Source organism: Dryobates pubescens, chromosome 2 (assembly GCF_014839835.1).
Source record: "Dryobates pubescens isolate bDryPub1 chromosome 2, bDryPub1.pri, whole genome shotgun sequence".
NCBI lineage: Eukaryota > Metazoa > Chordata > Aves > Piciformes > Picidae > Dryobates > Dryobates pubescens.
In genome coordinates this window covers 56,357,985-56,500,543 of record NC_071613.1, presented here as the reverse complement: position 1 = coordinate 56,500,543, position 142,559 = coordinate 56,357,985, and the positions used below count along the sequence as shown (strand labels likewise).

Sequence of the window (142,559 nt, the reverse complement as noted above, 5' to 3'; positions counted from 1 at the left end):
GAAGTTCCTGAAGGTTCCTGCTGCAGGGAGTTGCACCCAAGTTGATGCCATGGTTCACTCAAAGCCTTAACTGGCAATGTGCTCTTGTGGCCAAGAAGGCTAATGGAAGCCTGGGGTGGGTGAGAAGGGCTGTGGTTGAGTAGGTCAAGAGAGGTTCTCCTGTCCTTCTGCTCTGCCCTGCTGAGGCTGCATCTGCAATATTGTGTCCAGTTCTGGGCCTCTCACTTCAAGAAGGACCTCAGGGAATGGCTTCAGAGAGTCTAGCACAGAGCTGCTGCAGGCAGTGGAACATCTCCCTGTGAGCACAGGAGCTTGGAGCAGAGGAGCCTGAGGGCTGCCCTCATTGCTGGGGATCAAGATGTGCAGGGCTGGAGCCAGGCTCTGCTCAGGGCTGTCCAAGGACAGCACAAGGGGCACTGGGGGCAAGCTGGAGCAGAGGAGGTGCCACAGGAACAGAATGAAACCTTTTTCTCTGTGAGGGTGGCAGAGCCCTGGAGCAGGCTACCCAGAGAGGCTGTGGAGTCTCCTGCTCTGGAGCCTTTCCAACCCCACCTGGATGTGTTCCTGTGTGCCCTGCCCTGGGAGACCCTGCTCTGGCAGGGGGTTTGGACTGGATGATCTCTGGAGGTCCCTTCCAACCCCTGACACTCTGTGATTCTGAATTGAAATGTTGAGGCTCTTCTCTTTAGGGAGAACAAGAAGTGAAGAGGAAGAGTGGGCTGATTTTGTTTCAGATACCACCCATTTCCCTCTTCTCTCTAGATCCCAGCTCACTGCAGTAGTGATGACTCTATGTATTTATGTTCAGCATGGGCACTAACTTACCTGTTTTCATAAGTAAAATGGGGTTTTGTTGCTGTTTTCGTTACCCACCAATATTTCACCAGCACATGGCCCCAGCCTTTCTGAAGCAGTTGTCAGTGTGGTATCTAAGCAAGTATATGGATTCTAGCAGACAAGGAGAACTGCCTTGAAGGCAGCCAGCCCTCTGCCTTTTAATTACAGGCAGCAGACATTATTTGTGATGTTTGGGGTTAATTGTGTTTTTAATCTTCAGCTGCTGCATTTGGTTGTGATTTGTGTTTTTCTTTGGTCTGGAAACAAAACCACATAGAGGCCTTTCCTTATGACTTGCAGCTTAAGGAAGGTCTGGCAGGAAAGGACTTGGAGGTGCTGGTTGACAGCAGTTGAACATAAATTAAGAGTGTGCTCAGGTGGCCAAGGCCACCAGCATCCTGGCCTGGATCAGGAATAGTCTGGACAGCAGGAGTAGGGCAGAGATCATCCCCCTGCACTGGATACTGGTGAGGCTGCACCTTGAGGGGCAATGAATAGAAACTCCTGCACAGGAGGTTCCAGCTCAACATGAGGAGGAACTTCTTCACTGTGAGGGTCACAGAGCCCTGGAGCAGGCTGCCCAGAGAGGTTGTGGAGTCTCCTTCTCTGGAGCCTTTCCAGAGCCATCTGGATGTGTTCCTGTGTGACCTGTGCTGGATTCTCTGGTCCTGCTCTGGCAGGGGGGGTTGAACTTGATGACCTCCAGAGGTTCCTTCCAACCCCTAACACCCTGTGAATACTGAGTTCAGTTTTGGGCCCCTCACTCTAAGAAGGACATTGGGAAGTTAGAGTGTGCCCAAACAAGGTCAACAAAGCTGGTGAAGGGTCTGGTGAGGAATGGCTAAGGGAAGTGGAGTAGTTTAGTCTGGAGAAGAGGAAGATGAGAGGGGAGACCTTGTTGCTCTCTATAGCTCCCTGAAAGGAGGTTGCAGCGAGGTGTGGGTCAGGCTCTTCTCCCTAGTCTCAGGTGATAGAATGAGAGGAAATGGCCTGAAATTGTGCCAGGGGAGGGTTAGGTTGGAGGTAAGGAAAAATTTCTTTGCTGCAAGAGTGGTGAGGGATTGGCACAGGCTGCCCAGGGAGGTGGTGGAGTCCCCATCCTTGGAGGCCTTCATGAAACGTCTGGCCATGGCACCTGGGGACATGGTTTAGTGGCCATGGTGGTGTTAGGTTGATGTTTGGACTGGATGACCTTAAAGGTCTTTTCCAACTTAAGAGATTCCATGGCTGTGTTATTTCCATATTTCCTCTTTCAGTAAGAATGTTTCAGCTCTTTCTTTTGAGAAGACTGTAGTTAAAAATTGCAGTGCTCAAGGGCTCCCAATGCAAGATGTCCCAAGTGCCACAGACCTGGCATACAAGATGACAGCAGCTGTCTTTAGCTCTCCATGGAGATAAGACTAAGATAACATGAAGTAATTCTGCTTTTCCATCAGAGATGAAAAATGTGATTCAACAGTACATGAGTGTGAGCACTCCAGGGGTGATTCTGTTCACTGGCACGTCTTGAGAAGGCTGAGAGGGGATCTGATCAATGTCTGTCAATAGCTGAGGGGTGGGGGTCAGGGTGAAGGTGCCAGGCTCTGTTTGGTGGTGCCCAGGGACAGCACAAGGAACAACAGGGACAAGCTGGAGCCCAGGAGGTTGCACCTGAGCATGAGGAGACACTTGTGCATGGTGAGGGTGGCAGAGGCCTGGAGCAGGCTGCCCAGAGAGGTTGTGGAGTCTCCTGCTCTGGAGCCTTTCCAGCCCCCCCTGGATGTGTTCCTGTGTGCCCTGCCCTGGGTGGTGCTGCTGTGGCAGGGGGGTTGGACTGGATGATCTCTGGAGGTCCTTTCCAACCCCTGACATCCTGAGGCTCTGTGACCTAGAGGGTGATCAAATGTGTTGGAACTGACAATTGTCTCGTTCAATACTCATCAATCTTAACATTCAGTGAACTCCAGTCTGACTTATGGTTGTGAGCAGAGCTGCTTTTGTGGAGACACCCTGAGTTCAGTGTGCTGCTGGAGCACTCATGTAAGTGATATTTGCAGTGATCCTTGCAGTGATCACTTAGTAGTCAGTGTTGGAAAAACAATGAAGTTTCTCTTTTGATCAGGGATTGGTGTTGTGCTGAGGATTTGTGTTTCCATGTTAAATGCAAAGTGTTTGCTTTTGACTGACAAGCAACATAATTTCTCTCTCTCTCTTTTAATATATTTTATTTCAGTTTCATGTTAAATTCTTTGTAGATGAAATAAGTTCCAAGTCAAAGTGAGGGGGGGGGGGAATCAGCAACCAGAAAGAAAAATAAGAAGCAGAAGCTGAAGTGAATATTCAGCTGGAGCCCATCAAACAGTATTACTGCTGGATTGCAAGATATATTGATAATGTTATTCCAATGTATTCCACTTTTATTCATATTTCAGCACTGCACTCAATTTGCTGCCTACAGAATGTGATATTTCTTCTGTGGATCCCTGGTGGGGTCCTGTGTGCTTTGCCTGCCACGTTCTGGAGGAGTGTGGTTGGCAGTAGTAGCGCTCTGAAGGTGCAACCTGCTCTCCCGGTCCCTTCCCCTGGCACACAGGACCTGCCATATGGCTGTGTGTCCAGATGATCACTGTGCTGCTCTTGGGCACGGCCAGGATTTCAGTGTCTCCAGTACAAAGAGCTCTCCCAAGTCTCGTTCAGTCCAGGAAGGCAGGAAGACGAAGTGGCCAGCAGCTCTTGCAGCAAGACTCCCACTTTTCCTCTCCGTTGCACACATTTATGGTAAGCTCTGGATCATGCCTGCTTGTGGAGCTGGTGCTGTGTCCTGAATGCTTCTCCAGGATGCTCCCAGGCACAGCATTAATTAGGTTAAGTGTAGCTATAGCTGCAGCTACCTCTGCTTACATATAGATTAGTGGAAACGTTTCTAGATTCCCATGCCCCAGTTGTGTCCTGCAAATGACAGGACAAGGCTTAAACAAATGCTCAGCAGCTTTCCTCCCCCTGTCCTAGTTTCCATGAAGTGAAACTTGCACACACAGTTTGGAAAGGAGTGAGAGAGTATCCCATTCTGCAGTTTAAATGATGAGATCCTTGGGAATGTCAGGGCACTGTGGCACTGTAGCTTGGTACTGGCATTTCCTCAGGTCTGGGTTCCCATAAGGCTATCTTGAACCTCTCTGTGCTTTATGCAGCCCAGAAGGCAAATAGTGTCCAGGGCTGTAGGCATCAGGGCAAGAGAGGGGATTCTGCCCCTTGACTTTGCTCTGCTGAGACCTCACCTCCAATCCTGCCTCCAGTTCTGGTGTCCCTAGCAGGAGAAGGACACAGAGCTGCTGGAGAGAGTCCAGAGGAGGCCACAAAGATGATCCAAGGGCTGGAGCAGCTCTGCTGTGAGCACAGGCTGAGGGAGCTGGGGGTGTGCAGCCTGGAGAAGACTCCAGGGGGACCTCAGAGCTGCCTGCCAGGACCTGAAGGGATCCTGCAGGAAGGCTGCAGAGGGACTTTTGCTGAGGGTGTCTAGAGACAGGCCAAGGGGGAATGGTTTGAAGCTGAGGCAGAGCAGGGTTAGAGTGGAGCTGTTCCTCAGCAGGAGGGTGCTGAGACTCTGGCACAGGCTGCCCAGGGAGGCTGTGGCTGCCTCCTGCCTGGGGGTGCTGCAGGCTAGGCTGGATGAGGCCTTGAGCAGCTGAGTGTAGTTGAGAGGTGTCCCTGGACATTGTGGAGAGGTTGGAGGAGATGAGCTCTAAGGTCCCTCCCAACCTTCCTTGTGGTTTGAAGGGGTGACATCTGCAGGGAACAGCCCCCAAAAGCAGCATGGTAGAATACATAGAATACATAGAATACATAGAATAAACCAGGTTGGAAGAGACCTTCAAGATCATCGCGTCCAACCCATCACCAATCCAACACCGCCCAAGCAACTAACCCACAGCACCAAGCACCCTGTCAAGACTTCTCCTAAAAACCTCCAGTGATGGCGACTCCACCACCTCCCCAGGCAGCCCATTCCAATGTGCAATCACTCTTTCTGTATAGAACTTTTTTCTAACATCCAGCCTGAACCTCCCCTGGCGCAGCCTGAGACTGTGTCCTCTTGTTCTGGTACTGCTTGCCTGGGAGAAGAGACCAACATCTGTCTGTCTACAACCTCCCTTCAGGTAGTTGTAGAGAGTAATAAGGTCACCCCTGAGTCTCCTCTTCTCCAGGCTAAGCAACCCCAGCTCCCTCAGCCTCTCCTCGTAGGGCTTATGTTCCAAACCCCTCACCAACTTTGTTGCTCTTCTCTGGACTCGTTCCAGCAAGTCAACCTCCTTCCTAAACTGAGGGGCCCAGAACTGGACACAGGACTCAAGGTGCAGCCTAACCAGTGCAGTGTACAGGGGCAGAATGACCTCCCTGCTCCTGCTGGCCACACTGTTCCTGATGCAGGCCAGGATGCCATTGGCCCTCTTAGCTGCCTGGGCACACTGCAGGCTCATGTTCAGTCTACCGTCGACCAGCACCCCCAGGTCCCTCTCAGCCTGACTGCTCTCCAGCCACTCTGACCCCAGCCTGTAGCTCTGCATGGGGTTGCTGTGGCCGATGTGCAGAACCCGGCACTTGGATGTGTTCAATCTCATGCCGTTGGACTCTGCCCATCTGCCCAGCCTGTCGAGGTCCCTCTGCAGAGCCTCTCTACCCTCCAGCAGATCAACTCCTGCGCCCAGCTTGGTGTCGTCAGCAAATTTACTGATGATGGACTCGATGCCCTCGTCCAGATCATCAATACATAGAATACATAGAATACATAGAATACATAGAATAAACCAGGTTGGAAGAGACCTTCAAGATCATCGCGTCCAACCCATCACCAATCCAACACCGCCCAAGCAACTAACCCACAGCACCAAGCACCCTGTCAAGTCTTCTCCTAAAAACCTCCAGTGATGGCGACTCCACCACCTCCCCAGGCAGCCCATTCCAATGTGCAATGTGCAATAAAGATGTTAAAGAGCATGGGGCCCAGCACTGATCCCTGGGGCACACCACTGGTGACTGGCTGCCAGCTGGATGTGGCACCATTCACTACCACTCTCTGGGCTCGGCCCTCCAGCCAGTTCCTAACCCATCTCAGTGTGCTCCCATCCAAGCCATGGGCTGACAGCTTGGCCAGGAGTTTGCTATGGGGAACGGTGTCAAAGGCCTTGCTGAGGTCCAGGTAGACTACATCCACAGGCCTCCCCACATCCACCAGGCGGGTCACCTGATCATAGAAGGAGATCAGGTTGGTCAGGCAGGACCTGCCCTTCCTAAACCCATGCTGGCTGGGCCTGATCCCTTGGCCATCCTCTAAGTGTTGTGTGATTGCACTCAGGATGACCTGCTCCATAATCTTTCCTGGTACTGAGGTCAGGCTGACAGGCCTGTAATTCCCTGGCTCATCCAACCGGCCCTTCTTGTGGATGGGTACCACGTTGGCCAGCTTCCAGTCAGCTGGGATCTCTCCAGTGAGCCAGGACTGATGAAAAATAATGGAGAGTGGTTTGGCCAGCTCATCTGCCAGCTCTCTCAGCACTCTAGGATGGATCCCATCTGGTCCCATGGACTTGTGGGGGTCCAAGCTGCTGAGGAGAGCTCCTATCACTTGCTCATGGAACAAAGGGAAACCATGCAGCTCCCTGGCTCCCTCTGCCAGTTCTGCAGGCCAGCTGTCTGGTAGACGTTCTTTCCAGGTAGTAAAAACTGAGGTAAAGAAGGTGTTAAGTACCTCTGCCTTTTCCTCATCCTGTGTTACAACATTTCCTTCCATGTCAACCAAGGCTACAACCCAGGTGTGATCCAAACCAGAACTTTTCACTACACTGCCTTGTCAGCGTGCAGCACAACCTGAAGCCTGGCCCTTATCTTCTCAGCTGTATCTGGCCAGTTGCTGTTACCTTCTGAGGAGTGAAGGGTGCAGTGCCAGCCCTGAACCCAGCAAATGAGCTGCTGCCCCACTAGGCAGTGTTCTTCACAAGAGTCTCAGCCATAATGAGGCAGAAGCAGCTTTCCAACATCCACAGAGTGCAGGAGGGCTTAGGAGGAGTACAGGCAGGAGCACTGCAAGGAGCTTTCCAACACCTTCTCTGCGTATTTGCTCTCAGGTCTAAATCTTGCTGGGGGATCTGTGCCCGGTGGTGCAATTAGCTGAAGCCTGCAGCAGTAGCCACTTAAGCTACAAGGGTTCAGGAGGGCTGAATATTTCTCAGCTTCCTCAATCCATTATTCTTTCTTGCAAATGTGCAGAAATGGGATTACAGGGAGGCTTTGGGGGAGTTGCTTGAGCTGTAATTCCTGAAGAGTTTTTAGAGCTGCTAATCTCACAGCTCCCCTCCGGAGGCTGATGACTCTTAAATCTATCTCACAGATTTAAATACCTCACCCTTAAAATCCAGGGCTGGGGTTAGAAATGCCACTTACCCTTTCCATGCTCCCTCTCTGCTCTCTGAGCAGGATGATAAAATTACCAGGAGAGGCAGATAAAGCTGAGCAGAAGGGTTACAAGGAAGGAGAGAAGCATTTTCCCTTGCTCAGCCTGCACTCTAACAGGTATTTACAGTCTCTGGCTCGTGGTGCTTGTACTCAGCTGTGTCAATCTGCTTCTATCCACAGGCTGACTGCAGCTAGGAGCAAGATAATTTATCTTTCTTGCTCTTACCCTTGTCTGTGTCCCCACACATTAAGGATGTTTCTCAGGCAGCACAAATGTGTGAAATCTCTTGATTGCCTTTGCCCCTTGTGGAAAAGGCATTGTGTGCTCTGTCCTTGACCAGCTATTGTTATGCCTTTGGAGCTGGCTGATGAATTCTCAGAGCACAAGCACAAATTCTGAGGGGGTGGAAAAAAAAAAGGTAAAAAAATAATAGATATATATATCTGAGTGCCCTGTGATGGAAGGGCACAGCTCCTGGTGACACTGCCTGCCAGAGAGCTGCCCAGCTCTCTGCCTGCTGGATTTTCATATTCATGGGCTGCCTTCTAGGCAGCTCGGCTCAGGTGCCTGTGGACTCTGTGCTTCTCTCCTCTCTCTTTGCAGGTCAGAGCGTTTGGGTGGGGAAGGAAGCTGCTGTGTGGGAAGGAAGCTGCTGTGTGGGTAGGAAGAAGATGCTGTCTGCTGCTGCCCTTCATAAAGGTCACTGCTCCCAAAAGGATCAGCAGCATCACTGGCACCATTACCCTTGCAGAAGGTATTCCCAATTCTCCAAACCATAATGGCTCACAGTAATTTCCTCCTTGTCAGCTGCAAGGATAAAAATCTGTGGGGTTTTTGGTGTTTCTTTTGTTTAGGTTGGTTGGTTGTTTTTCTATGTGCTGAATTTCTAGCAGCATTTTTCACAATAGCTAAATATTTCTTAGGGAGGGACTGAGCCCAAGTGGAAGCTCAGGGGAGGGAGGGGGATGGAGACACAAATTCCTTTCAGGTGGTCACGTTCCTTGTTGTCTGTTTAATTCCCAATACAAATGGAGGCTTCCACAGATATTTATCAGGCTAAAAAGAGGTTATGGTGCTGGTAAACTGCTCACAAAGCAAAATCTTGCAGGTTGCAATTTTATATTCAGCATCTCTCAAGTGATAAAATAGAATAATTTCAGTTTTAAACTACAGTACCAGCAACAACACAGTATCTGAGGTTGGAAGGCATCTCAGAGCTCATCTCCTCCAACCTCCCCACCACGCCCAGAGACAACTCTCAACTACATTCAGCTGCTCAAAGCCACATCCAGCCTGGCCTGCAACACCCCCAGGCAGGAGGCATCCACAGCCTCCCTGGGCAGCCTGGGCCAGAGTCTCAGCACCCTCCTGCTGAACAACTTCTTCCTCAGCTCCACTCTAACCCTGCTCTGCCTCAGCTTCAAACCATTCCCCCTTGGCCTGTCTCTAGACACCCTCAGCAAAAGTCCCTCTGCAGCCTTCCTGCAGGATCCCTTCAGGTCCTGGCAGGCAGCTTTGAGGTCCCCCTGGAGCCTTCTCCTCTCCAGGCTGCACAGCCCCAGCTCCCTCAGCCTGTGCTCACAGCAGAGCTGCTCCAGCCCTTGGATCATCTTTGTGGCCTGCTCTGGACTCTCTCCAGCAGCTCTGTGTCCTTCTCTTGCTGGGGACACCAGAGCTGGTCACAGCATTCAAGGTGGGGTCTTACAAAAGTATTTATAGAGGAATAAGCTATAAAGCAAACCATGCTCAGAAGTCACCTGTGGGAGCCCACTGCATCATTCTGGCCTTGCCTCAGAATATTGAGCTGTAAGCTTACCGGGCTAGTTTACCCAATGCAGACTCCTCTTCCTCTGGTCCCTATTTATAACCAGGAGAATTAGTGGGGAAAAAAGTCAGGTTTCTGATTCATAAAAAAACCCCAACCCAAACAAAGCACACCACAAACCAAGGCACTGAAATTGAGCTCCAATCTGTGATTATTTTAGCGCTTAAAAGCAGCTATTTAAACCCAAATGGTTCAAGCACAGCCAAAGATGAGCGACAGAGAGTCTTGGGTTTTTTTCCTCCATCAATGTCAGTGGAACAATGTCACTTTCTATCAGGGGAACATCTGCCTATCAGTGATTACAGCTTCAAAATAGGAGGCTTGGCTAAATTAATCATTTTGATTTGGGGGGGAATGTCTGGGAGGTATCACACAGCACAGACATTAGTGTGTGTTATGTCTCTGAAATCCTCACTTAGCTCTTCTTCAAATGTGTGGGGAAGAGCACTGTAGTGCTAACACTGTCTGCAGGAGAGCTGTCAGCTAGGTATGCTTTAAAACTATAATCAGCAGAGGCCTGCAAAGCAGTGCTGGAGAAATGTTGGGGAAGAGCAAAGAAATACCTTTAGAGATTGACAGATTTTACAGGAAAATTGGGTTCTGAGGCTGCATCGTTTCCCCTCCTCTTTCAGGTGTTCAGTGTCTTCATTCATGACCTGGATAGGAGGGACTGAGTGGACCCTCAGCAAGTTTGCTGATGATATGAAGCTGGGGGGAGGTGACTGACACCCTTTCAGGCTGTGCTGCCATTCAGTGTGACCTGGACAGGTTGGAGAGCTGGGTGAAGGGGAACCTCGTGAAGGTCAGCAAGGACAAGTGCAGAGTCCTGTATCTGGGGAGGAGCACCACCAGGCACCAGTACAGACCGAGGGTGGTCCTGCTGGAAAGCAGCTGCATGGAGAAAGCCCTTGGAGTGCTGGTGGGCAGCAAGTTCTGCATGGGACAGCAAAGTGCCCTGGTGGCCAAGAGAGCCAAGGGGATCCTGGGGTGCAGCAAGAAAAGTGTGGCCAGCAGGGCTGGGGAGGTTCTCCTGCCCCTCTGCTCTGCCCTGCTCAGACCACAGCTGGTGTGCTCTGTCCAGTTCTGGGCTCCCCAGGTCAAGAGAGACAGAGACCTGCTGGAGAGAGTCCAAGGGAGAGCCAGGAGGATGGTTGAGGGACTTGAACATCTGCTGTGAAGAGAGACTGAGAGCCCTGGGGCTGTTTAGTCTGGAGAAGGCTGAGAGGGGATCTGATCAATGTCTATCAATACCTGAGGGGTGGGTGTCAGGATGAAGGTGCCAGGCTCTTTTCAGTGGTGCCCACTGATAGGACAAGGAACATCAGGTACAAGGTATAGCACAGGAGGTTTCACCTCAACACAAGGAGTCACTTCTGTATGGTGAGGGTGGCAGAGCCCTGAAGCAGGCTGCTCAGTGAGGTTGTGGAGCCTCCTCTCTGAAGACTTCCCAAACCCTGGCTGGATGCTTTCTTGTCTGACCTGCCCTAGGCAATGGGGTTGGAATTGATGGCCTCTGGATGTCCCTTCCAACCCCTAACATTCTGTGATTCTGTGAATGATAATAATTTCTTCACTTAGCACAGAGTCTTGCAAGTTCTCTGCAACCCTTTAAAGCTTTGCAAGATGATTTTTCTTTTTCTGGCATAGGAGCTTCTTCTCTAGGCAGGATTTGAGGACAGTTGCTGGCAATGTGTGTTGCATGCATTCCCAGCAAAGCATTTCTGCAAATGGACAACCATAATCCAAATTAAAGATGAAAACAGGGCATAATTAATACCAAAGCAGGAGGCAACAGGAATATTTGAAGTGCCAATTTTAGTTAAGTAGGGAGATAATCAAATAGATGGTAGATGAAGCCAAAGGGAAAATAAAACCTAGGGTAAGAAGATGCTGCTGTGCAATTAGCAGGGTAGCAAAGAGGTGGCTGATAGAGGGGACAGGATCAAGAATAAGCAGTCAGAGAATTGCCTTGATTGGAAAAGACCTTCAGGGTCATTGGGTCCAAAAGAGTCAGAGTTCAAGTCAGCTCTGGGACTCTGTGTTTATAGAACCATAGAATTGTCAGGGCTGGAAGGGACCTCAAGGCTCAGCCAGTTCCAGCCCCACTGCCATGGCCAGGGACACCTCACACTACAGCAGGTTGCTCACAGCCACATCCAGCCTGGCCTTAAAACCCTCCAGGGATGAGGCTTCCACCACCTCCCTGGGCAACCTGTTAGGGGAATCAAGGCTCACAACATGAAGGAAGGCTGTGAACAAAATGTGCAGCCATCAGATTGCTTGTTTGCCTATAAATCAATGAGCAGCTGGGGTAAGCTCTGTGTTAGCTGTGACACATCCCTGTACTCCTTCATTACAGCTAGATGGATAATTACTGCCTGGAGATACCATCCAGCCTTTCTCACTGGAGGCTGCTCACATGCAATAAGGTGCTCTCAAGGCAGCCATTGGCTGGGTTTGAGTACAGCTGGAAAGTCATCTTCTCCATCTATCTGCCACCAGATGCCCGAGGTGGCTGCTCCATCAACTGCTTTAATCAGATCACCAGGTGAATTCTCTCATTTCCCTATGGGAGACTGTGTCTAACCTCTGGCACCCCTCATTTATTGGTCTGGAATGTGTCAAAACCCTTTCACAAGCAGGAACATGCAGGAATGGTTTTCTTGTTCCTTCTGTGGGAGTGAAGTGACTTAAAGATATTGAATCTAAACCCAAACTTTTTGCAAGTGTCTGTGCTGTCTACATTCTTATGGAAGTGGGAGATGGCAAAGGGAAGGTCTTGGCAGCCCCACAGAATTATACCTGATGAAACATCTCTGCCTTCCAACAGCTGAAGGGATCCTGCAGGAAGGCTGCAGAGGGACTCTTCATGAGGGTGTCTGGAGACAGGCCAAGGGGGGATGGTTGGAAGCTGAAGCAGAGCAGGGTTAGAGTGCAGCTGAGGAAGAAGTTGTTCAGCAGGAGGGTGTTGAGACTCTGGCACAGGCTGCCCAGGGAGGCTGTGGCTGCCTCCTGCCTGGGGGTGTTGCAGACCAGGCTGGATGAGGCCTTGAGCAGCTGAGTGTAGTTGAGAGGTGTCCCTGGGCATGGTGGGGAGGTTGGAGCAGATGAGCTCTGAGCTCCCTTCCAACCTGAGCCATTCTCTGATCCCAGTACTTCATTTTGCCCCAGAGCAAACCCAGGGGAAGCCATTGCTTGTTTAGGAAGCAGTACCACAAGGGCATGAACTGGAGATTTCCACCCAAACTTCTCATTACTTTGAGAAAACTTTGCTCATGCTAGAAATAGTTGAGCCTCAGTGTGTTGGGCTTTTTTCTGTTTTGTTTTGTTTGGGGTTTTTGTTTGCTTGTTTGGTGGTTGTTGTTTTGGTTTTGAATTGTAACCCAATGTGTGGAGTTTTTCTTCCCTGAGAGTTGTGCTGCTCCTTCATCAGCTTATCTAGTGTCTGCCCAAAGTCTGTGTTGGCTTCAGATGTATGTGCAGCTCCTATTGAATTCAGTGGCACTTTCTTAACCAGAAGGATTCAATTACCTGCTGTTAATGGGCCATCCATTTTGAGAACACCTATTGCTTTCTCTGAGCAGTCTCTTAACTCATCCTAGTACTGATGAGGCTCCCCTGGGAAAGGTATCTGCTGAGCATGCTGTCCAGACGTGGCTTACCAGTGCAGTCCCTTCTTCATCTGATCTTCTCTAATTCATATAGTAAGATTCTTATCTTTCCTACAGTGATTCATCTTCCATGATTCATATACCATGAACCCATGTACCATGAAAGTGGTGAGACACTGGAGTGGGTTGCCAAGAGAAATTGTGGATGCCTCACCCCTGGAGGTATTTTAGACCCGGCTGGATGAAGCTTTGAGCAACCTGGTCTAGTAGAAGGTGTCCCTGTCCATGGGAGAGGGTTGGAACTAGATGGTCTTTAAGGTCCCTTCCAACTTAAGCCATTCTGTGACACCACCATGGTGCTGTCTACACACAAATCTTGGAAATCTATGCAAAGAAAAAGAATAATACCTTGAAAGATTTCTTACCTAAAATACTGCCAAAATTTGAAGCAATATCTGCAGGAGAAGCCAAGAAGGCTGTGATGAATTCCTGCTTGTAACTAAAAGGTGACAAACTGAGTCAGTGCTGCTAGAATAGAATCCTAGAATGGCTCAGGTTGGAAGGGACCTCAGAGCTCATCTCCTCCAACCTCCCCACCATGCCCAGGGACACCTCTCAACTACACTCATCTGCTCAGGGCCTCATCCAGCCTGGCCTGCAGCACCCCCAGGCAGGAGGCAGCCACAGCCTCCCTGGGCAGCCTGGGCCAGAGTCTCAGCACCCTCCTGCTGAACAACTTCTTCCTCAGCTCCACTCTAACCCTGCTCTGCCTCAGCTGGAACTGGAGTTCAAGGGAGTGTTGCAATAAGGGCAGGTGCCTGAAGCACAGGTAAAGAAAACCTGTGAAGTTCCAGACACCTCTAGCACAAGCCCTGTGAAGAGAGGCTGAGGGAGCTGGGGTTGTTTAGCCTGGAGAAGAGGAAGCTCAAGGGAGACCTTATGGCTGTCTACAACTACCTGAAGGGAGGTCATAGCCAGGTGGGGGTTGGTCTCTTCTCCCAGACAACCAGCACCAGAACAAGAAGACACAGTCTCAAGCTGTGCCAGTCTCAAGTTTAAGCATGAGGTGAGGAGAAAGTTCTTCACAGAGAGAGTACTTGGTGAGAGTCACCATCACTGGAGGTGTTCAAGAGGGGATTGGATGTGACCCTTGAAGCCATGGTTTAGTTAGTCATGAGGTGTTGGGTGACAGGTTGGACTTGATGATCCCTGAGGTCTTTTCCAACCTCATTGATTCTTTGGTTCTCTTGACACCACCAACCAAGCTGTGGGGGTTTCCCCATGTCTTGTCTTAGCAGCAGCCCCTCCATGTAGGCACCCAACAGCTGCGTCCTCCTGCCGGGGGTACAAAGTCGGTGTCTGTTGTGTTTTCAGACACCACTGAGTGTTCCCAAACGCTGGCTGACTCCCTGCTGGCAGCAGCTTAGCACGGACAGCACATCCCTGTCCTCCTCCAGCCAGGCTGCAGAGGGGTGCAGCCTTTCAGGTGCTCACCTTGACGGATCTGGGTTAGCAGACTGCCTGACAGCCCAGCTGCCTGCCGGCCCTCCGCGCCTGTTCGGACGCAGACAGCATATTTGAGGAGGGGCTGAGGGAAGAACAAGAGCAGCTAATTTGCCCTGCTGCAGGAGCTGTGGCTTGCTGAAATCCTGCCAGCCCAGCCCAGCCCTGCCAGGCTTTCTGCCCAGCCTTGCCGCTGCCTGACGGCCTCGCCCTCCCCATCCGCCGCGGGGGGTGCGGAGGCAGGAGCTGGCCCTTTGTCTCTGCTTGCGCGTTCCATGCTCTTGCTAATTACTCCGGAGAACAGCTGAGTTTCGCTTTGCAGACCGCGTTATGCAGGGGGTTGGCTTTGTCTTTGCTGCTGGCAAACGCGGCGAGTTGCTTCCTTTGGCTCAGGTGTCTGCGCTAGCTGCTCTGACTGATCAGCTCCGGGCCTCCCCTGTGCTACGGCAAGCAAAGGCTATTGTCTCTGGCCAGAGGGGACAACTCTGGCATTGGGATGCTTTGATTAATAGAAATTTCCAGGATTCACACGGAACCTTTCCCCAGTTATTAAAAATGGAGGGTAAAAGCCCTCCCTAGCCCCCCCTTCCCCCGATGCACACAGTGCTTCCAGGCAGAGTCTGCCCAGGTACAGGGCAGCTTCTGCTGGTGCAATGGTTGTTCATTTTGCAGGTACCAAGCAGCCTCAGGTCACATCACTCCTGTGTGCCACACAGAGCTCTCCTCTCCAGCATGTGCAGCTTCAAATGCACACACTCAGGCTGCTCTGGCAGCTCTGTGACAGGTCAGGCAGTGGAAGCAGGATGTTCTTCATGCCTCAAACATGATCCAAGGGCTGGAGCAGCTCTGCTGTGAGCACAGGCTGAGGGAGCTGGGGGTGTGCAGCCTGGAGAAGAAAAGACTCCAGGGGGACCTCAGAGCAGCCTGCCAGGACCTGAAGGGATCCTTCAGGAGGAGGGTTTTTCATAAGGGTGTCCAGCAATAATAGGCCAAGGGGGAATGGTTTGAAGCTGAGGCAGAGCAGGGTTAGAGTGGAGCTGAGGAAGAAGTTGTTCAGCAGGAGGGTGCTGAGACTCTGGCACAGGCTGCCCAGGGAGGCTGTGGCTGCCTCCTGCCTGGGGGTGTTGCAGGCCAGGCTGGATGAGGCCTTAAGCAGCTGAGTGTAGTTGAGAGGAGTCCCTGGGCATGGTGGGGAGGTTGGAGCAGATGAGCTCTGAGGTCCCTTCCAATCTAAGCAATTCTTTGAAGAAGTGGATTTTTCAGTCTGGAGAAGGCATAAAGGAGACTTTACTCCTGTGCACCAGCAGATAAAATGTGGCTATCGAGAGGATGGAGACTCCTTTTATACAAGGAAAAGACAAGGGGTGATGGGGACAAGTTGCTGCTGGACTCCATTGGACTCCAGAAGAAAGTGTTTCCCATTGAGAGCAGTCAGACACTGGAATGATGTCCCAAGGGAAGCAGTGGATTCCCCTACACTGGACAACTTTAAGACTCAGCTTGACAGAGCGCTGGGCCAGCTCATTTCAACTACAAGATCACCTACAAAGGTTGGACCAGATGATCCTTGGGGTCCCTCCCAACCTTTCTAGGTAATGCTACAGTTTAAATGAGCTGCCCCAGCCCTCTGCCAGGCTGAGTGCCAGAGCTGTCCAGGGCAGGGGAGTCCACTGCTTCCCTTGGGAAATCAATCCAGTGTCCAACTGCTCTCATGGGGAAACATTTTCTGCTGGCATTCTCTGCTCCTGTGACTCTTCACCATCCCCTTTGAGCATTACACACTGTCATGCTCTCTGAGCAGTGAGAAATGTTAATGAAATCTAATTTTGGCCCTGCACAACGTTTTCCTAGTCAGATTAAGCAGGGGGGTGAAGTTCTCCTCCTATGGCAGTGCTGGGATGGTCCCAAGGCATTATGTTTGCAGAAGAATAAGTTCATCAGTGCATTGTGGCGCTGCCCAGACAGGAATAAGCTCTTCCAGAACACCTCCGTGGCAGCTCCTGTTTGTTTGCACTTTCTCCACAGCTGTTTTATGTTCCTTTAAGAAGGTATGACTGAGCCAGGTGAAATCTGCTGGCTTGTGTCTGCAGGGATAGGGACTGGGGGCTCAGCATGGCAAAACCCACTGGGAAGAGCTAGGAAGCCCTGGGGGTAAGGTGTGGGCTAAAGACATGCAGATTAAGGATTGATGTAGATGTAGCTTTAGTTCATGGAAATAGTGCACAGTCTTTCCACCCCCCCACCCCCCTCTCTAATTGCTGCAATATATGGAACTAAGTAAGTCTACTTTGTTATTGTAGCATGAAGTATCCTTCACATTAATCACTGTGGCCCTGTGGCCCACTGAAGTCCCTGTGCTAATTTGAATTAATCACTCTGTTCTGGGCAGGTAGCTCATGGGGTAGGCTTTTGTTACTCCTATAATTTGTTTGGGTTGATTGGTTGGATGTTTGGTTTGCTTTTTGTGGGTCGTCTTTACTTACTGAGTTTTGCTTCAAATGTGTGGGGGATGCCAAAGAGGAGCTGAGGGCAAAGAGGCAGCCAGAGAGCATGCACAGGTTAGGTTCTCTGCTAGAAATTGCCAAACAATGTTGAAGATGCACCATGGCTGCAGCAGCCCCAGAATGGCTCAGGTTGGAAAGGAGCTCAGAGCTCATCTGCTCCAACCTCCCCACCATGCCCAGGGACACCTCTCAGCTACACTCAGCTGCTCAAGGCCTCATCCAGCCTGGTCTGCAACACCCCCAGGCAGGAGGCAGCCACAGCCTCCCTGGGCAGCCTGTGCCAGAGTCTCAGCACCCTCCTGCTGAACAACTTCTTCCTCAGCTCCACTCTAATCCTGCTCTTCAAACCATTCCCCCTTGGCCTGTCTCAGACACCCTCAGGAAAAGTCTCTCTGCAGCCTTCCTGCAGGATCCCTTCAGGTCCTGGCAGGCAGCTCTGAGGTCCCCCTGGAGCCTTGTCCTCTCCAGGCTGCACAGCCCCAGCTCCCTCAGCCTGTGCTCACAGCAGAGCTGCTCCAGCCCATCATGCAGTGCATCCTCATGGAAGTGAGGTGGTGCACAGGTGTTTGGGCTCAAAGAAGGGGATGAATGTCTCTCTCTAATTTCAGTGAGATGCTTGCTCTCCAGAGCAGTTGAAGGAGGAGGAGTGGGAATGGGCTGAAGTAGGGAAGTTATTTATATTGTTGACAGTGCTGATCTGAAGTAGCTCACTGGGTGAGGCAAAAGGGCTGAGCTCACAGGTGTTGACTGGGGAGAAAGAATGATGGCACAAACTGCTCACTGGTGGCTGAAATTAGGTCTAGGAAGGTCTGTTTCCTTTAAAGACCTTTGCTGAGCTCATCTTTGTTTTGTAGCAGCAAAATGCTGACCTAAGGCTTCACCTCAGCATGAAGCAGTGAGTTGCTCTCCTCTCCTGAAAATGGGTTCCTGGCTGTGTTAGTAAGGAAGGTCTGGTGGCTAGAGATCCCAGGTGGGCAGGTGTAGGTGGGAGACAAGAGGGTACCCAGCATTGCTTACTGATGAGTGCAAGGTAGAAGAGCCTGGTGGAGAGCTCCAACCCAGCTCTGCAAATAGCTGCTGTAGAACATCTGTTCATAGAATCATAGATTTGTTAGGGTTGGAAGGGACCTCAAGGCTCAGCCAGTTCCAAGCCCCTGCCATGGGCAGGGACACCTCACACTACAGCAGGTTGCTCACAGCCACATCCAGCCTGGCTGCAAACACCTCCAGGGATGATGCTGCCACCACCTCCCTGGGCAACCTGTGCCAGTCTCTCACCACCCTCATGGGGAAGAATTCTTCCTAACATCCAATCTGAATCTACCCATTTCTAGTTTTGTTCCATCCCCCCAGTCATATCCCTCCCTCACACCCTGAAAAGTCCCTCCCCAGCTTTCCTGTAGCCCCCTTCAGGTACTGAAAGGCCACAATTAGGTCTCCTCATTCATGCAATAATTAGTAGGAGTTTTTTCCAATCTAAGAATTTGATGGCATCCATTCTCCTTCAGAGAGCTCTCGAGTGAATCCACATGGAAATACAGAAGGGCTCTGTCTGAAAGGCAAAACACTCTTTTCCCAGGCAGCTTTCCCCAGGAGGAGCAGGAGGGCAGACAGATGACATTTACCCAGAGCACTGGTGAGCAGCTCCCAAGCCCTGGTGGCAGTGGCCATCATGTTGTGCACCCTGACTCCCCATTCAGCCTTCAGTGGGCTAGAAAGCTAACAGCCTCCTACAGCCTTATTACCAACCACTCGCCTGGAGATGAATCATAGAAGGGTCCAGGCTGGAAGGGACTTCCAAAGCTCATCCAGCTCGACCTCCCTACAGCCAGCAGGGACATCTCCAACCAGAGCAGGTTGCCCAGGGCCTCACTGAGCTTCACCTTGCTTATCTCCAGGGAAGGAGCCTCAATCACCTCCTTTTGGTCAACCTGTTCCAGTGTTCCACCACCTGCTCCAGAAAGCCTTCACAGAACCATGTGAGCTGTTGACCTTGTCAAGAGCAAATTATAACCATCTGCCACCTCTCCTTTCCTACCCCTTTATTCTGCTCACTTGCAGCAAACCTTGTGAGGTGTTTGCAGACCATGGTAGCTGCCAACCTGCATCAAGGCTCAGGGCACTGCACTGAGGACAGCATTTGGAGAGGAGGAATGGGGAGGAGCAGCTGGGAAAGGGGGAGGGGGGCCCCATATCTGTGAGGGACCAGGGCAACAGCATGGCAGCTAAGGGTATTCCAGGGGTATCGCTAACAGCCTGGGAAAGGAGGAGGTCAGATGTGATGTGTCTGGGAGTGGGTGTCCACAGTGGTATTTTTGCATGACATTTAGATGTGGTGAATCACACAGCTAGTGACTGTGGAGGATATTCCTGCTTGGTGTGGGCTTGGAAGGGCCATGCTTCTGAAAGGTCTGATAGGATCAGATTCTTAGATTGGAATAACTCCCACTAAATTATTGCATGGGAGGAAGCAGTCTGTCAGGGAAGCAGCCAGCCAAGGAATTCTCATACATTTGCTCTCCTCTCTTCACAGAAGTAGGACTTAACTGGCACTGAAGTCACTTTCCATGTGCATCCTGAAGTATAATGTCAGTTGCAGAAATCATGGCTGAGTAAAGCTGGCTTTGAGGCTTTGACACTCAACTTGCCAAGTTCATCACCATCCCCACACTGCACTGTATGCAAAACCAGCCTGAGGGCCCCTGGTGAGCTGGATGTAAGCTGTGTGTCATAGAATGGCTTGGCCTGGAAGATACCTCAGAGATCATCTCCTCCAACCTCCCCACCACAGGCAGGGACTTGGCTCATCCAGCCTGGTCTTGAACACCCCAATGAGGAAGATACTTCTATACCTGGAATCATAGGACCATGGAATGGTTTGTGTTGAAAGGGACCTTTAAAGGTCATGCAATCCAGTCCCCTGTAGACAGCAGGGACATCTTCAACTAGAGCAAGTTGCTCAGAACCTCAGAAAAACCTCACCTGGAATGGTTCCAGGGATGGGGTAACCTCTCTGGGCAACCTAGGAGAGTGTTTCATCACCCCCAGGGTTAAAAATCCCTTCCTCCTATCGAGTCTAAATCTCCTCCTTTTAGTTTAAAAGCATTATGTGTATGTTCAGACCCTTTTATACCTGTCTGTTCCATGTGTCCTGCTCAGAAAGCTCTAGGAATTAGGCAAACCACTTTTGAGAGGCTTTCAAGCCACAAACTCTGTGTTTTCCACTATCATCTTCTTTAAAAGTTTCATTAAATAGGGCAGTGCACTGAAAGCCTTTCTTGTGCTGACATTTCTGAGGAATTCAGATTGAGCTTGAGTTTACTGGACTGAACTGATTTGCATTTCAAAGGCCCAGAAAGTGAGCTGCAGAGCCAGAGAGTTCCTGAGGTTGGGACTAAAACACAGTGAAAAAGAAACGCCAACCTCTGGCGCTTGTCAGCTGCAGTGCTGACTCATCAGTGATGTCACCCTTTGTAACCTGCCTCGCTGGCTAATTAAGGATCTCTGAAATGAAACTGAGTGCAAAATGGGGAAGAGCAAGGAGAATTTGGCTGACAGGAGATTAACAAAGAACAGAGTGGGATCCAAAGGGAACATTATCCTCGGTGCCTCCCTGACATGCCCGGCTGCGGATCAGAGAGCAGCAGGAGCGCACCTGCTTCTTGGGCCCGTTTGTGAGTGCTGGGTTTACAGCAAACTGCCAGGTCTGCTCTCCCTGTCAGGAGCTGACTGGATGCTTTTTTGGTCTCAAGTGAAGATGACATGGAGCTAATACTCTGCTAACCCATATCCTGCCTTGGAGCCAGCGATAAGCTGCCAAGGCTTGATGAAGGACTGCAAAAAAAAAGAGCCCTGCTTAAGCTGATGTTCCACCAGCAGCCAGGGCAAATGAGGGCAGATGCCCAGAGAACAGAAAGGCTCATTTGTTTACTTGCTTTTATTTTTCTCATTTTCAAAACTGAACACAACCTGACACAGAGCATGGGACCCTTTACCCCAAAATCACAGAACTGTCAGGGTTGGAAGGGACCTCAAGGATCAGCCAGTTCCAGCCCCCCTGCCATGGGCAGGTGTAATGGGTTGGGGCAGGTCCCCTCCCCACCACAGGCAGAAATAACGACTCAGGCAACCGGATTGCAAAAGTGATGAAAGTTTAAATAGAAAGCGGTGAATGTTACATAAAACCCAAAGCACAGTGACAAAGAAAGATCCCATCCCCACCTGAGGGTGCATGCAAAACCCCCAGGGCTCCTTCTTCCCCCTCCCTCTGCTGGGCTAGTCTCAGCTGGCCAGGCCTGAGACTGCCCATCCCCCTGTGGCCTTGGGCCTAATCAGGCCCATGGCCAGGAGATCTCTCCCCCAGTTACCAAGTCTCGGAGAGGGAAGCAAAGAGGAAGTGCCAGACTCCGCACTGGATCTTATAGTGGTGCAAAGAATTATGGTAGGAAATACACAATTTCCTGTGTCCATCCCTCTGGGCTGGACTTCTGGACACAGGAAGTGAATGCACCAGGGGGGCACCCAACTCAAACCACAACATGCCACCCCTGTATTTCATACCATAATCCTTGCACCCAAACACATCATCAGATCAGAAAACTTCTGATGACATGTCCGGCAGAGTCCATATCTTCATCTGGGCGTCCACTCAAACAGTCTCTCATTCAGGCTCAAGCATCAGTCCATTCCAGTTGTTCTTCCTCATGTGATGGAACCTCCCAGCGACGCAGTCCTTCTCCTGCAGTGTGAATTCCTTGTGGACTCCTTGGGACATCCTGGTCACCTGGAAATACCTCACAACTTCTCAGCCAAGCCTTTACTCTCCTATTCAGCGGCAAATTCTCCACCCCTGGGGCAGGCCAGTCGGAACAATCCGGCTCCACGACTGCCTTTTTCAATCCATCCAGGGTGCCGCAGCCAACCGCTTTCACGCGGACCAAAGCTACACGGATGCATGTCAGAGGCACTCCGCACCCCCCGGCTGGGTGCTCGCGTACCGAGGCAGGACAGCATCCGGCTGCACAACCTCCACCCCCGGCAGAGGGAGGAGCTGCGCCACAGCCCACTGAAGAAGCAGGGAGGTGGAGCCAGGTGCTCGGCGCCATTTTCGGAACACGTCCGAAAACACCAGGGAAAGATTTACAGCTGCCGCCGCCGCCTGAACGCAGCCCGGCTCGGGCGGTGCCGCCGCCGCCGCTTGAACGCGGCCCGGCCCGGCCCCCGCCGTCTCTGTCGCCGCGATGCAGAGTCCGAGTCACCTCCAGCAGTCGCTTGCCCGCTCGCCGCGGGTGTCCGCTCCCGCAGCGGCCGCGGGCCGACCACGCTCTGCTTGCCGCTGCCCCTCCTCCGCTCCCTGCCGCTCCGCAGAGAACGAGGAGAAGGCAGGTCTCGCCTTCTTAGGCTACTCGAGCATTCTTAAGCTACCCTGGGCAGAAAGTCACAGAAAGAACCACCCCTCGCTGTTCCCAAACAACAGGAGGGACTTCCATGCCATCAGCTACGCACCAGCTATCCTTCTGCAGCCCACAGGAGTTCACACAGTCGCCCCGGTAACACAAAACCTGAGCCCCAACTTTCCAAACCCAAACCGACGCCCAGAACTAAATTTAAACTCTCCATCTTTTGCAATCCGAGCTGCAGTTGGCCCCACGTTGGGCGCCAAAAATGTAATGGGTTGGGGCAGGTCCCCTCCCCACCACAGGCAGAAATAACGACTCAGGCAACCGGATTGCAAAAGTGATGAAAGTTTAAATAGAAAGCGGTGAATGTTACATAAAACCCAAAGCACAGTGACAAAGAAAGATCCCATCCCCACCTGAGGGTGCATGCAAAACCCCCAGGGCTCCTTCTTCCCCCTCCCTCTGCTGGGCTAGTCTCAGCTGGCCAGGCCTGAGACTGCCCATCCCCCTGTGGCCTTGGGCCTAATCAGGCCCATGGCCAGGAGATCTCTCCCCCAGTTACCAAGTCTCGGAGAGGGAAGCAAAGAGGAAGTGCCAGACTCCGCACTGGATCTTATAGTGGTGCAAAGAATTATGGTAGGAAATACACAATTTCCTGTGTCCATCCCTCTGGGCTGGACTTCTGGACACAGGAAGTGAATGCACCAGGGGGGCACCCAACTCAAACCACAACAGCAGGGACACCTCACACTACAGCAGGTTGCTCACAGCCACATCCAGCCTGGCTTTCAGAACCTCCAGGGATGAGGCTTCCACCACCTCATGCTCAGTGTTACTTTTTCAACTGAAAATAGATTTGTAGTTTAAAGATCAAAGTACTCCAAGACATGAATCCAAAGTGACTCTTCTGAAAAAAAAAAAAAAAGAGTTTTTCCTTTTAAATTTCCTATTGGAGAACAATTAAAAAGATTTTAATATTCCAATGAGCTGTGAAGACAAACTCAGCACTTTATTTTTCACATCTGACTTTTCCAGAGTCATCAATCATATTCTATGTCTCTTTTCTCCCTCCCCTCTCCCTGTCTATTTGGCATCTGCTAAGGACCGTGCAGGCTCAGCACTGTGCAGCAAGGCAACTGGGCACCCACTGAGAGATTGCAAGGCAAGAGACAGGCACAAAGCTGCTGGGGGACCCTTTGATTAAAGAATGAGATTGGAACCAAGGCTCCAATTTTAAAGGAGTTTGTTGAGTTCACTAGCACAGGAAGTTTTGCTAAACACCTGTGTTTAGGTTTCATAGAATCATCACAGAATGGCTCAGGTTGGAAGGGAGCTCAGAGCTCATCTGCTCCAACCTCCCCACCATGCCCAGGGACACCTCTCAACTACACTCAGCTGCTCAAGGCCTCATCCAGCCTGGCCTGCAACATCCCCAGGCAGGAGGCAGCCACAGCCTCCCTGGGCAGCCTGTGCCAGTGTTCTACCACCCTCATGGTGCAGAACTTGGTCCTTAATCTGATTTTATGGAGCAACTTTTATTTGCTTGTCTAACTTCTGGAATAGTTAAGAAAACCTTTTTCAAGTACAAATGTATTATTCATATCAAAGGGGGGGGGGAAGCCCTCACTATTATGTTGACATAGGAAAGATGAGCATTATGAGGAAAGCATTCATGAATTTGCCCAATGGCCCTGGTGCTCTGGCTTTTGGATTAGGTTGTTCTCATGGTGGGATTAAGAGACAGGCACTGAAATAAAGAGCAGGAGCATCTGATTAATATTAACAGCACTCGGACAGCTCCAGCTATAAGCAAGCCTCACCCTGCTTGCTTCACCTACACCAAAGCCCTGCAAGCCAGGTGTGCTTCTGCCACACAGGATGTCAAGGTTTGTGCAGCATCAGCTGCCAGTGAAGGCTGCATGAAGTACCTTAACAAACGAAGCCTTACCAGGAGCTCCTGCAGGGCTGTGTGGAGGGTGGCTGGAATGTTTTATTTATGTGTCTCAATCATTAACCATGGCATTTGTTTGTTTATTTTTCAGAAAGGCTAAATAAAAACGTTGAGAACAGCAACATGGTTGGTTTGGGAGGGGGGCTTCTGCTTTCTGCCAAGAGCTCTCACCTTGGTCTCCTTTTTTCCCATCAATTTATCTTTCATCATTTATTTGAGGTAAGTATTTTTTTTGGGGGTGGTGGTGGTGGTGGTGGTAATCAATTAATTCCTCCCATCAGCATAATTCTTTCTGCATGGGATGAGTGTCTCCTCTCTTTTGTGCAGTGCATTAGGAATTCAGCATACATTTATCCATGTGATGGTTTTCTGAGGGAAAGGCCCAAACCAACAACCCAAAAGCTAGAATTTTGTTTCTCTTTTTAAAGAAGCAAAGAGCTGAACTCCTTTGCTGGAGTTGTCTGAAATGACCCCCAGTGCCACTGAGAACCTGGCTTTGATCTTTTGAGACTTGTAGAGTGAAGTCTGCAGCTCCCTGAAAGGAGGTTGTAGCCTGGTGGGGCTCAGTCTCTACTCCCTAGTAGCAAGTGAGAGAATGAGAGGAAATGTCCTCAGGTTCCATCAGGGCAGAGTTTAGGTTGGGTATTGGAAGAAACTTCTTCACTGAAAGGATTCTCAAGCAGGGTGCCCAGGGAGATGGTTGTATGGCCATCCTGGAGGCGTTTAACAGACACAGAGATGTGCTGCTGAGGGCTGTGGTTTAGCACCAGATTTGGCAGGGTCAGAGAACTGTTGGACTCGGTGACCTTAAAGGACCTTTCCAGTCAAAAGTCAAAACGATTCTAGGACTCTGAAGTCCTGGCTTGGCTGAGGGAGTTGTGCCATGCAGTTCGATGCTTCTCTTCAGACACCCATGCAAAGTGGTGCTGAGGTGTACTAAGAACAATTCTGCTGGGAGTGTTCTTAGGGAGTGGAAGGAGTGCAGAGATGAAGGTAAAAACTCTTTGCCCTTTGGGGTTGCTGAACTGCTCCATCTCCACCCGCAGAACATCCGAGAAGGGCTGACACGATGCAAAGCAGTGATCTCCCTGCAAGAGGTCCCACCCTTGAACCTTTGCTTTGTGCTTTCAGTGCCTCCCTCCAGCTCGGGGCAATGCACAGGCAGGGTAGCTGGCACATCTACCCTGAGCCTCTCCATGCTCCTTATGCCTCTGTTGTATCCCTGGAGCAGCAGCCGCCGTGCCTGCGCGCAGAGCTGGGCAAGGTTGCACCCACGCTTGAAATTCATAACAGAGCTTGTTCTGTGCTGACCTCCCCGTGCAGACAAGCCCTTTATGAGATCATCTGCAGTTGTGATGATAATGGTGGCTTTATCCTCTTCTATTAGGCCTTGGGGTGCAGGAGCTGTTGTAAATCCTCTTGCACTTTCTGCACGCTCTTTCTCTCTCTCCCTCTCCTAATTCAACACTTCCTATCCCCTAGACCAAAAATGTTGATGTAAATAAGGTTTCTGTTTTCATTTTTCAAAGTTATAGCTCTGCACAGGATGAGACACACACAAATAATCCACACACCACCTTCTTTTGAGAGTGTTTTTTGTTTCAGGGAAGGGGTGGGGCGCGCTTCCCTTAAGAAAGGTCAAATGCTCCCCTCTCACATTTGATTCATTTAATAGCAGGATGCTCTTTCTGGCCATCTGCTTATTGTTGAATTAATTGTCAATTAATTGTCTCTTAATTGAAGCATTTGTTGCTAATTTTCAAAGATTAGCAGGGTATTAAACAAGAGAGGTCAACCCAATTTAGGGGAATGGTTTAAATTTTGCGTGGAGAAGCTGGGAATTGCAGCTTTCATTAACCATCACTCTGCTGTAATTTGTGTCATTAAAAGTGGCAATTTCAGCCAATTACTGCAGCTGTTTGGAGTTTGCTTGCTTGAATGATTCCTGATTTCAGGCCTCAAGAACAGCTGAACTGCTGCTGCACCCTAGCTAAGTGGCTTTTAAACTAAGCCAGACTTGTAAAGTGAGAAGTTGGTGGTGGTGGAAGCCAGGCTCAAGTTGGGGCTCTGCCTGAAGTCTGCTGAAATGGTCTCATATGCTTAAGGGTGACCTGTGGGGACCAGCACAAAGACTAATAGGGTGTAATTACCCTGGGCAGATCATGAAGAGCCTTTAAACACACAGGAACCAAGTTCTGAAGTCTGTGTGGGACCATCAGATCTGAGCTCCAGCACTGCACCAGCCACTGGCTTCACTGTCAGCTATTCAGGTGAGGAGCACTGAAAGTTGGGTTTGACTGATGGCTGTTGTCCAGAAAGTACAAATTAAGCCTATGGCAGCCCAGGATTGCTGATGGTCATCAGCTTAATGTTTTGCTTCTCTTTCACATTCCATTAAGTAATTTAAATGTTCAGATTGAGTAAGGCCTTGGTCTCTTAATGCATCTGCTTTATTAAATGGAAATATTAGTTTTGGGAGATATGTTTTTAAAGCAAATGCTGTGTTTTAGCCCTCAGGAAGTTACATACTAAGGTAAAAAACTGATAACTCATGGCTTAGTTTACTTCAGGCTGTAACTTCATTCCCCAGGGAGTCAGCAGGTTCTGGGGAGAAGCTTTAAGGTGTGGGAGTCAACCTTTTCTGTCTCTTTGTACCAAGCAGTGTTAGATAGATGTCAGTAAGTTCAGAGCTGGGAAAGCAGCCTTTGTTCCCACTAATCTGATGTTTATTTAATGGGCCACTACCTGTAATTTTGGGATGCAGACAGGAAAGGACCTGGTTTTCCCAGCCTAGACATTAGCAGTTGTGTGTGTGAATTGATCCCAGCACTCCTCTGACCACATCATATCCACTGTCTGATCACAGAGAAAAGATCTCACAGAGGCCAAGCTAACAACGTTTAGGAGATCAGAACTATCAGTGTCTGAGTAGATTATCCTGATTGCTCGTGGAGTGCAGCATGCTCTGTCTTATTTGACAGAGGAGAAATGAAATCTGATTTTGGTGTTTGCAGGCACTCAGTCTCTAGGAGGGTGGATGTATATTCAGCTGTCACTTTGTGGGGAAACTATGGACTCTACCCTTACCCAGCCCAGGCAGACTGATTTGTCTCTTCTCAGACACATAAAATGTGATGTGCAGAGCAGCCCCAAGGCAAGCCAGGCTATATCAGATAAGCTGTGGTTAGCAGACTTGACAAACAGATAAATGAGACATCAAGAAATGTGCAATGTACTCTGATAAAGCTTTTGGGAGCATCTTGCAGAAAGCTGCTCCAGAAGGAAGGTTGCAAAGGTTTTCCACTTCCCAGCTTAGGGTGGGAAGTGGGAAATGGTTGTGAAGAGCTGTGCAGCAGAGGCTGCTGAGGTCAAGCTGTAGTTGGTGTTTCCCTTGTACTTGCCCTCTGGGTCATGATTTCCATGTAGCTCCACCTGTGACCTGAAGGAATTTGAGCTGCTGGTTGCAGGCTGGGGGTGTTGAGGGTTCTGGTTCCTCTCCCATTTCTTTACAGCAGGGGCCAAAGTTTGACTTTGGAGGAGCTGAGTGAGTCATGGTCACAATGGTCACTGTCTTCATACACTGGAATGATCTAACTCTAGAGTGATAGATGGGCAAAGAGGAACTGTCCTTTAGATCCACCTCAGGTGGGTTTTCTGGTGGAGTGGAACAGCAAAACCAGAAATGGGGAGATTGAGATTGGATGTTAGGAAGAAGTTCTTCCCCATGAGGGTGGTGAGAGACTGGCACAGGTTGCCCAGGGAGGTGGAGGAAGCCTCATCCCTGGAGGTTTTGGCTGGATGTGGCTGTGAGCAACCTGCTGTATTGTGAGGTATCCCTGGCCATGGCAGGGGGGTTGGAACTGGCTGAGCCTTGAGGTCCCTTCCCACCCTGACAATTCTGTGATTCTCTGTGGAATTGTTTTCCTTGCAGAACCTTCTGAATTTCTATTTTAACCTCAAAAGAGAAAGATGCAGAGAATTGGAACCTAGGGTGAGCTTTTTGCTTTGTGTGCTGATGTTTAATGAGGAATTAAATTAATGAAGAATTAAAGAGGGGTTGGACAAGGTGACCTTTGGAGGTCCCTTCAACCCAAACTATTCAGTGATGCCCTTCAACCCTGTGGCCTGTTGTCTCATGGCTCTTCTCTGAGCCCTGCTGATTCATAGGGCAGCCTGCAAAGGGCAGCTCTGAGACAACAACAAAGGGTCAGGTATTTGAAGCTGCTCAAAGTGGGGAATTTTAACTTGAACCCTGAAGAAATGGATGCAAAAGAATGGTAGGATGGGGATACATTATCTCTCTCCCTGAATCTGCCTCTCTTGTGAGTGCTAAGAGTGGGGTGTTCAGGGGACAGTAGGATGCCAGTGAGTACTGGGTCTGAATTAGGGTTTGAATGGGCTCACCACTCCTACTCACCCTATGTAACACAGGGTACACCTCAGGAGAGAACAAAGGGATCACACATCTCATCAAAGCCCAGATTCCAGCCCTGTTCTATAAGTATGGTGAGACTCTGGAACAGGCTGCCTCCTGCCTGGGGGTGTTGAAGGCCAGGCTGGATGAGGCTTTGAGCAGCTGAGTGTAGTTGAGAGGTGTCCCTGCCCATGATGGGGAAGTTGGAACAGATGATCTCTCAGGTCCCTTCCAGCCTCAGCCATTCCATGATTCTATGAAACCAGGAACAAAGATAAATCAGCTCTTTACTTGCATTTAGCTTAAACCACAGAATCCAACAAATCTTTCCTGACTGAACCTGTACTTAACAGCTGGGAACTTGTTCTCACTGGGTCATGCCTGCTGGCTTCAAAATGATTTATTTTTGACTTCCATAAGCATGAGTGGAAAATATGGGCTGATTGCTCTTACTGAGTGCTGCTGTAGAGGGGCATTACAGCACAGCATAGGAAATTTAGTAGTTCTACATCAAGGTCTTTCCTCCCCAAAAAGTCATCATTTTGTTCATGATACTGACACAAAATCAGGCTGAGGGAGCTGGGGTTGTGGAGCCTGGAGAAGAAAAGGCTCCAGGGAGACCTCAGAGCTGCCTGCCAGGACCTGAAGGGATCCTGCAGGAAGGCTGCAGAGGGACTTTTGCTGAGGGTGTCTAGAGACAGGCCAAGGGGGAATGGTTTGAAGCTGGGGGAGAGTAGGGTTAGAGTAGAGCTGAGGAAGAAATTCTTCAGCAGGAGGGTGCTGGGACTCTGGCACAGGCTGCCCAGGGAGGCTGTGGCTGCCTCCTGCCTGGGGGAGATGGTCAGGTTGGATGAGAGCTTCTTCCTTGGATCCAGTCTAAACCTCCTCTCCCTTGGCTTCAAACCATTCCCCCTTGTCCTGTCTCTGGACACCCTTATGAAAAGTCCTTCTGCAGCCTTCCTGTAGCATCCCTTCAGCTGTTGGAAGGCTCTACACTGGACTCTCTCCAGTAGTTCCTTCTCCTTCTTGAACTGGGGCTGCTCATAATGCACCTTTACAAATATACCACATGGGCAGGGGGGAAAAATCCACTGCATGTAAAATCTGAATCTCTGCTTTGGGCCCCTGCAGTGAGGTGTATGTCATGTCAGCAGAGGTTTAGATCTTAGTACAGAAAAGTGGAAGATTTACAACCTAGCAGCTTTAGTTAACAAATTTTAAAGGAGGCACAATAAAACATTTGCAAATATTTAAGGACAAATGAAAGATGTTTTCACTGCAGCAGCTGAAGAGGTACTTGCTCTGAGGCTGCCTGGCAGCTGGTACTATTGTTTCCTCTTCGGTTGGTGTTAAGCCCAGTGAGTTCCCTTGTGGCAGGAGGATGGAGGGCAGGGAAACATGGCTAAGGGGCTCCATCCAGCAATCTGTGCCACCCCTTGTCCAGCTGTCTGACACTTTTGGAGTCCTTTCTGCCTGTTTGGAGTGATTAAACCCAGAGCCAGTCAGCCTGCACTTATTTCACACACGCAGAGTGAGGCGAAGGACAGAAAACAACCCAGGGAACAGCAGAGGATTTGCATGCAGAAGTAACATTAAATACTTTGGACATTTTAACCTTCATCCTACAAGTTTAGCAGGTCAGCACAGTTCTGCTGAGGTTCCCCCACTGCATTGCCCCTGCAAGTGTAGGAAGCTGAGGAGTTTGCTGTGAGTACGACCAAGCCTGAGAGCCCAATGACTCTATTGCCTCAAAACAGTCTGGCATCCTTGGTCTGAATAGACAGGGTGATGGCTTTGATAGGCCTCAATAGCTCTGGAGGAGAGCTTTAATCTCTTCCAAAGGAATCTTTGAGTCTTTGCAGGGCCTCCCCTACTGCCCAGGGCTGTCTGGGACACCGGGTGGTGACACCAAGTGAATCCCAGCAGTGAGTTGCAGCCATCGGTTATCCTCTGCATCATGGCTTTGCATTTCCCTCTGCCTCCTGTCTACCTCTGATGAAACCTCTTGGAGTCTGGACCTGCCCAGGGCGTTTCTTTTCCTTTTTCTCTCTCTGTGTCAAGAAGGACATCATTGTTGGCTATCCTTATTGGATATAGCTGCCATGTACTATCAAATAGCTTCTCTAGGCTTCTTTAAGGGTCATTGTGCCTCAGAGCCTTCTCCTCCCAAAGCCTTTGGTACTTTAGCTTGGTGTCTTTGGGCTGGAGGGCATCCTCCAGGTGAACCTTGGTGAATGGAACACTAATATAGCAGGGCTGATCTGGTCCTGCAATTTTGTAAAGAACTGTACTGGTTAAAAGCAAAAGTGGCTATGCATAAGCAGTGATACAAATAGTGAGGGGGCTCACCAGTTAGTAAGGAAAGCATATGGTTACTGTGAGCTTTCATTTCATCATCAGCTGAAGACTTCACTCCTACCCTTTGGATCTGGTCTGCTGTGTCCTGGCAATGCCAGAATAGCTTCTTCTGAAAAAGAAAAACCATCCCAGAATGCATCCCAGTCACATCTGTTTCCTATGACCCTTGGATAACAGAAGGAGCTGTGTGGAACACCTCTGCTGCACAACTGTTGCTGTTCTTCCTATTTGGGCATCAGGAAGAAGCTCTTTACTGTGAGGGTGGCGGAACACCAAATCAACTTGCCAGGGTTGCCGAGGGGCTCCAGCCCTGGAGATATTCAAGATCAGGCTTGATGGGGCTCTGAGCAACCTGATCTAGTTGGGGATGCCCTTGCTTGCAGCAGAGGGGTTGGACTAGATGACCTTTAAAGGTTCCTTCCAACCCTGTGCATTCTATGATTCCTGCAGGGTACATTGTTGTCTTCTATAGTCAATCAGAAAAATGGAGTGAGCCCACAGAAAGGGAGCAAGTCTGGTGAGGAGTGGCCAGAGGACATGGGATGGTTTAGTCTGGAGAAAGGAGGCTGAGGGGTGACCTTGCTTTCTACAGCTCCCTGAATGGAGGTTGGAGCCAGGTAGGAGTTGGTCTCCAAAGGAACAAGAAATAGAACAAGGGGAAATGGCCTCAAATTGCACCAGGGGAGGGTTTGACTGGGTATTAGAAGAAACTCCTTGGCTGAAAAATAGGCTTCCCAGGGAGGTGGTTGAATCCCCATCCTTGGAGGTGTTCTAAAGATACAGAGATGTGGTGTGTGGCACATGGCTTAGCATGGCACTTGGTCAAGCCAGGCAATGGTTGGGCTTAATGCTCTTAAGGGCCTTCTCCAGGCAAAACAACTCTGTAATAGATTTTGTGTTTTACAATGAAGACACTCAGCATGTCCATGATACCTCTGTAAGGCACTGGGACAAGCTGCTTGCTGTTTCAGGGGAGGGTGGCCAAGCACTTGGATTCTTTACTGCTGCTGTAAAACTTATCTAAATGAAAGGTATTACATGGTGAAGCTACAGAAAAGCTTTGCTCATTAAAATGCTGCTGGAAAAGGTTCTGGTTTGTAACTCTTGGTGAGGGGGTTCTTATTTTATTTTTTCCTGAAGGTACAGCATAAACCTGGGGGATTTATACTGGCACCCAGCTACCCTTGCACATTTATTGCTTAATTGGAGATAATTGGCCTGGCCATAGCAGCACAGACCTTGCCATTCCAAGGTCACGACATAGAAAGGTTAAGTATCACTTCCAGTAAAATCTTCTCAGGGAATGTAAAGGTTGCAATGCAAAGTTTGGTCAGAGATCATTTTCCTGCTGACTGCAAGGTTTCTGTGTTTTAAATTTAAGGCTAAACCAGCATTTGAGTTTATTTATAACATGTGTGCCCGCCCCAAAAATGACTATTAAAGCACTTAATGTTGCTTTAATAACTGCATACAGTTGGGGCTCCTGTTTCCCCTCTAAATGGCTACTGAATGGCTAAAGCTTTTCCAATATAGCACAGTTACTGTGAAATAGAATAGGCAGCCAAAGCAGCTTGGCCAGCAGATCCAGAGGGCTGATTCTGCCAGCTTGCCCTGAGACCTCACCTGGAGTGCTGCATCCAGCTCTGGAGCCCTCAGTATAGGAAGAACATGGATCTGATGGAGAGGATCCAGAGGAAGGGGATGAATATGATCAGAGGCCTGGAGTAGCTCTGGTGTGGGGACAGGCTGGGGGAGCTGGAGAAGAAAAGGCTCCAGAGAGACAGTGTGTTGTTGGCTCTCAGTCCTTGATGACTGATTTAGGTGTTCGAAAAGGGATTGGACCTGGCACTTGGTGCCATGGTTTAGTAGTCATGAGGTGTTGGGTGACAGGTTGGACTTCATGATCTCTGAGGACTTTTCCAGCCTTATTGAGTCCATGATTCCATGAGCTTGTGTGGCACTGAAGTCTTTGAGCTGTACAGATATTTCTTTGTTTTCTTTTCATAGAGAGAAACTTCTAGGGGAGAGAGGGCACTGCAGTGAAATCCCTCAGATTAGTGCCAAGAGGACACACAAGAGATTTTGGTGGTGGTGTTTCCAGCCCTTCTGCACTGCAGGATCTGTAGGAAAAGCCTGCAGTGATGCTGAGAGCTTAGTGGGGATGGGTGACCCTCACCTGGTGGATACTCCATATTGGCACAGCCCTGAGAGGCTTGCAAATAGAAATATTGCAGTTGGGATGCAGAGCAAAATTAGATATTGACTAATGGCAGTTTGTGATAGCCTGCAGTGAGCTGCTCTTCCAATCAGTTCCTGAAGATAATAGCAACTATGGTGTTGTGAAGCTGTGATACCTCCCTGCCTTCTAGAGGTGGATTCATCCCCTTGACACTGCTCTCCTGAAGACCTCCCCTCCAATCCTGCCTCCAGTTCTGGTGTCCCCAGCAGGAGGAGGACACAGAATGAGTCCAGAGGAGGCCACAAAGATGCTCCAAGGGCTGGAGCAGCTCTGCTGTGAGCACAGGCTGAGGGAGCTGGGGCTGTGCAGCCTGGAGACGAGAAGGCTCCAGGGGGACTTCAGAGCTGCCTGCCAGGGGACACAGTCTCAAGCTGTGCCAGGGGAGGTTTAGACTCGAGGTGAGGAGAAAGTTCTTCACTGAGCGAGTCATTCGCCATTGGGATGTGCTGCCCTGGGAGGTGGTGGAGTCACCGTCCCTGGAGGTGTTCAAGGGGAGATTGGACGTGGCACTTGGTGCCATGGTCTAGTTGTGAGGTCTGTTGGGACAGGTTGGACTTGATGATCCTTGGGGTCTCTTCCAACCTTGGTTATACTGTGAGACTGAAGGGATCCTGCAGGAAGGCTGCAGAGGGACTTTTGCTGAGGGTGTCTAGAGACAGGCCAAGGGGGAATGGTTTGAAGCTGAGGCAGAGCAGGGTTAGAGTGGAGCTGAGGAAGAAGTTGTTCAGCAGGAGGGTGCTGAGACTCTGGCACAGGCTGCCCAGGGAGGCTGTGGCTGCCTCCTGCCTGGGGGTGTTGCAGGCCAGGCTGGATGAGGCCTTGAGCAGCTGAGTGTAGTTGAGAGGAGTCCCTGGGCATGGAGGGGAGGTTGGAGCAGATGAGCTCTGAGCTCCCTTCCAGCCTGAGCCATTCTGTGCTTTTCAGTAATAAAGTCACTTGGAGTGCAGGGGAATATCTGGGGCTATCTGGGGGCTAAGCCTGGCACACTGCAGGCCTAGCTCATCATGTATGCAACCAATTTCCAAGCAGCTGAACTGGGATTTATTTTTTGTAATGGGAAATGCATTGAGAAGTGCTCCAGGCAGGTATTTTATTTTCAAAGGAGGGTTAATATGTTCAACAGTCTGGGGCAATTTAAAATGCTGGCCAGAGCTCCAGCACCTTTATTCATGCAATCATTATCTTTCTTTTTTCTTTCCTTTGGCAAAAGCTAATAGTGGTCAGGAGGAGATATTTGGATCCTTTTATAGCAGGCTCTGTACTTCCATAATGAAAAGATGAACCCTGCTGCAAAAAAGTTTATCTCCAACTTAGTTTTGCAACTGGCTGTGAAGTCATGGCCTCATTTTTTCCCCCCAACATTCTATGAGAGAAGGATGGTGGAGAGCCCACAGAGAGATAAACCTGGTGGAAACATGTCCTTGCATGAGACCTTGGTTCTAAATTGTTGGGAAAGTTTTGCTCCAAGGTCAAGTGAAACTTGCTTTCTGCCAGAAATGTGCAGCCTGTGCTTCCATGGCAGGTAGCACACTGTCTCTCTAAACCTCTGCCTGATAGCAACTTCCTCAGCTTATGCAGGAGAAAAGTCATCATCACAGAGTCACAGAATGTTAGAGATCATCCAGTCCAACCCCCTTGCCAGAGCAGGGTCACCCAGGGTAGTCCACACAGGAATGCATCCAGGTGGGTTTGGAAAGTCTCCAAAGGAGTCTCCACAACCTCTCTGGGCAGCCTGCTCCAGGGCTCAGCCACGCTCACTGTAAAGAAGTTTCTCCTCATGTTGAGCTGAAGTCTTCTATGCTCAAGTTTGTATCCATTGCTCCTTGGCTTATTACTGTGCAACACCATGAAGAGCTTGGCCCCCTCCACTTGACCCCCACCCCTCAGATACTGATAGGCATTGATCAGATCCCCTCTCAGCCTTCTCCTCTCCAGACTAAACAGCCCCAGGGCTCTCAGTCTCTCTTCACAGGGGAGATGCCCAAGTCCCCTAATCATCCTCATGGCTCTCCCTTGGACTCTCTCCAGCAGGTCTCTGTCTCTCTTGAACTGGACACAGCACACCAGGTGTGGTCTCAGCAGGGCAGAGCAGAGGGGCAGGAGAACCTCCCCACCCTGCTGGCCACACTTTTCTTGCTGCACCCCAGGATCCCCTTGGCTCTCTTGGCCACCAGGGCACATTGCTATCCCAGGCAGAACTTTCTGCCCACCAGCACTCCAAGGTCTTTCTCCATGCAGCTGCTCTCCAGCAGGGCAGCCTCTGGCCTGTCCTGGTGCCTGCTGTTATTCCTCCTGAGATGCAAGACCCTGCACTTGTCCTTATTGATCTTCCTGAGGGGTGCCTGCAGCCAGCTCTCATCCTGTCCAGGTGTTGTTGGATGGCAGCAGAGCCTGAGGGATGTGAGCCAAACCCCCACCTTGCTATCATCAGTGACGTTTATAGAATACCCTCTCAGGGCAGAAGCTGGAGGGGCAGTGAAGGGGCTTTGTGGATTCTCGTGTTTGTGCCAAGACCCTCCCAACCCCTGTTCTCCTCTTGTGGCAAGAGGCTCTCACTGCATGGTGAGCAGTGTCTTCATCACAGCTAGGCTGGGTGGAAAGGTGGTGAGACATTCATCCCTGCTGACTGTGCTGATTCCTTGAGTTCCCTTGTGGAGAGAAATGCAATCCCTGCTAATTCAGTGCCTATCCACCTGCAGTGTGAGGAGGCACGAGGACCCTGGCTGGTGTTGCTGTCAGGGTTGGATTTGATGATCTTCAGAGGTCCCTTCCAACCACTACATTGAGTCATTCTGTTTGGGGACAGAGGCTGGCCTCAGAAGCCCAAATGTCTGCAAATTTGTTGTGTCTTTGACACACTCTTGGCCCTGAAAGCTTCATGCATGATAAACCAGGATTAGCAGGTCATCCACAAGCTCCCTAGGTCTCGTTCCAGCAAAGCCAGGATTAGGAGGTCATCCAGAAGCTCCCTAGGTCTAGTTCCAGCAAAGCCAGGATTAGGAGGTCATCCAGAAGCTCCCTAGGTCTAGTTCCAGCAAAGCCAGGATTAGGAGGTCATCCAGAAGCTCCCTAGGTCTAGTTCCAGCCAAGCAGCTGTGCAGTTGACTCTAAGCTGTGTATATTTGTGGTGGCTTTAGTGAATCAACCTGCCTGCTGAAGTGTTCTGCTGAACCAGAACAACAACTGCTCCACCAGCAGAGCAGGGAAGGGTTGCTGCTGGGCTCTAGCAGGTGTTTCATTTTAGGGTGTGAATTGTCTTAACTCGCACTTCCATGGAGTCGAGGCAGGGCTGCTCGCTTCCTTTCAGCACTGAGAAGGGAAAGCCGAGGCTGGTGCACAAGTGCCAGCCCTCTCCTGGCTCCCTCCCTCCCACAGTCCTGTGGTGCAGAGAATAATGGCAATGATTAAAAAGGCTGAGCCCTCCCCCTGTGGAGCAGCACAGGCACAGTTATGCTTTGCTCTCAATTGTTCCTTGTGATAATTTTATTTAATAGATTGCATTGTTATAAAGGATTCTGCTCACTGAAGGGGGGTGGAATCTGCATTTCCATACAGCTACCATTGACTTGGTGTGAATCAGAATGAGCTAGAAGGGGGGAGAGGGGGAAGTCTTTGTTATTTAATAAACAACAATAACTAGATAACCCTAAGTAGTAAATAGAAGTAGCCTGATTTAGAACAGCCCCAAACTTCAGCTTTTGATTGTTGTCTTCCCCAAGAATGTTTGAAAACCTATTTTCTCTTTTCTCTTAATTTTTTTTGGCATCATAAAACTAATTTCCTCCCTTTTTAACAACTCTTCACAGAAGTTCCCACTGCTATAAACTTTAGTTTTATTGCAGTGATTTAATGTAAAATATTTCCAGCCTTCTCTGGGAATCAATAAGCAATTTTCATGCCAATGGATGGCAGAATTGGTGCAGTTGTTATTGGTAATTTACAGGTAAATTGTGAGCTAGCTTCAAATGGGGGACAAGGAATTTTTCTAATGTTCCCCCCCCTGCTGATCTAATAACAACTGGAAAGAATAGAATAGAATTAACCAGGCTGGAAGAGACCTTTGAGGTCCCACGGTTTTGGCTCAGGTTGGGACTGAAGGCAGTGGGCAGCGGTAAGGGGTGGCTCTTTGGCCATGAGGTGACAATTCTGTGCCAAGGAACTGAGTAACACAGAATCACAGAATAGTCTGAGCCTGAAGGGACCTCCAAAACTCATCCAGTCTGACCTCCCTGCAGTCAGCAGGGACATCCCCAACTAGGTCAGGTTGTCAGAGCCCATGGATGGGGCCTCAGCTACCTCCCTGGGCAACCTGTTCCAGTGTTCCACCACCCTCCTGGTGCAGAACTTGTTCCTAGCATCCAATCTAAATCTGCTCTGCTCTAGTCTGAAACCATTGCCCCTGGTCCTGTCCCTGCAGGCCTCTGTGAACTGTCTCTCCCCATCCTTCTTGTAGCCCCTTCAGGTACTGCCAGGCTGCTGTTAGGTCTCCCTGGAGCCTTCTCTTCTCCAGGCTGAACACCCCCAGCTCCCTCAGCCTATTCTCACAGCTGAGTTACTCCAACCCCCTGATCATTTTCATGGCCCTCCTCTGGACTCTCTCCATCAGGTCCATGTCCTTCCTGTATTGAGGGCTCCAGACCTGCACACAGTAGCCAGCTGCTTAGGGGGTGTAGTGGTTGATTTAGGCTGCAGTGCCATGGACAACTGAAGTCTGGATGGACCTACTTTGGACTAGCTATTTATTCTTGCTACTTCCCCCATATGAGCTTGAGCAGCCCTGCAGATATGTGGCTGTAAATTCCTCCAGTAATTCAATCCCAAGCACCAATATAGGCAGGGCAGGAACTGGCTTGAGAGCAGCCCTGAAGAAAAGGACTTAGGGGTGCTGGTGGAGGAGAAACTCAACAGTGTGCACTTGCAGCCCAGTGAGGCAATCTGGTGCTGGAAGGTGTCCAGAGAAGGGCCATGAGGATGAGCAGAGGGCTGGAGCTGCTCTGTTATAGAGACAGACTGAGAGTTGGGGCTGTTCAGTCTGGAGAAGAGAAGGCTCTGTGGAGACCTTCTTGTGGCCTTCCAGTATCTGAAGGGGGCTACAAGAAAGCTGGGGAGGGACATTTGAGGGTGTCAGGAAGTGATAGGGCTGGGGGGAATGGAGCAAAACTAGAAATGGGTAGATTGAGATTGGATGTTAGGAAGAAGTTGTTCCCCATGAGGGTGGTGAGAGCCTGGCACAGGTTGCCCAGGGAGGTGGTGGAAGCCTCATCCCTGGAGGTTCTGAAGGCCAGGCTGGATGTGACTGTGAGCAACCTGCTGTGGTGTGAGGTGTCCCTGGCCATGGCAGGGGGTTGGAACCGGATGATCCTTGAGGTCCCTTCCAACCCTAACAATTCTGTGATTCTAATATCTCTATAGCTGCAGCTCATGTTTTGGTTACAGAAATGCTAGCAAAAGTGAGTGTTAACCCACAGTGTGGACAGAGAGAGATCAAACCTGGCAGCAGCAGCCAAGCCTTGCACCAACTGCAAGTGGCTGTGGAAGTGTAAACTTTTAGCTCCTCTATTCAACCTGAGAGATGCATCTTACCTCTAAAGCTTTGTGGAACAGCAAGTGGAGTGCAGGGCACCATGGTGCTGGGTGACTTATGCTGCAGAGAGGGATAAATAATTAACAAATGGAGTAGAGTCTGGCATGGTTGGGTTGAGCAGCACTGACCTTGAGCATCCTGAAATCTGCTCTCACCCAGGCAATTAGTGGCTGCCTCAAAGGGCGGGGGAGGCAGCCAGCAATCAATAAGGTGTAAGACCTGCCGTGGCCATGGTGCTGTCTGCTCACACCTGGGTGGTTCTCTCAGTGTAGAAAACAGCACCAACATGGGAACAACTGCATCCTGTTCTGTTTATCACATGTTCCCTGACACCCCTAGACAGCTATTTTGGCTCCAGCTCTCTGGTAAAGTCTGGATAGCAATTATGTAAGACACTGCTATCAGCTGATCATTTGAGTAATTCTAAACAGCACCTCAGTTTCTTACACCAGGAAGGATTACAGCATTGAAGAAAACTGTAGGAAGTGTGAAAATAACTCCCCCCCCCCCCCCCCCCCCTTCTTCTTTTTCCCTGAAGTCTAAGGAGAACCAGACCCCAAGTAGTTTGAAGAACTGGCTGTAATTGCAGCAGCCCCAAACAGCATCACCCAGTATCCATCATTTTGCCTTGTTTAGCAGAATGTCCAAGTGGGGCATCAGATAATGGTTGAATACAAGTGTGATGGCATGCTTGGCCCCCAGCACAGTCAGGCATGGAAAGGGTCAAATGTTTCTCTTTGCTCTGGTGACACTGCCAACAGCTCTTGCAGGACTCTAAGCTTTGTTTTCCACAGACAAGCTCGAGAGCATTGGAAATGACTGTGGATTTTTAGGCTGTGGCTGCCTGGGGGTGTTGCAGGCCAGGCTGGATGAGGCCCTGAGCAGCTGAGTGTAGCTGAGAGGTGTCCCTGGGCATGGTGGGGAGGTTGGAGCAGATGAGCTCTGAGCTCCCTTCCAACCTGAGCTATTCTATGATTTTCCTGTGTCCTTGATTTCCTCTTCCTTTGTGTTATCAGTCAGGATCTCAGCAGTATGCCCTATCCTACCTTCTCTTATGGCCATCTGTGCAGGAGCTCCTCCCTGAACTTGTGTGAAGCACACTGTGGGAAGGAAGCCTTTCTGCATCACCTGAATTCCCACCTCACCATATGTATGCTACACTCCAGCAGCAGGAGCTGCAATGTGCCACAGGTATCTGTGCTGTCATCTTTAGTGGTGACTAAGAGGATCACTGCACCAAAGTGTGCATGTTTGATGTGATTATAACACCAGGCAAACTAAGGAACCAGGGGGGAGAGACTTCATAGCATCATAGAATTGTTAGGGTTAGAAGGGATCACCCAGTTCCAACCCCACTGCCATGGGCAGGCAGACCTCACACTAGACTTGCTGAAAGACAGAGACCAGGGGCCATTTGCTTGTCTTGGGTTGCTGGTTTCTCACAAACAATGACAGAGATCTTGGGGTTAGTTATTACTTGGGAGCATTTCTGTTAAAAGCAGAGCTGCACCAGAAATGTTTGTGGTGGCAAAAGTCTAGTTCAGTGGATTGTGAGCATGCCTGAAGTCATCCTGACCTAGATGATAAAGGACAGGGACCTTCCAAAGAGAGGAGGTCATCTATGAGGAGAAGAAGAAAGTCTGTAGACACCATCTGGAATACTGTGCCCAGTTCTGGGCCCCTCAGTTCAGGAAGGACAGGGAACTGCTTGAGAGAGCCCAGCACAGAGCCCAGAAAATGGTGGAGTGGAACATCTTTCTTACGAGGAGAGCCTGAGGAAGCTGAGGACAGGAGGAGACTAAGGGTGACCTCATTTGTGTTCATAAATATGTTAAGGGTGAGTGCCAGGAGGATGGAGCCAGGCTCTGCTGGGTGATGCCCAATGACAGGACGAGGGGCAATGGTGGAAGTTGAGGCATAGGAAGGTCCATGGAAATAGGAGGAAGAATTATTTCACTATGAGGGTGACAGAACACTGGAACAGGCTGCCCAGGGGGGTTGTGCAGTCTCCCTCTCTGGAGATATTCAAGACCTGTTTGGATGAGGCCCTGGGTGACCGTGCTCTGACAGGGGCGTTGGACTGAATGATCTCTCAAGGTCCCTTCCAGCCCCTGACATTCTGTGACCATCAGGATACACCTTACCAAGGACATCAGAGTGTGTCATTGTGGCTTGAGGATAAGGTTGGCCATGAGAAAAAGCACAGTGGTGTAAGAAAGGTATCTCACAACGGGAACAGCTTGGCTCCCCAGGCTGCATCTCGATCTGTGTCTGCCTGTCACTGAAGAATAACTGCCCAGGCATTGTGCTGGGACGTGCTTCCTAAGAAGATCCATGAGAGGGCACTTGGGTGCTTGCAGCCCTGTGGACAGTTCACATTGTGCCCACCCAGCAGTTATCTGCTTCATAGGAGATAAATGGCCAGTGTGGCCAGCAGGGGTTGAACAGATTTACAGCACGAACATCCAGCAGATGGCATTTCCCCACGGGCATGGGACCTGTGCTCTGGGATGGCCACAAAGCCTTTGCAGGACAGCTTGCCTGCTCCTGCTGCTGTCCATGGTGTCGTGGCTGGTGTTGTGCTCCCTAAAGACAGTAGCATTTAGTGCTGTTTTAGAGGGGATTTGCCCAAGCTCTTCTGCTCTTAGAAGGATGAGTATGAATTCCTCCTGAGCCATGCATTTTGCACCTGCCTGATCTGCAAAGGGGTCTCAGCAAAGTGCTGCTCAGCAAAGCTCTCCTCCCGCTGTGTTTCTCCAGAATCCCTCTTTAGGAAAGGCCTTTCCTGCAGCCCAGGTGTATCTCCTCCCAGCTATCATCTGGACTGTCAGAATACACCAATAGATGTGGTGACTTGGGCAGAGATGGCTGCTAGCCCAGGGATGCTAATGCTGAACAAACCTCCAGCACGTTTTGCAGCTCGGCTTTGGAGGCCTGCCTGTGACCCGGGAGGTGGCACTCCCCATGTGGTGGCAGGGCAGCAGATGCTGCTGGGCAGCATTTCTACCCACCAGCTGGGTCTGATCACCTTTCTTGTGCTTGCTCAGCATGCTGCCACCCACTCTAGATCTTGGACATGCTCAGTGGTTTGGCAGACTGAAAACTCAGATGTCCAACAGTTGGAGCTGAATCTAACATCTTTTAGATACAAGGATCTTGCCCCAGATGATTGCGGCGTGTAGGAGACTCGCTCCTTCCCCTTTGCTCTGCTGGACCCCACCTTCAATCCTGCCTCCACTTCTGGTGTCCCCAGCAGAAGAAGCACACAGAGCTGCTGGAGTAACTCCAGAGGAGGCCACAAAGATGACCAAGGGCTGGAGCAGCTCTGCTGTGAGCACAGGCTGAGGGAGCTGGGGGTGTTCAGCCTGGAGAGGAGAAGGCTCCAGGGGGACCTCAGAGCTGCTGCCAGGACCTGAAGGGATCCTGCAGGAAGGCTGCAGAGGGACTTCTCCTGAGGGTGTCTAGAGACAGGCCAGGGGGGAATGGTTTGAAGCTGAGGCAGAGCAGGGTTAGAGTGGAGCTGAGGAAGAAGTTGTTCAGCAGGAGGGTGCTGAGACTCTGGCCCAGGCTGCCCAGGGAGGCTGTGGCTGCTTCCTGCCTGGGGGATGTTCAAGGCCAGGTTGGATGAGAACTTGAGCAGCTGAGTGTAGCTGAGAGATGTTCCTGGGCATGGTGGGGAGGTTGGAGGGGATGAGCTCTGAGGTCTCTTCCAACATAAGCCATTCTAGCATTCCTGTGCAGGCAGACATCCAAAGAGTGAACAATTCCCACCAGACTCAGTATATTAGAAACCTGCAGCTGTGGCATCCTTGCTGTCATTTTCTGAGTCCTTTTTGTTTCCCTGTGTTGTGTGGTCTTTGAAAAGATTTGGTAGTTTAGCAGTTTAGCTTTAAAACCCTGTAAAGATGAAATGTTCCAACAGCTAGCAGCCTTCCCAACCCCCCCTGGCTTTTTCCTTTTATATTTTTCCCCCTTTTTTTCCCTTTTCTTTCCTTTTTTCCCCTTTCCCCTTGTGCAGAAGAATATACAAAGAACCTTGGCAAATAATTAAACATTCTAATTTGAGATAATCTTTGATTAATGAAGAAGCTGCTTTCAAATGCTCCTCTCTGGCTCTAATAATTGATCTGTAATTGTCCCATCTAAAGGTTATATATTGCCTTTCCTCATGACTGTGTCCTTCTAATGCCTTATAACTCGGATCCAGCTATTAGCAGCGTTCATTAATTCCTCTGGAAATTGCTGTGAACTTTCCAAATTGAAATACTGCTTTAGAAAACCAAGTGCAGTTTGGTTCTGGCTTTTATTATTCTCCCCCTTCCCCCTCTCTATTTCCCCCCCCCAGTCTCCTGAGAAAACCCCACCAGGAGATGTCAGAAGCGTGATGTGCAACTATTCAGTTCGAAATTATTCTTACAAATGATGTGGGAATTATCAGAGGCTGTTGGACAGAGGAGGTGTAGGAGGATAACCTCATTAAAAATAATGGCCCAGGTGCTTTTTTTGTTCTCTCACTACAAGTAAACAGGTGATGGATTTGCAATTAGGTGTGTGGTGTCTAAGTGGTAAATGCAGTTATGCAAAATAGGAAACTATTAGAATCTGGTGAAATGTTCATGAGGATAAAAAACCCTCTAGGTTGTTTCAAAGGGATTTTACTTGGCTCTCTAACAAGCTGAGGCACCTGAATGTGTTTACTTAACTGCTAACCTAACAGAGATGTTCAGCCTAGAGAAGTCTTTGGGGGGACCTCAGAGCTGCCTGCCAGGACCTGAAGGGATCCTGCAGGAAGGCTGCAGAGGGACTTTTACTGAGGGTGTCTAGAGACAGGCCAAGGGGGAATGGTTTGAAGCTGAGGCAGAGCAGGGTTAGAGTGGAGCTGTTCTCCAGCAGGAGGGTGCTGAGACTCTGGCCCAGGCTGCCCAGGGAGGCTGTGGCTGCCTCCTGCCTGGGGGTGCTGCAGGCCAGGCTGGATGAGGCCTTGAGCATCTGAGTGTAGTTGAGAGGTGTCCCTGGGCATGGTGGGGAAGTTGGAGGAGATGATCTCTAAGGTCCCTTCCAACCTGAGCCATTCTGTGATTCTTCATAGCATCAATTGTGAACTCATTTCTGGAATAAGCTGGGTTTTAACCTTAGCCTACTTTGGTAAGACAAACTCTCTTCACCATCTGTTGCTTGCTAGGCTTCCTTTTATAGAACTCAAAGCAAATTGGCAACTCCTTTGTTTCTCCTACTAGCCATTAAATTATGAAGCCTAAACGTTGGTGTGTGCCTGCTGCTTGACCACAGCATCAGCACACCACAGACTTGTAATCACTCAGCACGTTCTCAGTGTGGTTTGCTATGAAAACCCCAAACTGCAGCAGGTACTTGCACGAGCACAGGTTCTTGCCAATATGTCTAATTAATCCAATCTGAAAATGCTTTTGCTTCCTTTGCTCCTGTATATTTCAGTCTAATTTCATTATAGTGGAATGCTTATTCATGTGCTGCTTTCCCCAATTTTGGCTTAATTGTTTCCAGTCTGTACAGCCTGGCTGTCTGGAGATGTTTATTACTGAGCAAATGTATTCTGGAAGGAGAGAGCCTGGCTAAATTGCTGGAAAGAAAAAATCTACAATCTGACCTTATCAAGACAGGATCCAGAAGGTTCTTATTTTTCATTTTGACTGCAGACTGTTAGCAAGTAGAAAAAAAGAAAAGAACCAATCCAAAGAAGTTAACTAAAGTCTATCACAGCAGACATCGGTGCTGGGGAGAGGGAAAAAAGGCACCGCACACACGCACAAAACAATCAAATGCTTATCATCCATCCTGCAGATCTGCAGCAGGAGTGTTCCATAGCCTGTAATGATGCAAAGCTGTTTTCTTCTGGCTTTGGAAAACACAAATCTAGTGCACACAAATGCATTTGGTATTTAGGGAACCTTTTTAATACCCTTTAAGTGTATGATAACACAGGATGGGTGTACGGCAGCGAAGCCTCCGGTGCGGTGTTGTTGAGTGATCTTTAGCAAGTCTCCTGAGCTTTTAGGACTTGCTGGGGGGAAATGCACTTTGCAAAGATCATGTGCAGTCCCTATGGAGACCTATAACCTTCCTCAGAGCAATTCAGCACCAACTGATGGGTCTGATCACAGCACAAGTGAGACAGTCAGTTCAAAAGGCTCTGGAAATGCTCTGAGAATACAAAACAGGAGGCCTGCGACTGCTGAGTCACTGCCTGCAACCAGGGTTCAGGCAAAGGGGGTTGTAAATATCAGTGGGAAGCTGGGCATTGGCATAAGCCTCGTTTAGACCTTGGCTGCTTTGTGATCTGATTTACTGCATAATCAGTTTATTAGTGAAGCAAAGAAAGATAAAATCTGCAGTTAGGAAGAGCTGGGAGGCTCAGGCTGGGGATGGGGGAGGGAAGGCATGAGTGTAGGGATATCCAGAGCAGGGCCACAGAGATGATCCGAGGGCTGGAGCAGCTCTGCTGTGAGCGCAGCCTGAGGGAGCTGGGGCTGTGCAGCCTGCAGAGGAGAAGGCTCCAGGGGGACCTCAGAGCTGCCTGCCAGGACCTGAAGGGATCCTGCAGAGGGACTTTTCCTGAGGGTGTCTAGAGAGAGGCTAAGGGGGAATGGTTTGAAGCTGAGGTAGAGCAGGGTTAGAGTGGAGCTGAGGAAGAAGTTCATCAGTAGGAGGGTGCTGAGACTCTGGCCCAGGCTGCCCAGGGAGGCTGTGGCTGCCTCCTCCCTGGGGCTGTTCAAGGCCAGGTTGGGTGAGGCCTTGAGCAGCTGAGTGTAGTTGAGAGGGGTCCCTGGGCATGGTGGGGAGGTTGGAGGAGATGAGCTCTGAGCTCCCTTCCAGCCTGAGCCAGTCTGTGATTTTTATGATTCTATGACTTTGAGCAGCACAAACTCCCTTATTTGTTCTGAGATGGTTTGGTGCTCAGCTGTCATTCCCATGGAGCCTGCTCACCTCTGTCCCCTTGCAAGGGAGATGTCATGCCCCAGTGACCCTGATGCAGGAGCTCGGTGGCTTTTTTTGTGTTATTTGGCATTAAGATGTGTTCTAGGAGTTTCAGCTTTGCCAGGAAGATCTGCCACTGTTTGAATGTGTGCTGCTGAACCTTTCCTGATAATGAATTTCTTATCACAGAATGTGCATGACCATATCCCCCTCCTAAGCCACCACTGGCTCTCTCACAGCCTCCCTCGGGTGTCACACACCACTCTGCTGCCTGTCACCTTCCTTAATGTGCTGCTGCTTGCTCTGCTGCTTTGGTGCCATCCAGAACAGTAATGCTTCAATCAGCCTTAGCCTGTCATTGCAGGTTCAGCTCTTGGAGGGTCCAGATATGCATGGTGCTTCTCATTAGTCAGTGCCCTGCTGTGTGGGACACTTGCATCTTAATGCAGTTATTTTTTCAATTATTATTATTTTTTAAAAATAATAGTTTAAAAAACTTAACTTTCATTAAACCTCAGCTGTTACTTCCTGACCTTCCCTCCCTGCTGCCCCCTCTTTCCCTCCCTGCTGCCCCCTCTTTCCCTCCCTTCTGCCCCCTCTTTCCCTCCCTTCTGCCCCCTCTTTCCCTCCAAGTTTCTCTCCAGCTGGAAACTGCTGGAAGAGCTGGAAAAACAAAAATGCAAGTGTAAAATGTGCTGCTTTTTATGGAGCTGCAAAGAGGGGGCAGGGTGGTTTGTCTGCCTCCATTTAGTTGGTATCCTCAGCTATCAGTTTACCTGCAGTAGTATAAAGGTCATCATAAAAGGCATGGTACACAAATACTGAAGGAAAAAAGGAAAGCCCTGGTGTGGGTGGGAGCCTCTCAACAAGGTCTTGTCATTATTATCATCCCATTGCATCTGGCCTGGAGCTGATCTCTGGTTTCCCCTGTCTCAGAAGCTCTTACTCCACAGGCAGGAAATGTGCTACAAGTAGATGAAGAAGTTGGCAGTTGTCAGCACCTCAGGACACAGTCTCAGGCTGCGCCAGGGGAGGTTTAGGCTGGAGGCTAGGAGGATGTTTTACACAGAGTGATTGCCCATTGGAATGGGCTGTCCGAGGAGGTGGTGGAGTCGCCATCACTGGAGGTGTTCAGGACAAGGCTTGACAGGATGCTTGGTTGCATGGGTTAGTTGATTAGGTGGTGTTGGATGATAGGTTGGACACGATGATCTTGAAGGTCTCTTCCAACCTGGTCTATTCTATTCTGTTCTATTCTATAGCTGAGGTCCCTTCCAACCTCAGCCACTGTAGGTTGCTGTGAGGTACAAGGAAGTTTCATCCATTCAAGAAAGGTTCTCTTTCTCTTGCAGCTCCCACAGTTACACAGCTGAGGGTGGGGAATTCCTGTTCTTGTTTTCCTTGATGTGGAAATCCCTTAGCCCTGCATCCCCTCTTGTCCCTCTCTGGGGGTTGCTGTTGTTAGTGTAGTGCTGGAATAGCTCTTCCAAGAGGAATGTTACTGCTGAAAAGGGAAGAATTAATTCCTATTATTTATTTTGATTTCTGTTTGTTTCTTTTTTCTTTTCTTTTTCTTGTTTCTTCTTGGTTTTATTTTTTTCTCCTGTTTCTTTGTTTCTTCTTTTTAATTCTTTCTTTTCTCACCCTTCCCCCCTATTATTTTTTCCCCACAGAGACTCTGCTATAAGAATACATTTTAAAGGACAAGTGCTATGGTTAAAGACTCAGAACACCAAATAATTTAGCAGGCACTGCTTATAACTACTCCACAAATAAAACCCCAAGCAATTAGATCACAGTTACAGGGAGTTAAGTCTCCATAAGGGAAAGCTACATGAACTGTGTGAGGTCTTTTCATTCTTAACAAGGAGACCAAAAGTCATCATCACACAACCAGAGTGATCCACTGCTGCAAATAGGTCAAACAGGCACATGGCCTTCAAATCACTCCAGAGGCAAAATAGAGCCCTTCAGGGTCTGGGAGAGAGGAGGACAAGGTGAGTGAGAGCAGGTGTAGGGCATCCTGATCAGGTGAGGTTTAAATGAGGCTCAAGGTAAAAGATGAACCTTCTCAGGCAGAAGAGAGGTGGTGATGGGGTGGAGACAGAAGCAGCAGCAGCACAGAGCAGTAAGTAAGTTGGTACAGCAAACTAGGCAGAAAGGAGACCAAAGGTTTTATGCTGTTGTTTACCAAGTCATTGCTGCCAGGCCTGAGGTGAGGTGCCCCACGCCATCAGAAGGTGCAGATGGCATGCTTGAAAATGGCATGCTTTGAAAAATAGCTGTGGGGTTTGCCTCCCAAGCACAGCCAGCCTTGGTGCTCCCAAGCAGCTGTGCACTGAGCAGAGCTCTGTGCTGCAGGTGCAGTGTGTGCAGCTGGGACACGCTGTGGCCGTGCTGCTCCTTACCAGACTGTAGGAAGCAGAGTGCTCTCCTGCTTGAGGGGCTTCCAGGCCACCTCACCCTGGGTAGGAGCTGCCTTTTTCTGTTAAAAAGAATCCTTCTTCATTTACCAGATCATTTTACTCTCCTGACAGCAAGACTGCTCTGGGCCAGTGCTGCTAAAGCATGACCTGATGGACCGAGTGTCCTGGCATCCCATCTGGCATGGGTTGGGTGTGCTTCAGGCTGCAGTTGGTTATTTGTTGTTGCTGCATGTCTTGAGAGAAAGGCATATATGCTCTGTCAGTTTATTGCAGGTTTTATTGGTGTTTCTGTGGGAGAACTCACATAGCTTCTTTCAGTCAAGGGACGAGGCTCCCGTGACAAGGACGTGAACGTGCTTCAGTGAGCCTGGGGCTGGCAGTGATGGATGGCAGCCAGCAAATGGTTAGGGTGAAGGATGAGAGGGAGCAGGATCAGCATGCTGCTGGATGTCTCTGGCAGCACGTGGCTTAACGTGGTTAAGCACCTCTGAATGAGCTGGGGAAGCTGTTGGTATGAGAAACATGTTTGCCAGTCCACCAGGCAGCTCCAGACAACCCTCAGTTACAGACCAGCAGCGTTTTGTCTTCCCACAAAGCTGCAAATCTCATTTTTGCCCCCCGCCGCCCCCCCCCCTTATTCCTTCTCTAAACTGTCTGTCAAATGTCACTGCCTTCCCCTCACTCTCCTAACAGCTTCTTTCAGGGGGTGATGGCAGAGCTGTCCTCTACTGCTTTTTGATTCTCCCTGCTGCATCTGCCAGTGCTAGCTGGGACTTTGGGCAACAATGTGCCCTGGTGGCCAAGAGAGCCAATGGCATCCTGGGGTGCAGCAAGAAAAGTGTGGCCAGCAGGGCTGGGGAGGTTCTCCTGCCCCTCTGCTCTGCCCTGCTGAGACCACACCTGGTGTGCTCTGTCCAGTTCTGGGCTCCCCAGGTCAAGAGAGACAGAGACCTGGTGGAGAGAGGCCAAGGGAGAGCCACCAGGATGATTAGGGGACTTGAACATCCCCCCAAAGAAAGAGAGTCTGAGAGCCCTGAGGCTGTTTATTCTGGAGAAGAGAAGGCTGAGAGGGGATCTGATCAATGTCTATCAATACCTGAGGGGTGGGTGTCAAGTGGAGGGGGCCAAGCTCTTTTCAGTGGTGTGCACTAATAAGACAAGGAACAATAGGTTCCAGCTTGAACAGAGAAGGTTTCAGCTCAACATGAGGAGAAACTTCTTTACAGTGAGGGTGCTGAGCCCTGGAGCAGGCTGCCCAGAGAGGTTGTGGAGTCTCCTTCTCTGGAGACTTTCCAAAGCCCCCCTGGATGCATTCCTGTGTGCCCTGCCCTGGGTAACCCTGCTCTGGCAGGGGGTTGGACTGGATGATCTCTGGAGGTCCCTTCCAACCTTCAATGTACTGTGAGACTGTGATGAGGCCTCGCTCACTTGCTTGTTGGTCTCACTGTGGCTTGCAAGAGCTGCTTCTTCTCCTCCTGCCCTGTGGTTACTACACAGCATCACAGAGGGGGAAAACAAAGAGAAAAGAAAGTAAAAACTGCAGACCAATAATCCTGCAGCTAAAAGAAGCTACCAAGGAGAGATGTTTGCTGATTTTGGGGGTGGGGTTTTTTTGAGCCTTAAGTTTAAGGGCAAAGGTTTTTGTCTGTGTTTTTCTTTCTTTCCATCTGAAGAGTTGAGAATAGCTGGAAGAGGAGGTCAATATTCCTTCTCTTATGAAAGACTACAGGCATGTGGCCTTTGCCAGCATAGCTGCTTTCCTGCCACTGTTGACAGTCAAGGGCAAAACTCGAGATGCTTTGTCAAAGGGAAATGCAGTGGGGAACATTTTCACCCCACTGTTTGTGTAGTTTTATTTCCAAAGGCAAAATGAAAAGAGTGTTTTGGCTTGGTTTGACCACAATGAAAACAAGAAATAAAACCACTTTGGGGCTGAATTTGCCATTGGATCCCTCTTGCCTGGGTAGCTGAAGCGCCTCAGACTCTGGCTTCTATTTCTTAGCCCAGATTCCTGGTGGTATAAAGTTGCTTGGGCAGTGATGCTCTAGTAAAAGAAGACAAGACAGTGGAGAGTCCAAAAAAATCATACAGAATACAGAATTAACCAGGTTGGAAAAGACCTTTGAGATCACCGAGTCCAGCCTATCACCCAACACCATCTAATCAACTAAACCATGGCAGTGCCACATCCAGTCTCTTCTTAAACACCTCCAGGGATGGTGACTCCACCACCTCCCTGGGCAGCACATTCCAATGACCAATCTCTTTCTTTGGAGAACTTTCTCCTCACCTGAGCCTAAATCTCCCCTGGCACAGCTTGAGACTGTGTCCTCTTGTTCTGGTGCTGCTTGTCTGGGAGAAGAGACCAACCCCCACCTGGCTACAACCTCCCTTCAGGTAGTTGTAGAGAGCAAGAAGGTCTCCCCTGAGCCTCCTCTTCTGCAGGCTAAGCAACCCCAGCTCCCTCAGCCTCTCCTCCCAGGGCTGTGCCCCAGACCCCTCCCCAGCTTTGTTGCCCTTCTCTGGACACCTTCCAGCAAGTCAATATCTTTGCTAAACTGAGGGGCCCAGAACTGGACACAGTTGACAGTGCAAACCAGGGTAAGGATGCTGCAGAAACGGATGGATAGATATTAGTCTTATACTGGGACAATATGAAGTGTTTATGTAGCTGTTTCATTGATTGAGTTATTTATTTAGTTATTTTTACTCCAGCCAAGAAGATGAAATGCTACAGTTCAGAAGTGTCAAACATACTGGTGCTGATTGCAAATGGAAATGCAGCTAACAAGCAAGCAGTGCTGCAGGTGTCTGTGCATGCAGAACACCAGCAGGCAGCTGTACCCCTGAATGATGTGCTTGGTCCTTAGCTCTGAGCCTTGTGGCTCTCTCTCTGTGCACTCTCCTGGAGTTCTGGGTGTGGCTTTATTGGCAGGTTTAGGGGGTTACATTTTTTTTTTTTTTTCTCATCTTTTTGTTTGTTTTCTGTGAAACTTCAGAAGCTGAATTGTTGAATGGCTCAGGTTGGAAGGGACCTCAGAGCTATCTCCTCCAACCTCCCCACCATGCCCAGGGACACCTCTCAGCTACACTCAGCTGCTCAGGGCCTCATCCAGCCTGGCCTGCAACACCCCCAGGCAGGAGGCAGCCACAGCCTCCCTGGGCAGCCTGTGCCAGAGTCTCAGCACCCTCCTGCTGAACAACTTCTTCCTCAGCTCCACTCTAACCCTCCTCTGCATCAGCCTCAAACCATTCCCCCTTGCCCTGTCTCTGGACACCCTCAGCAAAGTCTCTCTGCAGCCTTCCTGCAGGATCCCTTCAGGTCCTGGCAGGCAGCTCTGAGGTCCCCCTGGAGCCTTTTCTTCTCCAGGCTGCACAGCCCCAGCTCCCTCAGCCTGTGCTCACAGCAGAGCTGCTCCAGTCCTTGGTCATCTTTGTGGCCTCCTCTGGACTCTCTCCAACAGCTCTGTATCTGAATAGAAACTGTTTCTGTTGCTTCCAGATGACTGCCTGTAGGGCTGGGAGTCATTCAAGCTTGAATGGAGGGGATTGGGCTAACACGTGGCTGGTTTGAGATAATGTTTGTAGAGAATAAAGAGACCTCTCTAATTGTTCCTCTCTTATTGCATCTCTAAGTCTTCTGTTCTGCACCTCAGCCAAAGGTGTAGAGAGGTTGTGAAGTCTTTTTCTCTGGAGATTTTCCAATCCTGCCTGCATGTGTTCCTGTGTGACCTGCCCTGGGTGATGCTGCTCTGGCAGCAGGGTTGGACTGGATGATCTCTGCAGGTCCCTCCTAACCCCTAGCATTCTGTGATCCTCTGCAATCCACCTTCCCTGAAAATTCCCATGACTCCCTCTGCCATGTGGTAGGATGTTAGGAAGTTCTTCCCCATGAGGGTGCTGAGACACTGGCACAGGTTGCCCAGGAAGGCGGTGGAAGCCTCATGCCTGGAGGTGTTTGCAGCCAGGCTGGAGGTGGCTGTGAGCAACCTGCTGTAGTGTGAGGTGTCCCTGCCAATGGCAGGGGGTTGGAACTGGATGAGCCTTGAGGTCCCTTCCAACCATGACAATTGTGTGATTCTGTGTGGCTGTGAGCATTGCTTATGTCTGGCTGTCAGGCCCTCAACCTGCTCCTTCACTGAAGTAAAAAGGGTTTGGTTTAAAACTATTTTCATTCTAATCCTTGTGCCTTTATGGGAGAAACAGGGCAGGGAAAACCCAACCCTTCTTCAGTTAATGGGAGCTTTACATTTTCCAGGGTGAGAAAAGACCAAAAGAAGTGTCACAAATATCTGCACACAGAGCTGGTTTCTGGTTAACTCGGAGGTCATGTGTGTGGCTGCTGTGCGGGTCAGAGTCTGGAGCAGCAGGCACGTGGCCCTGCAGAGGACTTTCCTCACCCTCTCCCTGGGACGGCTGCCAACCACAGGGTAACGTGGCTTCACTGGGGAGGGGAAGGAGATATGACTTCTCTACCCTGGTGAGACCTCATCTTGAGTACTGCATTCAATTCTGGGCTCCCCTGTTGAGGAGGGGCAGGGATCTGCTGGAGCGGGTCCAGCAGAGGCTGCAAGGACGATTAGGGGACTGGAGCACTGCCTGGTGAGGAGAGGCTGAGGGACCTGGGGCTTTTCAGTCTGGAAAAGAGAAGATTGAGAGGGGATTTAATCAATGTTTATAAATATCTGAGGGCTGGGGGTCAGGAGGGAGGGGACAGGCTCTGGTCACTTGCTCCCTGTGGTAGGACAAGGAGCAATGGATGTAAGCTGCAGCACAGGAGGTTCCACCTCAACACAAGGGGGAACTTCTTTACTCTAAGGGTCACAGAGCAATGTGGTTGTGGAGTCTCCTTCTCTGGAGACTTTCAGGGCCTGTCTGGATGTATTCCTCTGTGACCTGAGCTAGATTGTATGGTCCTGCTCTGGCAGGGGGTTTGAACTCGATCTCTTTGGATCCCCTCCAACCCCTGACATCCTCTGATGACTTTCAGATGTAAAATGTCCTTTAACACCCTTGATGGGAAGGTCAATGCATGCTTAAGCTTGCTCTAAGGACCTGAATTTATTATCCTTCCTCTCTGCCACCTTCCCTTGCTCCAGCTGTGCCACTGTGCTGTGTGACTTAATCACACAGCCCTGCTTGCTGCTGAGTGTCTGTTGGTGGCTCTGCTGTGAACACTGAGGTTCTGGAATTTGAAACAAGCTCACTGGAGTGTGTTTAACCTGAAATCATCTAGAATGTGCCTTGCTTTGGGCTGGGCTTTTTCCTTTTTGTAGGAGCTTCCTCCTGCAACACTGTGTTTGTTCAGAGATAACTTGGTCTGTGTCAAGCTGGGCAAGAGCCTCAGCTCTTCCCCCTTGTGCCTTCCTGTCACTGTCCTCTGTTTGCTTTTAAAGCGCTCCCAGCCACAGCGCTATTGGTGCTTCCAGTGGGCGTACCTGGGCAGCGTGGACCCTTGCAGATGTGCACACCCCCACTTTGCCTTCCAAAGAGTTCATCTGGATTCTGACCTGCAAATGCCAAAGGTCTGTGGGCTGAGCTGCCTTCAGCAACCTGCTACACAGCGATTGGAGGGCAGAAAGTGCAGGGCATGCTCTTCCCATCAGAAACTCTTGCTTTTCTCTGTGAGGATATTGAGACAGCTGAAGTAGGGGTTCCTTGTGTGCCTGTCAGCACTGTGCTGGGTTAAGAGACTGTGAGTAACAGCTATTTAAACAGATATTTAAAGAAAATGGTGAAGGGGGGTTGGGGAGGGGGTGAGGGGACTTTGAAGGGTTTTTAGTAGAGACATGAAGTTACAATTAGAGGGTAGATCTACAAAGGTATTGTAGGTGGATCTAAGAATAGGACAAATTATCATTCTTAGGATGAAGCCTAATGGACTCTCCTACCAGAGCTTGAGAAGATGGCTTGCTAGTATTCACACTCTTCCCCCCCCCCCCCCCCTATTTTGTTTAGTCAGTAAATTATGCATAAAGGACAAAACAGAAATAATCACCCAGACATTCATGTCACTTTTATCTGACTAATTCTCAGCCATTGTCTTTTACAGTTGTTTTTGAAAGGGAGATGAATTAGTAGGGTTGGTATCTGTGCTGATAAAATATGAAGTAATGACTGTTCTCTTAATTTAAGTTGCATAGCCTCTTCCTGAACAGGAAAGGTTGCCAACAATCCTTGGTGAGCTCCTTAGGTGGAATCAGTATGTGGGAAAGTCAGGAGAATAAAGAAAGAGTGAGAATAACCCAAGAAAGCTGAGTTCATATTATCTATATCTGTTAAGTCCATAAAAATGGAGTCACTTTCAAGGAAAGGAAGAAAAAACCTAAATGGTTCTTTTTGTTTTGTTTTGTTTTCTCCAGAGTAGATGATTTCCTCTCAAAAAGCTGTTTATTTTTACTCCAAGTTTTATGAGCAAAAGTCCTGTTTATCAAGGGCATGTTAGAAGGGCAACAAAGCTGGTGAAGGGTCTGGAGCACAGTTCTTATGAGCAGTGGCTGAGGGAACTAGGTTTGCTTAGTCTGGAGAAGAGGAGGCTGTGGGGAGACCTTGTTGCTCTCTGCAGCTCCCTGAAAGGAGGTTGCAGTGAGGCTGGGGTTGGTCTCTTCTCCCTAGTCTCAGGTGATAGCATGAGTGGAAATGGCCTGAAATTGTGCCAGGGGAGGGTTAGGTTGGAGATTAGGAAAACATTTCTTTACTGAGAAAGTGTTCAGGGATTGGAAGAGGCTGCCCAGGGAGGAGGTGGAGTCCCCATCCCTGGAGGTGGTCAAGAAACTCGTGGACATGGCACTCTGGGACGTGTTTTGATGGCCATGGTGGTGGTAGGATGATGGATGGACTAGGTGATCTTAGAGGACTTTTCCAGCTGAATCAGTTCTCTGATTCTATGTTTCTCCAGGTGGGAATTACAGTTTGCACTGATGACTTTGAGTTTTGATTTGAAAGGTGATACAGAATGTAGTTGTCACCCAAAGATCATGGGATGGAATAAAGGTGTGCTGATCTTATACAAAGGTATTTAGTCTATGTGTAGAGAACAACAAATGACTCATGAATTGTTGTGAAACTCTTGCACAGGGCTCCATTTTGCAGCAATTAGTAAAAGAAATCACAGGGCCATCATAGGATGTTAGGGGTTGGAAGGGACCCTCAAAGATGATTGAGTCCAACCCCCCTGCCAGAGCAGGGCCATAGAATCTAGTGCAGGTCACACAGGAGCACATCCAGATGGGTCTGGAATGTCTCCAGAGAAGGAGGCTCCACAACCTCTCTGGGCAGCCTGCTCCATGGCAGTTAGACTGCAAAAATGAAAGAAAGACAGAGTACCCCCAAGCAGTTGTGTGATTCCCTCTCTCTGAAGCCCAATGCCCATTCGAAGGACAAGAGTGCTTTCTCATTCTGCTCTCAGAGTTGGATCCCTGGGATTTCATTCCTCAATAGGATTTTGATTGATTTTTATTTTAGTAGTTTTATCTTATTTCATAACATTGGTATTAGATCAGATACCTCAGAGCACTTAATCATTTTTAGCTCCTGGATCTTTGTATTTAATATTACACTTGCTGTCAAATAAGAATCTAAATAAGAATCACAATCAAGGTGAAGTCATTGATCAGATGCAGCAAACTGCAGCAATGACAGGCAACCAAAAAGCCCGATGCAGAAATCTTTGTCTCTAACATAGACAGCTATTGACTTCAGTGGGGTTTGGGGACAAGCCTCAGAGGGACACAAAACCCATCTATGCCTGCCAGACAGGTCAGCAGATGACCTGGAATATGATAGCCATCAATCCACTGCAATAACTCTGTGTCCTTACTAAAGAATGATGACTACTGGAAAGAGAAATGGGGGGATGCTGTGCAGTATTCATGTGGTGTAAAGCAGAGAATTCATGTGGTGTAAAGCAGATGTGTTGTATCAAAACCTACTGTCCTTCAAACACTCTTACCATCTACCTCCTGATCATGAACTACGGGACAATTAGCTGACCTTGCCTGCATGGACCCCATGAGATAAACATTGGAGGCTCCCAGTCCTGCCTCAGAGGCTGTATCCAGGATAGGAGACAGGTGACAGCAATGCCAATGCTTCACAGTTTCCCTTCTAGGGACTGAGGGAGCTGAGCATGGCTGAACAAATCCCTAACTCCAGTCAGTCATCTGTTCAGAGAGATTAAAAGGCTCTTTCCCTTACTTCAGCAGCTGTGTCATAGGGGAACAAAAAAATCCAGGCATTGAGTGGAGTGGGAAGGAGATTGACTGCATAGAAAGGACTACACTGACTACCGTGTGATCCTTTTATCTGGAAGGAGATATTCAGGGAGAGCTGGTTTCCAGCCCTTTCTCCAGCAGCTCTTTCCACAACTGGCATGGAATATTTGTGACTAAAGGCAGAGGCTGTGTCTTGGTTCTCTATGTTGCTTTGGTAATATCTGTAGGATCAAGACACCCATGGTGGTGCTGTAAATTGAACAGAGAAGCCTTTGGGGCAAACAAAATAAAAGTAGGTCTATTTTCCAAACACTGATGACAATATTGCTTACTGATCAAACTCATTTGTAACTTGGAGCAGTAAAGCTTGCTACCTTAGAGTGTTTTTAATTTATAATGATGTGCCTCTATTAGTGATGGCTGTAGTGATTCTCAACCTAGCTTGCCTTTCAAGATCTTTCACAGCATCCAGTGGTGGCAGACCTCTAAACCACCCTCCCTCATGTCTGCCTAGTCAGGTCCAGAAGGTCAATACCCTTCTGACCTGCAGAGGAGCACAGGTTACTACTAATACCCCAGCAGAACTGGCAGAGACAAGATCTTGGATCTCTGTCCCGCTGTGGAGGAGCTAAGCAGCAGTTCCCTGGAGAATAGGGAGTGTGGTCACATCACCTGTGGAGCTTTCAGCAGGGTGGCAACTCTTCAAGAGTGGCCAACTGGATGTGTTAATCCCAGCTAGCTCATCCACCTTAGCATCACTCCCAACTATCTGTCTAGGTGTTGCCCTCTGCCTCCTAGAAGCCTTGAAAAGCTCTCTGAGAACCAAGGTGGTGAAGTATTTCCTTTTTCACCATGTTAGTTTATTTTTATCATCTATGGGACAATTAGGATGAATGAGTGGGAATGATAAATTTGGTGACAATGAGGAGGTGTGAGCAATCTATGTGGAGACAGCACAGAAATAGGATGTCTCCAGTACCTCCCAGGGGAGTCTGAACATTAGCTAAATGAAAACTTCTCTCTTGGAAGAGCTCTACTGGAATTTATATATATATCTAAATATATTTTAAAATGTATAATTCTATGTGGTGGGAAAGGAAAAATGGTGGCTGTGCAAGATCTCAAGTCTGGTGGGGAAAAGGAAAATGCTCTCATCATAAACTAAATGCTAGCAAATTAAATCAGGTAACTAGCATCATGCTGGCCATTTGGCTGGCTGATCAAGAGGTTTGGGTTAATTTGCATTAATAAGGCTGTGCTGGTTAGGGGGTTGTAGTTCAATACCAACTGTTGCCCTTCCCATATGTGTCCATGAAGCTCTTCTGGATGCTGTTCAGGGGGTGGGATAAAAATTGGATCAAACCCCTGCTCTCCATTTCATAGATTCATAAAATGGTTCAGGTTGGAAGGGACCTTAAAGATCATCCAGTTCCAAACCCCCTGCCATGGGCAGGGACCCCTCCCACCAGCCCAGGTTGCTCAAGGCCTCATCCAGCCTGGCTTTGAACACCTCCATGGAAGGAGCCTCTACAATCTCCCTGCTCAACCTGTTCCAGTGTCTCCCCACCCTCACTGTAAAGAATTTCTTCCTAATCTCCAGTTTGTTATCCACATTCAGGAAAATATCTAAAAACCTTTATATATATATATATACACACACACACTTTTATGTGTAAAAATATATAAAATAAAAATAATATTTTTTGTTGTTCTCCTCTCAGGCCAAAATTGTAGGAAGGAGAAGAGTTGTTTGTGCAAAACCAGGGTGTTTTGTAGCACTGTCTTCTAGTTATGGAGGATGTGTACTTGAAAAGGTTTCTTTCTCAAGCAGAGAGAAAATCCTATTTTCTCTGTTGGCTCTGTGCTGCATGTTATGTACTCATCTGTCCAACTTCAGCCTACCACTGAGAGTTTTCCTGTTGCAAGCAAAACTCTTGGGGCTGCTAAGGCAGAGAATATTGTAGGGTTTAACTACAAAGTGCCTTAAACTGGGACAACTACCATGCACCTCAGTGAGCCCCTTGACTGCCTTCTGCAACAGAATGCAGCAGGCAGCACTGCCCAAGTCCTGCCCTAAAGTACAGAGCAGGTGTCATAAATGTTCTTTGTTGCTAGGTTTGTAAAGCCAAATGCAGAAATGCTGTCTTCAACACCCTGCTGTCTGTGGGCATTACAGCCACAGGGAGGGTTTTCTCATCAAGATCAATGAGCTTGCAAATTTTGCAGTTAGCTTTGGATTTTCTTGTTACAGACTGGGACCTGTCATGTTTGCAGCTTGGCTTTGGCTCCTCTCCTTGCCCAGCACCAGCAGAGCTAACCCAAGCTAAGCCACCAGGATTTTCAGTGTAGCTAGGAGGAAGTATTAATTCAAGACCTAGGTCTTGAGAGCTGCATTTCTGACAGAGCTTTTGCCTGCCCTCTGTAGCCTGCCTGCTCTGCCCTTGTGCATGAGCTCAGCTCTACACCAACACCCCCTCATATCCTGAAGGCAGAAAAGCTGAAAGAAGCTGAACGTTGCACAGCCTGGGAACAACTTCAGCCTAGCTGTGCACCTGCTATTTATAGGAGTGCAGGCTGCAGAAACAATAATGCTGCCTCTGGCTTTGAGGGCTCAAAACTGTGAATGACACTTCAGAGTTTGTAACTGCCGTCAGGTCTGATGGGAGAACTTAGAAGCTGCTGATAGAGCTTAAAAATAAGGGAATAGCATTGCATCTGTAGGGGGGGGAAGAAAAGCCTTTGGGGGTTGCAGCAATATGTTGCCTTGGAAAGACTTGAAGCAATCAGCTTTACCATTCTGTTCAAACCCTTCACTTCTAAAAGGCTTTAAATCGAGCCAGGTTTGGGTCTTGAAGGAGGCAGCTGTAGGGGCTGCTCACCAGCCACCCGTGGATAGGCATGCTGCATGCTGCACAGGCTAAACTGTGCCATTTTTCTTTTGAAGGTGGAAGTGAATGACCTGAGGATGGATCCTTCTTCTCCTGTGCTACCAGCAAGCATCTTAGAACAGACTGCCCTGCGCCTAGGATGCAGCCCCACAGACGAGAAACTTGCTTCTCACTTAGACGCAGAGGATGAGTTAAAGCATCTTCGTCAATGTTTCTACATCCCCAAAGTCAAGGATCTGCCTCCAAGTGAGAATTATAATTATGGTGATGGGGGAGGGATGGAGGGGGAATGGTGGAAGCTTTGCATCTTCTGCTTGTGTTTATCACAGATCTTTGGAAATCATTGTCACTTCTGAGGTAATTGAGCAGTTGCAGTCATATCTGAGCACAGTGTGTCCCTGCTGCTGCTAAATCAATCCATCAGCTTATTCCAGCTCCAGAAGCTTTGTGTTCATGTTCCCATCCTGAATGACATGTGAGGATACAGGACTGAGATGGTGTTTATGCTGTCAGTCAGCTGCTTGGAACAATGTAGGGACTGATTGAAAATTATAGGCAGAAGCATTTCTATCTGATGGTTTGAAACAACAATGCCACTGACAATAGTTACAGAATCATAGAATGGTCAAGGTCAGAAGGGACCTCCCAAGCTCATCCAGTCCGACCTCCCCGCAGCCAGCAGGGACATCCTCAACTACATGAGGCTGCCCAGGGCCTCTTTGAGTCTTACCTTGAATATCCACAGGGATGGGGCCTCAACCACCTCCCTGGACACCCTGTTCCAGTCTTCCACCACCCTCATAGTGAAGAACTTCTTCCTAACATCCAATCTAAATCTGCTCTGATCTAGTTTGAAGCCATTGTCCCTCATCCTGTCCCTGCAGACCTTTATGAACAGTCTCTTCCCATTCTTCTTGTAGCCCCCTTCAGGTACTGGCAGGCTGCTGTTAGGTCTCCCTGGAGCCTTTTGTTCTCCAGCTCCCTCATCCTGTCCTCATAGTGGAGATACTCCAGCCCTCTGATCATTTTCATGATGCTCCTCTGGAGCCTCTCCACCAGGTCCATGTCCTTCCTATACTGAGGGCTCCAGACCTGCACACAGTACTCCAGATGAGGTCTCACCAGAAAGTGGCAGAATCCCCTCTCTGGCTCTGCTGGCAATGCTGCTTTGGACGCAGCCCAGGCTGTGATTGGCCTCTGGGCTGCAAGCTCACACTGCCTGCCCATGCCCAGCTTCTCATCCATCAGAGTACTTGCTTCCTTGGCATGATATGGTTTGGGATTATCCATCTAGTTGGAATGATTTTAGTTAATGAAAGAGATGGCACCCATATTGTGTTACATTTATGCTTAGTGCTGGTGGTAGAGATGATTTTTCTTCCTGAGTCCAAATGGAAGACTGTGCCTTAGAACAAATAACTGATCTGAGCAAATAATTCACCCTGAAACCTTTCATTTGAAGATCTTTCCTGATAACTTCATGTGGCTTCAGTGCAGCCATCCAGGATGGTTCTTGACATTGTTCTGCTTTGTTCCTGGGCTAGGAGGTTGTTTCAGAGAGCCCATGGCATGCCTGGGTGTGGGAGCAGGACTACCTTTGATTTATTTATTAAGAGAGGGGACCTGGTGTGCAGTCATGACAGCCATGAAAGCAGGAAGCATTGGCAAGCTGAGAAGGAAGCATTTGCTTTGTGTTATAGAAATCATAGATATAGTTACAAAGTCATAGAATTTTTTGGTTGAAAAAGACCTTGAAGATCATCAAGTCCAACCATTCCCTAACTCTACCAAGGCTGGTGCTAAACCATATCCCTCAGCACCACGTCCCTCTGCTTCTTTTCGACACCTCCAGGGATGGGAACTCAACCACCTCCCTGGGCTTCTTGTCCCAGTGGTTGAGAACCCTCCCAGCCCAGTCAGACTACAAAACATTTCCCTAATTCCCCTCCTCCCCCCTGCCTTGCTGCTGTGTATCTGGCCAAAATAATGCAGGAAACCTGGTGGAAACACCCAGTGATGGAGGAGGCATGCTCCTGGGCTCTTCTGCTTCCCAAGCCCTGGCTAGGCTTGTTTTCAGCTCACATGTCAAATACCTGAGGAGCAAAAGCTGTGCCTGCTCTGCAGGCCCTGGCCATCACCCATGAGAAGCTGAAGAAAAGGTCTGTTTAGAAGGTGAACCTTTTGAAGCTATCTGTGTCTCCAGTATCTTCCTGCTGAGCAATGATGAATGTTGGGGATGCAGTCTGCCCCTGTCCTTAGGACATGGGGATGCTAAATCTTAGTTCTCTGTGTCCTGCTGGTATTGGCTGATCTGTCCCCAGATTTAAATCCCTGAGTTCCTGCTAGTTACATTATTCAGAGCAGAACTGGACACTTCACAAGTGTTTGAACTTGGTGCTTCCTCCACATGGAGAAGGTGTTCTCAGCCTATCTGTCAGGAAGGAATTTATTATTTGTCTCCCCCTAGTCACTCAAGGAGGATTCCTAACCCCTCATCTGTCTGTACACAAAGGCACTTCAGTTGCCACTGAGTCACTGCAAAATGTTCCTCTGTAGCAGGGAGGGTTCTGGAAAGTGGTTCCTATGGGCGTTGCACTGCTGCCCTGAGCTGTCCAAATAACAACCTGCTGGGCTGCTGAAATCCAGCTCTGGGAGGGCACCCAAACTGCAGCCCTGTCTTTGGCTGAAGTGTGTCAAATGCTTCTGAGGAACAGGGAAGGTCGCTTCTCAGGGTAGTGTTACAACAGCTCCAGATGGAAGAGTCTTCTGAGAAGCACATGGAGGTTTTGATCCTCCTGGGACAGTTTTCACTGCTTCCTTTCCATTCTCCATTATTTGTTTTTCAATTACCACGATATTTAGACTCCAAGATTGCTTCTGCAGGTGAGGTTTTTTTTCCCTGCAGTTACTATAGTACTTACTCCTGAGACTGTGCCTATATATGTTTCAGTGAAGATAAGCAGACTACAAAGGCAACCCAGCTGAACAGCACAGAGAAACCATCCTTCTCCTGTGCCCAAACTGAGGGGCTTTTGCCTCCTCTTTCCCCTCTGTCTCTCTTTTCCCTGCTTCAGCTGTCATCAGGAGCAGCTTCCCTGCTGAAGAAAGCCCAGCAGGGGTGTAAATATCTAGAGATATTTACATTGTGTGTCTGTGGCATAGAGACAGCTCTCCCATGACACTGATCTGAGCAGAGGAGCGGATCCTAGATAAGGTGCTTCTGCAGATCAGCGTCATTACCAGACATTAGCCATCAAACATTCTTTATATATTTACATTAAACATTACAATGAGGGCTTAAAGCAAAGCCTTACAAGAAAGAGACGAGAACATCCAGAGCAGACAACCCTAAGATGATGTCCACAAAAAAATATTTAGGAAGCCATCACAATGGCTTCATTTAGTCATCGGCTCACTGGCTGCCACAGCTGTTTATTTGCTGTGGCAGTCGAGTGGAAGGCACTAGCAGACTGGCAAATCTTGGAGCTGTTATGTGCAGGCGTGAGAGATGAGGCTCAGGTGAGCAAATAAGATGACAGCAGAGGATTTAGAGAAATGTTTGGATCTCCAAGCTGACAACGAAGTCTCTTGAACACTTTTTTGTGTGTGTGCTCTGCAGGGAGAAGGCAGCAGCAGAGACTGAGTTGCAGATGGCAGGCAGGCAGCGAATCACCGATCTGATTATGGCTGTGCCTTGTGCTCTGTCATCTTGTAAAGCAAAAGAGCATCGTCTGGCTTCCTTGGGAATAAAAAGATGTCCCAGAATGAAAATGTGGAGCTATATTTCCCTGAAGAAATGGTTAAAGGCGGTGGTTAATCATAGAAATTTGGCTCTTTGTTTGGAGGGATGTGAAGGGGCTGCAGGGAGGTGTGAAAGCAGAGATCTTTCATCCTTCCACAAGGCAGAGGCCTCAGGTATCAGCAGATTCAAACATTCCTTTCTGGCTAATAAAGCCATTGTAGTTCTCCCTTTTGGACTCAATACCCATGAAAGTAAACTTGCCTTTATTTTTCCTTTTTCTTTTGAGGTTTCAAAGGTAGGGAAGTGCATCTGTGATGCAGACAAATGGCTGTATTTAGTATGCAAACTAAAGGATATTATTAGACCAGGCCAGTTTGCATGGATCTGAGCAGGTGTGAGAATCATTTAGAATGTATCTAATTAATCTTCATGTAAATTATTGTTCACGTGGTTTCATTTCTTTCTTTGTTTATAAGTTTTTTTATCTATCAATTGATTTCTTCCTTTCCTCCCCTCCCTGCCGTCTCCTTTCCTCCCCTCCCTGCCGTCTCCTTTCCTCCCCTCCCTGCCGTCTCCTTTCCTCCCCTCCCTGCCGTCTCCTTTCCTCCCCTCCCTGCCGTCTCCTTTCCTCCCCTCCCTGCCGTCTCCTTTCCTCCCCTCCCTGCCGTCTCCTTTCCTCCCCTCCCTGCCGTCTCCTTTCCTCCCCTCCCTGCCGTCTCCTTTCCTCCCCTCCCTGCCGTCGCCGTCTCCTTTCCTCCCCTCCCTGCCGTCGCCGTCTCCTTTCCTCCCCTCCCTGCCGTCGCCGTCTCCTTTCCTCCCCTCCCTGCCGTCGCCGTCTCCTTTCCTCCCCTCCCTGCCGTCTCCTTTCCTCCCCTCCCTGCCGTCTCCTTTCCTCCCCTCCCTGCCGTCGCCGTCTCCTTTCCTCCCCTCGCTGCCGTCGCCGTCTCCTTTCCTCCCCTCCCTGCCGTCTCCTTTCCTCCCCTCCCTGCCGTCTCCTTTCCTCCCCTCCCTGCCGTCTCCTTTCCTCCCCTCCCCTCCCTGCCGCCTCCTTTCCTCCCCTCCCTGCCGTCGCCGTCTCCTTTCCTCCCCTCCCTGCCGTCGCCGTCTCCTTTCCTCCCCTCCCTGCCGTCTCCTGGCTCCTCCAGGGGCACATTTCAGTAACTGTTTCCTGTTTGCTTTGCACCAGACTTAGTTTCATCAGTTGCACTTATTTGACCATTTCAACATGTAGCATGTCAGCTGCAGCTCCTCCAGAAATAAAAGGGCCAACACCATGACAAATGGGGGTAATGTGGGGAATGGCAAGTGCTGGTGTTAAGAAAACAAATGTGTTGCTGTAAGGAGTATGACAGTAACCGAAGGATTGTAGAAGCACACCAGTGTGCTGCTCAGAAGGGGTTGTGAAATGTTGAAAATGATGCGAAGAGTAAGCTTGGCTTTGGGAAGCAGCAGTGGTCCCAAATCAGTCTTTTAATGACATGGGGGAGAGGGAAGTAAATGCCTCTTTGTGAAGAGGAAAAGAGTACAGCCCAGCATGGAATTGGTATCATAGCAAAATAAGCCCAAATAACAGGTGTCAAAGTAGAAAACCAGACTTAGTCAAAGTGCTGCTGCTTCCAACTCTCTCCAACAGGGACCCAAGAGGTGTTTAAAAAGGACTGCAGGGCAACCAAACCTAACTTTTGCTTATAAGCCTTTAGGTTGGAGTATGAAGAGTATCAGTGAACCTGAGCTCCAGATTCTTGAGCAAAGATCCTTCCCTCTGTTCCCACCAAGATGGTACTGTTGTTTTTCTTGATAGGAAAAGAGCTGCTAATAGAAGCAATTTAGGAGCATGGATAGTATTTATATCTCTCTGGTTTCATTCAGATTACAGTAGAGATGGAAACCAGATGTAGGATCTGTAAAACAGATTAGGCAGAAATTGCTTTCTGACTTATGCCTTTGAAAAGCTTCTAAAGCTTTAATTAAGAAATTACCCAAGTTGTCTAATTTGCTGAAAAATGTGTTTCTGGTGAAGTTCAGTGAAGTTGGCACTTCTCACTGCAGAGTCACAATGGCAGGGGTTGGAAGGGACCTCCAGCGACCACCCAGTCCAACCCCCCTGCCAGAGCAGCATCGTTAAGGACAGGTCACACAGGAACACATCCAGGTGGGTTTGGAAAGTCTCCACAACCTCTCTGGGCAGCCTGCTCCAGGCCTCTGCCACCCTCACCATGCACAAGTGTCTCCTCATGCTCAGGTGCAACCTCCTGGCTTCCAGCTTGTCCCTGTTGTTCCTTGTGCTGTCCCTGGGCACCACCAAACAGAGCCTGGCACCTTCACCCTGACCCCCACCCCTCAGCTATTGATAGACATTGATCAGATCCCCTCTCAGCCTTCTCCTCTCCAGACTAAACAGCCCCAGGGCTCTCAGTCTCTCTTCATAGCAGAGATGTTCCAGACCCGCAGTCATCCTTGTAGCTCTCTGTTGGATTCTCTCCAGCAGGTCCCTGTCTCTCCTGAATTTGGGGAGCCCAGAACTGGACACATTATTCCAGGTGTGGCCTCACCAGGCATCTAATCTATTTTTCTACAGCCCCAACATCATAATTTCAGAGAGGGAAATGTAATCTTTCCCTTTATTTCAACAACTATCTTAACATACTCACTCATTTCATTTTATTTTTGTGCTGAGCTTTGCTTTCTGTGCTTAGGAGAAAAGACACAATGCTGGCTGCTTGGGGTACTGCACAGATGTATGCTCTAGGTAGAGTATGTGCACAGTGTAGGTGGAGTACAGGTTTTGTTGTGCAGCAACCACAGAGACAACCGATAACGTCACAGGATTGTGTGTGGGGATTGATAGTCGCTGGGTGTGTAACACCTGCAGGTTCTCCCTCTGTCCAGCTCAGGAGTCCTCAACACAGGAAGGACGTGGACCTCGTGGAGTGAATCCAAAGGAGGTTGTACCTCCAGGGCAACTGCAGCAGCTCTGCTGTGAGGACAGGCTGAGGGAGCTGGCCTTCTTCACCTGGAGAAGAGAAGGCTCCAGGGGGACCTTAGAGCAGCCTTCCAGTGCCTAGAGGAGGCCTCAAAGAAGGCTGGAGAGGGACTCTTTCCAAAGGCCTGCAGTGACAGGACAAGGGGCAATGGTTTCAAACTAGAGCAGATTTAAATTGGATGTGAGGAACAAATTCTGCACTATGAGGCTGCTGGAACACTGCAACAGGTTGACCCAGGGAGGTAGTTGAGGCCCCATCCCTGGGGATATTCAGGGTCAGGCTCAGCAAGGCTTTGAGCAAGCTGATCTAGTGCTAGATGTCCCTGCTGACTGCAGGAAGGTTGAAGTGGATGACCTTTGGAGACCCCTTCCAACCCAAACCATTCTATGGTTCTGTAGATGGATGCAAATGATGTACTACTTCTAGAAGGTCACCAGCACTTGTCCCTCCAAGGTTGTCTAATAGGAGAAACAACAGCAGAAGGCAATGTTGGGGTTGACAGATGCTGGCATGGGGTAATTAGATTGTTCAGAACCTCACCACAGCTATTATTGATAAATTTCTACTGCCTTGCTTTTCTCCTAATCACTGTAAGGATTTGTCAACATAGATTTCCTCCTCCTCAGATGATGATGACATGAAGTGCAGCCCACAATATCTGCTGACAAGCCAAGAACTTTTGAGGCTGCCTTAAAACATTCTGTGCAAGGACTACATTATTTCTGTATTTTAGTTAGTTAGTTATTCTAAGTAGTGATTCAGTCATGCAGGGGGAACTGACATGAAAGACACAGCTTCACCTAGTCTTAACTTTCATTAAATGCATGACTCAGGTAGTTTCACATCTCAGAGTAGGAATATATTGGGGATGGAAGAAAAACGGATAGCCTGGCCAGGAAAACTCTCCCTCTTTGTTCATGGTTGGTTACAGACCTGACAAAATCAGTGCCAGTGGCTGTTGCTTCCCTCACAGCCCTAGAGACCTGGGGTTTTAACGCTACCTGAACTCACATTAGCTCCAGAACAGCTATAGAAGGACTCAGCCAAAAATTTCAGGAGGATGAGGGTAACGACTGCTTACAAATTGTCTGACTGTCTTCCCCCTTAGACTCCTTTGCACCTATGTGGTATCCTGCAATGAAGGTCAGAGACTGTTTACAAAGGCCTGGAGTGATGAGGGGCAATGGCTTCAAACTAGAGCAAAGCAGATTTAGATTGGGTGTTAGGAACAAGTTCTTTACCATGTGGATGGTGGAACATTGTCACTGGTTGCCAGGGAGGTGGTTGAGGCTCCATCCCTTGAGATAATTGAGGTCAGGCTTAACAAAGCTTTGAGCAACCTGCTCTAGTTTGGGGATGTCCCTACTGACTACAGGGGGTTTGGACTGGATGACCTTTGGAGGTCCCTTCCAACCCAAAGCATTCTATGATTCTATGCAGCACATCCATTTGTGCTGGAGACAATGTCCCAGGGAGATGTGGAGTGGGCAGAGCTCTGGGACGGTGGCACACAGTGGGGTGTGTGTGTGCACTGTGTGCTGAGCCTCCTGTGCTTGCTTCCATGTGTGTGCTGTTGTGTGGTGTCACAGAATCACAGTGGTAGGGGTGCTAAAGCAGCTGCACCCAAAGCAGGGTGCAGAGGGTCACATCCAGGTGAGTTTTGAATGTTTTCAGAGAAGGAGACTCTGCAACCTCTCTGAGCAGCCTGCTCCAGTGTGTTGCCACCCTCACAAGAAAGAAGTTTCTCTTCATGTTCAAACAGAACTTCTGCATTCCAGTTGTGCCCATTGGCCCTTGTCCTGTCGCTGGGCACCACTGGAAAGAGTCTGGTCCCATCCTCTTGACACTCACCCCTTAAATATTGATAAGCATTGAGAAGATCCCCTCTCAGTCTTCCCCAGCCTAAACAGCCCCAGGTCTCTCAACCCTTTCTTGCAAAGGAGATACTCCTCTCATCCTCTTTGTAGAGCTCCCCTGGACTCTTTCTAGTAGTTACTTCTCTCTCTTGAACTGGGGAGCCCAGAAATGGACATAGTGCTCCAGATGTGGCCTCACTAGGGTAGAGGAGATGAGGAGAACCTCCCTCAATCTGCTGGTCACACTCACCTTAATGTACCCTAGGATACCATTGGTCTTCTTGGCCACGTTGCTGGCTCATGGTGGGTTCCTTTACCAAGACTCTCAGGTCCTTCCCTGTGGAGCTGCAGTTCTTCCCTGGATGCAGGACTCTACATTTGCCCTTGTTTCTCTCCACAGCTGATCTGAGCCTGGTGAACGGAGAGGAGAGCTGCATATACTTTGCTGGGAATTCCCTTGGGCTCCAGCCAAGGAAAGTTAAAACTTACTTGGATGAAGAACTGGAGAAATGGGCTCAAACGTGAGTACACCACAGGGTATGAGAGACCCTGCCTGATGCTTCAGATGAGCACTAGATTGTGTTTCAGGAGCTGTCTAGGAAATGCTTGAGCAGAAGAACAGGGTATTAAAACCAGTGCAGCCCAGGAGTAAACCATGTGCAGTGCCTCCCCAGCACTGCCTATATCTCCTTTAAATGAATGAGCAATAAAACAGGCAAAGAGGAACCTCCAGCTGTGATAACCTGAGCTGCTTGAGGACCTGCACCATTTCTGCCAATAGAATAGAATTAACCAGGTTGGAAGAGACCTTTGAGATCAAGTCCAACCTATCATCCAACACCATCTAATCAACTAAACTATGGCACCAAGCACCCCATCCATTCTCTTCCTAAACACCTCCAGTGATGGTGACTCCACCACCTCCCTGGGCAGCACATCCCAATGGCCAATCTCTCTTTCTGTGAAGAACTTCTTCCTAACATCCAGCCTAAACCTCCCCTGGTGCAGCTTGAGACTGTGTCCTCTTGTTCTGGTGCTGGTTTCCTGGGAGAAGAGACCAGCCCCCACCTGGCTACAACCTCCCTTCAGTTCATTGATCATCTCCATCTCATTGTGTTTATGTCCAAGACACACAGACTCATTTGGTTACTGGTAAACGTGACTCGGTTTCAGGCCTTTCAGGCCCTGTGATTTCCTAATGAGTATTTTTAACTGAGTGTGATGCACCCTGCAGCCCTGCAATGGGCAGTTCCCCTTGAAACAGTGCTGCTGCTGCCAGTGCTGGCAGGGTTTTGGCTCCCCTGTCTGCCTGACAAGTTCATTTTGTTTAGAAAGAAGCAGTCCTCTCCTCTCAGGAACACCTCAGTGAGGAGCTGAGCACATTTCCCAGTGAGCCCTGGTGAGTGCAGCTGATGCAAGGGAGGGAGGAGAACAAAATTCAGCATTGCAGGAAAGGGGCACTGCCATCATAGCAAGTGGGAAATGTTCTAATATATGGCAAGGAAAGTCTTATTTATTTATTTATTTCTAAATATTTGACTTTCTTTCCATGGAGAATCTGTGCTGTGAGGTGCCCAGCACCTGCCTCACTCTCTGGAGCAGGGATAAGTAAGCAAAATATATGTGAAAAGCAGGGAGCTGAAGGTGGGAAAGAAGAATAGCATCTAGCTGAGTGAGTGAGCTGGAGGAGAGGTGAATGCTTCCACAGAGTGCAGGGTGAGAGTGGAACAGATGTGATTTCATGGTGAGAGAGGAGAGGGAAAAACTCATTCTGCTGGCTGAGTAGCCTTCTTTCAGTTGAAAGTCTGTAGATGGAGGCTTCACAATATGAATGTGGAAACTCCATAGCTGCTCTTTCACTCGTTAGTCTGAGTGCTGTGGGTTAATAACCACAGTTTCTCTTTCCTATTTATTTTTTTTTCATTCTAATAAGTGAGAGGCAGATTGAGAATGAATGGGAATGAATGTGAACTTGGGGACACCCTCTTCTGGTTATTCATTCAGCACATTGCTGCTCTGTCTCCAGGCATTTGAAAACATTGCAACCCTGTCCATTTCTGTATGATTATTATCAGGGAAACAGCTGAACTCTTCTCCAGGTAAAAGTCAGATAGCATTCTTATCTGTTAGACTGATGGGCTGGCAGTGCAAACATATTTTTATCTCCTTTCCACTGATTCACTTCCCTTCTTATGTTTGTCTTTGGTACAGTGAGAGTTTCTTTCTTCTTTTTTTGGTACCTCAATGATTATAAAAATCTGAAAGAAAAGAGTGGGCAGCTTGTTTCTGCAGAAGATCCAAAGCACCTTCATTTCTTAAAGGGAGCCTGCAAGAAAGCTGGGGGCAGAGTTTTGAGCAGGGCCTGTTGTGACAGAACGAGAGGTGGTGGTTTGAAACTGAGAAAAGGAAGATCCGGAGAGGAGACAAGGGAGAAACGTTTGGTGTTGAGGGTCCCAGGTTGGCTACATAGGTGGTGGATGTCCCATCCCTGGAACCATTGCAGGTCTGGTTGTTTGGAGATCTGAGCAACTACTGTAGTTGCAGATAGCCCTGCCAATTGCAAAGAGGTTGGACAAGATGACCTTTAAAGGTCTCTTTCAACCCAAACCTGTCTGTTTCTATGGGCAATGATGCTGGTGAAGGGACTGGAGCACATGGCCTATGAGGAGGGGCTGAGGGAGCTGGGAGTGTTCAGTCTGGAGAAGAGGAGGCTGAGGGGAGACCTCATTGCTCTCTACAGCTCCCTGAAGGGAAGTTGGAGTTAGGAGGGGGCAGCCTCTTCTCCTTGGTGGCAAGCAACAGGACCAAAGGAAATGGTTGCAATCTGTGCCAGGGGAGGTTCAGGCTGGATGCTAGGAGATACTTCTTCAGTGGAAGGGTTCCCAAACATTGGGATGGTCTGCCAAGAGCAGTGCTGGAGTCTCCATCCCTGGAGGTGTTTAAGCAGTGTGTGGACCTGCAATTTAGGGACAGGGTTGCAGGGCCAAAGGTTGGACTGGATGAGCTTGGAAGTCTCTTCCAACTGGATGCTTTCTGTGATTCAGTAGTGGTATCTAAAGGGGAAGTACGTCAGGGTGAGAGAGGTGGTTTTGCCACTCTGCTTTGGTGAGACCTCCGCTGGAGTACTGTGTCCAGCTCTGGAGTCCAACGCAGAAGGATGTGGCCATGCTAGAACTGGGTTCAGAAGAGAGCCACAGTGATAGAGGGCTGGAGCACTTCTGCTACAAAGACATGCTGAGAGAGTTGAGGTTGTTCAACCTGGAGAAGAGAAGGCTCCAGGGATACCTCACAGAAACACTGCAATAGCTGAAGGGGCCTACAGGAAAGCTGGGGAGGGACTGTTTACAAGGGCATGTAAGCAACAGGAGGAGGGCCCTTGGTTTTAAACTGGAGCAGGGCAGAATTTAGTTTGGACTTTAGGAGGAAGCTCTTCAAAATGAGAATAGTGAAATACTGAAACAGGTTGGCCAGAGATGTGGTGAAAGCCACATCCCTGGAGACATTCAAGGTCAAACTTGGGGCCCTGGGCAACCTAATCCAATTGGAGATGTCCTTGCTCACCGAAGGGGGGTGGACAAGATGGCCTTTGAGGGTCCCTTCCAACCCAATGCATTCTGTCATGCTATGATATCGACCCAGAAGGAGAGAGGAAGTAAATCTAGGAGGCTGTTTGCCAAAAGTACCACTGAACACAAACTAAGCCCAGCAAAACCCCACCACAAACTCCTGCTAGTTGCAGGTACACCTGAGGCAACTGAGACATTCAGGGTGAGGTCAAGCCAAATTTGAACAGGGCAATTTAAGCTTGAAGAAGCTGGTGGGTGGGATGGGCTGCTAGGGGCTGCAAAGTAAAAAGTGGGTGGAGATGCACCAAGGGATGCTTTCATTCCTGTCACCAAGGATAACGTTGCAAAATCCAGTCCAAGGTAGTAGCTGTTACCAGAGCAAGGCTGCCCAATGGCTTGTGTGTTGGCAGCTTGGAATGTAGTGCCTGGGGCTTAGACAAATAAGTAGCAAGAAGCTAAGAAATGGCATGCAAATGAGGCCCATCCTTCAAGGCAGCAGTGCTATAGATTCTGGCTCCCTTATAAATTGGTTTATCGCATTTTCTGTTTGTTGTGTCTTGGGACTCCTCTCAGACAGCTCCTACACTTGTCTCTTTAAATGGTTTTCACTGCTTATAGCTGATGGCAAGAGTGAAAAGGAAGATTACCTGGTAGCTGTTGTCAAGGACAGGGAAGCTCAGTTTTAGCTTTGCATGGTGATGGCAACTCTATTAGTGTAAGGCCTGGAGAGAAAAAGACCTTTTCCTGAATTTCTTTCTTGCTGTGCTCCTTCTTACAGTCTCACTGTCTCTTTTTTCCCTCTCCTTCACCTTTTAATGGTCCATTATAGCTTTCCTCTCTTGCATTTGCCTTTATCACACCTGTTCTGGTTTTGAATTCGTTCACAGAATCATTCAGGTTGGAGAACACCCTCAGGATCACCAAGTCCAACCATTGACCCTACTCTACAAAGTTCACCCTTAAACCATATCCCCAAGCACCACATCCAAACTGCCCAGTTAGCTATTCTTTGAACACAGGCAAATTGATAATTCTTCCCTGGCAGAATAGCAGCCTTCCAGTACCTGAAGGGGGCCACAGGAAAGCTGGAGAGGTACCTCTTACAAGGGCCTGCAGTGACAGGATGAGGGGGAATGGATTGAAGCTTTCTCAGCCTTCTCTTATGCTAATGTATAAAGACTGTAATTTCAAGCCACTGGCATTCTTTGTATGGATTAGAAATGAGCATCTGAGACTTCATCTTCCTTTCTGTTCTGATTTCAGCTAAATCCTAGATTTAGTGAAAGAGGGGCAAAAAGGGAAGAAGAGTTGTCTGGAGAAGAGAAGGCTCTAAGGAGACCTAATTGTGGCCTTCCAGTATCTGAAGGGGGCTACAAGAAAGCTGGGGAGGGACTTTTGAGGGTGTCAGGGAGGGATAGGACTGGGGGAGATGGAGCAAAACCAGAAATGGGGAGATACAAATTGGATGTTAGGAAGAAGTTGTTCCCCATGAGGGTGGTGAGAGCCTGGCACAGGTTGCCCAGGGAGGTGGTGGAAGCCTCATCCCTGGAGGTTTTTGCAGCCAGGCTGGATGTGGCTGTGAGCAACCTGCTGTAGTGTGAGGTGTCCCTGCCCATGGCAGGGGGGTTGGGACTGGCTGCTCCTTGAGGTCCCTTCCAACCCTTATAATTCTATGATTGTGTCTTCTGTGCTTAGCCTAGAGTAGCCAGTAATCCAGGTGTCTGAAACCTAAAAGACCAGAGTGAAGTCACTTCGTTGGTTGGAAAAAGGCCAATAGGTGCTTGCTTCCCTTTCCCCCACCAGCACCATTTCAGTCATTAATGTATTTGACTGAATCATTATTGCATGCAAACGGAGTCGCTGCAGCCGGCAGTGCCTCTCCCGTCTGAGCAACTCATTAAAGTGGAACTAGTAAACCAGAAGGGAGTCTGCTGGAGCTGGTTGTAATGCTCTTGCAAAAGGCTGGTAGGGTGATTGGGGGGTGGAGAACCTGCTGGGAGGAAGTCTTGAGGATTAGAGTTATTTAGTTGAGCAAAAGGGAAAAAAAAAAACATTGTTCTCAGGGGGCAGGCTGTGGGTGTAGGCTGCCTGGACTTCTGCAAGGCCTTTGTCAACGTCCCCCACAGCAAACTCCTGGCCAAGATCTCAACCCCTGGCTTGGACAGCAGCACTCTGTGCTGGGTTAGGAACTGGCTGGAGGCTGAGCCCAGAGAGTGGTGGTGAATGGTGCCACAGCCAGCTGGCAGCCAGTCAGTAGTGGTGTGCCCCAGGGATCAGTGCTGGGCCCCATCCTCATTAACATCTTCATTGATGATCTGGATGAGGGGGTTGAGTCAGTCATCAGTAAATTTACAGATGACACCAAGCTGGGGGCAGGAGTTGATCTGTTAGAGAGTAGGAGGGCTCTGCAGAGAGACCTTGACAAGCTGGACAGATGGGCAGAGTTCAACAGGGTGGCATTTAAAAAGTCCAAGTGCCAGGTTCTGCACATTGGCCACAGCAACCCCATGCAGTGCTACAGGCTGGGGTCAGGGTGGCTGGAGAGCAGCCAGGCAGAAAGGGACCTGTGGGTACTGGTTGTCAGGAGGCTGAACATGAGCCAGCAGTGTGCCAAGGTGGCCAAGCAGGCCAATAGCTGAGGGAGCTGAGGTTCCTTAGCCTGGAGAAGAGGAGGCTCAGGGGAGAGCTTATTGCTCTCTACAACTACCTGAAGGGAGGTTGTAGCCAGGTGGAGGTTGGTCTTTTCTCCCAGGCAACCAGCACCAGAATAAGAAGACACAGTCTTAAGCTGCACCAGGGGTGGTTTAGGCTGGAGGTGAGGAGAAAGTTCTTCCCAGAGAGAGTAATTGGCCATTGGGATGTGCTGCCCAGGGAGGTGGTGGAGTCACTGTCCCTGGAGGTGTTCAAAAAAGGCTTGGATGTGGCACTTGGAGCCATGGTTTAGTTGTCAGGAGGTGTTGGATATTAGGTAATAGGTTGGACTTGATGATCTCTGAGGTCTTTTCCAACCTTATTGATTCTATGATTCTGTGAATGTTTCAAGGGGTAGACAGGAGCTGGGGGAGAAGGAATCTTTTATGTGAAACAGTGTGCTGGCACAGTAAATATCAACCAAAGATTAGTAAGCTGAGGCTAGAGAGAAAATCACTGAAATAATCATGTTGGAAAAGAGCCTCAGGATCACCAAGTCCAACCCAGAACCCTACTCTACAAGGCTCACCCCTAAACTATAGCCCCAAGCACCACAGCCAAACAACCTTTAAACACATCCAAGGTTGGTGACTCCACCACCTCCCTGGGCAGCACATTCCATTCCTTGACCACTCTTGCTGGGAAAGAAATGTTTCCTAATGTCCTGTCTAAAGCTACCCAGCTGTAGCTTGAGGCCATTCCCTCTTGTTCTGTCACTAATTACCTGGGAGAAGAGACCAGCACCAGGTACTTGTAGAGAGACAGGAGGTCTCCCCTCAGCCTCCTCTTTTCCAAACTAACCAACCCCAGCTCCTTCAGTTGTTCTTCATCAGATTTATTCTCCAGGCCCTTCACAGCTTCCTTGCCCTCCTCTGCCCTGGCTCCAGCACCTCCACATCTCTCTTGTATTGAGGTGCCCAAAACTGGACACAATACTCAAGGTGTGGCCTCACCAAAGCTGAGTACAATGCCCTCCCTGATCCTGCTGGACACAGCATTGCTGATACAAACTGGGATGTCATTGGCTTTCTTGGCCACCTGGTCACACTGCTGGCTCATATTCAGTTGCTTGTGGAGTGGAACCCCCAAATGTGTGTGTGTGTATATATATATGTGTGTGTGTATCTAGCTATCTATCTACTTCCCAGCATTGAAAGAGCCTGAAGGGAAGCTTCAGCCATGAATACAGTAGACAAAAACAATCTCCCAAGTCTGTGGAAGACTTTGTAATCGAACACCTGCAGTGGCAAAGCCTATTTTCAGTGAGTTAAAGGTTTCCTTGCTTCTGTGTGCTGAACTAATCCTGCAAGATATAGCAGCCCTGCAAATGGGAGTGCATCTTGGCAGGAGCTGGCCGTGTTCTGTTTGATAGACCTCCTTCTCCTGCCATGCAGCAGGAGGCATCCCTGCATTGTGCCTTTCAGCAGGTTGTATGTTAGAGCTCTAAATGTCTCTTTTAATGCCCTGGGTTTTAGACTTGCCTTCAATCTACTGCTCCATAGAGTCCTTTTTTTTTTCTGCTGTGGATGTGTCTTCCTTCCTTTTGGCTACTTCTTTGCTGGAAACCATGTGCAGGCTTCAGGGTCTGCGTTGGCTCGTTAAATACCTTGCATCACTTTTGGCAAAGGAGCAAGAGGGAAATTTCCATTTGCAGATTTGGACGAGCACAGAAGATTCCTGAAGCTGGCAATTAATTTAAATCCCTTTTCTCACCGCCTTTGAAACCCTGGGATCATACCAGAAAATGTGTTTCTCGCTCCTCCAGCGAGCTTTAACTCCAGCAGGCCTCGGTGAATAAAGTGCTGATTTCTTGCCAAATTGAAAATAAAATAGTAACCAACGAAAAATTAATTTGTGCAAGGAGGAGCTCTCACGGTGGTTTGAGGAAGAGTTCTGAGTGTGTGAGTTCTGGTGGGACACGTTTTGCACTCTTTCATTTGGGTACCTTCATATGGAATAGAATAGGACTAACCAGGTTGGAAAAGACCTTGGAGATCATCAAGTCCAACCTACCACCCAACACCATCTGATCAACTAAACCATGGCACCAAGTGCCTCATCCAGGCTCTCCTTAAACACCTCCAGGGATGGTGACTCCACCACCTCCCTGGGCAGCACATCCCAATGGCCAGTCAATCTTTCTGTGAAGAACTTCTTCCTAACATCCAGCCTAAACCTCCCCTGGTGCAGCTTGCGACTGTGTCCTCTTGTTCTGGTGCTGGTTGCCTGGTGCTGCTTGCCTGCCTCCTGCTACTTAGGGTGCAGTGGAAACAGAACGAGACGTGGGCGCGCGTGTGTGTGTCTCTGAAGGGAATGCCAGAAGCTTTGCAGTTGTGTCCTTAAAGATTATTACCCCCAGTGCCTACTAGAGCTGAGAGAGGGGTGGCATAATATACAGAGATATAAATTCTCTGAGGCAGAGCATAGAATTTTACAACCTAAGTGTAATAGGATGTATTGTGCCATCAGCAAAGGCTACAGAGTTTCATGTGATTAAAATAATAAAAAAAAAGGGGGCCAAGACTATGCCTTTAAGTACCATTTTAGCAGCAATAATTTCTGTCTCTTGGCATTTATGTTGGCCATCAAGAGGGGGAGGCAAGCTGTAAGCTGTGCTGTAATAATAATAATAATATGAATAATAATTAATGCTTGCTCCCTCCTCCTCTCAAGGTGCTTCGATTTCTGTGCTTCCTTCTCAAAATAAAATATTCTCATGCCCAAAATCTCCTCTCTGCTTTCATGATAACTTGGAAATTTGTTCTGAGATTTCCTCAGCCCTGTGTGCTGGCAGAGGGAGCTTTCCTCAGTAAATTCCCATTAGAAGGACACTAATGGCTATAAAATCAGAGCGAGCTAATGAAAGAGAATCCCATAGGTAGTTAGGGCTCCTTTCCCCCATCTTATTATGTTAGCTATCCTCTTTCAGAAACACAGATCCCCTTGGGCAGGGAACCACTGAAAAATCTTCGTGTGGGTTTTGATTTTATTTTATTTTAACAGTCTGTATTATCCCAGAGTCCCTTGATCACTATATTACTGCTAACAATAAGGAGGGAAATTAGCAATAAACGTCTTGCTGTTTGTGAAACACACCCCCCTTGTCTTCAGGGAACGCAGCTGCATTATGGCCTGATAGAAGGGAGGAACTTTTTTAGCACTAATCCTACCCCTTATTGTGTTTTCTCCCCCTACTCACCTACTGCCTTTATTCCTCATCTCTGAAATGTCCTTGTAAATGAGTCCTATTTCACACTGCCCGCTTTCCGCTATCAAGGTCTCATCAGAGAGCAATTCTGAAATGGAGAAAAGCAGGCAGCTAGTGTACCATGACCTTATCTAAATGAGGGATTGAGGTCCTCCTTGTTGTCTGTGTGGTGCTGGACTTGTTGCATATAGGAAGGTTATTTTATCTTAAAGAGATGTTCATTTGTATCCTTTAAGCACTTGACCTACGCTAGTCCAGGAGCAACTGGTACCTCACCAGGAAAAGGGGCATGAAATGGTTAATACCAATTGTGCTTCTTGCTGCAGTTGTTGGCTCCTTTTGGACTGTGGTCCTTTTGGAAATACCCCCAGCAGGCATGAATTAGACCCAAGTCAATCACAAAGGCTCTGACCACAAAACATCCAGGTAATTTGTGTGGGACATAGAATTTTGTTCTATCTGAGAAGGGAAAGTAGGAGCTGGATAGGGAAAACCAAGCTTTGAAATAGCTTTAAAGCATGGGAGAACTAGCTGACAGTGTCACATACACCCTCCTTCCTCATGGCTTAATCTACCAGATGTCTTCTCATAATTTTGAGTGCATATTTTGTGCCCTTTCTTCTTTAAAAGTTTGATTACTTGTGGTTTGTTTGGGTTTAGTTAGTCTCCTTTCTCCCTCTCCTCTCCTTTCTCCCTCTCCTCTCCTTTCTCCCTCTCCTCTCCTCTCCCCCTCTCCTCTCCTCTCTCCCTCTCCTCTCCTCTCTCCCTCTCCTCTCCTCTCTCCCTCTCCTCTCCTCTCTCCCTCTCCTCTCCTCTCTCCCTCTCCTCTCCTCTCTCCCTCTCCTCTCCTCTCTCCCTCTCCTCTCCTCTCTCCCTCTCCTCTCCTCTCTCCCTCTCCTCTCCTCTCTCCCTCTCCTCTCCTCTCTCCCTCTCCTCTCCTCTCTCCCTCTCCTCTCCTCTCTCCCTCTCCTCTCCTCTCTCCCTCTCCTCTCCTCTCTCCCTCTCCTCTCCTCTCTCCCTCTCCTCTCCTCTCTCCCTCTCCTCTCCTCTCTCCCTCTCCTCTCCTCTCTCCCTCTCCTCTCCTCTCTCCCTCTCCTCTCCTCTCTCCCTCTCCTCTCCTTTGATTTAGTGGTTTGGCTTCTTTTTGTCCCTTTTTTCCCCTTTTTCTTCCCCCCCAGTCTACCCAATTTCCTACTGTTTTGTTCCCTGTTTTGAAACTTGCTTTGCCTCAGCCACATGCAGCCTGGCATTTGCTACTACTGAGCACAAGTACCCTGTGGTGCTCAGTGAATATGAAATTCATCTGGTGTGAGATGAAAGCCCAGAGCAAAGTTCCCCTGGATTAGCACCATGATTACTTTTCTCAATCTGCCTTCATTTGCATTTAAATCTCTGCTCTGCATCCTGCATGTTTAAGAAACTTTGAAGCTTCTGTGCATAGAATTGCATGGTGGCTACCTCAGAAGTTTGCTTCTCTGTCACATTGGAGGGAAAGAATTGGTTCAGCTCACTTAATCCAGACCTGAGTGTACATATCCATCACTCCAGAGTAGTGACACAGCCAGGTTTAAGGTGACGGTGTGATCCACTCTGGACAGGAACAGCTTGCAAAATCGAGTTTTTAAGTGCCCTCTGTCAAACCAAAAAAAGCTTTGTGCACACTTAGATCTAGAACAATTTGGCAGGGAGAAGAGAAGCAATAAAAATTAGCAAGCAGCTCTGTTTGGGCAGGTGCTTCCCTGCATATCCATTAAGTACCTGCTGGTGTATGCAGAAGGGTGAGTTCAGAGAGGAGATTCAGGAGAATAGGAATTGTTTCTGACATGAAATATTTCTGTCTGGCAGCAAGGCAGCACTCAAAGCCTACCATCCTCTGCACCCTGCAATGCTCAGCTAGAAGTGCTGATGGAGCAAGTCTGCAGAGTGATCCTTGCTTTCGCTGTCGTTTATGTGAGCTGGGCTTTGCAGGGTGTCATCCTGCCCCTTTCCAGTGTGTCTACTTCCCAGAGGCTTCTTGTACTATGCAGACACTTCCAGAGGGCTTGGGAAGATGATGTCATCTTCCAATGCAGAGGAATTTCTAGAGGAATTTGAGGGGAGGCAAAACAAAGAGTTTTCAAACAACTTATCCAGTGTCTGAAGGGGGCTACAAGAAAGCTGGGGAGGGACTTTTCAGGGTGTCAGGGAGTGATAGGACCTGGGGGGAATGGAAAAGAAATAGAAATGGATAGATTCAAATTGGATGTTATGAAGTTCTCCCCATGAGGGTGGTGAAAGTCTGGCACAGGTTGCCCAGGGAGGTAGTGGAATCCTCATCCCTGGAGGTTTCTAAGGCCAGGCTGGATGTGGCTCTGAGCAACCTGCTGCAGTGTGAGGTGTCCCTGGCCATGGCAGGGGGGTTGGAACTGGCTGACCCTTGAGGTCCCTTCCAGCCCTGACAATTCTATGATTGAATTGAACTGAAAACTTGTCAGAAACCAACAAGCAAAAAACAGCTTTAATGGCATGATAGAAGTGCTGTGCTCAGCTTAGATGAGCCTTCTCCTTCCCCAAATGTGGGATCTCCAAACCAGGTATGTTCCTTACGCTGTTCCCTTTGGATCATTTCTGTGTTGTCATCCTTTGCCTCTTCCTTTTCAGAGGTGTTCACGGCCATTTCAATGGTCAGCGCCCATGGGCTTTGGCAGACGAGTGCCTCCTGGACCTGATGGCTGGGCTGGTTGGTAGGTGTGAACCTCAAGGGAAAGGTTTCTCTAGAAATGAAAATGAACTTGGGTTCTTTTAAGACTGAATCACATAATCACACAACATTAGAGGTTGGAAGGGACCTCCAGAGAGCATTGAGTCCAAGCCCCCTGCCAGAGCAGGATCACCCAGGGTAGTCTGCACAGCAACACATCTGGGAGGGTTTGGAAAGTCTCCAGAGAAGGAGACTCCACAATCTCTCTGGGCAGTCTGCTCCAGAGCTCTGTCACCCTTACTGTAAAGAAGTTTCTCCTCATGTTGAGCTGAACCCTTCTCTGTTCAAGCTGGAACCTGTTGCTCCTTGTCTTCTTGAAAAGAGCTTGGCCCCCTCCGCTTGACACTCACCCCTCAGATATTGAAAGACATTGCTCAGATCCTCTCTCAGCCTTCTCAAGACTAAAGCCCCTGAAACTCTGTAACCAGAGCTTTGTTCCCTTAATTCTTCTGTTTTAAAGCAGTTTTTCTGACTACCTTTTGCATGGACTTCCCCTTTATTTTAAGGCTGCAAGTGATTTAAGAGCTGGATGTGTGCAATAATATATGAGCTTATGTATATCATGAAACTAATTGCAGCAAAGGGTTTCTTGGAGCATCATAAACCACTTGGTCTAACATGTGAAGCCCTTTTAAAGGGCACTTGGCATTACCTATTCTCAGTCACTCTCCCAGAAGTGAAGAAATGAACTTTCCCCTTGGAAAAATGATTTCTGCCTAGACCATTTCTGCTTTCCCTGCTGCTAAATCCAGCCTCCTATTTGAGAGCTGCTTATGTCAATGAAGCAGATAATTGGGGCAGGACCTGCTATTTGTAAGTTCCCATTACCCTGCTGTACCCCTTGAGGAGGCTGCACTGCTGCAGCACCTTGGCAGTAAATGCATCTGGAGCTTGAGAAGGAGCCCTGGAGACTTCTCCTGGTGTGCTTGCCAGCCAAGAAAGTAGTTGTCTGAGTTTGAATGCAAATTTCTTCTATTACCTCATACTCTAATCTGTGTCTGCTTGCTGAAAAATCCTTTCACTGGGATTTCCTTTGAGCTGTTGCTGTCAGAAGTGGGAAGAGAAATGATCTTGGCAGGGTTTCTCACAGCCCCTTTTTCTCCCTTACCCTTACAGCCATTGTCAAGGCTAGGGTAGTGGATTTTAGTGAGATTTGGCCAATATTTTAATTTAGCTGCTGAAGGTAACTGTCAATACTGAATGTCTGAACTGAATTATCATGTGTTCGTTTGTGCTTTCACTAAGGGGAAAATACTGTGTTTAAGTTGATCTGCTCTAAGCTAGATATCGTCTGGTAATTTCTCCTCCAACCATAGGCAAGGGTTTAATCAAAAAGGAACAGTTTTTCTCCTAAAAGTGAAGCAAATGGGGTCTGAGCATCTGGAAACAGAGACACTGAGGAATGTTTAGTGACAGAGTTATTTATAAATAGAGTTAGTCTCAAGCTGTGCCAGGGGAAGTTTAGGCTGGAGGTGAGGAGAAAATTCTTCACTGAGAGAGTTGTTGGCCATTGGAATGTGCTGCCCAGGGAGGTGGTGGAGTCCCCATCCCTGGAGGTGTTCAAGAGGGGATTGGACGTGGCACTTGGGGCCATGGTCTAGTCATGAGGTCGTAGTCATGAGGTTGGTGGTGCCAGGTTGGACTCGATGATCTTTGAGGTCTCTTCCAACCTTGGTGATACTGTGATACTTCCTGACTTCTAATACCTGAAGGGATCGCACTGGAAGGTTGCAGAGGGACTTTTCCTGAGGGTGTCTAGAGACAGGCCAAGGGGCAATGGTTTGAAGCTGAGGCAGAGCAGGGTTAGAGTGGAGCTGAGGAAGAAGTTGTTCAGCAGGAGGGTGCTGAGACTCTGGCCCAGGCTGCCCAGGGAGGCTGTGGCTGCCTCCTGCCTGGGGGTGTTGCAGGCCAGGTTGGGTGAGGTCTTGAGCAGCTGAGTGTAGTTGAGAGGTGTCCTTGGGCATGGTGTGGAGGTTGGAGCAGATGAGCTCTGAGCTCCCTTCCAGCCTGAGCCACTCTAGGATTCTAAGATTTTGGAAATTGCTGCTGTAGGACCTGGAATTGCTCAGGAGGCTAAGAAATATTTTTTCTTGCTTTCTGTCCATTCAAGGGCAAACTCAGTGCATTTATCCATTAACCATCATAGAGCATGACAATGTGATCATGTAAAGAGTTGAAGGGTGTGGATATGCTGAATGCTGCTGATTAGAGATTTCTCTACTCTGACTGATCGTTCCTGGCATGTGGATACTCTTGTTCTGGTAGGATATAACTGGGGAGCTGTGGGCAGAGGGGGAAATATGACCTGTCACACAACTGACTAGATGCAGAGTAAGGACTTTTAAATTGGAAACCTTGAACTTAATTACCTGCAGTGTAGAGAATTTATCTTATGTCTTATGAGATTGGAAGTGTAGTCATGTTATCTACTTCCAGACACTTAAATCAGTCCAGTAACAAGGTAGACCATCAATGCTCTTCACACAACCAGAAGAGAAAGCCACAATCCCCCAAAGGACAACTCGAAGCACCTGAATTATCATCCTTCTGTGCATCACCTTCTGTGGATGTCTGCCACTGCTCTGTTTGCAAAATGTGGGCCCCTGTGAACTCCCTGCAGGGTGTCAGAGTAGGCAGATCACTGACCTCCTGCCAGGGCTGGTGCTGGGGTCAGAGTGGACTCAGCTTGAGGTTAAGAGTCACTGCAGAAAGTAGAGTCAGGCTGGGATGTTTTTTCCCTTAGCCATCTGTCTAGTGGAGGCTGCCAGCCTGCATTATAATACTTGCCTGAAAGTATTCTGGGTGTAAGGAGAGAGAAATGGGAGCTTTGCCTAAACATCTAATTTATTATCAGCCTTTCCATTTTCCTTCCCCTCTTTCCCCATTTTTCTCCCTTTTCTCCCCTTTCTCCCTACCTTCTCAATCTCATCATCCCCCAGCCTGGACTGGTATCCAGGATTGCCCCAGCCTTGGTGCAAGACCTTGCACTTTGCCTTATTGAACCTCTTGAGATTCTCCTGAGCCCACCTCTCCAGCCTGTCCTGGTCTCTCTGGATGGCACCCATCCACTTCTACAGACTTAACTACACCACAACATGTCAGTTTGGAGATTGGTTATTTTTACTTTAACTGAACTATAAAATGCACTTTGGGCTCAAATCTTCTGTCAGATTCACACACTAGGAGGGTTTTATTTCTCAAATATCACAGAATCCTCAAAGAATCCCAGAATGGCTCAGGTTGGAAGGGACCTCAGAGCTTATCTCCTCCAACCTCCCCACAGTGGGCAGGGATGCCTCTCAACTACACTCAGCTGCTCAAGACCTCATGCAATCTGGCCTGCAACACAACCTCCTGGCATCCACAGCCTCCCTGGGCAGCCTGTGCCAGAGTCTCAGCACCCTCCTACTGAAGAACTTCTTCCTCAGCTCCACTCTAACCCTGCTCTCCCTCAGCTTCAAACCCTTGTCCTGTCTCTAGACACCCTCAGGAAAAATTTCTGTAGGATCCCTTCAGCTATTGGAAGGCAGCTCTGAGGTCCCCCCAGAGTCATCTTTTCTCCAGGCTGGACACCCCCACCTCCCTCAGCCTGTTCTCTTTTCAGAAGTTCTCCAACCCTTGGATCATCTTTGTGATCTCCTCTGGATGCTCTTCAGCAGCTCTGTGTCCTTCTTCTACTGGGGACACCAGAACTGGAGGCAGGATTAGAGGTGAGGTCTCGGCTGAGCAGAGCCAAGGGGCAGAATCCCCTCTCTTGCCCTGCTGCCTACACTCCTCTGGCTGCAGCCCAGCACTCAGCTGCCTGCTGGGCTGCATGAGGGCACTGCTGGCTCCTGGGGAGCTTCCCAAACATCCTCACAGCTCTTTTCCAGAGCGATTCTTAGAATGCAAATGGGTTGAAGTGTCCCTAATGGGTGCATTGTAATTAAACCTGATTTGTAAAATTGTAGGTAATGGGGGAAAAGGCTAAGAGACTAAATGCAGGAGAAATAATATGTTAAAATACCCTCTATCAATATGTTAGTTATGATTAAGTACTGTTTCCCAGCAAGGGGTAGCACCAAGTATGTGTGAGTTGAGTCAATGCTGAGTTTCTCTTTGTAGTGAATGGAATGGAAGAAAGGACCAGAATTTTACCCTAATTTTTTTAAAATTACTTTTTAATTCACTATTTAATATGTTGTAGAGGAGGAATTGTCATTTCTCACTCTAAATAGTAGCAGTAAGTAAAAATTATTTGGTGAGATTTATTGGGGAACGGACTTGAAGGCTGTAAAATATCTTTCTCTGGTTGATGGTTTATAGTGCTGTAACACCTTGCTTATTAAAAGCAGCCCCATTTTCGTGTTCAGTGGAAGTTACAGCAGTAAATACAGGGTGAAATGCAGAGCCAAGGTCAATGCAGGCCAGCGCTTTGTTGTTTTTTCTTTTTTCCTGTGCTCACACCAAGTGGCACAATGCAGTGACTCTAATCTCAGCTTCTCCTACCAGACTTTATTAAAACATTACAACCTTGGCAGGATCACCTTCTGATGGAACAAGATTAACTGTATGGCGGCTGCTGTAGACTGTGCTCAGGCAGGTCTCTGTTGAGGCGAGACTGAACGCTTAGGAGATCTGGAGTGACTTTGAGTGATAAGGATTATTTGAAGTAACCAAACTGTTTTCGGAAACAGGGCCCTCAGCCTTTTTTTCTTCTTCCCCCCCCCCGGCCCAGTCATTTTATAAGCTGCTTTTTACTTACTGTGGTGAGGATCAGGCTCCCACTGCAGTCAGAGAGGAGAAGGATGGCACTGCCTGCCTAACGCAATCATAATTGTCTCTGAAGTTGTACTTTGCGAATGCTGCTTCCTTTGATTAAAGAGGAGATTTATCAAGCAGGAACATACAGGTTTTAGCCTGTCTTGGTGATATGCTATAAAGTTAGGAAATAAAGAAAGCAAACATAATTTTTCTCTCCTGTGTGCTGGGTCTTTGAATATTGTAATAGGTTAATTGGATCAGGGGAAGGTTCTTTACCGAAACGCAGCGCAGGTTATAAAGGATAGCAGTTTGCCAATGCCACGGATGAGGTTTGTTTTGTGGGCATGAAATTCAATAATGGAAAGCTTTTAATAAATATATAATTTACAGAAGACCAAGGCTTACATGACAAATGTAGTGTCAGATTTAATTTGGGAGGCTAGCATGCAGCTGAAAGTGATCTACAGGTTAACCGTTTGTGTGTTACGGAAGCGGTTCAGCAGGCGGAGGGTCGCTGGTGTACAATTTGCTGTGAAAGCCACAGAGTTTGTGGAAGGAGCAGAGTGAGAAATAAGAACAATACCTTTTCTTGATGCTATCCCTCTTTTTTCAGCCTCCAGAGTTCCATAGAAATGTTAAGACTGCAATAATATTGTTTTGAGCTGCAATCACTCTCTCTAGCTGTCTCCTGTATCTGCAATAGAACAGCCACAAGGTGACCTCTTGCAGCAGCATGGAGCCTGCAGTTGCAACGCTACCAGGAAAGAAAGCAAAAGAAAGGAGTTTAAGGGAAGAAAAGAGTTTATTTTTCCCTATGAAGAGCTTAAGGCTGCCAATGTTTCTTCTTAAAATCATGATGATGCCCCTGGCTTATGGCCTGGACAGGTCCTCTGGAGTCACTGACACCTATTGACTACTCTTTCTGTCCATTATTGAAGATTTCTGCAATGCAAAGAAAGGTCCTTGAACACCTCAATCAGAATGGTTCTTGCTGGTGTTTTTTGTTTGTTTGCTTCCTGTTTTGTTTGGTTTCATTTGTCTTGCTTTTATGGTGGTAGAATCTGAGGCCTGCTTAGGAAGGATTAGAATAGAATAGAATTAACCAGGTTAGAAAAGACCTTTGAGATCAATGAATAAACTCTTCTTACTTATAGATTTCCATGCTCTTTGGCTATATTTGCTTTCACTGACTTCAGCCCATGGTTATGACTTTTCCCAAGGCTGGTGAAGAAGTAACTCCATGAACTCAAACTCTGTGAGATATGGCAGGAGTATCTTGGTGCTCCTGCTGCTTTTCACTAGTGTTGGCTGGGACTTCGTGTGCCCTCCAGGGCAGGGCTAGGAGAAACACAGGGTTCTCCTCTCCCTTTCACGTGGGTTCCTTTACCCTTTTTGCTCCCACATTGTGTTTTCCTTTCCTCTTCATTGATCTCAAGGGTGGCTGTTACCCACCCTGTCTGTTTGTATTTCTCTTCATTCCCTCTGTCTGCAACCTTTTTCCACCTTTGGTGAGTTCCAATGCCAATGTCAAGGTGCATGAGTCCATCTTCCAGCTGAAGAAGACTCTCAAAGCAGTGATTTATGCCAAGGGTGAACTACTGCTTTTCAACAACAGGTACCAGGAAAAGCAGAAAGCAACAGGAATTGATTTTCTCCACACCTCAGTGGTGCCCTGCCCAACACCGAGTTCCTCGTCCTCCCTAAAACCTTTCACCAGTAGTTGGTAAGGGTTCAAGCATTTGTTGCTGGATACTTTCCAGTAACAATTAGTTGTTACTCCATGAGCTCTGCCCGCGATTAGTTGTAGCCACAAGGCGTCTGCCATTAGAGTTATGTGGGTATGGCTACTTCTTTCTAGGCTGCCACGTTAATACTGGTCTGTTACAGGCCAGCTTTGTTTGGGTTTTTGTTATTACAAATGAGGTTTAGCTCAGCATTGCAGTAACCACTTGCAATAGGTGATGGTCTCAATGTGTTTTCTGACTTGCTTTACATCTGAACTTATGACACAAAATAAGCCTGCAAGTCTTGCTTTAAGTGCAGTCTTCTGACCTGATTTTTGTCTGAGATATTAATGGTAATAAATCCACCAGGCATTTGCCAGGAAATGGAAATACTTCATTGTTGTTTTGTTTTCTGTGGCTGACCCCCCCCAGAAATAAATATTTTCCTGCTAGTGTGCTGCAGTGAGTCAGACAAGAAATCTTTTAGCTTCACTGTGATGACACCTCCAATGTTTGTTTGCTTTCCAGCCTTTGGAGAGACATTGACTGGAAACATCCTTTTACCTTTTTTCTCAACACTGTACTGGATTTCTCTGAAATGATGAAAGAAAACTCCTAACCAGAGCTTGCTGGTTTGTTGTTGGGGTTTATTTTTGTGTTTGTTTCTTTGTTTGTTGGGGTTTTAAAAAGTCACTCTTATTCTTCCAGGTGCCCAAAGACATGAGGTAGCCTTAATGAATGGACTAACTGTAAACTTGCACCTCCAGCTGGTATGTCTTTATGGTGTTTATTTGATGTGCTGTGGGCAAATGTCTTTGTCCTTTCTTTGTGCACGTAAGCAAAGCATCTCACAAGGGCAGCACTGGATGACAGCCTAACTTTTCTTGGGAGTTGTACCTTGAACAATGCTTTGGCTTGAGCAGGACTTGGCTCCACTTAACATGAAGCAGAAAAGCTGGACAGAGAAGTGTTTTCAAGGACTCTGTAGGGGAAGTTTGAGCTGTTCTTGCCTGTGCTGTATGTCAATCCTTAGAGGGGAGACCATGTTATTATCAGAGAAACATTTACAAATACCTTCCCAAATTTCAACTCCATATTTCCAAGTTTGAGGAACAAGACTTCATCTTATGAGGAAGACAAAGCTGCCAGTTCTGCCAATTTTAAAGTAAAGTTGCATACAAGAGATGGCATTTTGATTTTTCTATGCTCCTAAACAGGGGTAAAGCACCTGATTTGGATTTTTATGACACAGTGGTCATGAATGTGGCTTCCTTATGCACAGCCCTCTCTGTGGTTACACACAGCCTGTCCCTGCTTCTGTAGGATTTCCAGAGATTTGGTTCAGCTGAGGGCAGACATGAAGATTCATTTTGTGTGATTACCACAAGGATTTACTTCTCTGATCCCTCCCTCTCTAACATGTCTCTGAACCAGGGCAGGATGGGGGCCAAGAACAAGCCTGTTAAGTGCAACCCAGCTGCACTCATGCCACACTGCTGGGTCTGAGCTTGGGGTGACCACTGCTAGCATGAATAGGTGTTCTGTAAGTCTTCTAGCCTTCTCAGCGTGGCAGCAAGCCCTACTTACCCCATCATGAAGAGCTGAAAAGGACAGACTATCCACCTAAAGGAGCTGAGATGAAGGCCTGGGAAAAGAGTTCTTTAGACAGTCTTGTTTTGGAGGAGGGAATGATTTAATAACCAATGTTTTAGGGCAGGAATGGAAATCCAATTCCTTTGTACTGTTTGATACTCTTCAGCTGCTGCTTTTGCTTGTGGGAACGCGCCGGGTGAAATCCCAACTCCCCTGGCCACAGTCAAAGCTTTGCCATCGATTCCTGCTAAGTGCAAGGTTTTTGCTGCTGGATTTGTGTGGCCTTTGTAATGGATAGATGAAGTGGAGTATTATAATGCTTTCCCCGCTTTGATAAGCATTATGTGGACAAAGAAATGTTTGTAATTTCTGGGGGATTCTCTGTAGTCTGCATGAAAGCAAAGCAGCCTTTATAAAGTCATAGGCTGGGAGCATCTCTCTCATCTCTGCTTAGATAGATTCTACCATACAGGGGTTTCATTCTGCTTTATTTTGTTGTCGTTCTTAACAGCTCTCCTTCTTTAAGCCTACTCCAAGACGCTGTAAAATTCTTCTAGAAGCCAGAGCCTTTCCATCTGACCATGTAAGAAATGAATATTTCACCCTGTTTGTATTATTAATCATATTTTTGCAAAGCATATCAGCAGCCTGATTTGAATATTTATTAGCTCATCTTGTCCGAGGAACGTCGCAATAAAAAAACCTGTCAGAAGCTTTTCAGCTCAGCATATTTTACAGATTGTAGCTTTATTCCTTTTGTTCAAATAATTAAAAAAGAAAAGAAAAGAAATGTTACAAGGGGAAAAGATTGAATGGCTGCATTGATTTATTAGTCATTTTAAAGACATCGAGCAAACTACTGGCCTAAATCAACTGCAGTTGTAAAGGTTTTATTAATTCTTGTTGCTGTTTTACTTTATGAAACCAAATCAATACAAACTCACAGCATTAACACTTATATATCCCCAGACAGAGATGGAAATGTTTGTTCTTAGCACTTTAGATTGCTGGTTCAAATGTAATTTATCTGCCATAAAATAGGAGACAATAGCCCGTGCATCATGGCTTAGTGAAAATTAATCTTTGGGTGCGTGGCTTCATCACCAGCTCTCTAAGCTCCTGGAAATTGATAATTTGATTTCTAAGGTGTGATAAAAGTTACCCAAGCTACTAACTGCTTTATTTGTAATGAAGGTGAAGGCACAGATGTGCATGAACCTCAAACTGCCTTTTATTCTAAGCGAAGTTTATACTAATCCTACTGCTTCATGGTGTCCAGAGAAGGGCCATGAGGATGAGCAGAGGGCTGGAGCTCCTCTCCTATGAGGACAGACTGAGAGAGCTGGGGCTGTTCAGTCTTGAGAAGAGAAGGCTTCAAGGAGACTTAATTGTGGTCTTCCAGTATCTGAAGGGGGCTACAAGAAAGCTGGGGAAGGACTTTTGAGGGCATCAGGGAGTGATAGGACTGGGAGGAATGGAACAAAACTAGGAATGGGTAGATTCAGATTGGATGTTAGGAAAAAGCTGTTCCCCATGAGGGTGGTGAGAGACTGGTACAGGTTGCCCAGGGAGGTGATGGAAGCCTCATCCCTGGAGGTTTTTAAGGCCAGGCTGGATGTGGCTGTGAGCAAACTGCTGTAGTGTGAGGAGTCCCTGCCTTGAGGCCCCTCCAACCCTAACAATTCTATGATTCTAATCCCATCTTTGTACATTTGCACTCCATCTTCTTAAACTTCTATGGTACTTCACTGCTAACCTGTGCAACCACCACCACTTCAGCTCCTGCCATGGAATTTCAAACTATTTAATTGCATTGTTCACTTCAGTTCCTGCCATGGAATTTCAAACTATTGAATAACATTGTTCAGTTCCTGCCATGGAATTTCAAACTGTTTAATAGTAGTATTCAGTTATGTTGCTGCTGTCTCCAGAACCATTATTTACTGATAAAATCAGTAGGTAGGATTTTCAAAACACCTTGAGGGAGTTGAGGGCTCTGATTTCCTTCCAGCTGTGGAGCAGACTGAAGGTGTAAGAACGGCTTAAGACAGCCCATGTGTGCTGGCCAAACCTCATTTGATGTGACATGTGTGGCAGCCTGGGCTTTAGCACGTGCTACTAAGCAAGGTGAGCATCCAGAGCCATGGGAGAACTGGTGTTCATTCTTCTCTGTGGCTGTTCTCCTTGCAGGCTGTATTTGCTGGTGTGTGGTAAGCACATTGCCCACCACATTTCCATGCTCATTGTCTGTGAACTTACCCTGGAAGAGCTAGGTTTTGATCTGATCTATGCTGTCTGACAAGCTAATTCAGCTAACTCTGATCAGCTGATTCTGAGCTTTTTCAGACCAAAGGAAATCTAGGATGCCCCTGCTCATGGCAAGGAGGTTGTAGTAGATAGATGATCTCTAAGGTCCCTTCTGACCTAAGCTGTTGTATCTCAGAATCACAGAATGTTCAGCACTGGAAGAGACCTCCAGAGATCATTGGGTCCAAACCCCTGCCAAAGCAGGATCACCTAGGGTAGGCCACACAAGGACACATCCAGGTTGGCATTGAAGGCTTCCACAGAGGGAGACTCCACAACTTCCCTGGGCAGCCTGTTCCAGTGCTCTGTCACCCTCACAGTAAATAAGTTACTCCTTGTGTTAAGGTGGAGCTTCCTGTGTTCTGGCTTATATCCATGATTCTGTGGAGTTGGTCTAGGGTTTCAAGTGTCAATCTGAGTGTAAGGTGGGAGGCACCTGAGTCTCTGTGCTGAAGTTCTGATGTGTTTGGCCGTTCTTTAGCTGTTTTGTCTCTAACGTGCTCTGCATGGGAATCTCTTCCAGTATGCTGTCGAGTCCCAGCTTCGACTCCATGGACTTGACGTGGAGAAATGCATGCTCCTGATGCAGCCTCGGAAGGTTGGTGAGAGAAATGTGTCAGTCTTGCTTGCTATTGCTAAGGGCAGAAGCATATTTCACAGGAGAGATATCATCCATTCTCAGGTACTCTAGTGTCTGCCTGAAGAATCATGCAATCATAGAATTATAAGGGTTGGAAGGGACCTCAAGGACCATCCAGTTCCAGCCCCCCTGCCATGGGCAGGAACACCTCACACTACAGGAGGTTGCTCACAGCCACATGCACCCTGGCCTTAAGCACTTCCAGGGATGAGGCTTCCACCACCTCCCTGGGCTACCTGTTCCAGTCTCTCACCACCCTCATGGGGAACAACTTCTTCCTCACATCCAATCTGAATCTACCCGCTTCTATTTTTGCTCCATTCCCCCCAGTCCTATCACTCCCTGACACTCTGAAAAGTCCCTCTCTAGCTTTCTTGTAGCCCCCTTCAGATAGTGGAAGGCCACAATAAAGTTATAATTTATTTCTATTGATACTTTTATGTAAAACTTAAGAATTGTGTATTCTGTTTCTGTGGTTTTTTGTCTGTTAGAGCCCATTTTATAATTGTCTCCTTCACTGGTCTTCCAGCAGGAACAATAATCCCATTTTCTCTGTTTTCCCTGTCTTCAAAACCTAATAGCATCCTGCAACAGAGAGTAGCTGACTGAGAAACCCCAATGTCCTTTTAATGCCCTAAGGTAAAAGATTGCCGTAGCATAAACAGCAGCAGTCTGGGTATCAGCACAGACCACGGGAAAGGTCTGCTTTGGGTAATCTGCAATTCAGATTCCTCTGAAAGGCTGCCTTGCTTCACTTCTGCAGCATTAAGAACTTTGCCACCTAACTGTAAACTGATGGTGACCTTTTTGCTTCTGAAATCTGAGTCATCTTGTGAGGAAAGAGTCTGCTCCTGGACGCTTGATAGATTTGCAAAAGCTGGGTGAGATAACAACAGCTCCTTGCAATGCAACCCTCTTGCCCAGGCTCTTTTGCAGCAACAAGACTAATTTAATTCTAGGTTTTCACTGCCTAATTGATCCCTAGGTGGTGGTGTGCTTTACATGATGCCTCGCTAGGAAGACAGGAGGAGGATGGGATGGTAATTTTCCAACAAAGAATCAAGAACGAGGCTTTAGTGGTTGGATTTTTTTATTGTGTTTGTTTTGTTTGAAGTTCCTCTTTATTTAATGACCTCAGGTTTGGGGATTTTTGTGCTTTTGATGATGTGAGACTCATTGTTTTTGAAACAGAAATATGGCAGGTTTATAATAGCTTCCAGTGGGATATGAAGTTGATCAGGGAAGTACAGAGTGAAACTGATAGACAACTTTCAAGTGTCACCAAGGAAAATCATTAACTATGCTGTTTGCACCAGGATTATTGGGTTTTTAGTGGAAATTAAACTGTCTGAACTATTAAAAAGCATGAAGCATGCTGGAGTATGAAGGGAATAGTTGGGTTTTTTTCCCATCACTGGCACCTTCAAGTTAAGTTTGCTAATGAACTGTTGTTTCATTTTTTAATGTAACTTACTCACAGGCTACTTCACAGCGCTACCTTTGTGCATCATTACCAGGCTAAGCATTGGCTTTTGATCTCCTTATGCAAGCAGTGGTAAAATATAGATCATGAGATAAGAAATGACAGTTTCATTACTGCCAGAGTTGATGTAAAATGTGTGCTTTAACTTTGTTTTAGGGGGAAGAAACCTTGAGGACTGAAGACATCCTTGCTGTAATTGAGAAGGAAGGGGACTCTATCGCTGTCATTATGTTCAGCGGGGTGCAGTACTACACGGGGCAGCTGTTTGACATCCCTAGAATAACAAAGGCTGGCCAAAAAAAGGTAGGATTGCTCCAAACCCATCTTTTTAATGCTGGTTTTAGACCAATTTTTCTTTTCAAAGTGTTTTTAATTTCTGCTCTTTGGTGAAACATAACAGACTACATGTAGAAACCTGCAGGGCTCTGAATAAAAGCCCTCTGTGCCCAGATCCTTTGGGAACTGGGGGATCTGTGAGGAAATTATTGAATTAGAATCATAGAATTGTTAGGCTTGGAAGGGACCTCAAGGATCATACAGTTCCAACACCCCTGCCATGGCCAGGGACACCTCACACTACAGCAGGTTGCTCACAGCCACATCCAGCCTGGCCTTAAACACCTCCAGGGATGAGGCTTCCACCACCTCCCTGGGCAACCTGTGCCAGTCTCTCACCACCCTCATGGGGAAGAACTTCTTCCTAACATTGACTCTTAATCTACACCTTATATATATACATATATAAACAGCTCTGAGAGCACAGTCTTGCAGGCTGTGTCCTGGCTATCTCCAGTGAGAGACAGTGCTAGAAAAGGAAAAGTTGGGAGGAATCATTTTTGGAACAGAAGACCTGAGTTCCATGAATTATGAAATTATATTCAGAGGGGTTCAGGGACCCTGCACACTGTTGCTAATTACTTAGGATGCAGGGAAAAAAATCAAGATCACATATATTCTGTTCTGGGTGATGACAGCATCACAGAATGTTAGGAGTTGGAAGGGACCTCTGAAGATCTTCGAGTCCAATCCCCATATCAGAGCAGGTTCACTAAGAGCAGGTTGCACAGGAATTAATCCAAGGGGATTTTTAATGACTCCAGAGATGGAGACTCCATTATCTCTCTGAACAGCCTGTTCTAGTGCTTCACCACCCTCAAGGTAAAGAAGTTCCTTCTCATGCTTAGATGGAACTTGCTGTGTTCCAGTTTGTGCCTGTTACCTCCCATCCTGTCACTGGGCACCATTGCACAAAGACTGGTTCTATCCTCCTGCCACCCATTGATAAGATCCCCCATTAGTTGAGGCTAAAAAGCCCCAAGTCCCTCAGCCTTTCTTCATAAGAGAGACATTCTAGTCCCCTAATCATCTTCATAGCCTTTTGCTGTATCCTCTCAAGCAGTTCCTTGTCCTTCGTGAACTGGGGAGCCCAGAACTGGACACAATACCCCAAATGAGTCCTCACCAGGGCAGAGTAGAGGGAGAGTAGAACCTCCCTCAACCTGCTGGCCACACTTCTTTATGCACTCTAGGATTCATGACTGTTCACTCCTACAGGGCTTTTCTTGAAGGACAGAATTCCAGGAGGCTCAGTGGAGGAGGAGGAGGTAATCACAGCTCTGATCGCTCTTTACAATTTCAGCTGCATTAGGTTTCTGCCTTTTTTGGCAGACTGTCATGATTTTCCTCCTTTCCTGCAGCCATGCTGTGGTAATTTTTGCCCCCAGTGGGCAGGGAGGTGAGCTCCCCATAGAGCCAGGAGTGTTCAGACTCATCTGAGCAGTTTTTTTCCAGAGACAAGACACGAAGTGCAGGACATCAATGTCACAAGACAACTGTATTATAGTGATGACTCAGCCTTCAGAGCTTGCAGGCTGTGTGCTCTGTGGATGTGTCTGTAAAGCCTTCTCTAACCATCTCAACTGCCTTAGGAAGTCAGGAGAAAATAGTTTTTAATTAAGTCTTCTTTATCAACAGCAGGTCACCAGATTTTCTGTAGGGGCATTTTTGTCACTGGATGTTCCTTATAGCACAGAAGATTAAATCACTCAAAGATAAGCTTCTATTAGTATCACTGGATTTTGACAACCCAGCTGACTGCATTTGATGTTTTAACTCTCTGGAGAGGTTCCTGGCTCACAACAGGTGATACATCTTCTCTTGTGCTATAGGTTTGGCAAGTGGAAGTTTTTCTGGAGGTCAGAGAGTAAGTTATGCTGCTGGAAAGTGATGGTAAAGTCTCTCTTGGGAGAGCAGAGCAGGTGTGAGAGCTAGTGGAGGGCCTGTGGGACACAAAAAAGGGAATATTCTCATGGAGCAGCAGCACCTGGTGACAGAACTGGTCCTGAACACAGTACAGAGAAAGACAAGCTTCTGACATGGATGCAGAAAACCATGGGAAAAAGAAATTAGGAAATGAGCTGCAAGGGGAAACAGAGGTGGGCACGAGCTCCGTGCTCCTTACAAAGCAATAACTTCATGGTGCCTTCTTTAAGAGTCATACAGTATGGTCTTTGCTGACCATAAGAGGCCATGCTGCAATGTTTGAAAGGAAAGGTAGGTGATTAACAGGGTGATGCTACCCCCTGCTCTTGTAGCTCTCACTCTTGGTGGCACCAAAGCTTACATTCAGACACAGAGTCGTAGATCTGCTTTCTTTGGAAAAGACCTCAAAGATCAGCAAGTCCAACTGTTGACCCAAGCCCACCATGGCCATCACACCATGTCCCAGAGAGCCATGCCTACACATTGTTTGAACACTGCCTGTATACCTGCAGTGCTTCTTCCCCAAAATCTGCTCTGTGTTGTGCCTGAAAGGTGTCTGAGAGAGAAATCTTTCTTCCCTGCTGCAGATACGAGGAACCTGGAAAAGGTCAGTCCCCTTACTGCCTCTCTGCAGGTGCTCTCTGGGCTGTGGGACAGGTGTGGGCTGCATGGAAGTCGCTGAGATCCATTGGAAGCTATAAGATACCCCAAAATGGCTGAGAACCTGTGTTCTAGTCACTGATAGTTCATTATATGGAGTGAAAATAGATTTGATATCTACATTATCTGAGGAGGTAATCAGGATTTAGTGGCAGTACCAGAACAAGAGGACACAGTCTCAGGCTGCACCAGGGGAGGTTCAGGCTGGATGTTAGAAAAAAGTTCTACACAGAAAGAGTGATTGCCCATTGGAATGGGCTGCCTGGGGAGGTGGTGGAGTCACCATCACTGGAGGTTTTTAGGAGAAGACTTGATGGGGTGCTTGGTGCCGTGGGTTAGTTGCTTGGGCGGTGTTGGATTGGTTGATGGGTTGGATGCGATGATCTTGAAGGTCTCTTCCAACCTGGTTTATTCTATGTATTCTATGTATTCTATGAATTTTCCCATCAAGTAGTGCAAATAATAAAAATGTTAACTCTGGGGCTTGTGCTTCCATGTGGAGACACACAAAGACACCACACACTTACACAGGGGCTCTATCATGGGGTTGAAGAGGAGAACAATCTCTGAGAGCAGTTCAGTGCTGCAGCAGTCACAGAAAGATGTCAAAGGCCTGTTTCTACCTGCATACCTGCTAGGAGTGCCATAATGTTGCAGTGAATCTCTTCCTCCACAGAACTTTTCAAAGGGGTAGAAAAAATATATATACAAAAAAAAAAATAGTTTACTGCCTCTTTGTGGTTAGAGGAGTGGGATCCAGGTGGATTAATGAACTCAAATGTCATTACCATGTTTAAAAAGAGAATAGAATTCAGCCTGAAGAGCTGCTTGGGTAGCCATAGAGCTTGCAAAGCATGAGGCAGCCCTGCTTTGATTTCCCTGCTGTCAGATACACTCAGCTCAATGTCCCCATGAATTCTGCCCCTGGGTTAAGTGGTGCTTATATGTTTGTACAAAGCACTCTGTAACATCCTGTTACACCACACTTAAACATCTGCATATGGCAAATGTTTACTTGAACAGCTCTGCAATCAGTGATTCATGAGGAGTTTGCTGTTGCAGTGCTGTAAGGGGCAGTCCCGTGCCCTGGCCACTTCTATTGGTCTCAGGGCTTCTGGTTACCAAAAAACCCCCAAATGTTGGCTCTTCAAAAGCAGTTGGCTGCTTTGCTCTTCTCCTAGGTCAGAGGTGCTGTTGGGGTTAGAGGAGAACAAGAAAACAACTGCTGAAGCAGAGTCATTAGTAGCTGTGTAATGTGTATGGGCTTCATTTCTATGTGGTGGCATCCAGCCAGTCCCTGTCCCCAGGCTGGCAAGCTTCCAGGACAGTAGGTGTGTGGATCTAAAGACTGTATTCTCTTTCAAGAGCTTTTGAAACCACACATGGTTAGAGTGATTGTCTTCTACCTGACACATTCTCACAGAAAGGCTGGGAGTCCTTTAAAATGTGCATTAGAAGAGGATAAGCCCAAGAAGTCATGTTCATTGTGAGAATGCAAGGCTCCTTTCCTGGTGGATGAAGGGTGATGAATGACCCCATGCTCATGAACAGAAAAAAAGGTTGGGGAGAGCTGACAAGGAAGAAAGTCAGAAGGGGAAAATACAAGGTGGAAGTGTCACTTGAGAAGAGGAGGGGAAAAAAATGAGAAATCACTTGTCAGCCAATACAGCAGAGGGAAGAATCCTGCACAGATGGTCTTAATAATTCTTTTAATGTACAATTGAAATAAAATCCTATCAGGGCTTGGCTAGAAATTTCAGCTGCAAGCTCAGGAGGTCTGGAAAACGTCCTAGGATTCTTGAGGTCAATCATTTACGAATTAAGTTACTGATTTCCTTTTACATTTTTTAAGCCAATTTCCTAAGTTCTCTGCGTACGTTCAGATTCCTCCCAGAGTGAAAGCTCTGCACATAGACAGCTTCATTAAGTCATTAAGTATTAAATGAACTAAATTAAGCTTGAAAAATGACCTCAGGCTATTTTTCCATCTTAGGTCTCTCAGATAAATCAAAATTACTACGTATTGTGCAAGAGACTCATCAGCAGGCTGAGGAGGATGGAGCAGTTTTCCTCGTTTCATGCTTTTGAGCTTGCTCTGGAGGATGGAGGGGGCTGAGGCATTTTTATTCCTCAAGCCAAGGAGTGGCTGACTTTTAGAAGACTCAAGCTTTCAAACACAATTTTAATTTCATAGGTTATATTGTACTTTCCCCTGACTCTGTACCGTATGTAAAGTATTTTAATCTCTCCAGCCCCAGTGGGAAGAGCTTTAAGATCCTTCATCTTCATTTCTCTTCCTGTCTCTCTTTCTAAATGTCCCAGCTTTGCCGGTGTGAAGCTGTCATTTCTCTCCCTCTTTCCAAATGTCATTGTCCATGCTGAGCTGTTACCTGCTGGTTATCAGCAGCTACCCAGACACTTTGCAGAAATGACTTTTAGATGTGAGAATAAAAAGGGAAGAGGCAGGGGAGAGAGCACATGTCCTCTCCTTCACCCAGAGCAGATGGAGAGCTCTGTTTTCCCCCTCGTCTGGGGAAGCGCCGTTCCCACGCAGCCCTCGTTCTGCGTGGCTTGTGCAGGGAGAGCTGTTTGAGTTTGTTTTACTTGTGCCATGCAATCTGTGTGGCTAAACATTTGCTGTTTGTGCGACTTGAGTGCCAGACGCCTCCCAGGGAAAGCAAACCAGCACCACCCAGCTTGCAGATGACAACTCTGAACACACTGGTGCGAGTGGGTGTTCCCGAGACGACGCAGGAAACCTGCCAGTGCTGAACCCACATTTCCAGGCTCTGCCTCCTTAGGAAGTTGAATTGTGCCTAGCAGCGTTTGCCAACCAAGTTCAGTGTGCTGGGGAGCACAGTATCACAGTACATTAGAGGTTGGAAGGGACCTCAAATCCAACCCTCCCTGCCAGAGCAGGGTCACTCAGGGTAGTCTGCACAGGAATGCATCCAGGCGGGTTTGGAAACTCTCCAGGGAAGAACTCAACCACCTCTCTGGGCAGCCTGCTCCAGGGCTCTGTCACCCTCACTGTAAAGAAGTTTCTCCTCATATTGAGGTGAAATCTTCTATGTTTAAGCTTGAACCTGTTGTTCTTTGTCTTATTAACATACACGACCGAAGAGAGCTTGGCCCCTTCCACTTGATACCCACCCCTTCTGATACTGATAGACGTTGATCAGATCCCCTCTAGTCTTCTCTTCTCAAGGCTAAACAGCCCCATGGATTTCAGTTTCTCTTCATAGGGGAGTTAAAGCAGGGCAGGAAGATGAGCAATGGGTGGCCATGGTGTTTAAGAAGAGACTGGGTGAGGCACTCAGTGCCATGGTCTGGTTGATTAGATAGGGTTGGATGATGGGCTGGACTTGATGATCTTGCAGGGCTCTTCCAACCTGGTAGATTCTGTGATTCTGACTGTGACTGCAATGGCATCCAACCTGCTGGTGTCCTGCCTTCCATCTCTTCTATTTACCTAACTTGTCGTCTTGTGCTTGAACATTTATTTTTATTTTCACAGTCTATCACCTATTAACAGAGAAAGGACAACTGATTTTAACACAAGACTTACATCATATGTCCTTTTTTCCTTTCTTTTGTTTTTCTTTAAATGAGCAATTTCCTGGGGTTTTAATTTGTTTTAGTTTTCCTAATATATTGCCAGACACATACATGCTGCAAGACTCTCAGCTTTCTCCTGTCATTCCAGGTTTCCACTGTGACCAATGAGTCTTGTAGCACTTCTTAAAGAAAAGAAAAAAGTCTGTGGGATCTCTTCAGTCACCTGAAGTTGGGAACTTAATGCCTTAAAGCCCTACAAATGCCTTTGTGTTCAATAGCAGATTGCCTTTATCTTCCTGTAGCTTATTTCTCTGAACCAAGGCCATTTTGTCTCCGAGTGAGAGCATTCCTGAGGGCATTCATCATGCTTCAGCTTCTCTGCATCAACTTCAACAGTTGGGTTGATTTGTCTTAACTCAGTCCTCTGTGTCCCTGTGAAGACAAGGCATCAAAGATATGGAAGCTAGGCTATTTGTTGGAGCTTTGATTCCAACATTCAGGCCATGCAGCGAGTTTTCTTCCCATCAGGTTTGGAGCAACTTCTTAAGCTGCTAACTTCACCGACACCTCCGATAGAATTAGCATGTCACATCTCCTCAGAAGGCTTCTTCATGCAAATTGCTGTCTAGTTTACACACAAGATTAAATACACCAAAGTGCCATTTAAATAATTTAGCTGAGCCTCCCTTTGTGCAAGAAACAGCAAGAGGTTGTTAAAGAAACCCCACCAAAACCCCAGCCAAAAAATCCTTTGTTTCATTACTGGACGTTGATTCTTCTGAAGCTTCTGCTCTCCCTCGTACTCCTACCACGCTGCTTGCATGCAGGCTGGTGGTGTTTTAAAAGCAAAATGCAGAACAGCATTTAGTTTGTAGTCCAGGCACAAAAAGGCAGCTGTATTTCTCTGTGCTTAAACAGAGAGCAAAACTTGGACGAACTTTTTAGTTTCAAGCTGCTGCCATCCAGTGGCTATTGGCTGGGTAAAACTGCTGCGTTTTAGGTCTGGGCATCTCTGGTCCTTGGTTTGGTTTTGGTTTTTCTTTCTCTATTGTTGTTTTTCTTCTCTGTTGATGATGATGATGATGTTTATTGTTATTATTGTTGTTATTTATTATTACAATTCTTTATTATTATTATGATGTTGTTGCTGTTAGTATTATTATTTATCATTATTACCATCATCAAGTCATTATGATTATAGCTATTACTATTTGTAGTAGCATTACTACTGTTATTATTATTAATTACTATTACTGCTATATTTGTTGTTGCAGCTATTATTATTAGTATTAATCAGCATTATTACCATCATCAAGATCGTTATTATCATAGCTATTATTAGCGCTAGCATTTCTATTATGATTACTATTTTTATTATCATTTTCCTCACTGCTCCCTCCAAATGGTGGCCATCAAAGACACAATTCTCTTCACAAAGAGATGACAAAATTCTCTTGAGACTTTTTGAGGGACAAGGACAAAAGTTCTTAAGGACCATTGCATTCATAAGTGGCAGTTGTCATTATTATCATCATCATCATTATTACTATCATCAATATCATTATTATCATAGCTGTTAGTACTAGCATTACTATTATTATCACCACTATTTTTATTGTCATTTTCCTCACTGCTCTCTGCAAATGGTGGACATGAAAGACACAATTGTCTTCACAAAGAAATGACAAAATTCTTTTGAGACTTTTTAAGGGATAAATACAAAGGCTCTTAGGGATCATCATGTTCATAGGATGCAATCTCACCCATCTGACTTCCCCAAGCCAGGGAGACCTTCAGTAGGTGTTCCTGAGTGACTGGCATCATTATGGACAATAATGTCTCTGCCTATAGCTTCTTAGAATGGCTCAGGTTGGAAGGGACCTCAGAGCTCATCTCCTCCAACCTCCCCACCATGCTCAGGGACACCTCTCAACTACACTCAGCTGCTCAAGGCCTCATCCAACCTAGCCTGCAGCACCCCCAGGCAGGAGGCAGCCACAGCCTCCCTGGGCAGCCTGTGCCAGAGTCTCATCAGCACCCTCCTACTGAAAATCTTCTTCCACATCTCCACTCTAACCCTGCTCTGCCTCAGCTTCAAACCATTCCCGCTTGGCCTGTCTCCAGACATCCTCAGGAAAAATCCCTCTGCAGCCTTCCTGCAGGATCCCTTCAGGTCCTGGCAGGCAGCTCTGAGGTCCCCCAGGGGCCTTCTCTTCTCCAGGCTGAACACTCCCAGCTCCCTCAGCCTATCCTCAACCTATGCAGCAGAGCTGCTGCAGCCCTTGGGTCATCTTTTGTGCCTCCTCTGGACTCTCTCCAATAGCTCTGTGTCCTCCTCGTGCTGGGGAACACTGCAACTAGATGCACGTAAAGCTCTAAAGCTGGTTTTGTTGCTTTTTGTTTGTTTTCAGAAGAGTTTTGTAATGATGATTACCTTGATAAGCATCATATTAATTAATTATCTCTTTCCTGCAGGGTTGCTATGTTGGATTTGATCTGGCTCATGCTGTTGGGAATGTAGAACTTAGTTTGCATGACTGGGGAGTAGATTTTGCCTGCTGGTGTTCTTACAAGGTAAAATAGATTCATTGTTTGAGACTCTTCTCCATAATGTCTCTTAGACAGTAGGTCAGCAAACAGGTCACATGAGTAACACCTGGACCTGACCTGTTGATTAAGACTTGGCTGAATCTTCAACCCAACCCCAGTGAGGAAATGCACCTTGGCTTTAGTGTTGGCTTTGGCACGAGATGTTCCAAGAGAGCAGTAACAACAACCCACAAGGTCTTGTGGGTGTGAGATGGCTTCTCGTGGTGGCTAAACATCTGCTCTGAAGCACCCTCTGCTCTGTGGTTGCAGTGTCAAAGGCTCTTTTCTTATTTCCCCACACTGACAGGGTCTTGTGGCTGTAGATTTTCTGCAGTGTTCCTAAATAAGAGAAGATTCCTCTCTAAACTGACCTTGTTCTATGGTCTCAGATTATTTATCTTTAGTTCCTTTGATGTCTCTTGTGACTAAAACTTGACAGACATCTTCGGGTTGTTTGATGACTTTGTGTCTTTAGTAAGGCATGGGGACTGTTTCAGCCATACAAATTTTCTAGCCTTTTGTCTGTTAGACTTCAAATCTCAAATGTGAGCCAAGGAAGATATTTTTAGAACCCATCTGAAAAAGTGAGATCTGCTTTTACCTGCATCAGCACTTTGAGACATATGCTAAGACCTCCAGTTCGAAACCATGAGGAGTTTTAAAATGGCTTTGTTTTATAGAGTGAGATAAAGGAAGGGAAGCTATGTTTTACAGATAATGAGCATGATGTGTCTGTGGTGATTTATTCCTTGCAGTACCTGAATTCTGGAGCAGGAGGCCTCGCTGGTGCCTTCATTCATGAGAAGCATTCCAGGAGTATCAAACCAGTGTAAGTCTCTTTCCATACCCGAATAAAAGATGCTGGGAAGTAGGCATGGGAAAATTTATCTTCCTCTTTGAGTTCATGTCTGAAAAGGAGAAAGTTTGTGGGTTCCTAGTGATATGCTATGGACACCTGTGTCTATACAGGTGTCCGTAGACACAGAAGAAATTCCCCAAACACTCACTGGGCTGTGGGGATAGGCAGAGGAAGCTGGGGTTGTTCAGCCTTGAGAAGAGAAGACGCTAGGAAGGGCCTCAGAGCTGCTTTCCAGTGGCTGAAGGATCCTACAGGAAGGCTGCAGAGGGACTTTTCATCAGTGTCTAGAGACAGGACAAGGGGGGAATGGTTTGAAGCTGGGGGGAAAGCAGGGTTAGACTGGAGCTGAGGAAGAAGTTCTTCAGTAGGAATAGGCTACCCAGGAAGGATGTGTATGCCAGGAGGTTGTGTTCAAAGCCAGGTTGACTAAGGCCTTGAGAAGCTGAGTCTAGTTGAGAGGTATCCTTGCTCCTGGTGAAGAGGGAGCTGATCTCTGAGGTCCCTTCCAATCTAAGCCATTCTAGGATTCCATGATTTGTTACAGACTTGCTGTGTCAATGAAAGGAGTAGTGCAAGTTTAGCTAAGCTGGGTATTTGTTACTGCAGATGGGTTGTTTTATGTTAATGTTAGTGAAGTTTGAGACCGTTAATGTACATGCTCTCATCTTAAATACATTTCCTCCTTGGAGTCTGCTATCACTTCTAAACTAATCATGAAAGAGAATGGTTATAAAATTAGAAACAAGCAACTTAAATCATGCCTATGAGACTGTTTAATGTAAAGAGAATACTTAACATCTTCCTTTAAAAATGGATTTTTAAAAATCATTGAAGTCTTTGGTTGGTGAACAAAATCAAAGACAATTTCAGCTCTGCCTCTAATAGCTCTTTAATACTGGCATGTTTTCATTAAAATTATATCCACTGGTAAAGCTAGGAAGCATTACATGGAGATCTGTGTTCTCAAAGACTGTCTAATCCATGAAAAGCTCTGCTATCAACTGAGGATAGCTGCATTAGAAAGAGGAAAAAAAACCACAAACCACCTGTTGTTTAAAATGTTCTATGGCTGTACTCTATGGATATATATTAAGAGCAGTGCTTTTAGTACACCAACAAATGTAAACCTTTCCTTCTGACTGTAATGCTTGGAGAAATTGCTGGCATTTGCTTTTATTTTAGCTTGAAGAAGGCAAACTAAATCAGGTTTCAAAGAGAAATCATATTATAATAAGCAGCTTCACTGCCCTACGTGCTGTTACAGACTGTCTAGACTCCTAGGAGATAACAAAATAAGGCTGATAAGTTCTCAGTCACCCACAAGAGAAAACCCTTTTGGATGACATATGACCTGCTGTGAGCTGATTTGGTCCTTGCATGTGAACACTGGTGAAATACTCTGAATATAGAATCCTAGGCTGGTTTGGGTTGGAAGGGACCCCCAAAGGTCATGCAGACCAACCCCCCCTGCCATCAGCAGGGACATTCTCCACTTAGAGCAGGTTGCTCAGAGCCTTGCCGAGCCTCACCTTGAATATCTCCAAGGCTGGGTCTCAACTCCCTCCGTGGGCAGCCTGTTCCAGTGTTCCAGCACCTTCATGGTAAAGAACTTGTTCCTAATATCCAGTCTAAATCTGCTCTTCTCTAACTTCAAACCATTGCCCCTTGTCCTGTCACTGCCGGCCTTTGGAAACCATCCCTCTGCAGCCTTCTTGTAGTCCCTTTCAGGTGCTGGAAGGCTGCTATTAGGTCTCCTCAAAGCCTTCTCCCCTCCAGGCTGAGCAACCCCAGCTCCCCCAGCCTGTAAACTCAACTTGGAATTCTGAACCAGCAGAAGTATTCTCAGTTTCTTCACAGCTCATCTTTTAAACCCTTTTAAAATTCATCTAATTTAATACTATAGAGTCTGAAAGAAACTTCTGCTGTTCTGTCCAAGAACTGATTTACTTAACCCATGTGCAAATGTCTCGAGATTAAAAGGGAAGAAGAGCAGAAATTCTACTTTGAAAAGGATATTGTGTTTCTTTCAGCTCAAGAGGCACAACACACATCTTTATGACTTAAAAGGCCTGTAATTGATTCACTGTTTGTATGAAGAGTTATACTCGGAAAGATAATAGTTGTGATAATTGTCACTGCTGGGACCTGCAGGGCTTTAAACCTGTTAGCCAGGCGCAGGCATTGCTCCCACAGCCAAACCTCTGGGCCCTGGCTGTGGGGAGCTGGGAGCTGCTGAGCAGGGAAATAATGTGGGCCAGCTAGAAATCACAGAATAGCAATAGGAGAAATGAATAAAATCTCAAGGACTTTTGAGTGGGGTTTTTTATTAATATTATTTTTTTCCCTCCTTGATGAAATTGTGAAACTTCTGTGAAGGGGACTAGCTTGGTGTTGTAAGTAACAGCTTAAATGAGTTTTTCCTGAACCAGCTTCTTCATACATAGTCATTAACTTGTGTACTGAATCTGGATGCTGAATGTCTTCCATACAATTGCCTGCATAAAATAGGCTTTCTCAGCCTGGAGCCCAATTAAGGATATAATTCCAAACTTCCTGCATAGCCCCTTTGCATTATTTAATCACAGTTATTTCATATTTCCTGAGATTTGATAATAGCTCATCAAATTGTTTGTGGTTAATATGCCCTGGTTGCATTACTTCTCTTTCTTTCCCACATCAAGCAGACATTTCAGGTCTCCAAATAAGGCAGTGAGACAAAGGAGAATTTGTCTATGTCAAAGTATTCAATTTTATAGCTGATTTAAATGCAGAGCAATTTGCTGTATGTTGTACAATCAAATAGAGTGGAATTTAACTGCTCTGCAAGTTGCAGGGTTTATGCTGTAGCGAAGGAGCCTTCGGCTGTCATCTGAATCAAGGATGACACCCAGTGGCCAGAAAACTTCATTCAGAAGCAGAAAGCACCGAACACTTTGCAGTTTCTTTGCATTTCAGCCCAGACATCAGCAGGTAATTAAATTTAAATCCAGCTGATATCCTCTTGTCATTTGAACTCTCTGAAATATTGTGTTTTTCGTGCAATGCCAATACTCTGCAAGTCACTTTACCCACACGTATAGATCTCTTTTATTTGTCTCATCCTTCATGTTTTCTGCAAGCTATTGACTAGGTAGTTATTCTTGTATCGAAATAATGTATTGGATTTTCATATAAAAATGTCTGGTTTGACCATAATTCAGAGAGGCAGCCCCAGAATGTTTGCCAAGTGCCTTTGCCTGCTGCTGACTGAAGCTGGGGCAAAAAAGGACTTTTGGTACTTTTTGAAACTCCTCAATCCAATATTTTACTTTTGAACCTCCAAGTCCATCTACTGCCCATCAGCAAAGGCATTTTAGGTGTTTTCTTTTACCTCCCCTTAATGTTGTGAGTACTGTTGTCCATGCCCAGGGTGTTGCTAGTAAGAGCAGTGTGAGCACGTAGGCACTCACATTGGAGCTACGTTCTGTTTCAGAAATGGATTCCCCTCCAGCTGCTCCCTGGATACTGAAACACCTCGTTGCTGCAGCTTTCATATAAAATCCAACTTGAGAGGGAGTTGTTAATTCATTTAGTAGCCCTACCACAAGCATCTAGGGTCATACTCAAGCTGCTTTCTATTTTGAGTCTGCAGAACAAGGCTGTGGCAGCTTAACTGCAAACCAACGCAACCCAGACCTGGTGTTACTGGTAAGACCATGTCACATCCCAGCAGACAAAAGGCAACGCCAATCCCACTTTTTATGGATATGCAAACTTCCCACAAGGCTTTGGAAAGCTGCTAATCCACTAACTTGGCAAAGGATTTATGCCCAAGAGCAAGGTTTGGTCCTTAAGTCTCATGGCTGGTGGACGGAGGCTGCAGACAACACAGACTTGTATGTCCCCTTCTTGCTTTGTGTCCCTGCAAACATCACCCTGCACTCCCTGCTTCTAATTGACTGCAAGGGCCATGGGTCTGAAAGTTATGTGTTGTAACCATCCCACTTAACATCTGTAGCCAGGTGTGTTGGGTAGTCCTTTGCTAGTCCCCCATCTGTATTCCTAGAGCACTAAAACTGAGTCAGTCTGACATGTATGGGTCCAACATATCCCTGTTCTCTCATGATCTCACCTCCTCTGAAGTCTCTTTGAATACTCAGAGAGCTTTTTTCAATAGCTGCTCCATATACCATCATGCAATATATTCTTGGCTAATTGTGCTAGAAGGTTTCAAGCCAAAAAAGACCTGGACAGAGCAGAGCTGTGAGACACTACTGATGCTGGTCAGTGCAGGCTGATCCTGTCCCACCATGCTTCCTCATCAGTGTAGTTTAATGTTGGGGGGGTTTCCAAAACATGGAAGACACTAAAGTGACCAACTAACACTGAAATTTTTGCTTGACTAGCTTCTTGGTCTTCAGAAATGTTCCTTTTCTTTCTCACTTTCTCCATTTATAAAAAGAAGGATAACTAAAATCTTCCAAGCAAGTCAGCTCTAATGAAATGTGAATGTCTGTGGGATAGAAGGTACAGGAGGAGTCAGGTGTTCACAGCAGGTGTGCAGGGGGTTCAACTCTGCTGTCAGCTGACATCAAGGACAGGAGGGGACAAACCTGCAAAATGGGAGAAGAAAAAACTTCTTAGTCAAATCCCTGTAAGAAAAAGTAAGGCACAACTTAAATAGATGAAAGGGAAATAAATGTATGTAAAGCGGCCAGGGGAATAATAGGAAAGCCTTGGCAGAGGATTAAGTGAATATTGTACACGGTCTAGTGTTTAAAATGAAAGGATTTATCAAGACTTAAACTTTAGCACAGCCTAAGCAGCAGGTAGAGTTTAGAAACCACAAGTTTGTGTGATGTGAAGAAATGCTGTGTGTGCAGGCAGCAGCTGATGGCCAAAAAGTGTGGTGGCTTTTACCATAGGTTTAACAAAAAAGGTATCAAAGAACAAGAAACATAAAGGGATCTGTTTCACACTGCCTTGGAGAAACACAAGGTATCTTCAGACAGTTTCTGTGCAGCCAGAGGTGAGATATCAGCCCTTTCTCTTAGATCTCTCTCCTTTTTGGGTGTCTGGATTCTAAAGAAAAATGGCTTCTTGTTGCTGCATTATAGAGACCTGCAGAGTGTTCTGGTATGTGCCCTGAGACAAACAAAATGCACTATTCCAGCTCCATGCATCTCCCCCTTCCCATTTTTCCTAGGTGCCCTGGGTCCCCTTCCATGTTGCTTCAGTGCAGAACCAGACCCTCTTTTTCCAGTAACTTCATAGAATGGTTTGGTTTGGAAGGGACCTCTAAAGCCCATCTAGTCCAAGCCCCTCTGCAGTAAGCAGGGGCATTTTCAACTAGATCAGGTTGCCCAGAGCCCTTTCAAGCCTCACCTTGCCCAGGGAGGTGGTACAGTCACTGTCACTGGAGGTGTTTAAGAGGAGACTGGATGAGGCACTTGATGCCATGGTTTAGTTGATTAGAAGTTTTGTAGGCCAGGCTGGATGTGGCTGTGAGCAACCTGCTCTAGTGTGAGGTGTGCCTGCCCATGGCAGCGGGGTTGGAACTAGATGAGGTCTCTAAAGCATTGGTGGAGTGCAACGTGTGCCTCCTGAGTGCATAAAGCATCCCATAGTAAGGTAGAAATGGACTGCTCCTTTGCCAAGGAGATGAGAGCAATTTAGCTTCTTGAGCTAATTTAGAAACCAAAAGTTAAAGCTTCCCTTGGGAAGAGACTGTTTAGGAATAAAGGCATCGGCTAATTAGGCTTAATTGCATTGTCTTGAGACAAGTGATTTATTAGGCCAATGTAGCCCAATGATGGGCTGCAGGGGTGTGTGCTCCCATTCACCAACGGAGTGGCAAACAGCCAGGAGCATTTTTTAACTTTGGAGTGAGTCTCTGGAGCAAAACAGAGAGAGGTTAATGTGCACTCCTGTAATTTATTCCCATTCTTATTTCTCCAGCTCTGTGCATCCTTTTATGTGACTGCCATGCTCACCTCCTTGGTCTCTGTCAAGCATTTTCTCTCTGTCTTCCTTCAAACCCTCCCTTGTAATTAAGCTGTATCTTCAAGCAATTTTTGTGTCTTTCCTCATTATAAATAATCTTCTCATTCTTTCCTCCCTTAAGGTCTTCCCCCAAGTTTTGTCATCTTTGCCCTGGTTAGATTTTAAGGTGCTTTGCCTCCTTGCAAACTTGTGGGACTACGTATAAGTAAAAGTCCTCTATGTCAGGTAATGATAGGACTGGGGGGAATGGAGCAAAACTAGAAATGGGGAGATTGAGATTGGATGTTAGGAAGAAGTTGTTCCCCATGAGGGTGGGGAGAGACTGGCACAGGTTGCCCAGGGAGGTAGTGGAAGCCTCATGCCTGGAGGTTTTGAAGGCCAGGCTGGATGTGGCTGTGAGCAACCTGCTGTGTTCCAACCCCCCTGCCATGGCAGGGGGGGTTGGAACTAGATGAGGTCTCTTCCAACCCTGACAGTTCTATGATTCTCTGATTCTCTAATAGCTAAAGTTTTGGTTTTAAGAAGCATGGTGCTGGACTGGGTCCTGCTCTTCAGGCCTGTTATCAAGGTGAGAGGAGATAAACAAGTAAATAAAAGCACTTAGCTTTCATGAGTCACATCCTCTCCAAAACAGCCTTTACAACTTTGCTGCAGGTATCATGAAAGCAGAGTTGGGGATTTTATGTCTATTTAAATATTTGCCTAACAACTTGCTCATTGCCAAAGCTCCCTTAACAATAAGAAAAGGCATTTAAAGCATGATGTTTGTCACAGCCTTTGGGGATTTTTTTCTTCTTTTAAATATTTTTTATTGTAAGGCAGAGGCTGATCAAATCCTTCCAGTAGGTCTTTAATGGCATTCATTGTTCAGTAGTCACTCACTGAACGCCAGTGAGGTTACAAGTTAGACCTGAGCAGCTTCACATTGCTCATGCATCCTCTCCTTCCAGACCATGCTGATGGGATGCACACTCAGTCTGCTCTGCCATGGTCCTTTCCCAATCCCAGCCTTGGAAACAAGAGGGAGGTGGCTGCACTCCTGGTGGATGTGGTTTCCCATCTGCTGCCTCCAGCTTTTCTCATCAGATGGTGTAAGACACAACTTTTGAACACATGAAAGGAACCCAGCAGGCTTAGCCTGATGGAACGGTGAACATAGCCTGAGGGCAAGTCTTGCATCCCTGTTAACTAGCAAGGAAAAGATCTTGGGGCTCTCCTCAGAGTCTCTATGGTTGCTGTGATACTGTTTTTAACTCGCTTCAGAGAACATGCTGTTAGCTGCCTGCTCTTTGTGCCTCAGTTCTCCACTTTGAGCCCGAGTTCTCCATTTTGAGACTGGTAGTTTTGAAAGCATTTTGCTATGTCGTGATTTTGAGTGAGGTTGTTTCCTTCCTGCTGAAGGAACTCCCAGAGGTGCAACACTGGAGCTGGTGCAGCACCTCCAACAGCATGGGAAAACAAAACAAAAAACATCCTTGGGGGTTGTTTTTATTTCTCTAATAAGTCACAAAGAGAAACATTTATGCTTATCTCTTAACCTCTATGTTTCTGTATTCACAGGACCTTTCTCTCTTTGGGAGAAAAAAGGCAAAACAAAGAAGCCAATTAAATCTTCTGCCCTTTCCCATAAGAGCTCACCTACCTCTGTGCAGAAATGTGCTGGAACTAATGCAATTTTGCACTGGGGATTTCCTGTTAGGTTTTGATTCAGTACTTGCCCCTTTTTTTGCTTTTTCTATTTCAGATTTCTGCTTTTTGGTACTTTCTATGAAGCTTACCTCCTAAGATCCTCCTAAGATGGAAGCTGTAGTCTACACATGTCCTTTGCAGATGACATTCTGCTTTTGTATTAGCTCATTAGCCCACGGTGGGGAATTGCTTCTAATTTTTCCTCACTCAGTGTGCTTCAAGATCAGGGTATGCCTCGAAATTGCTTGAAGCTGAAAGTGCCAGCAACAGCCATCATGTTTCTGTTACCCTTTTTGCCTCCCATTTATGACCCCTGGAGTATATTCCTGTAATTGTAGGTTACCAGTTCAGATGAGGTCTCCTGCACTGTGTGTCTCCCAGAGCTATTCGTGTCCCTGTCCTGGCTGAATACCTGGGCTCTGGGATCGTGCATGCAGCTCATGTTGTGATTCATGTCACAGCCAGCAGCTGATCCCAGCCAGCAGCATTTCTGAAGGTAATGGGGAGGCCATTGTCCAGGTTAAGGAAATCATTCAGCCCCTTTACTACTTGCAAAGTTGCTGGTCTGTCTGTGTGTGAGCTCCAGGGGGGCTGTGTCTGGGATTTCTTTTCTGCTTGGTTTACCACTTGTGCTTATTTGTTGCTACTTAGTCAGGGGCTTTCTGATACTCACACCCTGTCTTTCTCCCAGTTGAACCTTCATCTCTCCAGTGCTCAGCTGGGAGAGTAAGACCTCACCAGGGCATACATCTTCATGTTTTTCTTTTCCTTGGGATTCCTTAGTCCAGGCTATTTTGTCTTCACCATTGTGGGCAAGATCATTTTCCTTTGCCCTCATGCCAGTTTCTTTCACGGTAGGTCCAGCAAAGCAAGTCCACAGCTTGCTGTCCTTTACTTCTTGCTCATCTCCACACACACCATAGCCAGGACCTTCTTGGAGACCTTCACAACATATTGTTTCTTCTTGCCTTACTTGCTTGAGGTTATCCTTTTTATCACTTTCCACTTGTGAAGCATTTATTTTCACAGCTGTTTGCAAATTCTTGCTATCATCACTAAGTATGACTAACTCAAGGGAGACAGAGACCTGCTGGAGAGAATCCAACAGAGAGCCACGAGGATGATTAGGGGACTTGAGCATCTCCCCTGTGAAGAGAAACTGAGACCTGGGGATGTTTAGCATGGAGAAGAGAAGGCTGAGAGGGGATCTGATAAATGCCTATCAATATCTGAGGGGTGGGTGTCATGTGGAGGGGGCCAAGCTCTTTTCAATGGTAAGCATTCCTCAGACATTTATAAACATGTATTAAATCCCCTCTCAGTCTTCTCCAAACTAACCACCCCCAAGGCTTTCAGCTTCTCCTTGCCAGGCAGCGCTTCAGTCCCTTCAGCATCCTGGCAGCCCTCCCTTGGACTCTCTCCATCAGATCCCTGTCCCTCTTGAACTGGGGAGCCCAGAGCTGGATGCAATATTCCAGGTGTGGTCTCACCAGGGCAGAGTAGAGGGGGAGGAGAACCTCCCTGGATCTGCTGGACACACTCCTCTGAATGGCCCCCAGGATCCCATTGGCCTTCTTGGCCACCAGGGCATGTTGCTGACCCATGGATAACTTGCTGCCCACCAGCACTCCCAGGTCCTTTTCCACAGGGCTGCTCTCCAGCAGATCCCCTCCCAACCTGTACTGCTGCAGGTTATTCCTCCTTCCCAGGTGCAGGACTCTGCACTTATCCTTCTTGAACCTCATTGGGTTCCTCTCTGCCCAGCTCTCAGCCTGTCCAAGTCTCGGAATGGCCACACAGCCTTCAGGTGTCTCAGCCAAGCCTCCCAGTTTGGTATCATCAGCAACCTTAATGTTTATATGATTCGTTTATATGATTCATATAAACATCTTTATCTGATGGTTTCTTGCCTGCTACAGAAAGCTTGGGGGCTCCTGAAGCCAGTGTTAGATCTCATGTCAGATGTTTGAATTGCTTACATTGGACTTCATGTCAAATGTTTAGCCTTGTGTCAAACATATTTTAGGGCCCAAAATATTGATAATTTCTGTACTACTGATAATTAAGTCAAGTACAGCTCCGTAAAGAAAGGCTCTTCAGTCACCTTTCTCCAGCAGGGGATGAAATTCCAAATTTTGAGGAGGGATTTTTAAAAGCAGCTCTGAAAGATGCCCATTTCTGTCCTCTCTTCATGACTTCATCTTTTAGACTTCAGCTCAAACTCCATTTTCAGTCTTTTCTCCTTGAGTATCACTTAGCAATTGTTTTGTAAGACAACTGCTGCATTCTGTGGCCCTCCAAAGAAAGGTCCTTCAGGCACATTTCTCTAGTGAGGGATGAAATTCCAAATTTTGAGGAAAGGTTCTTTAAAAGAGCTCTGAAAGGTGCCCATTTCTGTCCTCTCTTCATGGTTTCATCTTTTAGACTTCAGCTCAAACTCTGAATTCTTTTCTCCTTGAGTAGCGCTTAGCATTGATAAATGTTTTGTGACCCAGCTACTGTATTCTGTGGCAACTCTGCTGGCACTTAAAACTTTGAATTCAATTAGCTCCAGCCACTGGCAGTAAAATAAATAAATAAAAATGTGAAAGAATCTCATCTAATGTGGATTGCTTCTTGTTTCAGGCAAAGAGCAGAGGTGACAACCCTCACATTTGAGTTAATAAGGATTCTGGTATGATAAAGGTCTTGCATTAATATTGTGTTTACTATATTCAAAACCAGCAAAGACCCAAGGAAGCCTAACTCCCCAGATCTTAACATTTTTATACTGTAGTTCAGCCAGATGCATTTATTATTTAGAAATCTATCTGGATACCATCCCCTCAAAGACTCATTCAAGGGACTGAGCAGTTCAGCAAACACATTGCAGTAACCCAAACTATCCGAGTCTCCTGTAAGTCAGAATTCACATTTAAAAGTAGCTCTGGGAGGGATTGTTCCTTTTGCTTTTTAATGTATTTGAAAAAAAAATCATGTACTGAATTCTTAAAGAATGTAATATGCTTTTCTTCCCTTCTTTCCTCCCCCCCCATCATGCTGCTGTATTTGGGAACTACTTGATACCTTATGAAGATCTGGATGAGGGCATTGAGTCCACCATTATTAAGTTTGCAGATGACACCAAATTGGGTACAGGTGTGGATCTGTTGGAGGGTAAGAGGGCTCTGCAGAGGGAACTTGGCAGGCTGGACAGCTGGGCAGAGTCCAACAGGATGGCATTTAACAAGTCCAAGTGCTGGGTGCTGCACTTTGGCCACAACAGCCCCAGGCAGTGCTACAGGCTGGGGTCAGAGTGGCTGGAGAGCAGCCAGGCAGAAAGGGACCTGGGAGTACTGGTTGACAACAGACAGGAGCCAGCAGTGTGCCCAGGTGGCCAAGAAGGCCAATGGCATCCTGGCCTGTATCAGGAACAGTGTGGCCAGCAGGAGCAGGGAAGTCATTCTGCCCATTGAAAGAGCCTGAAGGGAAGCTTCAGCCATGAATACAGTAGAGAAAAACAATCTCCCAAGTGTGTGGGAGACTTTGTAATCAAACACCTGCAGTAGCAAAGCCTATTTTCAGTGAGTTAAAGGTTTCCTTGCTTCTGTGTGCTGAACTAATCCTGCAAGATACAGCAGCCCTGCAAATGGGAGTGCATCTTGGCAGGAGCTGGCCGTGTTCTGTTTGATAGATATACTGCCCTGTACTCAGCACTGGTTAGACCACACCTGGAGTCCTGTGTCCAGTTCTGGGCCCCTCAGTTTAAGAAGGACATTGAGACACTTGAATGTGTCCAGAGAAGGGCAACAAAGCTGGGGAGGGGTCTGGAGCACAGCCCTGTGAGGAGAGGTTGAGGGAGCTGGGGTTGCTTAGCCTGGAGAAGAGAAGGCTCAGGGGAGACCTTCTTGCTGTCTACAACTACCTGAAAGGGAGGTCACAGCCACGTGGGGGTTGGTCTCTTCTCCCAGGCAACCAGCACCAGAACAAGAGGACACAGTCTCAAGCTGTGCCAGGGGAAGTTTAGGCTCAAGGTGAAGAGAAAGTTCTTCCCAGAAAGAGTAATTGGCCATTGGGATGTGCTGCCCAGGGAGGTGGTGGAGTCACCATCCCTGGAGGTGTTCAAAAAAGGCTTGGATGTGGCACTTGGAGCCATGGTTGAGTTGTCAGGAGGTGTTAGGTATTAGAATACATACATAGAATACATACATACATAGAATAAACCAGGTTGGAAGAGACCTTCAAGATCATCGCGTCCAACCCATCACCAATCCAACTCCGCCCAAGCAACTAACCCACAGCACCAAGCACCCTGTCAAGTCTTCTCCTAAAAACCTCCAGTGATGGCGACTCCACCACCTCCCCAGGCAGCCCATTCCAATGTGCAATCACTCTTTCTGTATAGAACTTTTTTCTAACATCCAGCCTGAACCTCCCCTGGCGCAGCCTGAGACTGTGTCCTCTTGTTCTGGTACTGCTTGCCTGGGAGAAGAGACCAACATCTGTCTGTCTACAACCTCCCTTCAGATAGTTGTAGAGAGTAATAAGGTCACCCCTGAGTCTCCTCTTCTCCAGGCTAAGCAACCCCAGCTCCCTCAGCCTCTCCTCGTAGGGCTTATGTTCCAAACCCAATAATAGGTAATAGGTTGGACTTGATGATCTGTGAGGTCTTTTCCAACCTGGTTGATTCTATGAGTCTATGATTCTATGAAAATGGCTGAGAGCTTTATGAATATCTCTGTGAGTGAAGTGGCTGCCTGCTTGATTTTTAATCTCTGGTGTTAGGCAGAATATTCGATTTCCCCCTTAGTAAATGTGCTAACATACTGTTGGCTGGATTGCCCCTTTTCATCTCTCTGAGATTTGGCTACTGCAAGTGATGTATGAGCACTCTGGGATAATAGTTGTTTGTAAGCTGATTTAACAGTTTTTAATTCAACTTCATTAGCCTTAGAGGGGTTGGTTGTTGGGGGTTTTTTGTGAGATCTTTTCCTGGGATTTAATTTAGGCTCCAGTTTTGCCTGCTGCCCGATCATACCTTCCTTTTGGCTGATCTTGGTGAAGGAAATTATCATCCCTCATCACAAGCACCTTGTAGGGTTTGTCGGAGAGCTGTGCGTGACTCCAAGGGGCCCTGATTGGATTCACAGCATTGCAGCCATCCCTCTTTCCCATGCCCCGATCGCAGCAACTTGTTTCCTGCTACAGTAGTGAACTCAATCTCCTTTTGTTTTGACCTGGAGGGGTAATATGGAAGGACATTTTGAAATTGGTGTATTCCCACTTGTGTTGAGTCTAAAAGACTAACAAGGAAAAAATCAATTTGAGAGGAGCATGTGTGCCATCTATCTTCAAATACCTATCAGCTGTAAATCACCTTGCACTCGACTGGCCAAACAGCCCAGGTTTTTCACCCAGGAGTCCTTCTAATTGTGGCAACACTTGCATCAGACTCCCCACCTCTGAAAACCTGGGGAGCTGAGGGCTGCCCAGCTGCTCCTGGCAAAAGGATGGTTCCTGAAATCTAGAGATGCCTTAATTGCAGTTGCATAGCTGAGTGTCGTTGTTTAGACGATGAAACCATTTTTCAGGCTTTGGGGCCTTGCCATTAAAACTTCCTTCAAGGCACAAAGTGAATTTAGCTTTTTTTTTTTTTTTTCTTTTAACCAAGACAAGCCTCAGAATAGAGGAGAAAAATTGTCCCCTTTCAGGTGGTACTGAAAATCCAAGCTATTTAACAGAAGAGAAACAATAAATGCCGTGCCATTAGCCTCTAACACAATTATATTACTTTGGTCTTTTGACAAAGTAAGGCCTCACTGATTTGCTACATGAAAAGTTACTACTTCCACAGCAGCAACTTTTCATAAAGAGGTTTTGATTTTTATTCCACCGAGTTCTAAGGGCCCATTAATAATGGATGGCATTGCTCACAAGTCACATCTGCTTAATAATTAGGAAACATTTGTAATGAGTTGAAAAGGGTAAGGAAGGCACCAGAGTGTGTGCAAGTCCAGAACTACAGAACTCTGAGGCTAATAATTACCTGGGCTTCAAAAGCTTTTCAGAGCCTAACAACAGATCCTACTGAAAATTAACAGGCGTTGCACAGGAGAGAATAATGAGAGGAATCCAAGCTTACCATTTGGGATGAAGGATATCTAAATAGATATAAAGGAGGGGGGGGAAATAATTAAAAAATAAAAGCTTTACATATAGCTTCTGGCAATCTTGGCAAGGTTTTCTGAAGGAGACTCTGAGAGGTTTCCAACTATTGCTGGAGTCTTAACAGGGGCTAGTTGCTGACTCCCTTAATCCCCCATGCAAATCCCAGCCCATCTATAGAGCTACTATAAAGTACAGGCCATAACTGACAGCTTCACAGTATGCCAAGAATTTCATCTGCACAGGAGGGTTAAAATCTTTGAATTCTGCATTTTGGTGATGAAGCTGGGAGGCACTTTTCAATTATCCTTTGTTTTGATTGCAGTGACCACTCATCACCACCTCCAACATGGCTTGAAATATTTTTCTCCCTTCCAGTGAGCTGTCAGCAAGGGAGCCCTGGGGTCAGAGCAGGACCTTGCTGTGGTACCCAGTGTGGGGAGGATGGAGTTGCAGTGGAAAAGTATTTTCCATTCCCGTGGGCTTCACTTTTGTTTCAGCAGAGCTGTGAAGCACCATGTGGAATTAAGCAATAAAAATATTGATTTTTATTTTGGTTTTCTTGGCATAGGTGCCAGTTAGGTGACATGGAGCAAGAAAAAACATTAAATTCTGAACTCAGCAGAAACCTAACACTGCAAACAACTTTGGAGCCTGAGAGGATAGCTTGGGGGAAGGCTGAGAGGAAGGAAAAACACCCAGTGACATCAGTCACAGCCTCCAAATCCCCTTTTCCTATTGGTATTTAAAAAAAAAACCTGGTTCAGGATACTCCAAGGAAATCTTTTTCTCCAGTCCATGGTCCTCATTACTCACTGTGTGAAAACATTTGAACAAATATGTTCTCACCCCTCACTGGAGAGTTAGGGCAGCACCGTGCAGCATTTCTGGAGATGAGGGGCTCGAGGCATGGAAAGACTAAATGACTCATCCATGATCAGACAAGTCTGTGATAGCTGAGAAAATTGAAACTCCTCAGACTCTAGTCAGTGAGCCAGAAATATGCTGTGTAAAGCAGTGAGCAGTTTTCTCTCTTTTCTGGAGGGAGAGGGAGGGGTCAGACTTGCTGTTTATTCTGAGTTCTGGCACTGAATCCAAAGACACACAAACATGCTTGTGTGCTTGAAATGCAATTAATGCCAAAGGAAAAGGAAGAAAAAGAAAGGGCTTAAAGCATATTTGAACCCTGCAATTGCAAAATTGCATTAAAATGAGAGCAGAGTAGAATGCAAAGGCTGAGCCCCAGCTGCTGAGCCTGGGCTCGAGAGCTGGGCCCAGAGATTGTGGAGAGCTGTTTGTAAATCCAGGTGAGAAGTAAGGTGGCTTTGATGAGGTGAAACAATTGTTTATGTGGCTGGGGTTGACCTTCATCTGAGTGCAGCAGCTTTAGGAGGTGCTCCTGATCAGGACCTGGGGCCTGGATACTTTTCCTATTCCCCTTGCTCTATGTGGAGGCCAGGACACCAGAGGGAAATACTTCAAGAGCTGGAATTAAGCTTTGAGTTTAGCTGGAGATTGATATAATGATGAAAGGCAAGGGCAGGAATGTTTTTGGTCTCTGGGAAGTGACTGTACCCTTGGCTTGTGCTTTTTTAACCTGGCTTTTGAACCATGAAAGCTGGGCAGAGCTGGACTTTGGATTTGGCACCAGTGGTGTGGTACCAAATTCTCCTAGGCAGCAGGATGATGATCCTGGCCAAGCTGCTATGGCTAAGGTCAGATGAAATGTGTTCCTAGCTTCAGACTGCCTCCAGCCTCCAGGCTTTCTGTATTCTGTTGCAGTCCCATTCCTAAGACCCCCTGAGCTGTTTGTTCAACACAGCTCCTGCTAATGGGATGATACTGGAGACACAGTTAGCTTCTGTTCTTTAAGCCTGTCCCCCAATGCCCTGTGCCTCTTGCTTGCCTGGTTCATCATTGGAATGTGCTGCCCAGGGAGGTGTTCAAGAGGGGATTGGACATGGCACTTGGTGCCATGGTTTAGTCATGAGGTCTGTGGTGACAGCTTGGACTCGATGGATCTTTGAGGTTTCTTCCAACCTTGGTGATACTGTGATGAGACAGAAGCACAGGGAATGGATGTGTTTTTCAACCAGACAGGTGTGCCATGGGCATATAAGGCTCCAAAAAACTGAACTCAGTGACTATTGCTGGCCTTTTTACCCCTTTTCTTGCACAGGGCTGCCTTTGCAGATACATACCAATACCTGCCTCAGTTCTGTGTAACAAACTTGGGGAGCAGGGACGTGTCTCATTAACACTTCAGAGCTGATTCTTGCTCATAGCTAGGACAGTTGCATGAAGCCAGGTGGAGGTTGGTCTCTTCTGTCCAGGATCAGGTGATAGAATGAGAGGAAATGGCCTGAAATTGTGCCAGGGCAGGGTTAGGTTGGACATTAGGAAAAATTTCTTTGCTTCAAGAGTGGTCAGGAATTGGAACAGGCTGCCCAGGGAGGTGGTGGAGTCCCCATCCCTGGAGGTGTTCAAGAAACTTGTGGACATGGCACCTGGGGCCATGGTTTAATGGCCATGGTGGTGCTAGGTTGATGGTTGGACTGGATGACCTGAGAGGTCTTCTCCAACCAAAACAATTCTATGTTTCTATGGAAAAGTTAAGCAAATCTTTGCCAGCACGTGAAAGGTTTTGCAGAAATAAAGCAATACATGAATTGGCTTCCACCCTGCAGCTGCATCAGCTGCTTTGTGGGCACAGTGCTCCCCAAACCTGCCTGTTTGTAATGTAGATGAATTCATACTTTCATAAAGGGAGTGGAACATCTTCCTTATGAGGGGAGACTGAGGGAGCTGGGGCTCTTCATCTTGGAGAAGAGGAGCCTGAGAAAGTTGATAAAGATGTGCAGGGTGAGTGCCCAGAGGATGGAGCCAGGCTCTGCTGGGTGATGCCCAGGGACAGCACAAGGGACAGCTGAGGCATAGGAACTTCCATGCAAACAGGAGGAAGACTTTTTTCCCTGTAAGAGTGACAGAACACTGGAACAGGCTGCCCAGGGTGGATGTGGAGTCTCCCTCTTTGGAGATATTGAAGACCTGCCTGGATGTGATCCTGTGTGACCTGCTCTAGGTGATCCTGCTCTGGCAGCAGGGTGGACTGCATGATCTCTCAAGGTCCCTTCCAGCCCCTGACATTCTGTGATAAACCCACCCTGCTTTGCTGGTCTGTCCTCCTAATACAGATGTAGTGTAAGCAAGGAAGATGAAATTTCTTGATAGTGTGGTGGCCTGATAACAGAGAGAAGACAAACTGGCCCTCACACAATATAGGACAGGATACTTCCAGCACTGGATTGTAAAAGTTTGGCCACATTAATGACAATTCCCTGTGTTCTGTACCACTAAAGAGGCTTGCTTCTTTTTTTCCTTGCCAAGAAGGGAAATGAGATCTCTGTTGCTTCAGGCTGTAAATTATAAATGAGTAGCATGATCATCTGTAACTTCGAAGCAAAAGGTCAAAGGAATTTTTTGGGGTGGTGGTGGTATTTTTTCTGTGTTCTTTAACTGGATCCTCTTTGATGTTTACACTGCACATACATCACGATCATTATATCTTGCACTCTTGCATCATTAATGCGACTACAAACGAGCTGACTCGAGTTCTGAGCAGCCAGCTGCTCGGTCCAATGCAGGCAGAGATGAAGGAGGAAAATGAGCTAAATAAAAATACTTATAGAAGGGATAGTTCCCTGGTGTAAATGTGCTTAGAGAGAGGATGACTAAATGAGAATATTCTGTTCCTTTCTGGAGTAATTTTCCCATCCAGAAAATCTTTGTTCAGTGATTTGTAAAATATAAGAACTTTTGTTTGTGGGGAGGGGATGGGTAAGAAATACAGAATCTGAGACTCTTTCAGCGATGTTTCAATATCTGCCTGCTTGTTTCCTGAAGCTGAGCTAGAAAGAGTTTGCTTTAAACGTGATGTAGCACATTTGAAAACTGTTTCTCTGCATAGATTGGAAAGCTGCAGGAGCCCACAGGAAAGTCTTAGTGCGGTCAAACCGTGAGGACATGGCTTTTGAGGTGTAAAATGGAACAATGCAGTGTCTGTTTCAAAAGGGATTTGCTCCTAGAAGTATGTTTACAAGAACCTCTGAGCCTCACAGGAAACCTCACAGCTGATTTGGCACTAGGAAGGGCAGAGAGTTGTTGGAGTAAGTTAAGAGGAGGGCCACAAGGATGATCCAAGCAATCCACCTCTGCTATGAGGACAGGTTGAGGGAGCTGGGGTTGCGCAGGCTGGAGAAGAGAAGACTCCAGATGGGGACCTTAGAGCTGCCTTCCAAGGGATCCTACTGAAAGGGTGGAGAGGGATTTTTCATGAGGGTGCCTGGAGACAGGACCAGGGGCAATGTTTTGAAGCTGAGGCAGAGCAGGGTTAGACTGGTGCTGAGGAAGAAGTAGAAGGATGGTGAGACTCTGGCACAGGCTGCCCAGGGAGGCTGTGGCTGCCTCCTGCCTGGGGGTGTTGCAGGGCAGGTTGGATGAGACCTTGAGCAGCTGAGTGTAGTTGAGAGGTGTCCCTGGGCATGGTGGGGAGGTTGGAGCAGATGAGCTCTGAGGTACCTTCCAACCTGAGTCATTTTAGGATTCTTTTTGGCATGTTTGCAGTCATTTCCATGTCTGCTTTTGCTGCTGGATGGAGAGATGTCAGCCATAGATGTGGTGCAGGAGCTGCTCTGCTGGGCAGCCTTGGGAAGCTGAGTGTATGTGGGGCTGGCAGACGGGCACAGAGCACAAGCTGGCCCTCACAGGGGTAACTATCAGTGATAATTATCACTGATTAGTGCTGGGTTGGGTCAGGTGCTTGGGTTGGATATATTTACTTGTAAAGAGCAAGGAGCAGTAAACCAAGACTCTCAAAGGTTTACAGTGGGACATTTGCCAAATGAGAGCCTATTCTCTCCAGACACTGGTTTTAAACACACATCCAATGGGTTTCTCTGCAATGAAAAGGATGTAACTGCAGAGTCACCTTGTTAACCAGTTTAAGGTGTTTTTCTACCCAAGCACATCATAGAAGGCTTTTCACAGCCTTCCACATTATGCATTTTGCAAAGATCATGGCTTGGAATTTAAACTCAATGTAGATCTTGCTGCCTTTGTTGGGTTTGGGGTTGCTGGTTTTTTTTTTGTTGGGGTTTTTTTGAAGCAGGAATAGTCAAAATGGTGACTGCATTTCAAAACACTCATTTAGCATGCAGAGGAACAACTCCTTAATAAGAAATTTCACTGCAGTATCTTTAATGTGTGGTTTTATTGCCTATTATTTTTAGCTAGCATTTATAAAGCCTTATGTTTGGGGTTTAACACCTTAGCTATTTCCCATCGTAGCAGGTTGAGGTTTGGCATAGCAGTGGCAACCCTTTCACTTCAAAAAAAAATTTTTTTTCACAGGAATTTGTAAACAGCAAAATTGCTAATTTGTAAAGATTTTGTTAATTTCCCTGACTTTGAAGCCTGTCAGCTTAAATGTCAAATAATGTGACATCCATATGGACCATTAGATCAATGAGAGTGGAGGACCAGAGCTGCCTCAAAGTGCACATCCTGGAGTGACACCTCTGAAGTTCTAGAACAGCCAAAAAAAAAATGAAGGAGGGAAAAAAGCAAATTGTCAAAGTTATGGTAGGAAAGGGCAAGGCAGCTAAAACTGTCTTCAAAAGAATCCTTCATGCTGTCAGTTTGGAAAAGTTCAGAAAAAATTTTAGTTTCCAAGTTGCAAATGTGATGCTGCAGCAGAGATCTGGTTTTAAGCCAGCTTCAGAGCTAGCCAGTTCTGAGCTCTGAGAATGCAACCAGAGTGCATCAGGCTCTATCTGGGTAATGTTCTGGTTGGTCTTTATTTTATCTAGGATGAAATAAAGGATGTGGGCCACATGAAACACAGTATTTTCTCCCAAAATTGATGGGCTGTATATAGGGGAGGTTTAGGTTGGATGTTAGGAAGAAGTTCTATACAGAGAGAGTGATTGCACATTGGAATGGGCTGCCTGGGGAGGTGGTGGAGTCGCCATCACTGGAGGTGTTCAGGAGGAGACTTGATGGGGTGCTTGGTGCCATGGGTCAGTTGTTTAGGTGGTGTTGGATTGGTTGATGGGTTAGACATGATGATCTTGAAGGTCTCTTCCAACCTGGTTTATTCTATTCTATGTATTTTATGTATACATCAAGAGGAGTGTGGCCAGTGGAGGGAGCTGGGGTTGTTCAGCCTAGACAGGACTCCAGATGGGGAGTCTGTCTCTGGGTGGATGTAGAGATGCAGAAGAAATTCTCTGATTCAGAAAACACTTATTGGGCTAATACACCTCTGCTGGGAGGATAGGCTGAAGGAGCTGGCGGTGTTCAGCCTGGAGAAGAGAAGACTCTGGGAAGACCTTAGAGCTGCCTCCCAGTACCTGAAGAGATCATCCAAGAAGGCTGCAGAGGGACTTTTCCTGAGGGTGTCTAGAGACAGGACAAGGGGGAATGGTTTGAAGCTGAGGCAGAGCAGAGTTAGAGTGGAGCTGAGGAAGAAGTTCATCAGTAGGAAGGTGGTGAGACTCTGGCACAGGCTGCCCAGGGAGGCTGTGGCTGCCTGGGGGTGTTGAAAGCAAGGCTGGATGAGGGCTTGAGCAGCTGAGTGTAGTTAAGAGGTGTCCCTGGGCATGGTGGGGAGGTTGGAGGAGATGAGCTCCAAGGTCCCTCCCAACCTGAGCCATTCTAGGATTCTATGGAAGCCACATGAAATATTTTTTTTGTTATAAAACTTTTGGCATCATGCACTGTGCCTGCCATTGACACTAGAAGTATGTTGTAGTAACATCCAGAGCATTTTACCCTTAAACTCTGAATATTGCATATATTATAGAGTTCATATTAAATAGCTCTGACTCAGAGCATCAGTAACTGAGTCACTTGGGCAGAAGCTGCATTACACTTTATTTGGGGCATATTCATTCTGGCAACATAATATCTCATCTGGAATGCCTGTATATTGCACTATTGATTTTCATGGGCCTCAGAATAATAAAAACATCATGCAGCAATAAAGCAAAAAAGCAGGCATCTCTTGTACACACTCTGTTTGGATGCAGCTCAGAGCCTCCCAAAGAAGTAAACATAAACCCTGTGTTGTTATACAGAAATATGAAGTACTTCATTTTACACTCTGCAGTATTCATATAACAAGTTTTTGATTCAAACACAGTCAGAATTCTGCAGAGCTAAGCTCTTTTAAGCACAGTGCAAAGATGTGCTCCTATTTTGGAGAGGGGCAATGGCTTTCTTGTTCCATGTTTGCTGCCATGAATTTTGCTTAAAGATTTTTTCTTTTCTACTCTTACAAGTTTTGAAAAGTTTCCAGGCTTCACTCCCCACAGCTCTGCTACCTGGCACAGAGCTTTTGGAGCCAGTCCAGAGGAGGGCCACAAGGGGCTAGAGCACCTCTGCTGTGAGGATAAGCCTATCTTCACAGGGATGGGGAGCTGGGGACGTTCAGCCTGGAGAAGGGAAGGTTTCCTTCCAAGGGATTCTACAGGAACTCTGGAGAGACTTTTCATAAGGGTGCCCAGTAAAAGGGCAAGGGGGAATGGTTTGAAGCTGAGGCAGAGCAGGGTTAGAGTGGAGCTGAGGAAGAAGTTCTTCAGCAGGAGGCTGCTGAGGCTCTGGCACAGGCTGCCCAGGGAGGCTGTGGCTGCCTCCTGCCTGGGGCTGTTCGAGGCCAGGTTGGGTGAGGCCTTGAGCAGCTGAGTGTCATTGAGAAGTGCCTCTCGACGTGGTGGGGAGGTTGGAGGAGATGAGCTCTGAGGTCTCTTCCAACCTGAGCCATTTTAGGATTCTATAAAACTGAGGAAAGCCTTGGAAGAAACAGTGTTAAAGATGTCCAGTACTGGAGACCTTTGAAGGTAAGGAAAGAGTCTGTGGTTGTGACTTCTTAATATTATAACAGCATTGAGAGGTGGGAAACTCCAAGCAGCACTGACATTATTAGTGACTGATATTACCATGTACGGGGTTAAGAAGTAGAGAACCCAAGGGAGGTGGGGAAGAGGTTCCTTGGTTTAGCAGTATTGATGTTACCTGCAGTGCCTTGGGGACTAGGTGAGACTGCATCAAGCTGCTTTGGAAGACTGATCATAGCTATGTCCTTCAAGCATGTTTGTCAGCAAATACAAGTTAATAAGGTAGTGTCATCCTCATGTCCAAGCTTGGAGAAGGGAGCTGGAACACCTCTCCTACAGGCTGAGGGAGATGGGGTTGTTCAGCCTGGAGAGGAGAAAACTCTGGGGGGGACATAATAGCAACCTTCCAATATCTGAAGTGGGCTACAAGAAGGCTGCAGAGGGACTGTTTCCAAAGGCCTGCAGGAACAGGATGAGGGGCAATGGTTTGAAATGAGAGCAGAGCAGATTTTGATTGGATGTTAGGAACAAGTTCTGCACCATGAGGGTGGTAGAACACTGCAACAGGTTGTCCAGGGAGGAAGTTAAGCTGCATCCCTGGAAATATTCGAGGTGAGGCTGGACAGGGCTCTGGGCAACCTGCTGTAGTGGATGATGCCCCTGATGACTGCAGGGGGGTTGGACTAGATGACCTCTGGAGACCTCTTCCAATATATTAGATCTTTAATTATTTTTCTTTTTCCTGTAGGTGAACTTAAGAATGATTCTTGGGTTAAGCTGTTTTGCTTTTTAGTCTAAATAAACTTTTTTAATAGTGCCTTTGGTTCAGGAGAAGAAAGGTTAGCTCAGAATACACATTGCTGTCTCACAGTAAGGAACAGGCAACACTCACACAATCCTTTTTCTGACATCCCTTTTTTTGGGTCTGCTGTCCATCAGTAACTCCTTTTCTAGGTGAATCGAAGTCAGATTTTAGAACACCTTTCAGCTCTCAATATCCGTTAAAAGAAGTTTAAGAGAGGGGTTTGAATTTAATGCATTGGAGAAAAACAGTGGAAATGCTTCTGGTTTATTTTTCACTTTGGAAAATGAGTTGCAGGCAGAATGGCTATTGTTAGAAATCAATAGCTAATTGAAAGACGTGGTACATTTTATCATTAGTAGTAAAAAAGAGAAATTCTGAGATAGCAATATGAAATATTCTAGTGCTAGCTAGTCATAGAATTTATTGCACTTTGGTGTCATTGTCAGATGCACTATTAGAAATGTGTCTATTTCTTAATCTTCCTTATCTATTTCTTAACTCTCAAGTATAAATTAAACGCTCTTGCACCAATATTGCTGCTAATTTACTTTCTTTACACAATCTTAGGTTAATTGGCTGGTGGGGCCATGAATTCAGGACACGATTCCTCATGGAAAACAGTATGTACTTTTACACTTTCAATTTCACCTTACTTGATGTATTTATATACATAACCACCTTCACTTTTAGAGTGGATTGAGTAGAAAGGATAGAACTTTACATTTCCTCACTTATGCTAAAGGTATTAAGCTAAACTCATCCCAAATATGTAATGCAATGGAGTTAGCAAAGTAAATGTGGGAATAAATTTGGTCTCTGGGCATATGGGTCTGACTGTCTGCTTCCAGACATTTTGCTGTGAAATACCTTCAAAAATGCAGATATAGAATATGGATGAAACTTTCAAAGTATCTCAGTGAATTAAATTCATAAGTCTCGGAGGAGCGAGGATCTGCTATCACTCACTTGGGGAATATCTTACTTCAGGATTAGTTCCTCTGGAATTAATGAGAAACTTGATAAATAAAGGTAAGGCAACCTGACATAAGTCATGAAATACCACTAATGTCTCAGCATCTCCACGAGTGAAGGATGGGATATGAGACAAACCCAACCCTGCTCTGAAATAGCTAAGCAGTTGTTGTCCCAATATGAAACGAGGCCTCCTTTCCCAAATCTGACAGCTAGACTGTTCAGCTCCAGTTTAAAGGATGGCAGAGAGAATATCCTGAGGGATCGGGAGGAGGAAGGAGCCTCTGGGTTTGATGGGTTGTTTTGTTTTCACTGTATTGTTAATTTTGTGTGGCAGCTCCTTTTGATGTGTCTTTGGCTGGAGATCACCTCCCTAATAGCCTCAGTCTGCTCTTTGTTTTTCTGACCAAATGTAAGAGCCTGACACTGCGGAAAGCCAGCAGGAGACACAAATGGCCTTGAAATACTGTTAGAAGAAGTAAAAACAAACCCCCAAACACGTTATTTATTCATTTCCATGGGCAGCTTATCAGGGAGAAGTTGGGCAACAATCATTATGAAATTAGCCAGGCTGCTGCGCGTGAAAAGAGATTTCCTCTGCAGCATCCTCTTGCTCCGGTGCTGGAGCATGAAATATGAACGGTGACACGGAACTTACAGCCAGGCTTTTATAGATTTATTAAATAGATTTGGTGAAATTTCACAGCCTAAAGTCTGCACAACTTCCCTGCGTGGCCTGAAGCCACACTTAGCTGCATATGGAGTCTCCCCTGTGTCTCGTCAGTTTAATAAAGTTAAGGAACGTGATTCCCTGCTCGTGCGCCGGGGACCGTGCCTCGCCTCTGCTGACTTGGAGCTTCTCTGGCTTGTGCCAGTGCTAAAAGACATTCGAGTGTAAAGGTGGTTTTTAACACACACCATTTAAACAAATTAATTGCAGTTCTCTGGTTCCCATGAAGCCACTAATGAGGTCTTCCACTGGATAAAAAGTGGGCTGCTTCTGGAAGCTAAAAGTATTAGCTGTGAACGGATTACTGTTTCCTTTTAATGGACGATTCCTACAGGCCACATTAGTGAAATGTTTTATTGCCTGAGGATGGACTTCAAGATAAGGTCCTATCCAGTGAAAGGAGGGAATCAAAACCACTAATATAAGTTATTAATTTTCCAGAACTGCAACTAATTGAAGGAATTAATGGATTCCGGTTATCAAATCCTCCGATTTTGCTGGTCTGTGCTCTGCAAGCTAGTTTAGAGGTAAGTCATGGCTTTACTCTGAGCCTGAATTTAGGAGTATAAACATGCTAAATTAATGTTCTGTGTGTTATTGGTATCTCCCTTAAAACAAAACAAAACAACTGCACAATAGCCAAAAAGTGAATTGGTAGGAGGGATAACAAAACCCAAACCAAACAACCCCTGCCAGCTGGGAGACCAAGACCTTCAACAGATATCCTTACCCCTGGTTCTGTGATTCACTGTCCTCACAAAACTTGCTGTTGGATCCAATATGCTTGAGTGTGCATCTCCAAGGCTGGCTGCTGTCCCTATGTCTGTCCCAATGTTTAGGGGCTCAATACAGGCAGCAGCTTTTCCCATACGGAGAGATTTAGAGCTTGCTTAGTGCAACTCTCAGAATCATAGAATCGTCAGGTCAAGGATCATCCAGCTCCAACCCTCCTGCCCATGGGCAGGGACACCTCACACTACAGCAGGCTGCTCACAGCCACATCCAGCCTGGCCTTCAAAACCTCCAGGGATAAGGCTTCCACCACCTCCCTGGGCAACCTGTGCCAGTGTATCACCACCTTCATGGGGAACAACTTGTTCCTAACATCCAATTTGCATCTACCCATTTCTAGTTTTGCTCCATTCCCCCACGTCCTGTCACTACCTGACACCCTAAAAGTCCCTCCCCCAGCTTTCTTGTAGGCTCCCTTAAGATCCTGGAAGGTCACAATAAGGTCATCTTGGAGCCTTCTCTTTGTGTAGATGCTGTTCAAGATCTCTCTATGAAGGAATTGTATCACTCTGAAAAGTTGCATTCAGAGTTTCTTCTACCTACATTTTCCTGAGCAAAACAGACCTCTTTGTGGATGACAGAAGCCTAAACAGAACCAGTGGCTCAGGCAACCTGTCATAAAAGTACAGAATTGCCTTTCCCTGTAGTCCTTTTGATTACAAACTGGAAAACAGAAGCTGTTGGTGAATGCTTCCTCGATAGGATTTGTGGGAGACCTTCTCACTCTCTACCACTATCTGAAAGGAGCTTGTAGCAAGGTGAGGATCAATCTCTTCTCTCAAGGAACATGCAATTGACCAAGAGAAAATGGCCTTAGGCTGCACCAGGTGTAGGTTTAGGTTGGATATTAGGAAAAGTTTCTTGACAGAAAGAGTTGTCAAGCTCTGGAACAGACTGCTAGGGGCAGTAGTGGACTCCTCACCCCTAAAGAGATTTAAATGATGTGTAGATGGGACATGTGCTGGGTTAACAGTTGGACTTGATGATCCCAAAGGTCTTCTCCAGCCAGAACTATTCTGTGATTCTGTCGCTTCAGACTGCTTTTTCTTTCATTTCTTCACTGGTTTTCTGGTGGCCAAAAGATCAGAGCCCCATCTGTGACCTATCCCTGTATGAATCATTGAAGTCATGGCTGTGGAAAGGGCAGTCCTGCCATACAGAGCTAATCCCTTCCTTTCTAGGAAGTGGTGACTCATGTCCTGAAAACCCTCTGCTCTGCCTTGGGGAGCACAGTTCAGGTCTGAAGGCATGCAGCTGCTCTCCAAATACCTTGTATTGTGCTGTGTTTCCTGTCCAGGCATAGCAGCATCTCTCTTGTGGATGCTTCACCTCTAAAATGCAGGACTCTAGGCCTCTGGCTGAAAAGGATGATTTCACTTATACTTCTTTACTATGTGCTATAGTGGATGAACAATTTTCCTAAGCTGCTTTTCAAGCCAGCCTTCATTAGCAAGGTTTTGCCACCGTTGTGAAGGGGAGAAATTTGGCTTTTTTATCATTCCATTAATGCTAGTGTCATGGTAAAGCTGATGCTGGAGCAAAGAGCAAATGCCCATACACTGAACATCCTTCTTCATTATTCACTGAAAGAAACCCACTATCTTAAGCAAACAATGTCAGCAGTTTGCCAGTTGTGCTCTCTCCAGCTCCATGCAATGCTGAGGGACTGCAAAGGGCACAGCAATGCTTCTTGTTCTGCCTGACAATTTATTTTGCTAGCCCTTAAACATCCAATATATTTTTTTAAACTTTATGTGACCTTGGAGATAAGCTGAAAGCTCTTCTGCTATGACCCAGATTGTCAGTGCTCCAGTTTGTGTGGGTTGATGTCATTTAGCCCACTGCAGGGAGGCTCAGACAATGAGGGCTGAGCAGTTTCCATCGCCTCCCCTTTCCTGGGCCTGCATTACCTTTTTGGCACAGTCAGGATTTCCCAGTGCTAATTGCTCCAATACAGTGGGAAACAGAATAGTTTTCATGTCTGGCAAGAGATGGCTAGTGAAATTGCATGGCACCTTCACTGGGACACATTAAGCAGAAGGCAGTGTTTCCACTGGAAACAATGGAAACTGCAAGTGTTAATGGATGTTATTCCTCAATAATGCTTAAAGTGACTGTTATGGCAGGAGCTGCTCCCTTTTATGGAAAAAAGGGGAGCGCTCCACAGCCACACTGAAAAGATCTTTTCCCACAAATTTCACCCAGGAGGCCAAATATTCCTTTGCACAAAGCCTGAGCAAACAGATTTGTGTGTGTGTGTGTGTGCAGCCTAAGGAGATCCATCCCTCATACTGCTGGCAAAGCTCAGAGGAATGGGAGGCAGGTCTCCATTTTAGCCCTAGTAATGTGCTGAACAGTTTCGTGTGTGTGCTCTGCACCTCTAGATTCTTGTTGACCCTGTGCAAGCACTGGCTGCTGAGGCCTTTCGTCCCTGCCACACTTGTTTCTGTGACTATGCTGTCTCCATGCAAAGCCTGTCTTGGAGCAGCCAGGTTTTGTTTCACAGGAAACATGTGTAGGGGGGTTTGGTTTTCTGTAGCAGCCAGAGCTCGTGGGAGCATCATAGAGTGATAATTGGATAGGCTACAAAAGAGTGGCTTCCAGGTGCTGCTGGAAAGCAGACTTGGTTGTAGCTTGAGTGGAATGTCTCAGTTAACCTGGAGGAGTACATGAGGAGGTATGATATAAGCACAACTAGAAACGGGTAGATTCAGGAAGAAGTTCTTCCCCATGAGGGTGCTGAGACACAAACTGGAATACAGGAAATTCTACCTGAATATAAGGAAAAACTGTTTTAGCTGGGAGGGTGCTGAAGCCCAGAGAGGCTGTGGAGTGTCCTCCTCTGGAGAGCTTCCAAACCCACCTGGACATTCTGATCCTGGGCAACCTGCTCTGGTTGACCCTGCTTTACTAGGGTAGTTGGACTAGATGATTTCCAGAGGTCCCTTTCAAACCCTAATATTCTATGATTCAGAGTGGATCAGTGATTTCTTGAGAGTGAAGATCGTGGATTTTCATCCAGGACCTCTACCTTGCCTCTGAATTTGCAGCTGCATTCCATGGAGTCCATGAGATACTGCCCCTATCTACCAGGATGTGATTTGAAGCAACTGCTGGCTACTTCCATGTCTGTATCTTCTCATTTTTCCCTGAAGCTACTTGCATGGCAAGAAGAAAAAGGAACATTTGAGGAAGGCAGGAGTAAATGATTTCCAGGGCCACATTTTCCATTATTCCCTGTAACTGAGCCTTTCCAGAGCACGTGCAGCAGTGGCCTCACTTGATCCTGCTCCCAAACTCTTCTACCACACTGTTTGGTTTTGTTTGTGTGGCAAAGAAGCACTGGCACTTCTTTCCAGCAGTCACTTCTGCTTGCCTCATGATGTTTTGAGTTTCTGCAGCTCACTAGTCCTTGCAGCTGGATCAGAGAATCAGAACCAAGAATTGTTGTTTTTCCCCCTTCATGTCAGCTAGCAGAGACAGACCCTGTACAGGTTTTCAGTCACTAAAGTCAATACATTGGTATAAATTTTGTGTTTCCAAAGACAAGGGTTTGTAGATGAGTTGTGGTGTTTCAGTTGTGGCCCTCTGGGTTTTGTTACTTGAGGCACGTCCAAAGAGAACTTGTTTGTGGTTTTGAGTTTCATGCAGGCCTGTCGCATGTGCAGAGGTTTCATGGATCCTCTTCAGATATGCAAATGGAGGCTCTCTTAGCGAGCTGGGGTTGTGTGCAAGTTCATTTCTGCAGATGTGTGTAGAACTTTCTAACAGGAGACAGAAATGACAGAACCCTAGAGTGACTCCGGTTGGAAGGGACCTCAGAGATCATCTACTTCAACCTCCCCACCATGCCCAGGGATACCTGTCAACTAGACTCTGCTGCTCAAGGTCTCATCCAGCCTGGCCTTCAACATCCCCAGGCAGGAGGCAGCCACAGCCTCCCTGGACAGCCTATTTCAGCATCTCACCACCCTTGTATTGAAGAACTTTTCCCTAAGATCCAGTCTAAACCTATTCCAAACATCTATCATTATCTAAAGTGACAACATTCTCCTGTGTTTCCAAGTGCCCCGTCCTGCCCTGGTTGTGCACGTCTGTCTGTCTGATATTACCACTTGGTTCCAGTGATAATGTGCAGACAAATCTGCTACCCTTTTACTCTTCGTTGCTCCCTTTTATTTATTTTCTATAGCAATGCACTGTCATTCTAATGATTTAAAATCCTCATAGGTTTTTGGCCAAACTACAATGAAAGCACTGAGGAGGAAATCCATCCTACTCACTGGGTACTTGGAGTACCTGATAAAACATTACTACAGCGAGGACAAAATGAATCCAGAGAAGCCCTTTGTGAAAATAATCACACCATCTCAGACTGAGGAAAGAGGCTGCCAGCTCACCCTGTCCTTCTCCCTTCCAATCAAATCTGTGTTTAAAGAGCTGGAGAAGAGAGGAGTAGCTGTGAGTAAATCAAACTTCATCTTCTTATGCCCTGTTTTAAGAACTTACACTGCAACTATCTCAGCATTTGGCATTTATTCAAACGTTCTCTATTTTATGGCAAAACCCAGACTGGGAATGATGAAAATTGTTTGCATAGCATTTCAGACTTTCAATAATCAAACAAGTGGAGTGGGTTTGTAAATTGTTACCCTGTACATTGCTCATTCTCTATTGATTTATCTCCTTTCATTCTGCAAATCTTTCTTTCTTTTTTCTTCCTCTTTTTTCCTTTCTTTCTCCCTCTCTCTTTCTTCCTCTTTCTGCCTGTCTCATCTTTCCTCCTTTCTTGTCTCCCTGTCTGCCTTGCCTCCTTCCCTCCCCAAATCACTGGGGAAAAAAAACCCAAAACACTGATGTGAGTGCTTCAGAACTGTCTAGTGCCATGCACTGCCTGCACGGGCTTCTGTTCAGTGTGCTTGTCCAGATCCCCTGCTGTGGGTCCAGGAATGAGGCCAGAGACCTCAAATAGCTCTGAGCTACCTCAGGGTGCTGGCAGTCAGCAGCACTCGGGTGACATTCACCACCTTCAATGCCAAAACTCAGACACCTACAGATTGTCAATGACAAGGAGCTCTAAACCACCACCATGGGCAAATGGCCAAAGCCTGTCTCTTTGCAAGGCACTAAGGTGGAGGATCTAAGAAGCTGCTCTTTCCTTAGAGATGTGTTTGAGCACTCAGGAAGGGATGCCACCTAACAGTGCAAGGTTACTGCTGAGTACTGCTCAGGCTAGAATAAAAGCTGCATTTAAGGTGATTTAGAAATGCTAGGAGGTGAGGCTGAGAGCACCATGCCATATAAATGAGATATGAGTTTTATGTCTGCTGGTGGCTTGTGTCCCCAAAGGGCCACTCTTCTAGGCTAGATATGCTGCTGTTTTGGTGCTGCCAGGTATTTAAGAGGGCACAGGGCTTGGTTTTGCAATAGAGTAACACACCTCAAATAGGAGGCATTATTCTACTCAGCAAAATGTTCATTCACAGAGAAGAGGAAGAAGAATGCTGTGAGGCCTGTGCCACTGCTTATACCTGTAGTGCCAGACACTAACCCTAAGGGTTAGAGACTGGATGAGGCACTTGGTGCCATGGTTTAATTGATGAGATGGTGTTGGGTGATAGGTTGGACTTAATCTCAAAGGTCTTTTCCAACCTGGTTAATTCTATTCTATTCTATCATACTGACAAACTTTTGTTTTGTGGTGGCTGCCACTTCAGCTATGATGATAAGGCATGTATGCTAAGGGCTGCAAGGATGAGCACCTCTGGAGCACCTCTCCTATGAGGACAGACTGAGGGAGTTGGGGCTGTTCAGTCTGGAGAAGAGAAAGCTCCGAGGAGACCTTATTGTGGCCTTCCAGTATCTGAAGAGGGCTCCAAGAAAGCTGGGGAGGGACCTTTGAGGGTATCAGGGAGTGATAGGACTAGGGGGAATGGAACAAAAATAGAAATGGGTAGATTGAGATTGGATGTTAGGAAGAAGTTCTTCACCATGAGGGTGATGAGACACTGGCACAGGTTGCCCAGGCAGCTGGTGGAAACCTCATCCCTGTAGCTTTTTTGCAGCCAGGCTGGATGTGGCTGTGAGCAACCTGCTGTAGTGTGAGGTGTCCCTGCCCATGGCAGGGGGGTTGGAACTGGATGATGCTTGAGGGCTCTTCCAACCCTAACAATTCTATGATTCTATTATGGCTTGGAGCCCCTCAATGGCACTGCTGGAGCCCTGCCCATCCTGAGCTCTGCACCCTTTCTCAGGCTACTGCTCTTTTTACTGTCCTCTTCTCTATAATGCTCCTCACAGTAAATTCTCTGGGATCTCGAAGTTTGTCCGTGTGTCTCCTTGTCAGTCCAGTCATTCTTCCTTGAAGACAAGGATGACATTTAGATACACAGTCTGACAGACAAATCTGAAGTGACCTGAATTTGCTAAGCCTTCCCTTTCTGTCTTGCAGTGTGACATGCGAGAACCGAACGCTCTTCGCGTTGCCCCAGTTCCTCTCTACAATTCTTTCCGTGATGTGCACAGATTTATTGAAATCCTGGGATCTGCAATTACATCTTCAAAACAAACAGCAAACAATACTGCCCTATCTGGTTCTTATTGATGGCTCAGCTGTATCTTTTAATCTATTTCTGACTAAGATGCATTTATCCTGCTGAGCGATTCTTTGCTTCGAGTCGACTGAGCTATATCCTGTGCAATTTGCAAGGGACAAAAAGAAAGCAAACAAAAAAATGGCTGTGCTTGAATAGTTATTCACAACAGGCATAGTTTTATTAAAGCTCACATTTCCCTCTCTGCTTTGACTTTGACTTCATGAATTAGTATGCTTTGTATATTTTAATGGGACTTTTCTTAAACATTTTATGTAGTTCTATTGCATTAGCTTGGAGAAGCGTGGAAGAATTGCTGCTGACTGGAACAGGAGTGTGTGTGGGGGGAGGAAACAACAGCAACAACAATAAAATCCCTTCTTTATCATAAAAATGATGCATAATAAAAAGTGGAGAATAGGCAAATCACCAAGTGTTAAAAGATGCAGCCCAATTTGCATTTTTAATTCATCAGTGCACATAGTGCACTTGAAGAGTAGAAGTTGAACAATCAGCTGTCTCCAAACTTAACTGGATTTTTTCATGGGGCCCCCAACACTCTGTGAGTCTGGTTTAATTAATGATTTAATTGAAGAATGGATTTACATTGCAGATACTTTCTTGGGTGCAATACAGTTGGCTAAAGAAAACATTTAGGCTTTCTCTTTCTAGGTAGTCATCGTGGAGCTGGTGTGCTCGAGAAAGCCGAGAGTCATTTTAAACTCCTGTAAGGCAGTGTGAAGGGCTCTGTGAGCACTCACTGCCCTTTTAACAAGGCTTGGGTTAGACCAAGTGAACTCTGAACTGTTTAAGCAGCAGCAGCAAATATCTCAATGTTAACTTATGGTCTGGCCCAAATTTGCAGAGAGGTTTGGCCCAGGCATCTAAAGAGAAATGAAGGGAAATTGTTTGCATTTGAGCAGCGCTTTACCCGGAGTTGTTTTAAGGCATCAATAACACTTTGGCATGAATGGCAACTGAGCTCCTAAGCCTGGAGCTATTCAGCACATACCCTTTGTAAGAATCAGCTGAAACTTTCCTTCTGGTGATACTCAATGTGTCTAATATTTTATGTGAAACACTAAGGAAATGACTTCTGGTAGTACTTCTTTTTATGCCACTTCAGAGTTGAGAAAAGGTTTGGGGATAGAAGTGAAGACTGCTTCCAATCACTTTGGCTCACCACCATCTTTGCTGGTTGAAATTTTCACACTCTGAGTATTTCTTGTTGCACAGGGAAACTTGGGGGCCTTCAGAGTGTCTGCCTGCGCTCTAAAATGCCCTAAAAATTGGTAGTTTTAAAATGCCTGCTGTGATAACCTGGAATATTGTCTCCAGTTCCGGGCCACTCAGGTGAAGGACCTGAGGGAACTGTTTGAAAGAATACAGGGCAGAGCTACAGAGATGCTGGAGTGGAACATCTCCCTGTGAGCACAGCACGAGGGATCTGGGGCTTGGAGCAGAGGAGCCTGAGGTGTGCCCTCATCGCTGGTGATAAAGATGTGCAGGGCAGTGGTGGGAGGATGGAGCCAGGCTCTCCTCAGGGATGTCCAGTGACAGGACAAGGGGCAGTGGGGCAGAGGAGGTGCCACAATTTCAGAAGGGAATTTTTTTTTTCCCTTTGAGAGTGTCAGAGCCCTGGAGCAGGCTGCCCAGAGGTTGTGGATTCTCCTTCTCTGGAGAGTGACCTGCCCTAGGTGATGCTGCTCTGGCAGGGGAGTTGGACTGGATGATCTCTGGAGGTCCCTTCCAACCCCTACCATTCTGTTCCATTGGTTTTGAAGCATAGAGAAAAGCTGGGGGAAAACACCAACTATGAGTGAAGTGTTCATTGGCATTTTGGCACCTGTGAAGGGTAAGAACAGCTGCTTAAACTGGAACATTGTTATCAAGAATAGCACAGGAGTCTTAATCAGTGGAAAGCTCTGGCTCACTCAAGAGGTTTTGATTACACTGGCATCATGGCATGTGGAGCCAGCTGAGGCTGTCTCACTGTGTTGCAGCCCAGGTATCTGCATGCCAGTGGCTGGGGTTTTATTTTCACACCTGCACCTGCAGCAGAGCTGCTTTCATCTGTCAAGTGCCACAAGCTCAGAAAAGGACCAGTTTCTGTAAAAAGTCACTGTGGGTGAAAAAAAACACCCTGTATAAATCTGTGATGGCCTGCAGTGCTGAAGAGGGGCACACACACACATTTGGGGGTTCCAATCAACAAGCAACTGAGTATGAGCCAGCGGTGTGCCCAGGTGGTCAAGAAAGCCAATGACATCCTGGTTTGTATCAGCAATGCTGTGTCCAGTTGGAGCACGGAGGGGATTGTCCACTTGTACTCAGCTCTGGGGAGGCCACACCTCGAGTGCTGTGTCCAGTTTTGGGCACCTCAGTACAAGACAGATGTGGAGGTGCTGGAACCAGTGATGAGGAGGGCAAGGAAGCTGTGAAGGGCTTGGAGAGTAAATCTTCTGAAGAGCAACTGAGGGAGCTGGAGGTGGTTAGTTTGGAAAAGAGGAGGCTGAGGGAAGACCTCCTTGCTGTCTGCAACTACCTGAAAGGACCTTGTGGAGAGGTTGGTGCTGGTCTCTTCTCACAGGTAATTAGTGATAAACAAGAGGGAAGGGCCTCAAGCTGCTGCTGAGTAGCTTTAGACAGGACATTAGGAAACATTTCTTTCCCAGCAAGAGTGGTCAGGGATTGGAATGTGCTGCCCAGGGAGGTGGTGGAGTCCCCAAGCCTGGCTGTGTTTCAAGGTGGTTTGGATGTGGTGCTTGGGGCCATGGTTTAGGGGTGACCTTTGTAGAGTAGGGTTCTGGGTTGGACTTGGTGATCCTGAGGCTCTTTTCCAAGCTGAATGTTTCTGTGAATTCCCTGCCAGTGCCTTTGGAGCACCTGTGCTGCTGTGCAGCTCTGGCTAACAGTCACTTACACAGTTAGGCAAGCTTCATACAAATCCATATGTGATGCTAGGTCGTGGTATAATTATTTTATTCACCTTGTTCACTTTCTTTTGATATCAGCTGGACCTTGCTTATGCAACAAACCCTGGAGGAACCTCAAAATCTGTTTCTAAATAGCCCTGAGACAACAGGTTTAGATTTGCTGTCTTGGACATTACCAGGAGAGAAATGGTGAATTTTGATGTCCCACTTTGGCATCTGCATTAGATTCATGAGCTGTGAAAACGATTGCTTTTGTCTCTCCAGTTAGGGGAGGTAAACTATTTGCTGAAGCTCTGCAGTCCAGGCTTTGAAAGGTAACAGATTATTCATAAATGTTTACTAGCATTTTGTCTTTTAGCAACATTTCAGGGCTAAAGGTACAAAAATTGACTTCATAAATAAACATTTGTGTTCCACTTGATGGATTTGATTAAATCCAGCACTTAAAACCTCAGTTTCCCCCCCAGTTTTCCTTAATTGCTCTCTCTTTTATTTCATCTACCTATGAGCCCTGAAGATAAACATAAAAGCTCCTTGCTTTTAGAGGCATGTATATAAATTCAGAAGATTATTTCCAGCGAGTGAGGTGAGGCTCTATTGCATTTTACTGACGTAAAGTGACAGTATAAGCTCCATTTTCACCTGATCTTTCCCTACTTAGAGTAATCCAGGCTTTGCAGAATGAATAATACTGGAAGTTAACATTAGGTGTCAGTATTTTACATATTATTTAGTGAGGGAATATCAAGTGAAAGAGCTTCTGTGCCACAACAACAACAACAACAATAATAAAAAGGAGAATATTGCAGTTTGCTTTTTCAGATGCTCCAAGTTATCACAGTCAGAGCAATATCAGGAATAATTATGTGGGAAATAATTAATTGTATATACCCTCAATGCTTCCTGCTGGTTGCAGCTCTGATTTAAAATTCAGTATTAAGTAGTGGTGCTTTCTAATTGTGATAGCATTTAGTTCTTGGATTGTCTGAAGAAATTACATTATTTTTTTTTTTTTTCAAATTAAACTGCATGAAATCAGTGTCTGTAGGTGACAGAAAATGGGTGCCCAGGCAGAATGATAGAATGCCTACAAAATGAATCTGGTCTACTGGAGGGTGTCCCTGCCCATGGCAGGGGGTGTGTGTTGGAGCTAGATGATCTTTAAGGTCCCTTCCAACCCAAACCATTCTACAGATCTCTGAAATATGAGTATGTAGATCCCTGGCTGGCTGCGACCCTTCTCAGCACAACACAATTTGATGCTGTATGGATCTCTTCAATGTGCTGCAGCTGTTGAAAGGGTGAAAGGAAAAATACAACAGGATCCACTTGTGCTTCTTTTACCCCATTTTGCCCTGGGAGCACTAAAGAGAAGGCACAGTATTTCTTGTTTTCCCCATAAACAGCAAAGTCTGTTTGTGTTTTCCAAGACAGCAGTATAGAATCATAGAATCACTCAGGTTGGAAAAGACCCTTGAGATCATCAGGTCCAACCATTAACCCTGCTCAACCAAGTTCACCATATTGCTAAGCGCCACATCTAAACAGCCTCTAAACACCTCCAGGTGTGGTGACTCCACCACCTCCCTGCTCCAAAGCTTGACCACTATTCAGTGATTTCCCACCCCCCAGTGCTAGCTTAGTAGGGGTGAAGGCATAGGATGACATAGAATGCAGTTATTTCCTCCTCTGAGCTCTTTGCATGGTTGAGAATGGGAAGGATGTGGCCCACTTGAAGAGTTTAAGATACAAAACACGGGGAACCTTTGCTCTGACTACTGCAGACTTCACCTTACCTTTGTTTAGGCAGCAGATTAAGCAAGAAAGATGAAAGAAGAAAGAAAGGATGGGGAGCAATAGAATCATAGAATCACAGAATGGCTTGGGTTGGAAAAAACCTCAGAGATCATCTGCTCTGACCTTGAACACCCCCAGGCAGGAGGCAGCCACAGCCTCCCTGGGCAGCCTGTGCCAGAGTCTCAGCACCCTCCTGCTGAACAACTTCTTCCTCAGCTCCACTCTAACCCTGCTCTGCCTCAGCTTCAAACCATTCCCCCTTGGCCTGTCTCTAGACATCCTCAGGAGAAGTCCCTCTGCAGCCTTCCTGCAGGATCCCTTCAGGTCCTGGGATAATTCTTTTTAAGTTCAAATATGTTGTGGTCATGTTCCCGAGTACAACTGGGTACAGCTGGGAGCTCCCTGTGAAATTCTAGCCCCAGGGGTAAGGAAGGCCCCTGGCTGTGTTCACAAAGGTGAATATAAGCATCTTGAGGCTAAATCTGCAGAGATGCCTTGCAGGATGTGTGAGCATCAAAGCAGTGACAATAACATCATGGAGGCAGGGCAGAGGTAAGTGTGCTCTTATTTCACAGACTCCTTTTAAAACCCACTCCTTGCAGATGCAATTAGCATGTCAGGCTCTAACGTGTTTCAGAGGGAGCTGACCCGCTCAGAGACCTTGAAAAATCCCAGCAGGTTCCCATCTGAACCTCTGGGCACCCAAAGTGAAGAACATACATTTCTGCAGAGCTAGTCCCCCTCTCTGGCCAGCTGAGAGGCAGTTTTGCATTGTGAGCTCAAACTTTTGTCAATATTTGTGAAATGTATTTAGGAAGCTTATTCAGAAATGAAGAAGTTATAGATCAGTAATTCATACTTCTTACAATCCAAGTTTTTATTACCTAAACTTACTCTTCTAAGCATCATTTTATGTTTCTAGTTAAATATAAGTCAGAATTGATTGGGGCATTTCTCAATGGAATTCTATCTTTATTTCATCATAATTGCTTCGTATTTGAGTAATGACAGATGAACTACTTCATTCAATTGCAGTTTTAAGGCTTTGAAGTCACAATAGCTGCACAGGATTTAAATCCTGAAGCCATTATTATGGCACAGAAGACATCAGGGAAAAGGAAAACTTATGGTCATGTAATTTCCTAGACAGAAAAATCCTTCTGTGGTTGCAATTTCTTTTGCTTTTCTCCTTTCTCTTTTTGCCTTCCCCCCCCACGCCTTTTTTTCCCTCTTCCTGGACATTTTGTTAAGGTTACAAGGATCCACTAAGCTTCCACAAAATGAAGCACAACAAATGGCTTCCATCTCGCCTGGAAGAAGACGTTAGGAAAGCTGAGTGAGAGCCTGTGAAGTAAGTAAACTTCTGCAGTGATTTTGCTTTGGAGCTGCCACCAGCCATTTAACATTCCAGGCAGCTGCAGTGCTGTATGTCACCAATCAAGGGTTCATTAGATCTTTTTTTTTCTCTCTGACATTTACATCTAGTCCTGAGTACATGTTAATACTCCAAGGTATGAATTTCAAAGTTCCCTTTATCTTTGTGTACAGTTTTAAGCAATTAATCAAATGATTTAAAAAGAAAAAAAAGAAACAGGCTTTAAGAATAAGAAATTAATTGTGAATTTAAAGTATATTGCTGCATTAGAATTTGAGGGGGACAGGGCCTCTTAACCAAGATAAATGCAAATATAGATAGATATTTATTTATTATCTGTTAATTATTTATTTATATATATTATATAATCTATAAAGAATCTATTTTTCTCTATTATAGAAAGAATATATTTTTATATATTACATACTATATAGAGATATAAAATATAATATAATAGATATATATAAAATAAATCCAAGCCCTTCCATTTTATTGAAGGGTTTTGAAGACATCATCAAATTGTTAAAACATGACCAAGTCCTATATCCAGGATAGTTCTTTCTCCTAGGAGAGCACATCAAAGTGGGAGAGACATAGAAAAATCATTATTTAATATGTTCAAAATGACTCCCATGTGAGGCAAGATTTATGCAGGCTTCTGGAATAAGCTCAGGGGGCGAGGGGCACTGGAAAGCCCTCATCTGAAAGAAAAGCCAGATGCAGTCTTATCATCACTGTGCTAGGTAGCAGGATTGAAGATATATGTGGAAACTTTGCCACTTCTTTCTTCATAACAAAGCACATTCTGAAGGGCAAAAAGCATCTGAGCATCAGAGATACCACTGCAGCTTGAAAGGAATGGAGTCTTCTGGGATGCCACCCACCTAGTGGAGTGTAGATGGTGTAGATAGCCATGGCTTGGAGCTGAGGCAGAGCAGGGTTAGACTGGAGCTGAGGAAGATGTTCTTGAGTACAAGACTGGTGAGACTCTGGAACAGGCTGCCCAGGGAGGCTGTGTTGCAGGCCAGGTTGGATGAGGCCTTTAACAGCTGAATCTATCTGAGAGGTGCCCCTGGGGCATGGTTTGGAATAGATGATCTCTGAGGTTCTTTCCAACCTGAGCCATTCTAGGATTCTATCTCATCTATACTAGATGATATATAGATATATACTATACCTATCTCATCTATACTAGACGATCCTTGAGGTCCCTTCCAACCCTAACAATTCTATGACTCTATGGTAATAGATTTCAGGATACTCCATGGTCTCACCTAGTGCAACATAGAGCAAGCTCCTTGCTGCTGGAAAGGCCATCAGTGGGATAGGTGTTGTCGAATGTGGTAGTAGAGTACGAATTGAGCCTCATGGGTCTAGCTCATGGGGGTGTCAGTTGATGCAAAACCCAGTATTAGCCAGAAATGGTCCTTTGCAGCCCAGAAGGCAGCCATGTATCAAAAGCAGTGTGACCAGCAGGATGAGGCAGGTGATTCTCCTCCTCTACTTTGCTCTTGCGAGACCCACCTAGGGCACTGTGTCCGGTTCTGCTGTCCCCAGGATAAGAGGGACATGGAACTGCTGGAGCAGGTCAAGAGGAGGCCACAAAGATGATCAAAGGTCTGGAGCACCTCTGCTGTGGGGACAGGCTAAGAGAGCTGGGGCTGTTCAGCTTGGAGAAGAGAAGGCTCCAGGGAGGGCTTATAGTGGCCTTCCAATATCTGAAGGGGGCTACAAGAAATCTGGGAAGAGACATTTCACTAGGACTTGTAGTGATGAGATGGAATGGATTTGAGCTGGAGGAGAGGGGATTTTGGCTGGAGATTAGGAAGAAATTCTTTACATTGTGGGTGGTGAGACACTGGAACAGGTTGCCCAGGGAGGCCAAGGATGCCCCCTCCCCAGAGGTGCTCAAAGCCAGGTTGCACGGGGCTTTGAGCCACCTAGTTTTGTGGAAGATGTCCTTGCCCATGGCAGGGGGGTTGGAACTGGATGATCTTTAAGGTTGCTTCCAACCTACACCATTCTGTGAATCTATGAATCTATGAACCTGCAGATTTGATACATTGCAAAGTTTCCCAGTGACCTCCATTAACCTTTCTCCATTTCCATTTACCATCTAGGAGAGAGCATGATGTGGGGTGTGGATGTCTGCAAAGTTCACACTGATCCCTGAGCCCAAGCACAGGTACTGGGAGCTGTTATGAATCTCAGCAGGAGAGATGTGCAATATATTCTCTGTTTCAGCAGTGAGGTTTCTTTTTAACAAGTGTTTGATTTGAAATTCCACCTGGGAGGTGAAAGGAAATGTTGAGAACTATTCATCCTTCAGTTAAGACATAGAAGCAGCTTTAACATCTTAGCTGGAACTTGATGCAAACTGTGCAGATGCTCTCATGTGTGATATCTAATTTAAACCATTGTGGTCAAGAGAGGCAGCAGACTCTGCCAGTTCCTACCTACTTACAACAACACCTTACAACTAGGTAACTTGTGAATGTGTGGATGTTT

At 47.1% G+C, this 142,559-nt stretch overlaps 1 protein-coding gene across 1 annotated transcript; it reads left to right on the top strand.

Annotated features, from left to right (window-relative positions):
- Positions 1–55,004: 55,004 nt before the first annotated feature.
- KYNU (kynureninase) lies at positions 55,005–134,274 on the top strand. The gene is made up of 14 exons (XM_009907695.2): positions 55,005–55,049; positions 59,193–59,382; positions 68,119–68,239; positions 79,824–79,906; positions 87,099–87,160; positions 88,495–88,566; positions 90,814–90,888; positions 92,570–92,716; positions 101,369–101,467; positions 102,238–102,311; positions 125,424–125,476; positions 127,000–127,085; positions 131,581–131,811; positions 133,802–134,274. Exons 2-14 carry the CDS (start codon positions 59,214–59,216, stop codon positions 133,952–133,954), a joined length of 1,425 nt encoding a protein of 474 aa, XP_009905997.2. The 5' UTR covers positions 55,005–55,049; positions 59,193–59,213; the 3' UTR covers positions 133,955–134,274.
- The last annotated feature ends 8,285 nt before the right edge of the window (positions 134,275–142,559 follow it).

Excerpts from the sequence above, each read along its gene's own strand:
- KYNU (XM_009907695.2), top strand. The coding sequence starts at position 59,214 with ATGGATCCTTCTTCTCCTGTGCTACCAGCAAGCATCTTAGAACAGACT. Across the intron at positions 101,468-102,237 it reads CCTGCTGGTGTTCTTACAAG|TACCTGAATTCTGGAGCAGG; the intron begins GTAAAATAGATT and ends TATTCCTTGCAG. Across the intron at positions 125,477-126,999 it reads ACGATTCCTCATGGAAAACA|AACTGCAACTAATTGAAGGA; the intron begins GTATGTACTTTT and ends TTAATTTTCCAG.